This window comes from Dermacentor variabilis, chromosome 2 (genome assembly GCF_050947875.1).
Source record: "Dermacentor variabilis isolate Ectoservices chromosome 2, ASM5094787v1, whole genome shotgun sequence".
NCBI classification, from domain to species: Eukaryota; Metazoa; Arthropoda; class Arachnida; order Ixodida; family Ixodidae; genus Dermacentor; species Dermacentor variabilis.
The window spans coordinates 171,723,053-171,867,231 of NC_134569.1; the positions used below are offsets into that span (position 1 = coordinate 171,723,053).

The following is a 144,179-nucleotide window of genomic DNA, read 5'->3' on the forward strand; positions in this document are numbered from 1 at the left end:
TAGAACAACTGGAAGTGAGGCTTGAGGCGAAGATAGAGGCAAAGGTGGAGGCGCTAGGAAAGGCGATACTGCAGCAAGTGCAACAAATGATGGCTGACTTCGAAACCAAACTAGCAATATGGGGACCGCAAACGAGCAGGGGGAGGCCGGTTAAGACGGCCATTAAGCCGTACACTAGGCCCCCCGTACCCGCCGAGGGATTGGAGAACCTGTAACGCCGCCATGGACAGACGAATTAGATACACGATTTGGCAATGGAATTGTAGAGGATATGATCGAAAACGATACATTTTGCAACAACACCTTAAAGACAAAGAAAACCCGGATATTATAATGATGCAGGAAACAAATGGGCTGGCAAAATTGTCGGGTTACAAGTCCTTTGGTAGTGCCAAAGGGGAGACGAAGGCGCTAACGACGTTGGTAAAGCGAAATCACTCGGTCGTTCAACACGACACGGAAGTTAAGTCAATCGAGCACATTCTTTTAGAACTCATACCCATGCGGAAAACGAAGGACAGCCTCTTTGTATTAAATATTTATAGCAGTCCAAAGTGCAGACACCATAAATTTCGGTCGCTCTTTAAAAAAACCCTAGCCATAGCGGACAACCGAGCGGTAGTGATCGGATGCGATTTTAACGCCCAACACGCGGCATGGGGTTACAAAATCGAAACTCAAAAAGGCAGGAACCTATGGCTAGACGCGCAACAGGAAGGCCTGACCCTCGTGACCGACCCATCGGTTCCCACGAGAATAGGTACCAGCGTTTGCGCGGATACTACGCCAGATTTAACATTCACCAAGAACCTACGGGACGCGCAGTGGACAAATACGCAACACGACTTTGGGAGCGATCACAATATACTAGAAATAACGGTAAGGGCAGGACCGCGCAAGACAAAGGGTAGACCACTTAAGATTGTCGACTGGGACAAATTCAGGAATATAAGGGAGGAGGCCGACGACACGACACAAGGTATTGAGGAATGGACCGAAAAACTAAAGGGAGATGTGGCGGCAGCTACGAAAACGGTCCCACAGGAGGCGCATTTAGAGAACGTAGACAGTAAGCTTCTACACATGTGGGAAGCTAAGGCAGGGTTGCAACGTAGATGGAAAAAACAAAAGCACAACCGGACGCTTCGTAGAAAGATAGCCAAATTGAACAGGGACATAGAACAGTACGCCCAGCAGCTATGCAAACAACAGTGGGAGGAAAAATGCAACAACATGGACAGTCAGATATGAATGGCAAAAACGTGGAACATCCTTCGATATTTGTTAGACCCGGACGGGACAAAGTCGGCACATAGGCAAAATATAAATCGGCTAATACAAACGTACCGAGGGACAGAGCAGGACTTCCTCAAGGAAATCGAGAAAAGATACATCTCGCAAGCGCTGCCCGTCATACACCCTGACTACACAGGGCAGGTAAATGACGAATTAGACAGCAAAATCGGCGAGTCAGAGGTCAGGGCAGCCCTGCAGAAACTCAATACCAAGTCGGCACCCGGACTAGACGGTGTAACGAATAAAACGCTAAGGAACTTGGACGATGAGTCTATAGCTAAGTTAACCGAATATATTAACGAATGTTGGGAGGCAGGGCAGATTCCGCAGCAATGGAAGACGGCACAAATCGTGTTAATACCTAAACCGGGCAAGCGACTGCAAATTGAGAACTTGAGACCCATATCTCTCACTTCTTGCGTGGGGAAACTCATGGAGCACGTGGTCCTAGCGAGGATAACCACCTACCTCGAAGACTGCGACGCGCTCCCGCCCACGATGATAGGATTCAGGAGAAACCTCTCAGCGCAGGACGCTCTGTTACAACTAAAACATCAGACCATAGACGATTCGGGCAGATCGACAAAGGCAATTCTCGGTTTGGACCTAAAAAAGGCCTTCGATAACGTAACACATGCAACGATACTAGATAGAGTAGGCGAACTAGGACTGGGAAAACGCACGTACGATTATGTACGCAATTTTTTAACTGATAGAAAGGCAAAGATCACGATAGCGGACCTAGTTTCGGAGGATATCGAGATAAGCAGCGCAGGTACGCCACAGGGCTCGGTCTTATCACCGATGCTATTCAATCTGGCGCTAATCGGGCTGCCAGCCAAGCTACAAAAAATCGAGGGTATAAATCGAGGGTGAGAAACGGAAGTGACGGGCAGATAGAACAAACGATTCAAACAGCGGTCGAAACAATCGAAAAATATCTAGAGGGACAGGGCTAACATGCTCGGCAGAGAAATCGGAGCTGTTATTGTACAGACCGACTCGCAGAGGTCGCAAACCAGGCAACTACAGGGAAGAGCTCACCCATGGAGAGGAGATACAGTCAAAGACGGCCGATGGGAAACCCATACCCAAGGTCGATAGGATCAGGGTATTGGGGCTCCTCATTGAAGCGAAGGGTAACAACGGAGAAACCCTCAGAAGACTGGAGGGAACTGTAGCGCAAATCATGAGGCTAATCAGAAGGATAACAAATAAACATAGCGGGATGAAAGAGGAAAACACAATCAGGTTAATACAGGCCTTCGTAATAAGTAGAATAGTGTACGTAGCGCCGTACTTAAAATGGCAGGTCGCGGAAAAGATCAAACTAGAATGCCTCATTCGGAAAATATACAAACTAGCCATAGGACTACCGATCAGCACCAGCACGGACAGGTTGCTGCAATTAGGCCTACACAGCACTATAGACGAGCTCATTGAAGCGCAATGTACGGCACAATATGAACGCCTCTCTAAGACTAGAGCAGGCAGACACATCCTAGAGAGATTAGACATAGGTTACCACACACAGCATGGTGTCAAGGTGGACATCCCGAGAGATACGAAGGAAAGATTGGTAATACCTCCCTTACCAAAGAACATGCACCCAGAACACAATAAGGAGAGAAGAAAGAACAGAGCGAAGCAAATACAGAAGAAATTCGGCAGCGACAAGGACGCAGTGTTCGTAGACGCGGCTCGATACAGTCGCAGACGGGGTTTACGGCAGCCGTAATCGATAGGGAGAAACGGTGCAAGACGTGCGCGACGATACGCACCACAAGTAACGAGATAGCTGAAGAAGTAGCCATAGCGCTCGCAGCAGCTCAGACTAACGCAACCGTGATAGTCAGCGACTCTCAGACGGCAATAAGAAACTTTGCCAACGGCCGAATCTCCCCGGAGGCACTAGGAATTCTTCTTGCAGGAGGCCAAAATTACAAAAGAAAGATATACATCACCTGGACACCCGCTCACACCCTCGCGGAGGACGGCAACAACGAGGCGGCACACGACGCGGCTCGAGGGCTTACGGACCAAGCCGCAGTGGCAAGTGACGCCCCGACACCCTCCGGACGTGACGGTGCAGTAAATGAGTGGGAGTGGGAGGACAGAATGACCACATATGATGACATCACGAAACATTATAGGTTAGAGAGGCGCATGTTCCCGCGACCTCACGCAAAATTGACAAAAAAGCAGTCTGTCGCATGGCGGGTTACAAACTAGGACGTATCCGAATCCTGCGCTCTCGCACATCATATATCCGGATGTATATCCTACGGACAAATGGAGCATATATTATGGAAATGCCGAGTGATAAATAACAATAAAGAAAACGAGGCCTCTACAGCAGCCTTCGCACGCGCTGGGAAGCCGCGCTGCTCAGCCCCGCCCTCGAAGATCAACTACGGGCAGTCCAGCGGGCCGAGGATGCCGTCAGGACCCAAGAACTCCTGGCCGTCACCTAGGCGGGGCCTTTGGCCCTCCCCACCAACTCGCAGGGCACACCATAAAGTTCTTTCCTCCACCTCCTCCTCAGCCTAATTACGTAATTAGTCTTAATTAACCAATCAACTTATCAAATATTATAATTCGACGAAAAGTGTCAATGGGAAAATTGTAGAGCGACACGAAAAACTCCCCATACAGCTTTCTGTTGCTGAATACGTGCTACATAAAAGTGTTTTTCTGAGCGTGAAAGAATCCCGCAAATGCACGCAAAATTGCCGCGCGACTGCCCACTCGAGGCACTGCGTGTATTCGTGGACCTCTTTCACGCTATAAAAAAAACTTTTATGTAGCACGCATTGATAACAGAAAGCTGCGTAGGGAGTTTTTCATGTCGCTCTACAATTTTCTCATTGATACTTTAATCTAATTAAAATATTCGATAAGTTGATTGGTTAATCAGGAATAACTATCTATTAGGCGGAACTAAAAAAGAATTTGCGTATCTCCACGCAAAGGCAAACGACATTACCTTGGTTCTGTCCTGCTACGTGGCATTCGCATATTTTTAGACTCTGGTAAAAGTTAGCTGGAACACCCTGTAGACTTTGCTACAGCTTAGGGCGTATACCACATGTGACAGCATTCAGCGTATCCCCTTGCTTCATTAGTGGATCGTGGTGGCTGTTTATTCAAGTGCGTAGCACTTCAGGGGCCCGAGATGTCGTGAATCCAATGTCGTTGGGCGTCGCGTACCCAGGCTGATACCGAAGCTAGTCAAGAGAGCGCGCGACAGCCGCTCTGAATATAGTGTCCCGGTATATGCTCCCGCAGGGAGCAGGGTTGCACGTAGGCCCGCCAGTAGGCTCCAACTATACAGTGAAACCACTCCTCGGGCGCGCAGGAGACAAATGCCACGCGTGCATTGGCTTTTTTACCCGCTGGTCGCGAGTTAAATGCGCCAATTGTTCGAAAGCGCTGAGTGAGGTGGCGCTTTATAATGTAGGCTACGCTCGGACCATTGGCGTAGCCGGAATGAAGCAGGATACCACCCCCGCCCCCCCCAGAATTTTGCTAGTGTGTACATATATACACACACATACAAGCACACGCACGAACGTACGTTATTAGATTCGTCGGACGCTCTCGCCGCTGCCACCATTTGAAGGAGTTGAAGGTCGTAGAGAGAAACTCGGTGAACAGGATTTATTTCCAATATTTACATCTTAGACAAGACATACATCGACAGTCTAGCGTGACTCCCATATGGAGCCCGCAAGACTAACATACAGCAAACAGCTTGCGAGCATACAGCTCACGAGTACATTTCGAGCATGACAACGAGCACGCAGCTCACTACGACGAGCACACAACGAGCATTCACCAGCAGCCGACAGTCGCTGCTTATAGCCTCTCCGCTCGACGTCATAGTTCGACGTCATTGAAGATGACGCGCCCTTTTGGAGGAGGCGGGCTCACATACACGTGTTGCACAGGATTCAGTGCCGCGCACACACACACACAGGTGGTCCGGAGCCGACGTCAGAGGGGCTTCGTAGAACTCTGCTCCGTCCCGGGCGGCACATTCCTGAGCGGACCCCGCGCCACGTGGCTGCCGGTTATTCGCAGTTCTCTGAACTGCGCCCCGTCCGGTTGGATTGGAGCACGTGCAGCGGGCTGAAATAGCTGGCACGTTGTCACCCCGTACAGCCATTCCTAACAGCTCCTCCATGGCCCGCAAAATCTCGCCTGGCCAGTGCTGGCAACCGCTGGGCAGGAAGAGAATGGCTGGCGAGCAAGACGATGGCTTGGCTCTCTGCAACCCCTGCGTACTTGGAATGCCTTCAACTATCTCGCAAAAACTGGCACAGAAGAGTCGACCCGGCAACACTACCGCTCAGCGTCCAAACGCCCGGAATCAGCTGTTAATCTACCAGGCCTCCTATCTCAATTTCAATGCAAGTCACTCAACTGGGAATCCCAAATTTTGCCCCAAAACTTTGTGCCGCCAAAGCGAGCGTTCACGTTCCCCCTGAGTTTGACCAAACCTGACCGCCGCACTGCATAAGAGCAAAGGTTTACGTAGAACTAAACCGAAGGCTTCTCAATCACCAATACCCGAACATATCTTAAGCAGCCTAACTTCACGAACAGCCTGTTCTTACCTTATCGCAGTGGTGTACTTATCTCACGTACTGTTGCCACTGAACAGTCTGGCCAACTCCATAGGTACGTAAATACAATCGCGCTAGCTTTGTGGTCCCTATTCCGAACACGTGCTTGCATCATACAAAGTTTTCCTCACGCTGACTCACATTTCTTCATTTAGCCCCTACAGGACACGTTCCTTAAACGAACAACCCAACTTGCGTAACTTACGCAACACAGAGGAACCTTCGAACAAATGTGTCTGCTAATAACTCGTTCCACGCACGCTCACTAGAGAAGTCAGAATACGGCTGCCCTCAACACACACGAGCAACCCAGTCATAAATCTGCTTCCTTCCGTCCACACAGGACACGCGCTAATGGAACTAAGAGTGCTTCTCAGTGCAAATCATGCACTCACTGAAAATCTACGCGCTTAAACTTAGAAAATAAAAAAAACACATAAGAAAGAAGGTTAACTAAAACACACGCGCGCTACGATAGGCCTCTCAACAATAACCTTGACACTCAGGTTACTTAAACACACACAAAAAAAGACTATCTACTTTTTAATGAACACCTCGCGATACTACATGTTTACAAAAAAACGCGTCTTTCAACTCCCGGAGCTTCTCAAACAAAAACACAAACAAAGCTCATACCTTATATATTGAAAAAAATTCTTAGTCTCAAATCGCGAAAATTATTCAATGCTCAAAAATAAAACAAAACAGCACTTTTTACTTCTACGGAAACTCTCTTGGCCTCCCGTTTCAAGCGCTTACGACTGACTCATACTTTCGAGCCGTACTCGGGGTGGTCGCGGTTCAAAAGCTACTCTGGCTACCCAGGAACAACAAACGGGCTGACTCACTATCAGCTCCACCGAGACGTTACAGTCTCCTGCCAATTTGCGTCCTGGCGCCCCTCTTTCATCACGAACTTGACTGACCGCGTCGCGACTCCCTACAACCTGATCTCGTCTTGCCACCTTGCGCTCCTTCGTACTACACGCTGAACTTCGAAAAGAACGACGGAACGACGGGGAACGTAGCTGCCCTGTGCCCTGTGCCCGCGTCCGTGCAGAACATGCTTCTCGGTCACTTTTTGACCGGTGGCCCGAACGTTTTTGATGCGCCCACGTCGTCAACGACGACCGCACTTTTCTTTTTCTCGCGCCCGGCCCTTTCGGGTCTCTCGCCGTCTTTGGCGGCCCTACATTAGTCATCGTCTTTCGGTCTTTACCCCGCTTCGTTTTACGGCGCTTTCTCTTAGCATTTCCTTTCATGCCGTCTTCTCGCGCCTCGTGCTGGCCGTTACACATTTCGGCGGCCCGGATCGGTCTCTTAATCGCACAGTCTGAGTGATTAATAACTAAATCACCCCTGTCTTGGCTACCTAGACTGGCGGAGAGCCGCACCGATCCCTGAACAATGCAGTTGTCTTCATAAATACTCCGTTTACGCAAAACAACGGGCACAAGAAAAGGCGACAGGACAAGGCGCTTTTTCTTGTGTCCGTTGTTTTGCGCTAAACGAAGTATTTATGGATCCGCACCAACTAGCCCGCCAACACATTGTGCAGTTGTCTTCTCTTGAGCTACGGAGCTCGCCATCCTGAGAACTACTCTCAACTGCATCGTCCAGTCCGCACTTCACTTCTGCACGCAGATCTGACTCGACATGGGTGCTCGCGTCTGTCAAGTCCGTAGTATTCTGTACCTGGCTAACGACCTCGCTACCATGAGATGCGACGCACACGCGCGGTAACTGTGCCAATTTGTTCGCAGCTGGCCTAGCTGTCTCTACAGTCCTCTATTGGCACAGCACCTCGTCGCTCTCACTCTGGCCTTTAACGGCCTTTGTTGCCACTAAGGCTTCGTTAGCTGCTAGCACTTCGAGTTCACCTATGAACGGGCTGCTACTCTCACAGGTACTACACTACTTTCCTCGGCTTTCGAGCAAAATCTGCTATCTACTTCCCACTTTCGCTGCGTCCAGCCTACAGATTCCTCAAGCCGTTGTAGACTTCCTGCGTTTAATTGCTGCAAATCCTGTATCTGTTTCCTCACTGCGGCCATTTATTTTTCAATCTCTTGCCGTTTTTGCTCACGCTCTTGGCGTTTTCGCTCGCGCTCTTGGCGTTTTTGCCTAATTGATTCCCGTTACTGTCTTTTGCTTAGAATTCGTTTACCTAGATGTTCGATTAATTTCAAATCATTGCCACTTTGCAGAATGACCTTACAAATTTCTGATTCCGTCAAGTCCTAATCTACGTCTACCTCGAGCTCTCCACACAACCACAACAGGTCAGACCCGGTGAAACACATTAGGACCACGGTCGCTACTTTAAGCTTTGGCTCTGCTGTCACAAAATACTTGCTGCGATACCCACGCAATTCAAGATAAAAGTAAAAGATCCCCAGCGCATCAAATCCAAAAACACAGAGAAATTGAAGCCTGGTAAATCTTACAGCCGAAACCAAACGCTTACCCACCGAAGCAGCACCATATCACCAGTCCTTCTCCGCCGTACCCAGTCAGTTGCAAGAGGTGGTCAATCCGAAGTCACCTCCAACTTGATCAGGATAGTGGTCGGTCACCATGTGCCAACGTCCGTCAGCTGCCGTTGCTGTCTCCCGAGTTGTAGGCCGATTTACGAGCCGTCGGCCGATCTAGGAGCCGTAGGCCGATCTAGGAGGCATAGGCCGATTTAGGAGCCGTAGGTCGATCTAGGAGCCGTAGGTCGATCTGGGAGCCGTAGGTCGATCTAGGAGCCGTAGGTCGATCTAGGAGCCGTAGGTTGATCTAGGAGCCGTAGGCTGATCTCACCGCTGCCAACCAGATATTAGATTCTTCAGACGCTCTCGCCGCTGCCACCATTTGAAGGAGTTGAAGGTCGTAGAGAGGAACTCGGTGAACAGGATTTATTTACATTATTTACATCTTAGACAAGACATACATCGACAGTCTAGCGTGACTCCCATATGGAGCCCGCAAGACTAACATACAGCAAACAGCTTGCGAGCATACAGCTCACGAGTACATTTCGAGCATGACAACGAGCACGCAGCTCACTACGACGAGCACACAACGAGCATTCACTAGCAGCCGACAGTCGCTGCTTATATCCTCTGCGCTCGACGTCATAGTTCGACGTCATTGAAGATGACGCGCCCTTTTGGAGGAGGCGGGCTCACATACACGTGTTGCACAGGTTTCAGTGCCGCACACACACACAGGTGTAAAGGTCCGAAGCCGACGTCAGAGGGGCTTCGTAGAACTCTGCTCCGTCCCGGGTGGCACATTCCTGAGCGGACCCCGCGCCACGTGGCTGCCGGTTATTCGCAGTTCTCTGAACTGCGCCCCGTCCGGTTGGATTGGAGCACGTGCAGCGGGCTGAAATAGCTGGCAGGTTGTCACCCCGTACGGCCATTCCTAACAACGTACAAAGGAGGACCCCGCTCGATCCCCCGAAACAAGATCATGACTATGCCCGTGGCTCTAATAGCTCGATAGTTCGCGTGCAAATGCGCTGTACTTTGCAACAAAAAGCGGTGCAGTGTTTTCCAGCATGCGTAGGAAGTTTTCTCACCGAGGCCGGAAGGCAAGAAATACTTTAAAGGGTGTTTAAAGAAAGCTTCACATACGTAAGGTGGGCAATTATGAAAGCATTTTGGCTGCCGAAACCAGCCGATTAATGATCGTTGCCCAGAGAACTACCGTGCCTGCAGTGATGTCACGTACCGTTAACAGAGCGTCATTTATCACTAACCGTCGTTCACAGCAACTGCACGTTTTCGATATATGCAGTGCCGATACGTAGATTTAGACGCATTTCAAACGTTCACGTCGGCACATCTTATGCAAAACTTCTTTTTTACGATTCATTCATACCCGCGACTTACCAGCTACTTCGTAGAAGGAAATCTTCAAGTGGCAAAAGATTGAAGATGGCCGAGCGTCTAGATAAAATTTATTTGTACAAAGGAACGGAGGTCCAATGGCTGCATGCTGGCAGAAGGGCAGTAGTGCTGATTCTTGGAGCCTTGGGAGAGAGAATCCAAAGCAACTAGAAAGGCAAAATGCTAATTAAGAGTAACAACAGCGTATTTTTATTGCACTAATCACGTCAAGATGGCAAACTTGCAAAGTAATTATTCACATTTTTTAGCCTTTTAGCGCAGCTCAGAAAGAGCAAGAACAAGTGGAAGGGGTAAAGAAAGGGAACGGAGAACAGAGTGACCGCTAACTTCCAACTGACGGTTTATTTCGGGACACAGAAGGATACTTATACACTCTTGCGCAGCACTGCGAAACGTGTGGTTGTGAACCTGTCTTAGAGGAACGCGTCATCCTAGGTCGTAGTCGTAATCAGCTCACGAGAGAAATCATCGAATCAAAGGCTATCATAGGTCTGGGCCATACATGTGTAAGCTCACCTTCATTATCATTATCAAGCAATGAATCGGCGTATCTCAGACTGCCGCCACAGGCTGTCTAACATGTTTTCACATGGTTACTATCGGTTTTGTTGCTTGGTTTTGTGTAATCTCTTGATGCCACATGGTTCGCTGAGTGTTTAAGTAGCATTCTGTGTCACGGAATAAACCATCAGTTGAAAGTTAGCGCTCACTCTGTTCTCCGTTCCCTTTCTTTACCCCTTCCACCTTCCTTTTTGCTCTTTCTGAGCTGCGCTACAAGCCTAAGAGAAGTCATGACATACCAACTCGCCCAAACTGCCACGCTTTTGAATGATTCACGCATTGCAGACGATAGTATGACACATCTTTTTTGATCTTTTCATATTACTCGGGTGAATTTGGTATAACACAGGGCATATTAATCATACAGGCATAATTTCACATTGCTCACGTCGACTAAGGCCGATAGAAGAACAAGCAAGATTTTGCGGGCGGTCAATGCTGAAGCAAGCACAGCTGTTTCGTAAGCGGGAACGCACGAGGTTTTCGCTTACTACAAAACAATGAACACTGGCACATCAATCAACGTTACACGGAAAATCAGAAGTTCCACAAAAAGATAAAAAGAAACAGCAGAGAAACCCAGGGTGCAGCTAGCAAATTGTATTCACTAGCATTTACTCTGTTTTAAAAACACCATTCTAGAGCCGCATAGTCAGAACAATCGTACAAGCAAGACAGCGAATCGGGCTAGTTGGGTAGGTTAACATTCTTCGCGTATATGTGCAGCGCGACGCCGACGTGTCGTTCATTGTTTGAACCGCGTCTGTGTCGCGCTGCACATATTGGCCTCGAGCTCCACCACTGGAAAAGCTGTCGCCACCATCGGCGTGACGTGCTAGGAGGGATCACGTGGACATAGCGGCCGCGTCGGCTGCTTCGGGAGCGCCGAAGCGTGCTGAAAACGAGTTTAAATTCCCTCGTACGCTGCGGTCCTCATTTAGTGGCAAAATTTTCCCCCTTCGAGTGTCTCCTTTACAACGCTTGAAAGCACTACAATAGGTAGTGGCTGCCTTTGAAGGCGCGCAACATGGTAGGCTACTGCTCGGTGCCGCAGGGCCGGACGCACGTAACGGAGGCCGGTGTCAGACTTATTCAGACGTAGCCCCAGGACAAGAAGCTGCGTGAAGCTTGGCTCGCGAAACATAAAACCGGCAAACAGTCATCGGCTACAACTCGGGCATGCAGCAAGCACAGACGCGAGGAAGATTTCTGCTACGGCGCCCGGTCTGCGATGTTCTGAAAACGCGCACTGAGACGCTCGCCCGAGTCCGCTGCCCGACTAATGTCATGACGGTTTGGTTCATGAACTTGTCGATGCTATAGATACTGGCAAGTTCAGTGGAGTGGAAAGGCAGCGGTAAGAAGCACATTTAAAGAAAGCATGGCATATGGTCATGTTTATGTTATGAATTAATGCACTGGATTACAAAAAAAGGAGCAGCAGGAAATTGCACGCTTAGAACACCTATAAACATACAGTGCGACGCAACTCGGAAAATAATATTGAAAGTTCAAAGAATTTAGAAGAAAAAATATTGAATCGTCGCGACTGCACATCACAGTCCCTGTAGGCGTCGAAGTCTCTACAATGAAATTACTTTTGAACCGCTCTGATAGCGCCCACGCAACAATGGTTGCTTGTATAGTGTCAAATGCTCATATTCTGCGGCCTAAAGCTCATGGCACGGTGCGAAAACGCGCGCGCGGAGAAAGCGAAACAGTGCGCGCACAAGCATGCAGACGCGAATTCGGTCGTTGCGAATCTGCGCGATCGCTGCATTGAGGCTTCGTTTTATTACGCTACATTTAGTTATACAAACACTATAAGAACATATTTCACATAGTTTGCTCTCAGCGTTTACCTACCTTTCACGCAAGAAGCTGGTTCGGGAGACTTCATCGCGGCGACCGCGCGCAGTGGCGTTCACTGTACGTATTCGGTAAAGAGATAGAGTCTGTAAACGATTGTGTGCTTTCAGTTTGCCCAAGATTATTATTTAGACAGTAAAAAACTTTTCTCGTTTCTAAAGTACTTACAGAAATGACCGGGAGAGCTCGCGCGTGGTGTTCACAGTGAGCGCTGACAGCAAAACCTATGAGGAGCGCGCCACGTGATCCCTCATACTACGCCAGCGAGGCGCTTCCGATAGATCGCGACTCCGTAACTCCTCGCCGCCAATACGCCAAAAATTGTAAACGTTAACAACCTTTCATGCCACCCGCACGCATCTGAGCGTTAACAGGTGTGTTACTCGAGATAAATGTTGCTTTACTGTAAAGAAGGCAAAACTCACCTCTGTAAACAAGGCGAACGCATCTGGCATATCCTGGCCCCTGTCCAAGCCGGCCGGTCTCGGCTGATAACGCAGTAGCCATACCAGTCGCCGGCGCACATCTGTCCGCCCGCGCGTTACCGCGTAAAAAGGTTTGCCACCTTCCGCGTGGTTTGCGCAGTTTGGTGCGCTGCACCCCGTCATACTGGAATACAAGTGCCCATATGATGTGTTTCGCATCACTTCACCAAGGTCCTTGACTTAATCTCGTCGAATACCGTACCTACAGGCCGGAGCCGATGAATGCAATGCGCGCTCGACGGTCCGCTGATTGCGATGTCGATGGAACTGACGGAAACGACGAGTCGGCAGCGGCGCGGTTGAACATTTGACGTAATTTTCCGCCACGTGATATATCTCGGCGAATAGTGGTGCGAGCGGCGCCGGGAAAGTTATGCGCAACTCGGCTCCCTGCGGGAGCGTCTACAGAAACACTATCTGAATAGACCCTGCGAACAAAGAGCCAGTCTTACCCACCACGGACCCCGAACAGTTAGCACGGGTCGAGCGACAGGGGGCGCTTGCTTGCGAAAGACAGCGACAGCCTATACAAAGTGCATGTTACAAGCTGCGTAGCATCAAACAAGTAAACAAAAATGAAATACCAGGTCATATAGTTCCACATGCACACAAGCGGTCTATTTTTTGAAGAAAAGTATCAAGCTTTTCCTAGTCTCTAAAGCCGCTCGAGTTCGCTCTTCTCCACAGGCGGCCATTTTTCCAAGAAAGTATGCCTTCCAACCAATCGGAATCGACCATCGCGGACATCAGTCCCTTTCCACGTAAGTATGAGGCTCGGAGCAGGAGGTATGGCGCTTCAATGTAACCTGGGACCTGACGAACCAACCGACTGAGCTATCTTTCCGGGCAACATCCAAGGGTCACGAGTTCAAATAACCTGTTCTCTTCCTTTTTTCCCCCTTTTTCTCTTTTTTAATGTCCTTTCTTTTATTTCATCACTGTACGGGAACCCTCCTAGATAAAGTTATATATATATCCTCAATTATGTATGGACACACATGTGCAGGTCGTGAATACCAGGTTCTGTTAGGGTCGGCGTCGAGCACCACGGGCGACAGGTCGTTCACCCGACCTTCCACCAGGCCGGACACCACGGGCGACAGGTCGTTCCCCCTACCTTCTACTAGGCCGGACACCACGGGCGACAGGTCGTTCACCCGACCTTCTACCAGGATTCGTCGAAAAGAGGGCTGACTTCTTCTGCGAGGGTCAACGTCAGTCAGCTTGCGCACAAAGGGCCTTCTACCAGGATTCGTCGAAATGAGGGTCGACTTCTCCTCCCCGTGCTCGGTAATGCAGGAGGAGGGGCCCTCTCTCTGTGCCTGTCACGTGACATCGACGGAAGCAAGATCCCGCCCACACTTGTAGAGAGCCTATTTAAGGGGCTCCGAAATGTATTTTGATATACTTCATGCTTTTCTTACTTTCTTTCAACTACCTTTGAATAAACCGTGCGAGTTTCGCACTAGCAAATCGTCTCGTCCTTGCTCGGTCGCAATGGTCTACCGGATGCCTGCAGCCCGCCGACAAAGCCACGCTACCCAATAAGTAAAGTCGGTCGAGCTTCGATAGGCAGGCACCGCTACTTCTCGGCAGCAGTACGGTGCGCTACCCTGGAGTACGCAACAAACTGGTGGCAGCGGTGGGGTACGGATTCCTGCAGACCCCAACTTGGACGACAACTACGAGATCGTAGCCTCTTCGTCCTGGCCAGAACGTTCGGAAGGAAGGTGTCTGGATCATGACTGCATATGGTGAGTGCACGGCTTTTCTTCACTAAGATATCACTTGGCTTTTACGTATTTTTTGGAAAGTACATAGCAGTGATTTTTCTTTAAACCGTTGACGGAAGTTTGAGTACGTCAAGGTTGTATAGAGTGAAGGTTTAGCAACATTAAGGGCAGCCATGAACTTGAAGGCAATAAAGAAGCCGGAATCGTTGAGCTTGGCCAAAGAGTTGGGCCTCCAAATTGCCGAATCAAAGAGAAAGCCGGAGATCATTGAGGCGATCGAAGCGACCGGGGCCGACGACGAGGAACTGACGGAATGCCTCGAGAGCATTAAAGAAAAAGAAGAGCGTAAGCGCCTAGAGAAAGAGGAAAAAGAAGAGCGCAAGCGCCTAGAGGAAAAAGAAGAGCGCGAGCGCGCCGCACGTGAGGCCAAAGAAGAGCGCGACCGTGTTGCACGCGACGTACTCGAAATGAAGCGCCTATAGATTGAGCTTCTGAAAGCACAAAATAGCGAAAGACCTAGCACAGAGGCGCATGAAAGCGAGCGCAGAATGACAGACTTGACGGCACCCTACGCAGTAGGAGGGGACATAGGTCTTTTTCTGGTACAGTTTGAGCGCACGTGTGAGAAAGCAAAATTCGCGAGAAACACGTAGCCGCAACGCTTGCTTACGTTACTGCCACGTGAGGTAGCTGATATTATCGCCCGCATGGGGAAAGAAGAAGTAGAGGACTTCGATGAAGTCAAAGCAAGTCTGCTTAAAAAGTATAGATTATCAGCTGAAGCATTCAGGCGAAAGTTCAGGGAAGTCGAGAAGACCAAAAGTGAGTCATATTCAGATTTTGCATACACCTTGGAGGTAAACCTGAAGGAATGGCTCAGAGAAGAGGGTGCACTCGGCGATGCCGAAAAGACAATGCAGTGTGTTGCTTTAGAACAGTTCTACTGCCGGCTGCCAGTAAACATCAAGTATTGGGTTCAGGACAGGCCGGGCGTAGACACTGTTTCGAGAGCGGCCGATCTCGCTGAGGAGTACGTAACTCGCCGTGCGGACGAAGGCAACGAAGCTCCTAAGAAGGAGGTGAATAAATACAGACCCGACAAGCCAAAGCGATGGTCAAAGTCGAGTAGGTATAAAACAATGGAAAGGTCAGATTCAGTGAAAAGTAGTAACGAGAACCGCAAGGGAAGGGAGGAGTCACCCGAACAGAGGGCAGAAAGGCAAAAGAAAAGGGCTTTCGAGGCCAAGAAACCAATAGTTTGCTACAACTGCCAGCAAACGGGGCATATTACCGTGGGATGCAAAAATGCCAAGTTAGTGTTGATGTCACTAACTAGTAACGAGGAAAACCTGAAATTGCTAGAACCGTACATTCGAGACCTCGTGGCAAACGGCAAACCGTGTAGGGTGCTTCGCGACTCAGCAGCCACAATCGACGTAGTGCACCCGTCGTACGTTGAGGAAGGCCAGTTCACGGGAGAATGTGCTTCAATAAGGCAAGCCGTGGAAACCTCCAGTGTTTGTCTCCCTGTGGCCAAGATTCGTATCGAAGGACCTTTTGGTCCTTCGATACTAGTACTAGACACTGAAGCTGCCGTCTCGGCACATCTCCCGCCTCAGTATACATATTTGTTTTCTAACAAATCTGAGGATTTGCTACGACGCAGGGGAATCGGGTTTAGTGAAGGGATAGTGCAAGCCTTAACTCGTTCCAAGGCACGGGAGCTCGCGGCCAAGGCAGTGTATGAGTGTCCAGTAGTGGAGGAAACAGGTTTGAAGGAGGATTCGTCCACCAGTACCGAACCGGACGGCCCTATAGGGGATGATGCGGAAGGTACGCCAGCTAATGAAGAAGTCAGGAAAGCAGCAGAGCCTGAAATGTCTCGCGAGGCAGAATGCAGGCAAAGCTTATTGAATATAAGCCCTGCCACATTAATCGCTGAGCAGGAAAAAGATTCCACCCTGCGTAACCTAAGGCAGGACGCTAAGGAAGGTGTGGCCAAACAGAACGTGAAGTTCCTCAAGAGGGCAGGCGTCCTCTATAGAAAGTGCACCAGTCGAAAGGGTGTGCAATTCGACCAACTCGTGGTGCCGCATCCCTATCGTGAGCAGCTCCTGCACCTGTTTCACGGGGGCTTTTGGACTGGGCATCTGGGCATTCGTAAAACAAAGGACCGCTTATTGCAGGAATTTTACTGGCCCGGCTGCTTTCGAGAAATAGAAGCATTTGTAAGAAGCTGCGACACATGTCAACGCATAGGCAAGCCCGGAGATAAGGCTAAAGCGCCAATGAAACTTGTTCCCATTATCACGGAGCCATTTCGCAGGCTCATAATAGACACAGAAGGACCACTTCCTGCGACGCAGTCTGGCTATCGACATATTCTTACTGCACTATGCCCCGCAACGAAATTTCCCGAGGCAGTGGCTCTCAAGGAACTAAGCTCGGCGGAGATCGTCAACGCGCTTTTATCTATCTTCGCGCGAGTAGGGTTTCCCGCAGAAATCCAGTCAGATCAAGGATCCGTCTTTACAAGCGCACTGACCTCGACGTTTCTGGAAAGGTGCGGTATTAAAATTATCCATAGCTCAGTGTACCACCCGCAGTCAAACGCGGTAGAGAAAGTCCACTCAGTCATGAAACGGCTTTTGCGAGCGCTTTGTTATGAGCACAAAGCCGATTGGGAGAGCTGCTTGCCTACAGCAATGTTCGCGCTTCGAACTGCACCGCACGAATCAACAGGTTTTTCACCTTCAGAGCTCGTTTACGGACGCTGCCTTCGCTCCCCTCTCCGCATTGTTCGAGAAGCCTGGGAAGGCCAGGCAGACGATCCTTCGGTTGTGGCATACGTGCTAGAGCTGTTGGACCGTCTGCACGCTTCTCAGGAATTAGCAGGGCAGGAAATGCGTAAGGCACAAAGCAAGGCTAAGCGTTACTATGACAGGACGGCTCGCACGCGACGCTTTGAAGTGGGGGAAAAGGTAATGATACTGAAACCCTCGTTGAAAAACAAACTAGAGGTTGAATGGGAAGGACCGGTTGACATAATTCAGAAATTATCTGAAACAAACTACGTAATCACGGTACCGGGAAAACGAAGGACACCACAAGTGTACCATAGCAATCTACTTAAACCCTACAGGCAGAGGGAAGCCATTGTGAACATGTCCCTTAACCAACCTGAGGAAATGCCTGTCGACTTTCCAGAGTTAACAGCAGTGATGGAGACAAAAGACATTGACGAGACCATTGATAAGTTAGTAGAACAGGCGGAGTTGAATCCCAATCAAAGCGCCGAACTGAGGGAACTCGTGTTTGAATTTAAAGACGTATCTTCAGATACCCCGGGCAGGACAACTGTGATCGTTCACGATATCGAGTTCACCTCGTCGGACCCAGTTCGTTCGAAAGCTTATGGCGTTTCGCCTCGTCAACGTGAAGTCATGACCACTGAAATAAACAAGATGTTAGAGCTAGGTATAATCGAGCCAGGAGAGAGTGATTATACCTCGCCTCTTATCTTGGTTGAGGTCCCAGGAAAAGAGCCGCGGCCATGTATCGACTACTGCAGGCTCAATTTAATCACGAAGGACCACACTTATCCAATACCGCATATCGAGGAAAGGCTTGAAAAGGTGAGCAGTGCTAATTTCATCTCTACGCTCGATTTAGTCAGAGGGTATTGGCAGGCTCCGTTGACCGATAGGGCAAGCAGGCTTGCAGCGTTTATTTCCCCGATGGGAACCTTTCGTACGAAAGTCCTGAGTTTTGGATTGAAGAATGCGCCATATTGCTTCTCTAGCCTTATGGACCAGGTGCTACGAGGAATGGAGGACTTTGCACTTCCCTATCTCGATTTGAAGAGGTAGCTTAGCGCAAATAAAACCACGGACACAAGGAAGACAGACAAGGACAAGCGCTTGTCCTTGTCTGTCTTCCTTGTGTCCGTGGTTTTATTTGCGCTAAGCTACCTCTTCAAATATGGACGACCAACTAGCCCAACAGTCAACTCTCCTATCTCGATGACATAGCTATCTTTTCTTTATCATGGGCTGACCACATGCAACACCTGCGAACCGTGTTGTGTCGCCTACGAGAGGCCAACTTAACTGTTAAGGCTCCCAAATGCCAATTAGGGCGCGCCGAGGTAGCTTATCTAGGTCATGTAATAGGGCAAGGCCATCGTCGGCCTTCCGAGGTTAAACTGACCGCGATAGACAACTTCCCGCAACGACGCACCAAGCGGGATATCAGATCATTCCTTGGCTTGGCGGGTTATTACCAAAGATATATTCCGCGGTATTCCGAGATCGCGAGTCCTTTAACGGATGCTCTCAGAAAAATAGAACCACAAACGGTAAAGTGGGATGACGCAAAGGAAAAGGCTTTTAGTATGCTGAAGAACGCACTAACGAGTCAGCCAGTGTTGAACGCGCCCGACTGCTCTAAGCCATTCATTCTTCAGTGTGATGCCAGTGACAGGGGTATGGGGGTGGTGATCTGTCAAAAGAGAGATGACGAGAACGAACACCCTGTACTGTACGCCAGTAGAAACCTTTCAGTTCGGGAAGCAGCATACAGTGCATCAGAAAAGGAATGCGCCTGCGTAGTTTGGGCGGTATAGAAACTAGCTTGCTATATCGCTGGCTCAAGATTCACCATAGAGACTGATCACTGTCCCCTCACATGGCTGCAGTCCATGTCTACGAAAAACGGTCGTCTTTTGCGCTGGAGCTTGGCTCTTCAACAGTACACCTTCGATATTCGCTACAAGAAGGGTAAGCTTAACGGCAATGCCGACGGTTTAAGTCGTTGCCCCTAGAGTATCGAAAGCCTCATGCTCATCCTGGTTTCCGTGGCATTTTTTTTCGTTCATTCATGTGTTTTCCGAAGTGAAGCCGATTGTTAGCTGATTTTAATAACCACGTCCTAACGCTTTCAAGAAATGGCTGTTTTTTTTTGTTGAGGGGGGGGGGGGAGGACGCGCGTAGGAAATGGCAAACGTGTAGCGGGTTTTCTTTTTTTTTAAAAGCCGGGTGTGTCTTGGGGGAGGGTGGCCTTGTGCTCGCTGCTTTGTGGTTGTGGGTCCGGCACTGTTCTGGGTTGATTGCTTGCCCACGCAGGAGACGAAAAGTTGCGAGATCTGCTTGCAAGACCAATTTCACCGGACCGGACCAGGCAGAAAAGTCACAAGAGCGCCACGAGGACGGATGACCACTCCCAGGAATCTACCTGCTACGAACTAAGGGTTCGTGACCTCTACGGGGAATTCTGATACCGAAACGCCGATCCCTCGTACAGCGGCTGCTGGCCCCTACACGTCGGGATCTTCCTCCCCGCCAGAGATGCTGTTAGGGTTGGCGTCGGACACCACGGGCGACAGGTCGTTCACCCTACCTTCTACCAGGCCGGACACCAGGGGCGACAGGTCGTTGCCCCTACCTTCTACCAGGCCGGACACCACGGGTGACAGGTCGTTCCCCCTACCTTCTACTAGGCCGGACACCACGAGCGACAGGTCATTCACCCGACCTTCTACGAGGATTCGTCGAAAAGAGGGCTGACTTCTTCTGCGAGGGTCAACGTCAGTCAGCTTGCGCACAAAGGGCCTTCTACCAGGATTCTTCGAAATTAGGGTTGACTTCTCCTCCCCGTGCTCGGTAATGCAGGAGGAGGGTCCCTCTCTTTGTGCCTGTGACGTGACATCGACGGGAGCGAGATCCCGCCCAGACCTGTAGAGAGCCTATTTAAGGGGCTCCGAAATGTACTTTGATATAGTTCATGCTTTTCTTATTTTCTTTCAACTACCTTTGAATAAACCATGCAAGTTTCGCACTAGCCAATCGTCTCGCCCTTGCTCGGTCGCCATGGTCTACCGGATGCCTGCAGCCCGCCGACAACGCCACGCTACCCAATAAGTAATGTCGGTCGAGCTTCGATAGGCAGGCGCCGCTACTTCTCGGCAGCAGTACGGTACGCTACCCTGGAGTACGCAACAGTTCTCTAGCCGAGTGCCATCCGTGCGCTATAACCGAGCTCAGATTGGTCCACCTTGACTGATCAAATAAGGCTCCACTGTAGGTTAAATGAGGCGTACAACTCCTGCGGGACCCGCCGTGGTTGCTCAGTGGCTATGGTGTTAGACTGCTGAGCACGAGGTCGCGGGATCGGATCCCGGCCACGGCGGCCGCATTTCGATGGGGGCGAAAACACCCGTGCGCTTAGATTTAGGTGCACGTTAAAGAACCCCAGGTGGTCGAAATTTCCGGAGTCCTCCACTACGGCGTGGCTCATAATCAAAAAGTGGTTTTGTCACGTAAAACCCCATAATTCTATTTTTTTATTTAACTCCTGCGGGGACGGTAGAGTATCCGCCTCCCGTGCAAGAGGACCGTGGTTCAAATCCCGGTGCCGCGCAATTCTCCACCGGAAAATACCAAAAAAAACCGTGTGTTGAGACAATTGCACAAACAGGCCTGGAGTGCGGCCTCATCCCGGTGACCAGAACCGGTAACGCACTCTCTCACCAGAGCAGGATTGGCCACCCTGGTGCAGTATTTGGCCACAACCTCCTATATGAATACAACAATCAAACCCCGGCCCTCAGTCTCCAGCAGCCGCGAAGCAACTGACCACGGCGGCGGTCAGATCTGTGACGCAGCAGAGGGTGCTAAGAATACCTGGCTCCGGACAGGCCGCCATTGGAATATGGCGTTTGCAGGGACAACATGGCCACAATTAGTACACGACCGGGTACTTGGAGAAGTATGGGAGAGACCTTTGCCCTGCAGTGGGTGCAACTAGGCTGATGATGATGGTGAACCAGCAAACATAGAGTAAGGGCAAATTTTTTCAGCTGCCTGGCAATCTCTCCAGTGTGTGCAATCCGAAGCATAAAGAAAAGCAGCCTTCATGCTCCATCAGTCACGCAACAAGATACACTAACTTAATCAGATGTCGTACTAAGGTTGAACTAACGGTAGTATTGTAGAATTAATCAGCGGTGGTATATGCCATATGTTCGAGGAAAGTCTACGTAAGATAGACATGGCATTGTGTTAATCATCCAGGCAACGCCGAAACAATATAGAGAACAGATGTGCCATCCGTTCTTTGCAGGCTTTTGTTCGACAAGACAAACTTCTTTAAGAATGCAGAAACAGAGCAGGGACGCGAAGTTGCAGAGGCATTTAACATCAGAAACGTTGGTGATAAGCGATCACTCTGTCATCGCTCACCGTCCTGGGAAAATGAATATTAATCCTAGAGAATCGCAAATGATATGCGGTATCCTATCTATGTTTGCCCTTTTGCTTTTGTCTTTGTGTATAAAAAAGATCCGTATGTGATATTTCTTCTGTAATAAGTTTCAGTCGATCGTTGGAACCTGTCTTGTTGTGTGTCTATTGCCACGGCTCTTTTGCTCGTTCCATTTTTACCGCGAAGCTGTATATGAATAGGCGATTCCTACGTCCATCTGTCGCCTGTACGTCGAAAACACCTTCGCAGCCCCATGCGCATGTGCCAAAAAAAGAGAGAGAGGCGCGCGATTGGCTGCGCCAGTAGTGACGTCCTTGATCTCCGTCGCAGCCCGAGCGCGCGCGCAGTAGTTTCTCTCTGGATCCGAAATGCGCAGACCACGCGTCATACGTACTCCTGAGGAGCAGGCAGCTTTCGGTCAGCAACGCCGCGAGCGGAACCGACAACGAGCTCATTTAGACAGTCCCGATGCTGCAGCCCGGGCACAAGAACAGGCTCGTGCGGCCGAGCGCAAGCAGCAGCTGCGTACGGAGGATCCCGCAGCCTACCAAACCGTCGTTTTATGAATAATCGGGATTAACCCAGTCATAAACACCGGGGCCGTACTTTTCAGCTTCGCTCGTTAACCACCTGTACGGAGTGCTTGGGCGGTGTTTTTTTTCTGCAGTGAAGGCGTGTATCGCTAGCCGATTCATCCGTCCGTCCGTCTGTCGGTCGTCTGTACGGCGAAAACTCCTCCGGCGCCACCCCATGCGCATGTGCGAAAGAAAGAGAGAAACAGTGTCGCACGATCAGCCAATGCAACCTAGATAGCACAAGACCTATTTACTCTGATCCATGACGTCACGCTACATGGCCGGAAATTTCCATTGACAAGGCTGGCGCGATGAAAGCGGTGATGTCAGAATTACTGTTGCCTACTCGGGAGCAACCCCATTAGATTATCTGGCAGTGGGGCCACGTAACATGACGTTATGGATCGTAGTGAAAAGGCCTAGTGCTATCTAGGTGGTGTTGGATTATCTGCGCCATTAGTGACGTCGTTGCTGTCCGTCGTAGCCGAGCGCGCGCGCAGCAGCTTCTCTGCGGCTCCCAGATGGGTAGTCCACGCGTCATACGTACTCCTGAGGAGCAGGCAGCTTTCCATTAGCAACGGCGCGAGCAGAACCGGGAACGACCTCGTCTACGCCGTACCGATGCTACAGCCCTGGCACAAGAATAGGCTCGTGCAGCCGAGCGCAAGCAGCCAACTGCGTACCGGGGATCCCGCACCCTACCAAGCCGTCGTTTAATGAACCGTAGGGGTTGAAGGCCAATTGCTACGAGATTTTCTACCACGTAAAAAGCCCAATTTCAGATAATTTATACATGCAGTAGCCTCTGTGCAAAATCTTACGCTTGAAATACAGATGAATGCGTGACAAAGAGCTCGAAAAATCGATGTTTTTCATACCGAAACTGAAAAAAAAATGCCGCTACTATCGCCCGGCGGTAGTGACGTACAGGGAAGAATGTGGAGAACTCGCGCCTGTGCTGTCTGCTTTGCATGCTTGTTCCGTTCCCGTGTATCAGGAAAAGGTCCCGCACGTCTGCAATTCTTCCGTGCTCTGCATCCATACCGTCGTGCATCCGCGATGTCATTCTTTTCAAATACGTAAGCACTTCTATGCTTACCAAACGAGAAAACCGTACCTCCATCCCGTAGACGACTGTTTTCTAAATAGCGCCCGTAGCTGCGAACAGATTCAGCTTTGTGCACCCTCTCGCTTCAACGCCAACGAAACGGCGAGAACCCAGCGTTCACGGAGCTACTGTGCCACTTTCGCAGATCGCTTTCAATACGCGGGCCCGCGCATCTCGAACGCTAAGTGAGCGGCGAGAACACAGCACAGGAAGCTATGAGCAGTCGGCATTCTTTGTCGGCATCGTTTGCATGTGTCGTACTGCGTGTGTACTGCATGTGTCCGTTTTATCAAATCTTCAGTGGGCTTCTTGATGACCGACGCCAGAATTCTACGGTAGACATCCGTTGTCCTTGCCTCGAACTAATATGACGTCCGTCTTGATCATGAAAGCACGATCTTTCACACAAACCCAAAGAAAGCAATCGAGTGGAGAGAGGTCAGGTGACCTAGCCGGCCAATTTACAGGCCCGTGCCTTTCAATTTATTGCGTACGAAACGTCGCATCCAGCCAGTTTCGCGCTCGGCTGCTGCTGCGTGCGGGCGCTCCATCCTGCTGATACCACAGAAGTGTAAGACGTGACATCGCGACTTCGCTGGGGGGGGGGGGGAGAGAAACTTATCCACCCCTCCTTCTAGGATTTCGTACACGTAACGCTGTCCAGTTCAGTGTGTGATCGAAGAAGATCGGACTGATTATAGCGCCGGCGTAAATTCTGAACCAGACATTGAGCGACCACTGGTACATGTACTGCTGCCGATTGCGCTTTACCCAGTGTGGAATGGAGTCCCTCCAGCAGCTTGTATTATGCAAATTTACCTAGGCGTTTCTGCGAAAATTGGCTTTATCTGTGCGCAGAATCTTGCTTAAAAAGTCAGGTGACTCTTCGGCTTTTGTGAGGACCCTATTCGAGAAATCTAGACCATTTTACAGGTGCCTATCTTCTAAGCATTGGTGCTGGTTACGGTGGTGCAGGTGAAAGGCAGTCATTTAGAATCCACCATATTGATGACTTGGAAATTGCTACTTAGGCAATTTCCAAGTCAACAATATGAAAAACCCGCACGCTAGCATGAGGTTTCGAGGCCATAAATACTAGAAAATCCGTGCGTAGGCTAGGGCTCAAAGATGGAATCTTACGCCGCTGTTTCTTGAAGCTGCCGACTTGTCTCAGGTTTTCATAATTTCTGATGATAGTCGATGCGTCTGGTGTACCGCCACACTTCCATGACTGATTATACATATATACATATATATATATATATATATATATATATATATATATATATATATATATATATATATATATATATATGCGGTCATCCTCTTGCTGCCATTTGCAGATCCCAAGGCAAGGAATATGTTTACCTTCTGCTCATTAGAGAAAGACATGGCGACAAGGACGAAACGAAACGCACCTTTTCATCTTTGCAATGACGTTGTCAATTCGCTTTTGTGGTGATAGGTTTCGTGGCAAAAAACAAACATCCGTGCACTTTATCTACGCTTACAACAGCTATCACAGCTTGTTTCCAACTAACACCACACGTGACGTGTTACTTTGGCCGGGGCGCGGCAGATAACACACTAGCCCGATCACGATGTCTTTCTTTATTTCCTTTATTTCGTTCTGGATAACTCGTCGAGGACGCTGCTTTATGATCTGACTGGGAGCGCAGTCACGCGGTATTCTCCATATTTCGCGGCGTTTATTCATCAGTCCGAAAAATATTAGTGCGTAATTAGCACTTCACCGAAAATACCGCAGTTAGATGTCCCTTGGCTGCGCCTTCAAATTTGGCTCAAATCTTGGCTTCAGCATCGCACGGGCGGGGGGGGGGGGTTTCTCAGCCCCTCCCTCTCGCAAAACTTCTGAGGGGGCTCGGGCTCCGGAGCCCCCTGGCAGTCGGCGCCTGAGATCAGACAAACTGCTATCCGACATCATCAGAACAGGAAAGACCGTCGACGGCAGTCACGATGAGGCTTTTCGCGGGAGCAATGAGCGGGGTTCCGCGTACTTTCGCTTTCTTACGCACGTGGTGCCCGACGGCAGGTGACTGCCCCGAAACTAAAGAAAAGTATAATATGCGGCAGTACTGCCGTCTCGCTACTCAAATACATCATAAAATATTTTATTATCTTTTACACTTTCTTCACCTTCACATCGTAATTCCTCAGATTTCCCCTTTTATATTACGTTCATAAGGCCACCGAGTAGTAACTCATTGTGCACACTGGTAACGTCAGGGACGACACAAGACGTAAATCACAATATAACGCATATTTATTACGCGGCATCTTTGCAAGGCAGAGTGGAATAAAATTCGAAGGGAAATGAGGTGAACCCCTTTCACCATGCTCTCCAAGACAAGGATACATTATGCTGGACAACAAAATTTTGGAGTGCAACAATTGCCAACCGTAGTTGGCGCATGATCGTGGTACGTGCCAATACTCCGGATTTCTCGTATTGCAGCAAGCGTTGTGTAGCTTCAAGTGAATCATAGAAATAATGTAGTCTAATCTCCTTTCTTGCTCATTTTTATGTGCAAGTACTACGTTACACTTTAAAAAGGCCTGTATTTATGGGGTCTTAATTTCATGAAGTGAGATCCGGTTTGTCTCGTTAGGAACGATGACTAGCCGACGCAGGCTGACTGATGTCTGGCATCTGAAATGACTAAAAAACTTGCCTTCAGGCTGTTGTCATTGTGCTGTGGTCATCACAAGCATCAATGTCTTCTTGCCACTTCATCACATACACACGTGCTTGCATCACACAACCTGACATCTCAGTAGTTTCACATCACAAAACTATCACTACGCTTAGACAGTCGTCTAAGTGCTCTGGCACAAAGGCATCCCTACACTGGACTACTTGTAGGAACTTTCAGAAAAGCATGAAGCCTACATGAAGGGGAAGTAGGAGGAACAAACTGTGTATGCGTGCCACATAAGAAGCACGGGGCTAATTTCGGTTTCAAACCTATACATCCAGCTTGTACGCACCAGTTCAGCTGGTAGCAGTTGCACGATACGACAACAGTAAGCATAACTGAAAAGCACTGATGAAGTTCAGATGCATCGAGCAACACACAAAAGACTAGTCATAATACTGTACTTCTAATTTCTGATGATTTCCTGCACCTCTTCACAAGCATTGTTGAAATGCAGGCATTAAAACTGCTTTTATGAAGTACATCTACAAATTATGACTCTAGACTTGACAGATAAGGAAACAGTTCTACGCCAGAAATTGGACACACAAGAAAGCTTCATCAGACACAGCAGATGTTTGGCAATAGCAACAGCATGGAACAGAATACCATGTGACCGCAGCAACATCTTTTATGCATGTTAGGCCATAAATGACAGCTAGAAATATCTCACTAAATATTAAATGTTATGGAGCTGACTTGGCGATATACAATGAAACGAGTTCCAGTAATAACCAGACTAGATTAAATGAGGACTTCATGAAAACAGTTGCCTGGTGTGAACAACGCCAAAAAACTGTAATAGTACCATATCCATGGTTAATAAACTGTAGCGGCAGGTTTCATCACAACAGCTAATAGTACATCATGCCGCACCAATGGCCTTTGTCAACAGCATGCAGCATTGTGACCGCCTCGAAAACATGTGCCTACAATTATCAAAGATGGAATGTAGGGGCAAACTTGCTACATGGCGCCTTTGAACAGCCAGCAATGTATCCCTATTTGCGGCAACGGGAGCGATGTAGGGCTATGAGCTCTTTATTAGCAGAGCGACAATATCCACTAGCAGTGCTTGGTGGAGCAGATACAGCGCCTCCAGTAGCTTCCAATGCTTCCTTGGAGCTGTGATACTCACAACACCGCCTGAAGTGTTTCCTCAAGAAAACCGCGAACATATCCTGCAAAAAGTAGTGCATAGGAAATGTTAGATCTCGACAGGTGACATATTAAATAAAGACTCACCTAGCATATGTACTGCTAGCTTTCAGCAGGTGTTTATGCACGAGATTTACTTGTTCAGAAGTAATCACTTGTTTGTTTAACACATTTTCTTGCCCTCTTATTGGCAAACACTAACAATATTTCTGTCTTTTCAATGAGTCTTGAATACTTCAATGAAGCATTGACTGACTCCCAAAATTGAGCCTACAATATTAAATCACAATGAGACAAAGAGTCATTCAAAGAGGTCAAATTCAGCTGATTTTAGCATGTATACTTATTAAAGCGGTAACTTTCTAGGCACTTCCCCCACATTGCAGTTTTGTATGTTTTGGGCCATGTTTGGGAGGCAAGTGAACTTTGGTCACTAAGTGTGCGCTGCTTGCTGTCTTGTTGAACAGACAACATTGGTCCAAATATACAACTTGCTGCTGGACGTCTGGCCTAGTAGAAAATTTGTGCCACTGAGAATGTGCCCGAACAGACTTGACACTGCATGTGATATTGGTATGTGCGCTCCATTGGGTGAGTTAATGTGCCAAAGTGACACAAGACGTACGTAGCCCTAAGCATATTAAATTGATAGCGCCCTATCTGCAACAAATATCTTTGCGTCGAACACAGCCGCTTGATGCACAGCTTTTACGACGAAGTTGCAGCCGTTATACTATCTCCTTAGTCCTTGTTGTTTTGTACCGTTTGTCTATTCAGTATATATTGACGTCTACACAAAATAAAATTTGGTTATTGAGTGCTGTGTCTGCCTCCTCTCATCACCGTACTGTGTTCATCACTGTTTTGTTCAAGTTCAGTATGTATATGATCAAGTGTCTTTCACTATGGCTATAATGATGCGTCTTAGGGGCAAACTGATTTATGAGGCTGTGGAAAGCCTCGCAGATGTATGTCTGATTCGTTGTGGAGAGCTGGCCAACGTCTTTGAGCAGTGTTGGTGCATGGACGATCTCACAGAACTTGCGATGCGCATCATACCCTTTAAGAAGACCACACATATTCCATTAGACTTTTTCGCTAAAGAATTAGTATAACCCAATTACTCACTATCATCTAGCCACAGCCAATCATATTCACTTAAGTCACCATGGGCACATCTAGGAAAAGCGGTAGAGTTATTCTCATGAATGTTGACGACATGGCTGGTTAGTGATGTACACTTGGGTAAAATCTGTTCTGGATGCCCATTGCTTGATGCTGCACAGGAGTACTAGTGGTTTACAGTTGCTTGAGACAATTTGGCTAAGATCTCGTGGCCACGGCATTTTGAAGCCGCAAGTATTTTCTTCTTGATGTCTGAACTACTATACAAGGTTCAGAAAGATTCTTTGTGCATATTGCTACCAAGGGAGTAGTTTAACTTGTAGGCTTGCCTTTGGCAACATGCCAGCAGTCAAAGAGATCAACATCTGGGTAACCCTTTAAAAAAATGTCCAGATGGAGCTGTGCCAGCCAGTCAAAATGTTGCTGATACAGCAATTCATTCGCAGTAGAAACTCTAAACCTCTCAAGACATTCGTGTTACATGCGCACACTGTTGCCAACTTCAGTGACCTGTGTAGATATACATCAATTAACATTAGAATGAAATATACTGTTTTGAAGCTCAAAAAATGTGCCTGCACAAGCTCTGTATGCAAGGTCATGTCACGATTAGTGTCTGTCGATGTTTACGTCAGATATTTGGCGCTGAACCCCGGTTAGTCGCATCTGCCATCTCCTGCCAGACTGAGAGGCTGTACGGAGGCTTCACTTACTAGGCGCCTCTGTTATGTCCAAAGCTGCTTTCAGTTGAAAATATAAAACAACCAGTATGTAATCATTACAGTAAATGTGTGCCTTTTGATAGTTCGTAAATTTTCTTACCTTGTGCATAAATAGAAACAATAGAGCAGCCTGAATGACGAAGTAAAGGCGAAGCTTCAAAACAGTCACACCAATGCTTGATGGAAGGCGCAGTGCTTTCTTCGTCTTTGAACCCGTGAACACAGTCGCACCTACATATATGTTATAGGGTACGAAATAAGAAGGCACATATATATTGCATGAAAATCACAACTTCTGCGGATGAGTGGAACGTTCATGAGCAAAATAAAAAGAAAATTTTTGCACAGATACAAATGGAACACCTAAGTATATATGGTAATTTATCCTATTTATGGCAATTCTTATATCTTGATATTGTACTCTGTTATACATAAGTCGTAAAAGATTACATGTTTCTGCACAAGTGATGCTTTCATACCCTTCAACCTCCTCACACAGGGGGCACTATAATGAGTAGCTTCTCATCACATCTAATGCAATGCCAATAGCAGCTTGGGCTTGTTGGTTTTCCGTCCTGGTGTTAACAGCACAAAATGTAGACGAGATATATCGTCTCTCGTCTAGATTTTGCGCTGTTAACACTAGGTAAAGAAAGCTGTACCCACGGTGGGAGTTGCCTTAACAAAAAAATGGTTACCTAGCACAGAAAACTGCAAAAAAAGGTGGCAGTGAGGAAATTTGACCTGGCGGCATCTACTTTCTTCATATTCGGTGAAATGTTTCAGGTAGTTCAGAAATGCAACTAACTGGTCGTCTATTTTTTTCTCTTTTCTATATGTCATGAGAAATGAACAGACCAGAAACAAGGATGTTGCCACTAGCTTTTCTATTTAGTGATGGCTGGCTTTCCCGTGACCATACGTGCTGCAATGGACACGGTCTTGTGACACGCTGAAGGCGTCCATCTGTTGTTTTTCGCACACTGCATGTAGCCTGAGAAGTCCTGCAGCGTTCAAAGAAATGCATGAGGCAACTTTCAAAGACAATGTATTTCATCTCTGAAATCGCATCCATGCTTGCAGGCAAGAAAAGATCAAGATGATCGCTGCAAGAAAAGAATTGTGTTGGTTTAGCTGGACATGCTCAAGAGCACAGATGCATCTGAAAAAGTTATTTCCACGTCCATGCTTGCCTGTCACAGTGCAAAACTTTCATCTTGCATGTCAATTATGCTCACATTGAAATTTTAATCATGGCTATGAATTCTGTTTTCGCGCTCTGAGCATGTTGAGGCCAGGTCATAGCGTGATGCTCAGTTCATGGTAGTTGTGGAACTGCGGACAAGCCCTGGTTGAAAGCTGCACTCATTTGTCTGTATACCTGAGAAAAAAAAGTAATGAATTAGTATGCACTACTACACAGTTAAAAAAGTCTGATTTTTGAATCTTACCACTGGTTCTGCGTAGAACTGTTGTCATTGTAGCCTTTTGTGCACAGGCCTTCGCTAACACCGCTTGCACGTATTTTGACGACGCCTTAGGCTTTCTTTGTGTGACCACACGTCGGGCAGCAAGCAGAGTCACCAGTGTCGTCTGGAAGAACGGTTACAAACAAAAATACACGGAAAATGAACTCCAGCAAAAATGCATCTTCAATGTTATAAAGAACGTCTGCAACTCCGTCTTTGTTAAAATTAAAAGAATAGTGAACAACTAGCTTCCCATGAACTCGCGAATCTCACTTCGCGCATAGAAACACTGCGGCACGTCCGCATAGCCATGTTTGCTTACCGTCATCTACCGAGACTGCGATGTCTGTTTCGACATCGCGAAAGCTGGCCTCTTCTCAAAAGTCTTTTTCTTGCTCACACTCAACTGCAGTTCCACTAAGCGTGGTCGAAGGCGCGTCTGCCAGAGCGCTGTTCCCAATCTAGAAATTACAAAGAACAAAATGAGCGCAACAAATCAATTATATAGTTTTTCTTGAAGCTCCAGTTTACATAGGAGAAAAGGGATCTCATCGGCGCTTCGCTTCCTCTCACGAAGACTGCTCGCTGCTGCGATTGTAGCCATTGTAGCTGAAGGCAGAAGGCACCGAGTTAGGCTTGAGCACCCCACTTCCATTTGCACAGCACTCCCGAACCCAAACTTACGTCGTACACGAAATCGTCGTTCTTGAAGTGTGCCGAACACAGCCTGCTGGTTCTCGTCGGCTGCAAGTTCTCGCGCCGCGTTGCAAGGATCCACAGGTATTGCACTTCTTGGTTACTCGGAAATGGGGGCAAGCTAGTTCCAGGCGTCGCGTACGTGTTCGAGCACCCGACGGCCATGCAATGCGTCGGCATTTTTGGAGCAGCGCAAATCACGAGCTCAACAGGGAGAACGCGCGTCCAGAGAGACACCCGCCCACTCGCAAACGATGAGCGAGCAATGCGCTTGGTGGCCTAGCCGCAGTTGCGTACGGTTCTTCAGCATTCGCCACATCCGCATCGCTACCGATTACCCGCCAGGTGCACGCGTCGTCTGCGTAAGTGCTATTTAATAACTGCTAATAACAAAATTGGACGATTACTAGCCCTAAGGCTTCGCCAAGATTACTTTGAGAACATACGCTGGGCATTTGTAGTCATTTTAGCCAAAGTGTAATCTCGTTGCATATGGCCTTTAACCCAGTAATAAACATCGGCACCACACGTTTAAGCTTCGCTGGTTAACCACATGCACGGAGTACTTGGGCGGCGATTTCTTCCATATCGCCACGCGACGTGGTAGCCCAGTGGCTACGACATTGCGCTAAGCTCGATGTCGCTGATTCGAAGCCGACAGCAGCAGCCGCATTTAGATAGGGGCGAAGTGCGAGAACGCTCGCGTATTGTTAAATTTAAGCACACATTAAAGAACCATAGGTGGCCAAAATTGATCTGGAGCGCTCCACTACGGCGTGCCTCACAATCATCGCAAAATGCACGTGAAACGCCAGAATTTATTTTTATTTTCTTTAAGTATCTTCAACGCTTCATTTTGAGTGCTCAGTCACTTATCACTAAGGTACTACCAGAGACAAGAAAATGAGGAAGACAAAATATCATACTTCAAGAATTACAGGAGTTCACATTCTCAAAATGCTGATATGTGACCTTATTATGGTAGACAAGTCAGCTAATATATTGAAGGAATGACTGGAAAGAGCGTAATTTGTGACCGAGTATATTAAAAGAAAACATGTGCTTTTTAAGGAAAGCGCCAGCATGTGCTATCACAAATGTGGGACCCAGTCTGACCCGATAGCAACTGAAATGAAATTGCTGAAATACATGTGTATAAACACACAAGGCGTTTCTTAGACCATACGGAATTTTAAGGTCGCCTGTAGCTGGTAGGGCTAAGCAGTATCGCGATACAAGGTGTCGCGATAGTATATCGTAGAGATACATTTGAGTATGCGTATTTCAGTATCGACATACATTTGAACAATGTATTTGTACCTCAGTAGTGAAATACGTTTACGATGTATGGATTATATCGCGATACTGTGCAGGATACGGATATCTCGTTGCTTTTTTTTTATGCCGGAAATGAGCTTGCGTGTTCGCAGCACGTGTGATCGCTTTTCCACTTGCCTGTCACGTTCACAACCTCGGTTAAAACAGCTAAACGCACAGCAATACGGCATGGAGAGACCACGAGCGAGACGCAGATCGGCGCTTCGCTTGCACGTGGCGAGCGAAGAGCAACTTTCAACATGCCGTCGAGAGGCGAGAAACCGAAATATAAAGAAAAAGAAAGCGGCGCGCTATCACCAGACAGAAATCGGCCAATTGGAGGTGCTGGAGAGAAGGAAACGGCTTTGTTCGAGAGATAGCCTTCGCAATGCATCATGTCTTCGCGGAGCATCAACATCCCCAAAATAAAAAAAAAAGAAATGTTTCGGTATCTTTATTCTCGCATCTGTATTGTTGTGTCTGAATTCCGGGATTCTTTTTTTTTTCTCCTTCTTGCGAAATTACCTCCGAAATATCCCGTTACGTCAAAGACTAATGTATCTCAGTTTCGGTATTTTAGGCTTCCAGCACATATTTTTCGATATGTGTATTCCGGAACACTTTTCTGAGCATCTCTGCCCAGCCCTGGCATCAATAAACATCAATTAGAGTATATCGAGTGTTTTTTAGACTATACAGAAACGTTCAGTATCGCCTCCGGCAGATAGTAAAATTATAATGCAATACATAAAACGACGGTTGCTGAAAAAAAGTTAAGTGGAAAAATCGTGCAATTTTATTGCAAGTCTCACGGTGCATATTTCCAAGCCCGTGCGATCCCTATAATTCGTCCCAAGTGGCTAACTCTTCCAAACCCACCGGTCACAATTCTTAAACTGCACTATGTACTGTACTATGTATAACATGATTAATTAAAAAGTTAGGGAGGGAATTTCACAGGGAAACTGTTGGCCTCTAGTCGGTCGACATTATTCGTGTCCCTCAGGACAAATGTGCGTCGATCCCGGCGTCCGCGCATGGCCAGAAGCAGTGGCTCGTACATCCGCAAAGCAGAGAGCCTTCCAAGAGGCAGCAAAGTGAAGCGAATAGCGAATAAATTTTTTGTAATCACGGATACAACATAAAAAACAGCAGACTTTTAAATAAAGAACAAGAACAAAACAATCATCCCAACCACATAAGTGAGGATAAGGCGCTGCGAATAACAATGCAAAGCACGTAGCGTTCCCTGCATACGTTCTCCGGCATACGTTACTGATGCGCAAGCTGCCACGGCGATGGCAGGTTGCGATGTGGTAAGTGACGTCCCTAGCATTTAGTAATGGACGAACCAGCCTGGCAACTGAATTCAATGTTCTTGGGGCACCGCTACGGACTGCGGCGTGCTGTCAAAATTACCGTTACTCCCATTACTCCGGGGTGTTATTACTACCATTGCCCTAAAGCAACTAAGCATCGCATACCCCTTCAGCAGGTGCAGTTGTGGTTTTCAACAACTTCGCTCGACGTCCACTTTCGCACGGCTGGATGCGTAAATGTTTTTTGTTGATTAGTACATTATGCATTTTGATTTCTCCTGCGTGTGATGTCCGCCACTTCGAATAATCTAGCTCAAGGATAGGCTATCTGAAAAAGGCCATCTGCTGCAGGCGCCTTTCAAAATTCTGCGCAGTCAAGAAACACCTTGTGTGTTTACACGCATGTATTTCGGCAATTTCATTTCAGTTGCTGTTGGGTCAGACTTTGGTTCTCAAGTGTGTATTAGCGCCTGCTGGCACTTTCCTTAAAAAGTACACGTTTTCTTTTAATATACTCGGTCACGAATGACGCTCTTTTCTTTCCAGTCATTCCTCCAATACATTTGCTGACTTGTCGACCATAATAAGGTCACATATCTGCATTTTCAGAATGTGAACTATAATTCTTGAAATATGATATTTTGTCTCCTAATTTTCTTGTCTGTCCTATTGTTTTAATGCTAACTGATTGATCACTGAAAGTGAAGCATTGGAGATACTTCAAGAAAGAAAATCACCACCTATGCACTCCGTACAAATGATTAACCAGCGAAGCTTAAATGTCTGGCCCTGGTGTTTATCGCTAGATTAATCCTGACTGCTTTATCACTAGGTTAAGCCCAAAGTTATAGCATTCGCTAAAAACGACAGCTTGGCAGGCTGCGGTATCCTCGGTACGCAGTTGCTGCATGCGCTCGGCTGCACGAGCCTGTTCTTGCGCCTGGGCAGTAGCATCAGCACAGCGTAGACGAGCTCGTTCCCGGTTCTGCTCGCGGCGGTGCTGACCGAAAGCTGCCTGCTCCTCAGGAGTACGTATGACGCGTGGTCTGCCCATTTCGGAGCCGGACAGAAACTGCTGCGCGCGCGCTCGGTTGCGACGGGGAGCAACCACGTCATTACTAGCGCAGCCATTCGCGCGCCTCTCTTTCTTTTTTTTATATTTTGCGCATAGGCATGGGGTTGCGCCGGAGTTTTCGGCGTAGAGGCGATGGACGGACGAATCGGCTAGCCCTATGCAGCTTCGCTATAAAGATGAAACGAGGAAAACAGACGTGGAAAGAAGGACACAACAGACACATATTGATCATTTTATATATGAAGTCACAAGACAAAAAAACAAGCATGCATTGGATACTACACATCATTTGTGATTCTCTAGATTAATATTTATTCTTCCAGAAGGGTTAGCGATGACGGACTGATCACTTATCACCAACCTTTTTGATCTAAAATGGCTCTGAAATATCACGTTCCCGCTTTGTTTCTGCCATTTTTAAAGAAGTTTGTCTTATCAAACAAAAGCGTGCAATGAACGGGTGACACATCTGTTCTCTATATTGTTTTGGCATTGCCTGGATGATTAACACAGTGTCATGTCTATTTTATGTAGACTTTCCTAGAGCATAGTGCATATACAGCTGAATAATTCCACATTAGTACCATTAGTTCCACCTTAGTACAACATCTGATCAAGTTAGTGTACCTTGTTGCGTGACTGACGGAGCATGACGCTGTTTTTCTTTATGCTTCGGACTGCACACACTCGAGAGATTGCCGGGCAGCTGAAAAAATGTACGCTTACTCTATGTCTGCTGGCTACCTTTCTTCAAATTATAGACAGCTTCTGCGCATATGGAACTATATGCCCTGGCATTTCATTTTTTTATTACTTGTTTGATGATACGCAGCTTCTAATATTCTCTATGTACGGGCTTTGAAGCTACAATCTAGGTCGTCGGTGAGACGGTCAAACAGGTAAAAAAAAAATTTTAAAAGATTTCCACTGCATCTAGTTCCGTATGCACACAAGTTCGTAATTTGGAAAAAGAACTTAGTTATCACACATGAACTATATTTATTTTTTTCTGTTCCGTGCTAGCTCGGCAATGTGTGCAATCTGATATATAAAGAAAAAGCCACTATGATCCACTAATAAAACAAGAATATAAACTAAGTGCATGTTACATGTGGTTTATACGCTGAACTGTAGTAAAGTCTATTTTGGACACACATGAGAATATTTCACTCACAGATTCAGGCAACACCAAAGCCAGCCATTTAACAGTTCATTGCAAAGAGTGCGCATGTACGCCTCTATCCAATAAGGTGTTCTTAAAAAAGGCAGGAACTAAGCAGCAACGTGAGGATTTCTATTGGGCCTGATAATTTCTGTGAGAATTCCTGTGTGATGTTCAAGTGTTGATATTCCATTGCACAGGGAAGCTGTCAATCGCTTGCCAATAATAGTGTGACAAAATACAGTTTATTGTTGGTTTAGGCAGTGGAATGGTGTTGATACTATATGACGCCGCGCTGAAGCATGTAGTCCACGTGCTCACTGATCACCTGATGCTCCTTGGCGGATGCGCGGTACGGGCAATGCCGCAATGGCGCGTTGGAGCCAGTGTCGATGTGGTGGCTGACGTTTGACGTGCGACCCAGAGTAGGCTGAACGACATCAAGAGAAGAACGGAACTGGGCGAGCAGGTGAAGAAACTGGGAGCAGAGAGGGCCTCGTCAGCCACTGAGGGGCGCATGGTCAAATCGCGCTGCCTCCTCAACTCGTCGTGGCTTTGGCACAAGTTTATGAGCTCCCCTACGGTGCGCGGACTCTTGACGATCAACATTTGGCAAATGTCATCGGCAATGCCCTTCAAAATGTGCTTCAATTCGTCATTTTCGGGCATAGAAGCAAATACACGTTTGCATAGGTCGAGAACTTCTTCGATATAACAGGTGAATGTTTCACCAGGCTGTTGCGCTCGCTCTCGTAATCACTGCTCGGCGCGCAACGTGTGGACGGCGGGGCGACCGAAAACTTCAGCGAAACTGGCCTTGAACGCGGACCAGGACTGAAAGTCGGCTTCGTGATTTTTAAGCCACAGTTGAGCCACTCGCGCAAGGTAGAAGATGACGGCATTTAACTTGGCGGTACCGTCCCATCGATTGTGCAAGCTCACCCGTCCGTAGGTGGACAACCAGTCATTGGCGTCCTGCTCATCCGTACCGCTGAAAACCGCTGGATGGCGTTCCGGGACAGCGCCAGAGCAGGCAACGGAGGGTGGCGACGACGTCGGCTGGGGAGAGTCAGGCATGACGGGAGGCAGAGTCCGAGACCGGAGTTCCAGGGTGTAGATGTTCTTGAATACCCAGCGCCTCCACCAATTGTAATGGGGTTTGTTGAACAGTTCAGTTGGCAGCGTCTGTTCGCAATCGAGAAGGCAAGTCACGCACAGCAGGAACAGCTGGTTGCCCGAACGGCTCACGCTCGTGCTAAGCACTGGTGATCCGGCTGGCCCACTGGTTGCACTGCAGGCATGAAACAGATGATCTGGCTGGCCTTGTCCTTGTGCCCTTTTTCTTCATTACAAATCCATATCTTTTGTAGCAGGCAGAGATGAATGCCTGACCACTCTTGGAGTGCACCTTACTGTGATCATGAAGGCTTTTGTTTTCATAAAATGAAGGTCATTTTGGAAAAAAGCTGAGTCTTGCATTATGAAGCTTGGAATAGTGCCGATATCTAGTCAAACCTAGACTAGCCAAAAATTTTACTGTGTTAATGCTCTTTGTTGTAACAATTCTCATATTAAAGAACGTCTTAATGTAGCCGTACAGTATGACGCTGTAGATGGCTAGTCACATACAGGTCATATATTCAATTGTTTTTGGAGATTAAAAAAAAAACTGGTGTCTTGCATTCTGTTCTCACTGTATTCACTGTATTCACTGTATCCGACAGACTCAACTTCGACAATCCTCTGGTTATACCTAGGCATTCATTCCCTGGAACCACATATGTACTCCCACTGTGTTCTGAATTACGTGCGTATAGTTTTACTGAATAAAATTTGTAGATGTTTTTAACTGTTGTGCTGTGCTTTGAGTTGAGGGCAAACGTGGGGGCAGTGTTGACGAAAGTATTGAGAGGTAAGACAACAGTCCTTTTTGACAAATTGGATGAAAGGATGGTAAAGTTGTACATTTGGAGCATTCCATTACGTACTCATTATGCAAACTGGCACTATTCATTTTCAATTGGCACTATTCATTTTAAATTGGCGCTATTCATCATGCAGTATATTCTATTTATGTATTGTTTGGGTATACTGTACTTTTTCACTGGCATTTATACTGTACGATTCCCTTTTTCTAAGTTTTAAAATCGTCGTTTAATATGGGCAGGGAAATAATAGTCCATTACTGTGTTTGCCCAAGTTGGCCTTCTTGACATACTGAAGTAAGTCAGTCTTTTTTAATGACAAAGCAATCGAAATCTGATTAAAATGCCTGAAATTCTAGATTACATGATAAGTTTGGACATTTTGCAGCTGTTCATGACGATTTCCACACATAACAAAATGCATACCGGATGTTGCAGCAGAAGCATAGTAGTGTTTTTTTAAGCTCGGCCCTTGATTCCAATTTAACAAATAAGTGTTGTTTTCTCGTTATGTCAAGTCTGTTCATGACGCTTTAGAGGTTAATACATAATGGTGGCGAAACTCTTGCTTTTGGTATTTTACTCAATAATGTGTGCAGCAGTATTTTTTGAATTCCTTGTAGTATTACAATTTATTATAACATTGAAAGGTGGCAGAGAACCGCTGACGAACTATGTATTTCTTGCAAGCAGATTACCATAGGTTGTGAGCTCCGATTTTAGTGCATACGATGTCATTTGACGAAAGTCATATTTTCTGTACCAATGGGTAGTTTCACCAACTATTGCCCTGGTGGTCATGTAGGCCACCAATGTTTGTCGGTCGATAAATTACGACCTCAGCAAGGGTCATTTTTGTCATCGCAAAGAGGTTCCCTTGACTACCAAGAGGTGCTTGCGTGGATCGCTGATGTAGTCCCGTCGACTCCTTCTTTAAGAGTAACACATACTTTTCAATGCTTGTTGCGGGAAGCCGTCACTAGTACTGCGAGGAAGTCACCACGACTATCGATCCAAGAGAGTCTGTGTAGCCATCCTAAATGTTATCAGTGTGACGAGCAGATACACCGCAACATGAGTCGGTTGAGACTCTTTTTTAGGAATGTGTTATGAGGATTACTTGCTTTTGTCAATGCAACAATGCTTTTCTTTCTTTTTTGGCATAGCGACTCCCTCAGACATATTGAATTCCGCTACGGGTCCTGTACTGTGATTTCTTGTGAATAGAGGCTTTAGTGGAGTGCTTCCGCGAGTTAAAATATTGTCTGCCGCTTGGTGCTGACGACTGTAGGCATGAGTAAGGAGTAGGCTTAAAAAATTAACCCCAACAAATCGTCCTACAGTATGTGCGAATGCGGGTCAGCCTGGAGCTGCCAAGAGTGACCAGGCACACTCTAAAGCCAGAGTACCAGAGACAGTGTAGTCAGTTATTTAACGTTCAAGAAACTTTCCCTACTGACCGAGACTTGCAGCTTCACCCCAACATGACTCATTGGCGTTCATGTGGTGTTCTTTGTGGCTAACGGTCCGACTCTATGGGCGCTTTCGATCGGGGAGGGGAAGATTTTCTGTCGCAGACACTGCAAATGTGTTGCTCAACGCGGGCATCTCAACTATTCAGCGACAGTGAAGCCATCAGTGGTCGAGAGTGCTCAGTTGGTCTCCCTCCAACGTAGTGGCGAAGTAGAATGCTACTTAGCTTCCAAGATCTGAAAAGAGCCGGCGCTTTCAGCAATACTGGCCAACACAAATCTCGATAATTTCAACGACTGGTGCAGCAACTTACCTGGCGAATTTCAGCGCCTGAACATTTGATCACCACTGGGTGTCTATTTCTTACCGTCGCAAATACTGCTGCAATGTACTTTCTTCCGGATCTAACGATGCGACTTCGCGTCTTATTGCAGACAAACTATATACTTCTAACACCACCACACGTAGGGAGACCTTGGTTACGTTCAACGGCGGTGGCGTGAAGATGAGCGTCATAGGATCCCTAACTAAACAACCACTGCTTTGGAAGAACCTTGTATGCAATCCTCCGACACAAAACACTGCTCTGACCTGGCGCACTAATTCAATAAGCAAGGATTGCGACAGTGGGCTGTTTTAGAATAGAGTTTGTCACCTTACGTACGTTAAACGTAAGCACCATTTGCGGAAGGTTACGGTGCATGTCCTTTAGAGTCTTTTAGTTTACCTTACAGAAACACAAACGTAAAGAAAACGTTATAAAACAGGGCGCCGTCTGTTGCCTCGTGCCGAACGTATCCAAGCCAAGACAGTTCATTAGCCACCCTCCTGCTGTTTCTATGTGGACGCGTCTCATTAGGCGTATGGGCGCCAAAATCGCCGAACGATCTCAGAAAATGAACGTGCTATGCGCGCCTAACTAACCTTTCAGGTGAGTTTAGAGAAAGCGAAAGCTCATTCCGATAGTTTCCGGCGATCAGCGCGAGTGAGAGCGTAGCCATCACGAAAATTCATGCTGAAGCGGGAGCCATGGGAGCCGCCAAGTTCGACAACACTATTTCTTATTGTCTGTAAGCATTAGGGACGTTAAACTCGCCAAATAGCGTACGTTATCATAGCGCGCGTAAACCGCAGAAACTCAATAACGGTCCGAGCATGCGCAGTGGGGACGACGCTACTTCTTTACGTACGTACTGCTTTTATGTTCGGTCGCAAACGCTAAACCGAAACTGTCTAGTAACGTCCACGGTACCACGTCAAATCGCCGATTAGTACTCGAACTTCTGAGTGCGGCGGTTCCAAGCACGACAGTACGAAGTTGTGTTCCACCAGTGGTAGATGTCCGGCACCACCGAAGTCTTCTTGAAGTCTTCACTGTGCAGCTTTCGGCAGAGTGCGCAGAAGTTGTAGTAACTGAACGGTTTCACGTTGTACTTGCCCTTCCACTGGAAGTAACTCTTGTACAGATTGTAGTCCTTGGCCGCTTTCTTAAGGTGGCGAGCCAAGTGCTTCGGTGAATCGAAGCTAAGGGCGTCGATGAACGATCCCGGAGGCGCAGCGTGAGTGTAGTTTGCTCCGCCATACACGACAGGGACGATGTTGTGCCTTAGCAGCTTGAACAGCTTCTCGGTGACGTAGTCCTTGCAGATGCAATTCTCGAAGGACAGGTAGAAGAAGTAGTTTTTGGCGAACATCTTGTAGCAAGCGGTCTCGTTTTGCCGAGGACATTTCTTTTCTCCGCAGCGTCCGTACACGTCTACGTGGACGTATTTCCGTAGCTCTCGCACGTAGTCCTCGCGCTTTCCGGACGTGTTACAGCTGCTGACGGCCCAGGCAGCCATCTGGGTCTTTTGCCTCCAGATGCGCTTGAGGGGCTTCTTGGAGTACAGGTTTAGAGCTGGCTTTTGGTCTGTGATCGTGCCGTAGGTGTCCAGGATGTCCGAATCGAGCCTGCGTATGAGACACAAGAACAGTTTCTTCTCAGTGGCGTCAAGCATGTATGGTACTGCCTAAACGAAAGATGTAAAGCAGCGGATCACACATGTGCGTCAACGCTTATTGCGTACGTTGTAACGCGTCTTGATTCTAAGCGACGTTGTTCTGAAGTCAGCGAGCAACACATCATGAATTTGCTAGAACTAGTCGCGATTATATGCGATCAATAGTGTCAAACGCAATATGCCTCTGAGCAGCCGATGACATAAATTAGCACCTAATATGTTCACTGCACTGTGGATCACCGGTGGAACACCATCTGTATTCCTGACATGTGGCAGTCAAATTACACGTATTCGTCTGCTTGTGGCTATGATTACAGTGTAGCACTTGAATGGGGTTACAAATAGCTAGGGGAATATACTGGTGTTTTCCTAATTTGGTTGTACCTGGATTAGTATAGCCCTACTTGCTCTCGCCGTTTTTGCCGGTGTCAGGCGCCACTCCAAGCCTGGAGATGTAGTGCACTGGTGGAGGTGAATTCGAGTTTCCCACCTTCAGAAAAAAAAGAGGTTTTGAACTTCAGACTGTGGTAACCGAGCATTGAAACTTGCTCAGTCAGATAACCTTGCGGGCTGTCAGGCCACCTTATGTCGGATAATTCCGACGAAGAGTATCCAACGTGCCTGAAAACATGCTTGAATTATCGGCGATATACGGGTTTTGCTCATCGATGCAGGTGGCAGAACACAGTATGTCTCAACGGTTCTAACATACATCGTGGTTTCGGAATCTCCCGTTCTCCCGCGGCTCGATACCCGATGTATTTTCGGCGAAATTGAACCACACTTGAAGGTAGTGTGAAAAAAGAAAGAAAATGAGAAAAACAAAAACTTTCAGCGCTTACCGAGAATACACGAGTCGCCTATGGACGGACGTACGCCAAACAGGTTATGGTCGCGTCTGCCTGCTTAAGGCATTGGAGAAGTCTTTCCTAACGAGACCAAGTTTCAACAAGACGACACTCCCTCACCAGGACAGGCATTGGCCTCCCTGGTGCAGTATTCAGCCACTCCCTCCCAAATGACTCATTCGATTAACCAATGGCCCTCAGTCCCCAGCAGCTGCGGAGTACCTGGCCAAAGCGATGGTCTGGCCTGCAACTCATCAGAGGGTGCTAAGAACCTCTGGACCCAGATAGGCCGCCAATGGAAGCTGACCCTTGCAGCACTTAACACCCGAACCCTCTGGAGTGAGGCTAGCCTTGAAGGAATCTTTCAGGAACTATCAGGCATTCTTTGCGATATCATTGGCCTTAGTGAGGTTACAAGAACTGGTGAGGCTTATACAGTAATGACAAATGGCTACGTCCTCAGCTATAGAAAACTACCAGATAAGAATCAGTTCGGAGTAGAATTCCTAATACATAAGAACGTAGCGGGCGACATTGACGAATTCTACAGCATTAATGAGAGGGTAGCTATAGTCGTAATAAAGTTGAATAGGAGGTATAGAATAAAGGTAGTACAAACCTATGCTACAACCTCCAGTCACTATGATGAAGAAATAGAACAGTTTTATGAAGATATTGAATTACCAATGCGAAAAGTGAAAACTGAGTATACTGTAGTCATGAGCGACTTCAATGCAAAAATGGGGGAAAAGCAGGCTCTTCAAACAACTGGCAACTACGGCGTGGATTTTAGGAACACTAGAGGAGAGATGTTGGTAGAATTCGCGGAAAGGAATAAGCTCAGAATAAGGAACACCTTCTTCGGGAAGCGTTGGAACAAAAAGTGGACGTGGAAAAGCCCTACTGGTGAAACAAGAAATGAAATTGATTTCATACTTTCTGCCGGTCCCATATAGTACAGTATGTAGAAGTGTTAGGTAGGGTAAAGGTGCAGTGATCATAGGTGAGTGAGGGCTAGGATTCGCCTCAATTTGAAGAGAGGAGTGAAATTAGTCAAGAAGAAACAAGAAAACCTAGACGCCGTAAGGGTAAAAGCAGACGAATCCAGGTTGACACTTGCAAACAAATATGCAGCCTTAGAACAGAGAAATTAAGAAGGCACAGAAGCAATCAATGAAACCGTAACAAGGCTGGCTTCAGAAGCAGCAATTGAAGTGGGAGGTAAGGCATCAAGGCAACCAGTACGTAAGCTTTCCGAAGTAACAAAGGACCTCATAAAGAAACAAACAAAGAATGAACGTGTCCAACTCAAGAGATCACATAGAATTCACGAAACTGTCCAAACTGATCAAGAAGAAGATAAGTGATATTCGAGATTATAATGTGTGAAAGACTGAGGAAGCATTAAAAATGGACGCAGCCTGAAATCAGTGAGAAGGAAACTTGGCTTCGGACAAACCAAGACGTATGCACTGAAAGATAAACAGGGTAATATCAGCAATCTCGAAGATATAATAAAAGCCGCGGGAGAATTATATGCTGGCCTGTACAGTACCCAAAGCAGCCAGGATACCCCCATTGGAGGTAGTAATGAACAGGTCACACAGGCTCCTTCTATAAGTAGCGATGAAGTTAGAATGGCCTTGCAAGAAACCAAACGGGGGAAAAGCGGCAGTAGAAGATAGGCTACCAGTCGATTTAATAACAAATGGAGGATACTCAATGCTTGAAAAACTAGCTGCCCTTTATACGAACTGTCTGTCCACTTCAAGGGTCCCAGAGAACTAGAAGAATGCCAACATTATACAAATCCACAAAACGGGAGCCTTTAAAGAAATGACAAATTATAGGCCCATTAGCTTACTTCCAGTATTATGTGAAAAATTCACCAAAATAATCTCCTAGTAGAATAAGGGCAACACTGGACTTTCGTCAACCAAGGGGACAGGAGGTTTCAGGAAGGGATACTACACAATGGATCACTTCCATGTCATCAATCACGTATTCAAGAAATCCGCAGAGTACAATCTGCCTGTCTATATGGCTTTCATAGATTACGAAAAGGCGTTTGATTTAGTAGAGATACCAGCAGTCATAGGTGCATTACGTAATCAAGGAGTACAGGACGTTTACGTAAATATTGATACGCGAAGGAAGAAGCGTGCATCTATTCACAGAAAGCTTTTAATGGCGGAGCCAACAAGCGTAGAGCAGCGATAATACTACACTCTTCGTCATCACCAAGGCCATCATCAGCGTCCTCTTCCCACAATACCGAATCTGACATCACCCCGGTCGGAACAAGCACCTTATTGGTGTGGCTCATCGGTCTGAGAAAGGTAAGGTTTGAGACGGCTGACGTGGATGATGTCAGAGAGAGGTGAAGGCATGTTGGCATCCAGTGGAAACACTTCAGATGTGACAGAGGTCACCTGGCGAAGGATGGGGTAATGGCCATAGTATCGCGAGAGAAATTTCTCCGAAAGACTAACTCGCCGAGCTGGATACCGAACTAGCACAAGAGCACCTGGTTCGTATTCCACGTCGTGATGGCTCTGGTCGTAACGGCACGTCTGGCGTGTCTGTGAAGCAGAACGACGAATGCGGGTGATCTGGCGTGCTTGGGTCACTGTGGCTATGACATCGCGAGTGTATTCTGTCGGTGAGCCGAGTGTAGTGGAAAGGAGAGTCTCGAAAGGCCAAGTCGGCTCACGACCGAAGAGGAGATAGAAGGGTGAGTAGCCAGCTGTGTCGTGGCGCGAGGAATTGTAAGCGAACGTGACAAATGGTAGAGCAGTGTCCCAGTCGCGATGATCGCAGGAAACATACATTGCTAACATGTCAGTTAATGTGCGGTTCAGGCGTTCGGTAAGACTTAGCTTGAGATGGTAAGCGGTATAAGTTTGTGTTTAGTAGCACATATCGAAGTAAGTCGTCTATGACTTTGGCAAGAAAGTACCTACCGCGATCGGTGAGAAGTTGACGAGGTGCGCCGTGGTGTAAGATAACGTCGTGAAGCAAGAAGTCAGCGACGTCTGTAGCGGAGCTGGTCGGTAGGGCTCTAGTAATGGCATAGCGAGTTGTATAGTCCGTAACGAGGGCAACCCACCTATCTCCGTCCTTCTATATAGGGAATGGTCCGACAAGATCAACGCGAGCGCGAAAAAAAGGGTCGTCCTGTATATCCAAAGGCTGCAGCAGTCCGGCAGGAGGCACAACTGGTCTTTTTCGGCGTTGACACGACTCACACGCGGCAACATAGCGCCGAACGGAGCGGTTGATACGGGGCCAGAAAAATCTTCACCGAATTCGATGATAGGTCCGAGTGACGCCAAGGTGTCCAGGGGTGAGAATGTCGTGCAGTTGCTGGAGTACATTCTTTCGAAGATATGACGGAATGACGGTTAGTAGCTCGGGCGCATCGGGGTGTATGTTGCAGCGATACAGGATGCCATTTTGTAGCACAAACATGTGAAGGGATGGGTCAGACGGATCAGAGAGCGGGGGTTCGATAATGGACTCTAACGATTCATCACGTCGTTGTTTAGCGCCAATGTCTTGCAAGGCGGAGAGCGGAAGAACGCAGATCGGTGCAACATCCACTAAACCGTCCGGTGCATCGATGGGACGACAAAACAGGCAGTGGGCCTCCTGATGTAGAAGACCCGACTTGTAGACCGCGGTGTATATGTAATCCTGCAGCCTTAGGGCCCAGCGACCGAGGCGTCCGGTGTGATCCTTGAGGGAGGAAAGCCAACAAAGGGCGTGGTGGTCGGTTGTAACGGTAAATGGTCGACCATATATGTAGGTTTGGAACTTGCCCACCACTCAAATGAGGACGAGGCACTCACATCTGTAATCGAGTAATTGCGCTCGGCGGGAGAGAGGAGGCTGCTGACGTAGGCGATAACGCGGTTGTGCCCTCATTGGCGTTGAGCTAAGATTGCGCCGATGCCGTAGCCACAGGCGTCAGTTCGGATTTCTGCTGGAGTGGAGGCGTCAAAATGGGCGATAACAGGAGGTGTGTTAAGCAGGGTGATGAGCTGCGAGAAAGCAGACGCTTATTCAGAGCCCCAGCAGAAAGGAACGTCTTTCTTCAGGAGGTCAGTCACGGGACGGGCAACATGGGCGAAATTTTCCGCAAACCTGCGGAAGTAAGATGAAAGGCCAATAAAGCTGCGAACATCTTTGGCACAGGTTGGTACGGGGAAATTCTCCACAGCATGAACTCTAGCGGGGTCGGGGCCTGACGAATCGACGAGATGTCCGAGCATGGTTATTCAGCGGTGGCCGAATTGGTGCTTGGATGACTTGAGCTGCAAGCCAGCGGTGCGAAAAACCGAAAGAACAGATGAAAGATTTTCAAGATGAGTCGCAAAAGTTGAAGAGAATACGCCGACGTCATCCAAGTAGCACAAACAGATGGACCATTTCAAGCCACGCAAGAGCATGTCCATCATCCGTTCAAAGGTAGCCAGGGCATTACACAAGCAAAACGGCATTACCCTGAACTGATGTAGGCCATCTGATGTAACGAATGCGGTCTTCCCACAGTCCATTTCATCCACAAGAATTTGCCAATATCCAGAGCGAAGGTCTATCGATGAAAAATAAGGAGCACCGTGGAGACAATCCAGAGCATCGTCAATGCGGGGAAGAGGATATACATCTTTCTTGGTGATCGTGTTTAGATTACGATAGTAAATGCAGAATCGCCAGCTGTTATCCTTCTTTTTTACGAGAGCAACAGGGGAAGCCCATGGGCTGGAAGAGTGTTCAATAATCCCTTTGGCAAGCATTTTGTCAACCTCTCTCTGGATAACTTGTCGCTGAGAGGGAGACACCCGGTATGGGCGTCGGCGAACAAGGGCTGAATCGCCGGTATTTATACGATGCTTCACGACCGTAGTTTGATCCAGATGGCGATCGTTCTGGTCGAAAATGTCGGAGTACGACACAAGGAGGCCACGGAGCTCTGCGGCTTGTTGGGTTGAGAGGTCCGGTGCAATCACCTTTGTAAAGTCGTCGGTCGGTGCAGATGCAGAAGGCGCAGAATGAGCCCTGGTCGAAGAGATACGCCTCGAGGAAGTACTGTCCGAAATTTAGGATGGGAAGATATGTCTGATTGTCCGCTACAGAAAAGATGGTGTGTGGGAAGGAGAAATTGCGGGAAAGCAGGATTGAAGTCGCGGGAGTAAGGACACAGTATCCGTAAAGTACAGGTGGGCAGGCTAAAGCAGTGATGCAGGTTTCTGCTAGAGACAGGAGGAGAATAAAATCCGCAGAACAAAGTTGAGTTGGAGCTTGAGCAGGAAGGTCAACGGGAACAGGTAGGGGTAGGCCAGGTTCTACAGCACCGGCTGAACAGTCAATCAGAGCAGAATGGGCGGCCAAAAAGTCGAGTCCGAGGATCACATCATGACGGCAACCTTCGAGCACACTAAACAAAACGGACGTGTGGCGACCGGCGACACTGACACGAGCAGCACGCATTCCAAGCACAGCCGGAGTTCCACCGTCGGCGACCTCGAGCAGTCGAGTCGGAGCAGGAGTAAGTACTTTCTTCGAGCGCGTTCGAAACTCCGCACTCATGATGGAAATTTGGGCGCCAATGTCGATGATTACTGTAACGAGCAAACCATCCACGTCCACATCCAGAAGGTTCCGATCAGTAGGCAGGGTCAGCAGAGGAATCTCAGGCCGGGGTTCTAGAGCAGCGTCACCTCCAGGAGCTGCCCCAGTTAGTTTCCCGTCGGAGAGCGGCGACTATGTGGTGTTGGCGAGCGGCTAGTCGCGGTGGCTCGAGCTTTGTCAGGTGCGTCTTCAACCTCCGTGGTGAGTGCAGGCGGGCAAGGATTCACTGGGGAGCGGCGGTAGACGGGAAAGCTTGGTCGAGAGTAGGCGCGCCAGGAACTTCGACAGTGGCGAGAGATGTGACCTACACGTCCACAGTAAAAGCAAATGGGTCTAGCATCATGTGTGCGCCATTCGGCCTGGTTGCGATAGCTCGTATATGGACCGTATTGACTCCGGTGAACAGGGGCAGAGGCAGCAGACAAAGCGAAGTCATGATTATTGGCGGAGCAGATGGACGGACTATGGGACTATGGAAACACTATGGGAAGTTCTTGGCGAATGACCGACCGAATGAGAGAGACGAGCGAACGCGAATCTTCAAAGCGCGGCGTCTCTGGCGTGGCACGAGACGCTGCTTCGACTTCTCGCCGAACGATACGTACGACGTTCTCGGAGGAGCTGGGCTCACGCGGTGGACAAATGTCTTCGCACGTCGATAGAGCTGCGTTATTGTGTAGGCGCGTAAACTGTTGAACTATGCTGCGGCTCTTCGCGTCTTCAAAGCGGCGACATTCTTTAATGATCTCATTGAGAGTTATGTTCTTGTAAACAAACAGGTTAAACACGTCGTCCGCGATGCCTTTTAAAACGTGGCTGACCTTCTCTGCCTCTGCCATATTGTTATCCACATTGCAGCAAAGAGCGAGGACGTCCTAGATGCGCGCCACGTAAGATTCAGTGGACGTCTCTGCACGGGTCCCAAGGTCCATTTTCGCAGCACGTTGGTGGCCGACGAGCTTGCCGAACAAACCTCTAAGCTTCTGTTTGCGCTGGTCTCAACTTGTAGTCTCTTCTTCGTGTGTCTGGAACCACAGTCGTGCTGTTTTCTTTAGGTAGAATATTAAATTAGCCAGCATAAGCGTGTCATCCCACCTGTTGTCTGAAACCAGTGCTGACCCGTTCGTAATTCTGCAACCAGTCATCTACGTCAACGTTGTCAATCCCGGAAAGCATGCGAGGGTCGCGAGGCTGGGCCAGGATGACCGTCGGTGGCGACGATGGGGCCGTGGTTGAAGGCTCTCCTTTGGATGACATGGTAGCCAGATTACCTCCGCGGCGGAGCTCCGTCTTGCGCAAGTGATTACCCAGCACCTCCACCAATGATGTTACGGGAAGGAAGAAGCGCGTGTCTATTCACAGATGGCTTTTAATGGCGGAGCCAACAAGCGTAGAGCAGCGATAAAACTAAATTCTTGTTCACCGTTCCCAAGGCCACCATCAGCGGCCTCTTCTTCCCACATTACCGACTGTGACAACATCTTGGAAAGTATCTACAGAGATTCCGCAGCTACCTTATTTCTCGACAAGAAAAGTAGGAAGATACCTATAAAGAAAGATGCGAGACAAGCAGAGACAATCTGTGCAATACTATTCACTGCGTGCTTGGAAGAAGTATTCAAGCTATTAAACTGGGAAGGCTTAGGAGTAAGGATCAACCGCGAATACCTTTAGAGTTACAGAATGGGTACCAAGAGGAGGGAAGTGCAGTCGAGGACCGCCGAAGACTAGGTGAGGTGATGAAATTAAGAAATTCGCATGCGCTAGCTGGGAACGGTTGGCCCAGGACAGGGCTAATTGGAGATCACAGGGAAAGGCCATCGTCCTGCAGTGGACATAAAGTAGGCTGATTATGATGATATCCTCAGGTGAAATTGTGTGACCCACCGGTGACTCACGACGCACTCAATGAAAACGTTTGCATCCTGTGTATGGCCTGACCTAGCGTGACCCGCGGACGAAAAGATCTTGAGCTGGGTTGCCACCTCTGATGTCAAAGTGCGACTATATGTATGCATACCGGGTTCCGTCTTAACGAAAGAAGCAAAGCAGTGAGTAGCACACGTGTGCGTCGACGCTTATTGCGTACATTGCATACGCGTCTTGATTATAAGCGACGTTGTTCTGAAGTTAGCGAGCAACACATAATTTGCTCGAACTGTTCGCGATTATATGTGATCAAGAGTGTCAAGCGCAATAGGCCTCTGGGCAGCCGATGACATAAGTTAGCAATGAAATGAATACGTTCACTGCATCGTGGGTCACTGGTGGGTCGCCACCTGTATTACTGATATGCGGCAGTCAAATTGCACGCATTCGTCTGCTTGCGGCTACGATAACATTACTGCACTTGAATGAGGTTACAAATAGCCAGGAGAATAGCGAGCTGAGGTGAAATGGTGTGACCCGCCGGTGACTCGCGACGCACTCAATGAAAACGTTTGCATTCTGTGTACGGTGAGACCCAGCGTGACCCACGCACGAAAAGCTCCTAAGCTGATTTTCCACATATGATTTTAAAGTGCGACTGTTACAACTTCCTTTTCCCGTTACACGACAGGTGGCCCTGTTGAAACGAAGGAAAGGAGTGGCAGTATGTGAAGTTGTGTTGGGCTGAGAATGTGGCTGCAGTTCTCAGAATAGCTGGTGGTACAATATACGCTGATTTCATGCTGCAATAAGATATTGACGCGTCCAATGGATCCAGAAGGCTTTCGTGGTGCATAAGGAAGTTGGTTATATAACTTGAAGAGGAACGGACTCGTTCGCGACTCGGTATTCGTTCAGAATGCAGCGAGGAAAGACGCCGAAAGCCTACCCTTACGCTGGAACAAACTGACAGGACGGCACACAATACTGGCCGCTATATGTGCTGCACTGGTTACTGTGCGTCCATGGAAACCAGCGGTAGCCCTAATTATGCAAGGGTGAAAGCGAGATAAGTGACTAGTCTCTGTGGAGAATGCTGTGGCAGGTGGTTCACGTGCTTGTAATGCTTCATTTCTGCAAACAATTGAAACCTGTCAAACAAGCAAACCTATTCAAACGAGAATCTATGTAGAATTTTAAAACAAACCTCCGGACATCGTATAAACGTGTCGAGCTTGCATTTAATTCCATCTATGTGTTGAATAATTAAAACATTCTACAAAAGAAAGAAGCTGGCCTCGTCTGTCTTCTGATGGCTATAGCACTTTGTGGTTCGCCAGAGAATCGCGCGATAGAAGCCAGAAATACTTTACCAGCTTTCCAATGAAGGCGTCAAACAACGCAGCAACGATCGCAGCGCCATCTTTTGCGCTATCCGAGAAACAAGAAGACCAGTGTGACCTACCGGTGGTTCACGACACACCTGGGGCATATAACATGTATTTTACCGGTGAGTCACGCAACGTGTAAGTAGGGGCGTGAAAAAATTCTGGCATCATGAACATGTTTTAAAGAGAACCAACCTGATTAACATAGAAACATTCACAGTGTCCTAACAAAAGTTCTCATAATGGGTGCCACTTTCACCAAACGGAAGATCTCAATCAACCCTACCGGGAAAATGTCCGAACCCTTTGGCGCGTCCTAACAGAGCTGTTCCACAATTTCAACTGGCTCACCGTTTTTTTTTTTTTTTGAAATAATTCGCGAAGGTGAAAGCCAGCGTACTGTTCGTGCTTTCTACACGGAAATAGGTTAAACTATATGTGCATGACGACTTTTTCTTTTTTTACGACATATGGCGTGATAAATAATGTCTCTATCCTGCATCCTCTCCTACTCGCCATCGCTCCGTGCAGGCACACTTGCCGCCTCGACTGGTTTAGCCCAGCAGTCCCCGCAATTACTACCCATTGTTTGCACTGTGGCGATGCGCTCGGAAGGAGATGCGGCCGCCCGGCCTGTCTTTCTTTCAGCAACATTGCTGACTGCTGCCGGAGCCAGACAAGAAATAGTTGGAAGCTCTACCATTTTCCGAAATACAGCAAAAAAAAAACAATTGCAGTGGATTGCGAAAGTTTAATCGAGTAATACTGCGCCAGTCTTTTCATGCTAAAAAGGCTTCACTTGAAACAATCTGTTCGATAAACGTGCGACGCCAAGCCGGGTGTAGCTCGAAATTATAGCATTTCTGTGTCATGCTATTCTCATCGGCTCCACGTGCATGAATTGTAACTAACCATAATAGATTTCTGTTGTTCACTACAGCCCGCAGCATTCTATAAGACGGCGTGGTTCCCGGCTATCTTACTGGTCTCGTTATTTGATAACAGCACGTTAGACGCGCACCTTCACGGTTTCGAACCGCGAAGTTGCATGTATTGTTCTGACGTGCAGACTCAATTAGAAGCAAGCAGTTTGGAGTAACTCTGTGCTTATGGATGAAAAATGTTGAAACCGAATGTGGTGCGCGACGTCAACGCATGTGGAAGCGAGACGTGTGAAGGGTAGGAACCTAGTGAGCGACGAAACTGCAATGCTTGCTAACGTATTACATGTTCCTTGCTTTTTAGAAGAGATTTGCTAATTTCTGAATTTTGTATTCGAAGACCTTGCCCAATGCGATGCTGGAATGTAAATAAATCTTGTAAATAAAGCAACTTGGCAATGTGCTAAAGTGCGAAACTTTGTTTATGTACCGATTGAGTACATAGGGAGGACCAAGAAAAAAGCTGCATAAGCACTTTGACGAGCCCATTGGCCTCTACTCATAGGCCGCAGTCGTCCACATATTGGAATAACGATATAAAATCATAACAAAAACAAACAGACACACAAACCAACGAAAATTCCACTTCGTCATACTCTGCGTCACCAACAAACAAAGGCATCAAAGAAAAAAGAACGGAATCCGCATCGTCATATTTGGATAGGTAAGCAATTTTAACACGTTCGTGTACTGCTAAACGGTTCTGAAAGGGATCCTACAGAAGTAGAACTAATGACTACAGGAGTAGCACTAATGATTGCAAACATACAAATATTGCCAAAATGCGTGACGTTCCCGACATGAGGGAGAGAGGGGGTTTCTGTAATTAATCATGGAGAGGTATGCTCGGCGGCACGCCTAGCATGCTACTCCAGATGGGTACGATGAAAGGTGAAATGTTTAGCCCAGTTCATAACATCAATACAGATCATCCAATCCCTGCAAGTGTATAACTGATTTCCCATTACAACTGTCGTAAGAAGCTTCAACAACACACAGACGCTGCTCGGCGCCGTCAGCAACTACCGCATCTACAATTGCGCCACAAGACAACACACAGACGCTGCTCGGCGCAGCAGCAGCAGCGAGCTGATCACAGTTATCCCGGCACCAGGTAAGTATGCGAATTGACCTTCATGCTGCGAAATAGCGCCCCTTCCTCTTCACAATCACGCGCACTCTCTCTCTTTATGTTGCGTCTCGCTTCAACACCAACTAAGCGTCGAAATCACAACGCATACGGAGCTGCCAGCACTAGGCGCACTTTGTCCACATCGCAGTTCGCTTTCAAGATCTGGGCTCCCACGGCGCGCACGCAGCGGCCGCCGGTAGTGGCAGGTTAAGTCCCAGTTTGACCTTGGCTGAGCGTGAAGGTCAGGTTTACGGAACCAGGCGTTTTCTGGATTTGTACCTGGAGTAGTGCAGCTATCGCTCTGAAACCACGCCTTTCGTTACACAGAGGGTGGCATGTATTCTAGATGGTAATAGAAACTTGGGCATCTTTTTATCATGTCGGAAAGTTTCTACAGAGCGGTTGACTGATCGCACCGTTGCCCTGGGGTGCTATGCAGGATGCGCCGAGTTTCTCGTTCACCCGAGTTTTACCCGAGTTTGCTCGACGGCAGTCAGTGAACGGAGATAGCGCGGAACGCGCAAAAGCTACAGGCAAGAAATTATGTAGACAAAAAGCCGCGTATGACAACATGAGCGCACCCTGCGCGTCACGCTGCTTCCACGTTTCAAGCGCAGAAGGCTGCACAACGAAGCGCGCCAGCGCCGCGTATTGTTATCAACGGATTATCGCAACTTAGCAATACTGTGACTGTGCCGCTGTCTGTCTGCACACTTGCCGTGAGCCGCTTGCCACGCCTTTCCCGGGCGCGTCAAGGGCGTGGCTCCTCTTTCGGCGATATCTTTCTATCCTCGATCGAATGCGAACAGGGTACATGCGGCGCATTCTTGCACCTACGCTTTCGCTCAAACGAATACGTTAAAATACAACAAATAAAATAACGAACATTTTTATTTCTTTAAGTGTCTGTTTTTCGTTTTGAATGCTAGAAATTTGTGATGACAAACGGAGATCGAGCAAATTATTAAATTTTGTACTTCTTGCCGCGAGTGGCGACAGTGAGGCGAAAGCTTAGAAGCGGATACATTGAAGCGGGTCGCACGCACGAGGCAGTTCATACGGTGAGAAGTCGCCTAGGGGCGCTACAGTGCTATTCTCAATAATGTCAGTGATCACCGCTCTTTCTCTATTAGGGGAATAGAAACGCAGCGCCGCTGTACGGCTGTTCATCGCAGGCGCCTTAAGGCCTCCACTTTACCAACTAAAAACGACATACTAGTCATAAATGCGGGAGCAACGGCTGTCAATGCAAAATGGCGGTCCGTAGTGCCCGTAGTGACGCAGTTCAGTGAAAATGTACCAGTTTATCTTTGTGCGCGAAGCCTCGGCGATGCATTGCGAAGAAGTGCGTGCTTCCCATCGACACAATTCATCGCTTGTCATCGCTTGCCCAGTGAAAGTGCCTCTGAGCGCATGTACGTACGCAGTAGTTGAGTGTTTTGTGCGCACCAAGGTGCTTGCGGATTACTTATGCTGGAGCCAGCAGCGATCGCAGAAGGATATCGTAACGACACCGCAGCAATCGCATTTTGGCAGGTGAGGGCTCTTGTGTGCGGTTATGAAATGAGACTTCGAACTGAGGAAGGTGTTGGAACTGTAGAGTGCGCAGTGCTTGTGATGAAGAAATGCCATTGCACTGGGTCTAGAAGAGCGAGCGATTCTCGGACGCTGATCGTGTTTACGACGTTGTGGCTCCGATACATCACCGATGACAGAGCAGCCATCTCAAACGTCTGCTGCGATACGCACTCCTCAGCATCGTCGTCACCCTCGGCATATCGACGCCTTGCAAGCAGCTACAGTGACGTGCCGATAATTGGTTACTGTGCGCTACGTCGCCACAATGCAGGCAATGAAACCGTGCTGTGGGGCCCTCTCAGCCCGAGAAGATATATGCATGAGCCAGCGACAGTCAACGCTTTGTTTTTGATAGTAGTGCGCAGTACATCACCGATGACAGTGTGTCGTGCGTGTTTTATGTCGGTGGTGAATATTGTTGATGCCTCTCAGCTCGGCACCGCGTCGCTGTTGCCGAAAGATAAGTTGGGCGTGGCCCAACCGTGGTGGGTGCGCGCACAAGAGTTACATGCCTCGCGCGGGGCGTGACCTCTGGCTTTGATTGACAGGCGAACTCGTGCTAAACTCGTACATCGCGAAACCCCCTCCGAGTTCAACTCGGGAACATGGCGGCGGCGGCAGCAGCCTGTGTTATTGCAGCCAGCGGCAGCAAGCGTCAGTATGACCGTCTGGACCCGTTCGCGTGCATGACCGCCGTGGAGTTTCAGCGTCATTTTGGCCTGTCGAAGACATCAGTGTGCTGGCTGTGTGACGAGCTAGGCGAAGACCCTCGTCTGTGGAGACAGCGTGGCGGGCTTCATTCGCTCACCGTTGAAGAGCAAGTCCTCTGCGCCCTCCGTTTTTACGGGACTGGGAGTTTTCAGGGAAGCGTCGGCGCCGAGCGTTACATTGGACGTCATCAAACTACTGTGAGCCTCTGTGTCAGCGATGTCTGATGCGCTTATTGATGCGGCAGTGCTGAAGCGGTGGCTGGCTTTCCCGAAGACTGCGGCTGAGCGGGCATTTATAAAAGAATGCTTCTTACTTCGCGGAAACATTACGAACGTAGTCGGGTATGTCGACGGAACGTACGTAGGAATTAAGGTGCCTTCAACGTCAGCGTTACTGTGATTAGCATTGAAGTAATGTCTAGACGCACCATATTGCCAAATTTGTCACTTCTGTGTAGCCGATTTAAATTTTGTTACCGACGTCACACATGCGGCAGCCTATCATACTGACTTTTTCGCTGGTTGCTGACACTTTACCGATTGTTCTACTTGTCTATCAGGGTGCCTTCCATATGGCACACTTTTTGGGGAAGGAGGTTAATGAAGTATAAATAGATAAATGGATATCACAAATTGTGTGAAGTACCCTGTGAATGCTAATCTCACAAAGAACTTGGGGTTACTTGAGATTACTTAGTACGTAGCACAAATTACTTAGTATGCATAATTCTGAATTTTGGTCATGCGTCATGTATCGGCCGCACTATGAAACAGCAAGGCATTGCACAATTCATTGCAGTGCGAGATGTGGATGTCGCGCCAAGCCTGTTGTGCCTATGCATTTACGGCAAAATGAAAATGCATTGAGAATCTTAGTGTGCTGGCTTGCATGAAAAAAATACTTCACAGTGTTTGCTGTGTTCACTGTTGGTGCATGTGCCAGTGGTTCAGTGTATTTTCTTTTTTTGGGGGGGGGGGGGGTCAGCGTTATTCTGTATGGACAAATCCTATATATTTTCGTCTCATAATGGGGCTCTAATTCTTCAGCAGTAGAACAATGCAGATCCAATGCTCTGCAGAACTCAGTGTGCGTGAAGATGTCGTGAACCACAAAGGCAAAATTACATATCGGGCGAAATGTGGTGCAGATGCCAATGAAAAGTGGGTCTTTAACCCACCATGATAAAAATAAAGATTGCAGAGCGAATAGACCTTTTGTACAGCTTTATAGCAATGATTACACAAACTGTGACATGCTCAAAAGTGTAAAAGCTTGCCGCAATGCCAAAGTAGGATGAGCGATATGCAGCATATTTTGGCATTGAACATGTCTTGTAAATGCTATTTTTATTGTAAGCCTCAAGCCTCGCTATCACACCTTTCCCTCCGGCACTCCCTTTACTGAAACGCAGCACTGTCTTTCTATTGGTGTCATGATGATGATGGTAACGGCAGCAGTAAGGCTGGTTAATGCTTGCCCTTTTGATTCTTGCGAGTTTAGTGGTACAGAATATGGCACGTGCATACACCTGTGCAGAAAACTTTTATGCTTGTGGTGATTTGTTGGAGACTTAATTCGTGTTGGCACATATCAAAGATGTGCGCCATTGTGGCTTAATAACTAGATCATTGGTGAGGTTGAAGACTCATTGTATCGGTATAGAAGCTTGAAGCTGAATTGTACCACAATTCGACGGGACACAAAGTAGAGAAATACACACAGCAGAACGCTCTGCTGTGTGTGTTGCTCTTCTTTGTGTGCCGTCGAATTGTTGCACGATCCAACTTCAAATAGAGCATTGGGCCTCTTTGGTGCAGGACCGAGGAAGGGAAATACACACAGCAGAACGCTCTGCTGTGTGTGTTACTCTTCTTTGTGTGCCGTCAAATTGTTGCGCGATCCAACTTCAAATAGAGCATTGGGCCTCTTTGGTGCAGGACCGAAGAAGTGTGAGCTATTCGACACCATGCCAGTGCCTTGCCACACAATTATGGAAGTCTGAAGGTTTGCAAACAAAGCTTTGCTTTCAAATCCACCTGCTCATGTAATACAAGCGCTAATTGATAGAACCAACATACAAAAATAATGGTGAAATGAATGGCCTTTGAAAATTTGTATGTTGACACTATGACATAATAGGTGCTACAGCGAACTCGACAATTGTACTGGACAGAGCACTTTGTTTCCTATGTGAAGCACATGCTTTCATTACATGCTGTGCAGATAACCAAGCTCAGTTTGTTTTAATGAGGTACACAACATTCACTGTAATCTGTTTTTTGATTCTAAAGTGCCAAACACCACCTCTTTTTCAAGGATGTCATGGGAATATTTGGCGAGAACTGTTTACAGCCCCTCATAATGGAAGTGTGGCCAGCCAGCTTTACTTGGGTGCCTTTATAGATTTCTGTTCGTGATCATTGTGTGCTATCAAGTTTCTAAAGTCTGTGCAATCAGTGCAAGGCATTACGTGATTCTATAGTCGGATACAACTTTAGGAGGCCGCAGAATCTGCACTTCAACGGCAGGTGAACACAAGCCTGCACCAATGGGCACACACACTACACTGACGTTGTGCCGCTGGACGCACTAATACCCGCTCATTGGAGAGGGACTATTTCTTTATACGTGGAGGCAATCGGCTGCTGCGCTTTGGTCATCTGGGTGGGGCCTCTCCTCTCTTGTGAAGTTGTATCCGACTAGAGGATGCCGCTTTTCATACAACACAAAAGGACAAAGTGTACAATTGTTTGGCCTATGAAATGGATACATCACAAGTGAGCTATGCATGGGCTTAAGCTGTGTGAAAATTAGTACATGCAAATATATGACATTGTTAAAGAATATGTGGTATCGAACATGCATGTAATGGCATGTTTAAATCGGGGAGTGTTGCATTCATGTGCACAGTCTATAGGTGATAGCATTATTAAGGTCATGCCGTTTCCTGTCGTTTCATTGCGAAATACACACACCGTTCATCTTGTGGCTAATCAACACCCACTGTATTCTTGCACATAGAAAGAACAAACAGCACAATGACATATATGCTGCATTAGTGTCTTTTTCATTTACACGGTCCAGGTTTTTACGTGTTTGCCCATTTTGAAGAGACATCAAGTGCATGTTACAAGTGTCCCAATATGCACAGCACAATGTTTACTGCAATAATTTTATTCATGTTCTTGAATAATAAACAAAATAATAAACTGAAAGCTCCTTTATAAGGTGTGCTCTGGGGGCTCGACTGGAAAGCAGTGAGTGCACTGATCCTACTGTTGCAGAGCAGCCCTCTGGACAGCAGAGCACGTGCCTGGCGCTCGCCTACTGCCACCAGGCGGTTGAGTGCCTCCAGCAACAGAATGTTTTGCTGCAAAAAAAGTGGATTGTTGGAATGAATCAACCGCATATAAATTATTATTTACAAATAAAAATGCTCATTGCACTATGGGTACTAACTGTCCTTAACTGTGGAGGCCTTTAGTGTATGCATAATAAAACAATTTGTCGGGACAACATTGCTTTATTTTTCATAACGGGTTGTTTTTTTCAGCCAATTGTAATGTTTATTAGTGTGCCAACAGCTGAGGTGTCCTCGAACCTTCACGAGTCTCTACTGTCAGCACCACAAAACCTATTTTTGTTCGCTGCAAAATCAATGGCGCTCCCTACAATCCCGTCGTATGCGAGCTGATTGCATCCTATGCATACAAACATCATATTTTTGTCCCGTTACGTAATTTTCTACCATCCTCGGCTGCAGGTGTTTCTCCTTGACATCCATTCTGTCACGCTTATGTAATCACCTGTTATAAGTTGGCAACAAGTGATTGAAGACGTGCATGGCCTGCCCACCGATTCCATTTTTTTTTCTTAATCTCAACTAGCATATCAGTTGCCATGGTTTACTACGCCACTGTCTTCCTGCCTTAATGCTATCTCCAACAATTTTTGTTACTTCGCTTTCTGCACAGTCCTCGACTTCTCAAGTTTCTTTGTTAACCTCCAGGTTTATGTCCCATATTGCATAACCGGTAGAATGCAACGATTCTAAACATTTTTCAAGGATATCAGTAACGTGGCGATCACGATGCGGGAATGCCTCCCATGTGCTGTTCAACCCATGAAATTTTTCTATAAGTTTCCTGCTTTATATCAGTACCTGCTATTGATATTTTACCTGGATAAAATACTCTTCCATAGATTCTGCGGGCTGAATGTCACTGATGAATTTCTGTTATATCACTAAGTTAGTGAAGGTTACCTTTATCTTTTCCATATTTCCGCGGGCCCACGTACATGTAAAAGCACAAACACTCTTATGCTCTCAATGCCTTTTATAAACTGCTGGACATTTAGTTCGTTACTACGAAAGTGACTTAATCCGTGCACTATTATCATGCTAAATATGAAAGAGTAGAAATATACTTATCCGCAGTTTGTCGATGCCTCCGTCACTGTGTTGGTTGCGAGATCCATCGTCGGCACCACCTCCTTGTCGCATCGTAGCTATATCGGCTGCCTTCCTTTTGCACACACTATGCAATATTCGTGACGCTCGTAGTCACGCAGAGTGGAGGAACTCGGCGCACTCACAGAAGCAGCACCGGATAAGTTGTTTGTTCAGGATTGTGCCGTGAACAGTAGGTACGCGTTGCGATCTGTAAAATCGCCTAAGCTATTCGCAGTCTTTCGGAGTGCACGGAAAGATTGCTCACGGAAGAACAGAACTATCCAAGAAATAGTGGTCATTGTCGAGCCTGATCACTACGTCGCGCACTGCAAGCTCGTTGTACGAGTTTGTTTACACTGGGCCTCTTCGATGTTTAGCCGCCATGCTCGCCCGATGAATGTATGTGATGACGCCACCACAGCGTTCCCTCGTGGTATAATGCGAAGCGTACTAAATTACAAATTAGTCGAATACACATTCAGTGTACATCTTGTAAGCTTTAAAATGCTTTTAAACCACGTCAAACTAACTAATAATATTGTATTAAATGCATTTGTTTTATAACTCGCTTGTGCGTGTAATGCACTCGGTGGAACGACAAACAAGTGAAAGAAGGCGCGACCATGCACCGACGGTATGATCACGTGAGCCCCAGTTTGTCGACCGCCCAGAAGGCAACGCCCAAGGAATGATAGCCACCCAGAGTGAATCTAGATAAACCAATGAAACTGGAGGCTTGTCGAAAGATAAACTGTGTCTCGGTACCATTTGTGCTTTCATCTTGGGGTGTCGCCAGAGCTCGTGAAGATCCCGAGTTTCGCCAAACTCGGCGCATCCTGCATAGCACCCCTGGTTTGGGATAAATCGCGCCAACACTGTTCATTGCGCGTTCACCTGAAATCGTAAACTTCGAAGCTGTCAGTGTTCGCGGACACGTGCAATAACACCACTCGTTTGCACATGAGAATCCCCTTTGCTTACGAAAAAATTGCGGAAAGACTAATCTCATTATTACTGTCGGTGGTAATGCGTTGGCATTGAATCAATATAGCGACACAGCGTATTGTCATCGTCGAAATGAGTTACGTATGTGGGTACGAGGCGTGTATTGAAGCGGAACTCCTCTTCCGCACTTCCCTAAGAACATTCGGCGCCATCTAGCGCCGCCGCCTCGAAGCCTGCGCATGGCATCGGAAATGTATGGCGCGCGCGTGCGTGCGAACTCTGAAAGACGCGTCATGTGGCAACCGCGCTCCTCTGTTGCGCTTCTTTCTGGACACGACGCGACATCTGGCGGCACTGACGAGAAGTCCACGCGTGGCCTCCGAGACGAGAAGCATGGATAGCTTGGTGTCTGCGAGCGCTGAGAATTGTTCCGTCGCTTGCCACACACTCAATGCCACATAATCGGTAACCCAAGCTCGCATGAGGTTCATGGGCGATAGGCACATACCCAGTGCATTCATCGCGCAGCTCGCCAAAGCGTTGGTGTGAAGGATGCTCATTAATGTACTGCACAGACCCAGTGCAATTGTGACACGGCCTGCTAAAGTGCGAGGTCGCTGTACTTGAGGAACCCTTGTGACGGCGTGTTATTGCACTAAGCGTGGGACAAATTTAAGCGATCCTTTTCATCATTATAGAGCGGCACAGTCCTGGTGGCACTCACACAGTTACCCAAGTCGGCACCAAAGAGCTTTCAAACAGCGATACCCAGTCTCGCCTCCACAGTGACTCATGTCGGCGTGAAAGAGGACGGTTGAAGAGCGACACGCGTGCACACGTTGCCACTTCTTAGTGACCCCAGTTTGTCGGATGGTTGGTTTGGAACCGTGTTACCTCAGCACAACAGCCCAACACGCTACCCATTCGACTTCCCAGTGACCCAGGTAGGCGGGCACATGGTTAGATACATAGATAGATAGCCCCAGGGAAGTGCATGGAGTACAACAGCACGCACCTGTAAGTCATGGTCCAGTTGATAGTATTGGTGAGGCCTTTGAGCGAAGCCACCGGGCAGTGCCACGGAGGTTCGAGGGACCAGTAGACCCACTTCTGGAAAGGGGCCCGCACTTTGGGCAAGCGTGTGGGGTCTAGGTCGTGGCCGTAGAAGACAACGGCGTCACTGACATTCATCGTGCTCCGGTTGTTGGCGATAAAGCACCGATCGGGACACCCTTTGTACTCGAGTTCGGCCAATCCCTTCTCCGTGAGACCCGAAAACCAGGAACCGTAAATGGTCGTCCAGAAGAGGATTCTCGGCAGATCTGGCTGCCCATTGGGTCTGGTGCGGCGGTAGAAGGGCGTCCAGGAATTATTTCTTCGTGGACTCTCTGTGGAAAGGAACGATCCTTATTTTTTCTATGAACGTGTGGGAAAGTAACATCACATTGAATGATAGACGTTGGAGCTCAGCATACACCACGTGCACCTAAGTTCCCAAATTTTTAAAGCGTTACGTTTCCTTACTTAATTGCAGAAGCGCTCAACGACGGGACAATGAAAAACAACGCAATGGCGCAGACTAACCGCCAGTTTTTATAACCTACATACTAAAAAAGCAGCCTACATTCCACCCTGTGAAGTTGGATGTACAGTGAAGCTAGTGCGGACGTTAGACAAGCACCAAACACAGCCTCAACTTAGCGACGTCACACAATTACCACCACCACAAGTGACGTACGTCACGAGCGCACGCACGTGTGCGGAAGGGCAGCACAAATCCTCATTCTGCTAGGCCGTCAGCCAAGACAAAAACACGAAACTCAAACACAAACCAGTTTTCCTGCTGCTGCGGCGGTACTGTTATTGTACAGTTACACTAGGAGAATGCCAGCAAACTTGAAAGTATAAAAAAATCGTGAAGCAGACATAGACAAAACGACAGGAAGGTGGCTGGACTAACAACAAGTTGCTAGTCCACCAACCTTCCTGGTTTTCCTAGTATAACCATGTACCAACTAGCCCAACAAGCCACTCTCATGAACTCATTTTCATGTACAGTGTCTGCCATAATGTGGGCTATGGTCGCAGCACACGCAGTGTGACAGACTCAGCGAGCAGGGAGCCCCCACGTATCAAAGACAGATACATTTATGCATGTGGTCGTCATGGGCGGATGCATGTGCGTGGAAGTACAGCATACAACCTCATTCCTGTAGGCGCTCCGCCTGGCGCAAATGCCTTATGGACTAATTGGATTTCTTAAAGTAAACTGTGAAAACATTCGTAAAGAACGACTTAAGCTAGAACCACATATAGCTCGATCTTTAGCGCGATTATCGCGCGGCCGAGGGACGTGGGCATTTCGACGAACGCGCCCAAGGAATACGCGTAGCCGCGGGGCATTGTTGGGAGTAGAAAACAGGGTTGCCAGATAGTCCCAACGAAACATAGCCAAATGATCACAAAATGTAGCCCGAATATAGCCAGACCCAAATTTTTTGTGAGATAGAAGTAGCCAAGAACATAGCCCAAGTATTTGATGATGTTTTGCAGTTGTCTTATACGTAGATGGTAGCTGGTGTCCAAACCACGCCGCATATTTTTCTGGCTCTAAAATTATCTCCGCCGCAAGCGTAAAGAATTCCTCGTGAGAGATGCCACTCAGACGTGGATTTGGACACCACTTATTCTTACAGTAAAGCGAACAATTTTTTCTGGTTTACTCATGACGTTATTGGTGTTTATTGAGCCACATTCTGAGCTAAATTTAGCTCAGAATGTAGCTCGCATCACTTTACTCGAGGCATTTTTCTGTAACAGTCGGGCAAAATATTGCCAGCTCCAACTTCCAACTTCCAACGTCCAACTGTGCACTCGACTGTGACCAGCCAAATCTCATCCAAAAGGCGGCCCGAACTCAAGGATTTAAAATAGGGATGTCGTTCCTATAGGCTTAATTTCTGAGACAAACATGTTAGCTTTCTCCCGCTCTCTCTCTCTTTCTCAATGTACTCAAAAACAGCTCGACGCTGAGTTAGCAACTGCTGTTACTTGGAGGAACACTGGACTCTGAGGAAAACTTGAAACCTTCTCGCATTTTGGAATGTGCGAAGAGTCAGCAGTTGTGACTTCAATTTGCCTTTAAGTGGGAACAAAGAGAACGACCGGCTGGCCAATAACCGATGAGTTGAATTAAAGTTTATAGTTTTAATTGCCAGCTGGATTACGGCGCTGACAATAATTCAGGTGTCGTTAGTATCGAAAAGAGTTGAACTGCGCAATATTTAAACAGCGATTCGCTGTCAAGATTCGTGCAATATGAAAACGTGCACGTAAGTTTCTGTAAATGCGATTTGCGTGTGCGATTTAGAAAAGAAAGAAAGAAATATAATTGCAGTAGGGAACGCACAAAACATTTTATGGGTCGCTCACGGCTCTCACGAAGTACGGCGTAAGCCCCTCTGTCTAACAAATTCAAGCAGTATACATCAGAATAGGAAGTCAGTAGAACGCTAATAGACCTTTGCATACTGGCAAGAACTATTTGCCCAACCACGACTGCGATGTGGGCAGAAATGAGAGAATATACACGTAAGAGTAGCACAAACACCTATTATGTATATCGAACCCACTTCTTTCTTTTTTTTCATCACAGCTCGAAAATACACATGAGCAAAGTACAATGGGATAAATAGCAAGACGAACAAAGAGGAATTACAGTGGTCATAAAGTACGTGAATATAAAAAGTACGACATAATCGCAATTACCGTACGCACATAGTTTAAATTTTTTAAGATTTCGCAGGAGTACGGTATGAAAATCGACAAGTTATCCTGACGTGGGCAAGGAAATCACTCACCGACCTTTTATGGGCAATTGCCTTGTCATAACTGTGGACCAACATCCTTTTCAGATATTTAGGGAACTTATTATTGGACAAATATGCGACGTTCAAGAAGTACCATGAAACAATGGCAACTTTCACGTAATGCAATGCTGCTTGATTAAAACAAAGAACGAAAAAAAAACATTGCATAGAGTCCCAATTGATGCTTCTCACACTGGGGATTTACGCAATGGATTAAATACACAATCTAGCCCCATTTGAGTTATCTCCCACTGCCACTTGGACCATACAGAACTTCAGAGTTGAAACACGACAAAAACTGTTCATCTGGCTGAAAATCTTTGCAGCAGTCCCCATTCTCTGCCAGACCAAACTTAACGCAGTGTCTCATTCGACATGTGGTTTCTCAGATCATTCTTTGTCAATGAAACCTGGCTGAACAAGATGCTTTCGACGGCTGAGTTCGAAGTCGGCAGCACAAGTATAGGGGCAAAGCGAGCTCAGATAGCAGGGAGAACATTGGATTTCCGGCACTGTTTTTTGCATTCCTGATGCTAGCTCAGAACTTGGTGATGCTTGGTGATACTAGAGGAAGATATTTTATTTTGATCGACAGTAGAAACTACGGCGCTTCGCTGACCATGTACAGTGGGCGTCACCCTTGTGTAGAGCGCGCGAACGGCGGCCGGCGGGGCGCTCCGCAGCCAGCCAGCGGAGTCTAGAGGTAGTGCCTGGGCCCGAGATTAGACGAGTCAGCCGCTCCGTGCCCAGACACTTTTTACCTCGAGCCCAGCAGCTACCGTTTTACGTCGCTGGCTGCCTCCGGAGCGCCCCCAGCGGCCGCCGTTCGCGCTCTCTACGCAAGGGTGACGCGCACTGTCCATAAAGAAATGAACCGTCGCATTTCTTGTTGAAAGTGACTTGCGGATTTTTTGAGACGCTCCGATGGACGCCGACCTCCGCACGATCGCTATTTTCGAGTGGTTCATCCCCTGAAACCGTCCAGAAATTGTCACTTGCTTGAAGGGGAAGTGCTCCGCCATCGGTGGACACAACTTTCACCGAAATCGGACCTTTTTTCATGATTTCACGGCCATTTGAAGCTTCGCCCATGTGAAGCCTCCGCCACCTCGAGTAGGGGAGCGACGGCGACCCCGGGTGACGGACGCCCGCAGACGCAAACTATGAACTCGCCGCAGTTACTGTGACGACTATGACCTCGACTACGGAATCGCATCCAATGGATCCACAACCCGCACTGGTCTTGAGCGAAGAGGTTGTGCTCTTTGCAGCCCAAAACCGGGACGATGAACGACCGCCTGGGAATTGCACCATGGCGTCTGCACTTGCGAACGCGCATTTTCGGACCCAAACGGAGGCTGACCGCGCAGAAGAGGGTTGGCAGATATCCCAATCGCTCAGAGCACGGAAGAAGTAGGCAAAGGAGCGGCATTTACGGCGAGGAGGGGACTTCTACACGGACAACAAGGATACCGCGGACAACCAGCCAAAAACGCCAGGGTCGGCCCACTAGACGCAGGCCCCCACCCCTACCCGAGGACGATCTGAAAGTGGTCTTTCGACCTCACCAGAGGCTACCACTGAGGAATATGACCAGTCAAGCGCTTTCCAACGCGCAATAGTGGAAGCCTGCCAAAGAAAAATCAGGTGAGACCAGTTCATTCTCCGCATCCGGTCGGGTTCCAAGATAGCGCTTGCCTCCGCGCCGGATGCGACAGTCGCAATGGCGATGAGAGGCGTCACGTCTTTGAAGATCTACGGAAGACCGAATACAATCAATGTATACGTCACGCCAGGTGAAGGAACCAGAAGAGGTGTTACCCACGGTATAGAGCCGCACACTCCGTCTGAGACTCTCAAAGCAAGCATCCGTTTTCGCACCAAGGGCGTGGAGCTGGTCGAGGCCGGGATGGTGGGAGACTCTCAGAGTGCTGTCCTTACTTTCTTCGGGTATGTCCTACCCAGATACATTTATTACAGAGGAGGTGAGAATTGTATTCCTCTTCGTAACACGATCCAATTCTGCCGAGCGTGTGGCGAACTTGGCCACTGCACTGACGTATGCCCACAACCAGATTTGCCCACGTGCCTTACCTGCGTAGTGCGCAACGCAGAAGTAAGCCACAACTGTACCCGACATGCGCAATCTGCTCTGGAGACCATCTAACTGGAGACCGCAGTTGCTCAAAATACCTCAAGCCTGTACGGTACCAGGCAGCGAAACCACCCAAGAACCTACACAAGCCAGCCCCTCGCCGGTTCTCCTCTGAGGACGAAGAATTGGAATTGGCGTACAGACGAGGGTGACCCACAGGTGCCGCTCAAAAACCCGCACGCCATCGAGCAACCACACGGAGCACGGACAATCAGGGCAGCAGCGTCGAAGGCCCACGTCGAGGCCAAGACCAAACACACAGAAGAACACGAAGCCGAAGGCCCATCCGAGAGGGAGGTCACCCGGGGTATCCCTGGCACAGAGCAAGCCACAGGCGAATCAGGTAAGCTGGGCGCAAGTCGTATCTCCCACTGCCAAACATACACCTGTTACACCACCGATCACGCAACAGCCAGAATACAGAAAGGTAGTAGACGAGAACAGACAACTAAAAAAAACTAGAAGATGTTAAGTCTAGCATGGCACGCCTCGAGTAACCACTTTTAAAACAATCGAGCAACACGTCAGGCCTGGCGAATGCACCCCTTACGCAGCCCATGACAACGCAGCAACCACAAACCATGTCGCTAGCGTACCTAGTACAACAGATGCAGCTTGTCCTTGCCAAACTAGGACCGGTCGAACGCATCATCAGTGACCTAAGTCAGACGCAGAACTCTCGCAAGAGAACTAGTGAAAGCCCGGCTGCTCCCACCAGACAACCGATAGAAGTAGGACCAGATTACAAGAACGCCAATCATGGCTAGGCACAGCAATAGTGAGCAGACCGAACAAGTGGAAATTTGGCAGTGTAATTGCTGCTTACTGCAGAAAAAGTTCGCCGATTTCACAAAATTCATTGGATTGTCTCCAGTTCATCCCGATATTATACATGTTATATCTGAAGGGCTACGTGTGCTACAAGAACCCAGATAACCCACGAATAGCGACCTTCGCAAAGAAGGATGTGGCGCTGAGCATTAGCTATGCAGGCAACGAGCCCATCCAGCATCACGTAATCACGGTCTGGCCTCTAAAACGCTGTCGACCGAAAACGGTTATAATCAATGTGTATAGCCCTCGCAGAGAGAAACATGCCGACTTCGAGAAGATACTAGTGCACTCATTGGGCCTTCTAAAAGGAAAGGACAAACTTATATTTCTCGGAGACTTTAATGCACAGCACGCTAACTGGGGCTATAGCAAAGGGAACCCCAAATGAATAACGCTAGCGAACCTAGTGGAGAGGTACGACTTATACCAGCTTACACAGCCAGATCTCCTCACACGCATTGATAATAGTGTCTAAAAAGACACGTCACCAGATCTGACATTCACGAACGCCGCTAGGAACACGAAGTGGACGAATCTAGGAGAAAATTTTGGCAGTGACAATTTCATTTTGAGTATATCGCTCAGTGCGGCCACGATAAGGAGGATGATATCAAAAGCCAAAATCTCGGACTGGGTGAAATTCCGCGAAGGGGTAGACATTCACGGAGAACTGGCCGACGTCAACACATGGACAGCACAAATCAAAAGAGGACACGCGAGGGTAACGAAGGAGACTGAAACAAACATTGAAACTCCGGTAGTCGATAAACACCTACTTCATTTGTGGGATGCCAGAAGGAGCCTCACCAAACGTTGCAGGAGACAGAAACTTAACCGAAAGCTGAAAATACGTGTAGCCCAGCTAGCACAGCAAGCTAATGTGTACGCGCAACATTTGAGGGACGCCAACTGGAGACATTTTACTGACTCGCTCAGAGGGACACTGAATACTAAGCGGACATGGCACGTCTTGCGAAGCATGATTGACCCAGGAGGTACATAAACAGTGACGAACAGGACACTCAAGACCCTAGAGAACGAGTTTAAAGGGGACTATATCCCGTTAATAAATATGATCAAGAGATATATGTTGGGCACAACGTTACCACCCAGCTGCTACACACGCTTTACAAAGGAATACAGCAACCCAATTTAGACGCACCTATAACTTTGGAGGAGGTGCACGCGGCAGCCCAATCATTTCGGAAAAACACGCCTCCAGGAAATGATCAGACTACCAATGCCATGATCTGAAACCTGAGTGACGCAGCCCTAAAACAAATCATAGACTTCTTTAAGGAGGAAGTCTGGAATGAGGGCGGAGAACTCCCAATAGGTTGGAAAGAGTCCAATATCACTCTAATGCCCAAGCCGGGTAGATCCATGGATGTCTAGAATATAAGACCCATTTCGCTGACATCATGCGTGCGCAAGTTGTTTCAAAAAATGATCTTAACCAGACTATTCAACTATATAGAGACGGAAAACCTTCTACCCAGCAACATGTTCGGCTTCAGGCTGCACGTATCAGCTCAGGACGTGTCCTCCTTCTGAAGTACGATGTTCTGCACCCGATCAGAGGCTCGAGTGACAATTTTATACTGGCGCTCAATATAAAGAAAGCTTTTGATACAATCTCCCATGACTCAATCATGGAAGGCCTGGAGTTCATAAACTGTGGCCGCCGCACATGCACATACGTTAGGTCCTTCCTGAGGCACCGAACCAGGACGATAAGTTTGGGATCGACTAGGTCTGACACTTTCGACCTCTCGAACAGAGGCACCCCGCAAGGAGCTATACTCTCTCCTATCCTCTTCAATGTCAATCTCGCCATTGAACTACAGCAGTACTCAGATTTAGGCGTCGCTACTTAGGCGGACGACGTAACCCTTTGGATGCGACGACCGGAAAAGCAGGACACACTCCAAAGAGCAGTGAACAAGATGCTGGCTTTCACGGGCGGAGCTGGGATGAAATGTTCACCCGAGAAGACCGAACTCATCAGAATCAGGGCTAAATAGGCGACAAAGAACGATATTGTACCAATAATGGTACATACGGATGGACGTCCCGTCAGAAAGGTGAAAACATTGCTCATTCTAGGAATGTGGGTACAACAGAACGGAGGCACCGCACACGCCATCCAAAAGTTGAGAGCGACAACAGGGAACGTAGCCCGTATGATACGAAGGATAGCTAGCAGTAAAGATGGGCTAACTGAAGTAGAAACTATCAGGCTGTTCCACGCCTCCGTAGTTAGCAGAATGACATACGCACTCCCGTAGCAATCACTAACAAACCAGGAGATTAAACAAGCTAATAAAATCATAAGGAAAGCCTTCAAGGCAGCGCTTTGCATCCCCGAAAGTGCTAACAACGATAAAGTTGAGAAACTAGGCATCTACAGCACCTTTGAAAAATACGCGAGCATGGCCCTCATAGCTCAAAGAGAGCGGCTCTTTTCAACAAACCAAGGACGTGCAGTTCTAGAAAAGCTGGGTTTTACGCCACGACCACTATACTGCGATGAGGATACAGTGTTACTGGACAGGGACACAAGATCTCACGTCACGGTGGCACCAATACCGAAGAATATGCGCCCAATTTACTTGAATCGTACACTGTAATAACCCGACATTATGAAATTCTGTCGGTTTGTGCGCAAATCACTCTGCAGAAATTTCTAGGAATTCTCTAGCAATTAGCGAAAGTCGTTGTCTTTTTTAAAAAGGGAGATGGAAATTTTCTTGGTAATTACAGACCAATTTCAATTTTGCCAGTGTTCTCAAAAGCCTTTGAAAGAATGCTTCATCTAAGACTATCTAACTTCATTCATAAATTTAACCTGCTAACACCATTTCACTTTGGCTTCTGCAAATGCAAATCAACTGGATCTGCATTGCTCGAACAAAAAGAATATATAATAACACAACTAAAAAACAAAGCTATTGTCATTGGTGTGTTTGTGGATTTTTCAAGTGCTTTTGACCTCGTGGACCATACAATCTTGCTTAATAAATTGCAACACTATAGTATTCGGGGGAAAGCACTATCATTATTAAACTCTTATCTATCATTTAGGCAACAGGTGGTATTAATTAATGGTACACAGTCCCAACCGAAACCTCTCATGTGCGGTGTTCCTCAAGGAAGTACGCTAGGACCTTTACTTTTTAACATTTATATAAATGATTTAATAAATATTAACCATGACGCAAAGTTTGTCATTTATGCGAATGATACAAGTCTCTTTTTTTCCGGTAATAACATTTCCAAACTTATTGATCAATGCAACGCTGCAATAAAAGGCCTCGAGGATTCCTCCATGGATAATTCAATGAAGATCAACGAGGGTAAGCATAAGGCTTTCATTTTCAGACCGAAAAATAAACTTATTTCACCGCATGAAGATATCATTTTAAATTCACGTCCTGTAGACATAATAGCGCAGTTCACATGCCTAAGGGTTATATTTTCCTCCAATATGTCATGTGATTATCACGTTAATTACGTCTCAAACAAAATAGCTCAAGTCATTGGTGCTATGGGTCGCTTAAAAACCATCCTTCCTACACAAACTCAAATGCTAATTTACAACTCAATCTTCAACTCGCATTTGAATTATTGCCGCTTAGTCAGGGGTACCGCAACGTTCACTAACCTTGAACGCATTCACCTAATCCAAAAAAGGCATCTCCGTCGTGTGTATAATACGTCATACCGACATCCAAGCGCAACTTTATTTAGTCATTCTAGAGTGATTGAAGCACATCACCTCTATAAATATCGCCTCAGTGTCATCTTTAAATCCGAAATTAGGTAATATAACCAATCTCAGGAAAGTGGCAGAACTAAAGAAAAAGAATTTAAGCTATCCTACAAGACATGGCGAGGAATGGATAGTACCGACACCTAGACTTAAACTTGGACAAGGACGTCTTCGCTATATTTTCTACCTCTTCTTAATGGTTATAGTGTCACTAATTTCGATTTGTTTTCTTGTTCGCGCGAACAGCTTCACACTATGTATTTAAATAACGTGGCCTAAGTTTACTTATGTGTACGTATTGCTGTTTCGTGTACACTATAGTGATTCCTTGGTATACTTATCTGTTTTATTTTTTAGTTGTACAAGTTCCAGTACTGCCTCCCTGCTCAACATTAGGTTTGTAGACTCGTCAAGCTGGCCTGGTGTAGCTTTCTTCTGCAACCCCTCCACCTGTATTGTAAGATGGGAAATAGTATTGCAATTGAAACATACCATTCGGGTAGAAGTCGAGCACGAGCTGTGACGCGGCCTGCGGAATAGTTTTGGGAAATGTTCGGCCGCGTACTACACAGACGCTCGCCGAGCCAGTAGAGAGACTCACACGGTAGCGGTCACCAAAAACAACGTGTCATAACGGCCATAGTCGTAACTCGGTCAATGTGTGTGGCTGAAGAGTCTGCAATAGCCAAGGCTATTGCAGACGCGGAACACAGAAACGAGTCGGCAGTCATACTATCCGACTAGCAGACGGCATGTCGCCTGTTTCTCAATGGGACGGTACCCAAAATGGTACGCATAATCCTGGGACGGACCTTGATAGAACACCACGGCATTATTTGGTGTGTATAGCTAGCCGTATAGCTCGAGGATTCAACAACCGAGCTGCGGCTGAGCCGAGCGCGGGACTTCTTCCAAGAGCTCGTGACATTCTTCTACAACAGCGGGAGGAACGCAGAGTCTACGGTCATCCACGCAAGGCCCTTAACAGTGGCGACGCATTAAAGCAGAGCTTCCCCAACCTGCATCAAATCAGTAAAATAAACTCAACCAGATTTCTGGACGCCTGTTCATGGTGTTCTAACCAACCCACACTACAACATATTACATGGGAGTGCCTGAAAAGGCCTTCACATATTACTAGCTCATACATAAATGCACACCCGCTCATGGTAAATAGGCAGTGGGAACCATGGCTTGTGGATGAAGGAAAAGGGAGCCAAATGGCTCTCCTGGACCAAGCCCAGCGAGCCGCTTGTGCCAGTGGAGCCCTGGACTAAGCGCCCAACCACGCTCGCCTAATCTTCTTTTTCAAAAATAAAGTTCCTTTCCTTAATTCCTTCCTTGCGGATATTTTTTCGTAAGCTTGCTGCGTAAACAAATAGTGCGGTGGCATGCGGGAAAAGCAGCAATGGGCTTCGAGGAACCCTTGATAAATATTAAGGACCAGGGGTAAAATGAAGTGCCACGACATGCGTACGTATACTTGAGCTGTTAAGCAAGTCCACATAATAGTTTGCTGCGTAGCAGCTGACGCGGAACATGTAGTCGACGGCTGTCAGCCCCACTGTTTTTCTTACTGACTCACGCGTGAACCGGCAGCAGATGGCGCCGAACCCAAAACAATAAAAGAGAGGTTAGCGCTGAAATGATGTATAAACATGGCAGCCATGACTTAACGTCATCCTCCCAGCCCCGACATTGCCTAAAAACACAGCCTTCGAGATAGTCTGCATACCTTTGTAGCAGCAATGAGCTTTGGGCTTTCATAAACCGGTGTTCCCGAATTTTGTCAGTGTTGACGTGGTCCTCGGAAAGTCTTTAAGACAAAATAGCCCAAATATAGCCATGTAGCCAACTCGGAAATTTCGACGCCAACCCACATAAGAAGTAGCCCAATTTGTCTAGTAATAGCCCAATCTGGCAACCCTGGTAGAAAAGAAAGCGCTGCGTCGAGTTGTCGCGCCCGCGTCGACCAATGAGAGTACAGCTCAACGGCACGTGGGGCACGTCACGCTATACGTCATGCTTGAGTTCCCTCAAGCACAACAGATGGCGTTGCCCTTCGCGCATATTGCTTTCGGCGCACAGCAACAAAGAACGTCAAGCGGAAAGTCAGAGAGGCTGAAATAATCTCATGGGTGGCGGCAATGGAAAAGAAACCTGCCATGAGTAAATGATTAAGAGAAAAAAACGAAATCAGGAAAGAAAATTTATGATAACTCAAAGGGAAGTTCATTAATTTTCAAAGCGAGATCAGGATGCCGTAAAACACGCATCTATAAAGCGAGATATAAGAAGGAAGAAGCATAGGCTTGCTGCGGTAAAGCTAGGGAAACGATTCGTATTATTTATAATTTTTTTTTATATACACCTAATTGAACCACCCAATTCACGGCCAATCCCCCACTGTGGGTATGTGCCACGGCCACTCAGGACGACAACAACAACAACGATGGAGATTGTTTTATTAGAATGTGAAGACGTCTGCCCAGCGGTCGATTTAGGCAGCACTAACCTCCTTGAAGCCCTTGGGTTCAGCGAGAGCAGGGAAAAAGTAAACATGTCCGCAATAGAGATTAGTAAGAGGCGATTGGAAGATTGGTGGAAGTAAGGAAACGACAAAAAACGGAGACGTACAAAAGTAAAGTTCGCAATTGGGGGTCAGAAAATTGGGTTGTAGGAGTTCATAGTGTATTTTTTTCTTTTTTAACTTAGGTAGGACATTAGGCAGTATAATTGCAAGAGCTTGGTGGCGCAACCCACCACCCCGTTCCAAAGGGGACGCTCATAACATCCATCTATCCATGCATCGGTGGAACAACTGGGCGGAACACCTGGCAAACGCGGCGCGCCCAGCGCGCGCCCGTCGTGCTCATGCGGTTGCTGACACGTCAGCGGTGGTGCGGGCCTTCGCCACGCGTCGTGCTATCGCGAGCGAAAAGCGCTCCGTGCGGTTCCAGCTTTACGCACAACCTACATACGTAGCATTGGATTGTGGTTTGATTAAACATGAAAACGTAATTCTGTTACTCGGAAAGTCACAGATAAACCCCTTTTCTAGGTGCCGTTTTCTGGGTGCGCACGCCACGAAAAACTAAATAATTCTGTTCTAAATAATTATTATTAGCACATCGTGGACAGTTGTATAAATGACACATTTGGAAGCAGTGACATTGTTATGCACACCCATATCTTAAAGACCTTGAAAATCTGACATAATTCAAGGACTTCAATAAGTGTGGGGCGAAGTTTGAACGATGGCATGCCGCGGCCACTCCTGACCCGACACACAGCCACATGCGCTAGCAAGGCAAAACGTACGTGACACATGATGATGATGATGTCCTTGATGAGTTTGGCGCTTACCCACTCGCGGGGATTGGCCAAGAGTCGGGCAGACTTTGCTTATGTGTTCAGTAGTTGCCGCGACTAGAGACGTTCAGTTTTCTACTTCCTCGACCTTTTCCTAACGGGGTGTTTTAATCTAATATGGTGTGAACCTTTGGTGCGATCCCGCGGCACTCGGTTTCAATATTGCCTGAACTTACCGTTAGACGATAATTACATACAATAATTTGGCGAAAGAGACGTCGAATGAGGTGAGACTTTCAAGAATAAAAAAAAAATAAAGGGTGCGTTAAAATGGGATCGCCTGCATATTCGCCATTTAAACTGCCCTGAAGGCACCAATAAAAGGTTTAATTAATAAAGCTTTGTTAATTAGTCTTCTCAACATCACGTTATTAGTGGCAAAGTATGTCCGCCTCGCCTAGGAACTCGTCAGCAAAACACCATGTTCGCTGCGCTTATAGCGTTTTTTATAAAGAATCTGTATTGTCTAAAAAAACCAGCCTGCGTTACGAGCCTCTTTGTATATGCCCTTCGCATGTTCATCATCATAGATTCGACAATCCACTCACCATTGTATCACATGCCGTGATGGGACTTTCATTGTGCAATAAGGAAGCAACCACAGCTATTGACAGCGAGGTGCTCTTTCATGGGAAAATATGAACCTATGTTTCCCTTGCCAGAAAGTTCGTATTGTGGGCGAGCTCAACCACTGGAAAACCTGGCGCCACCGTCGGCGTGACGTGGCATGAGGGATCACGGGGACAAAACGGCCGCGTTGGCTGCTTCGGAAGCGCTGAAGCGAACTGAAAACTAAAGTTTAAAGTCCCACCTGCGCTGTGGTTCTGATTAAGTAGTGAGGCTTTCCCCCCTTGGGTGTCTGCTTGAAAACATTTGAAAGTACCATAATAGGTAGTGGTTGCCTTTGGAGGCGTGCAGCATGATAGGATACAGTTTGTTGCCGCACTGCCGGACGTGCGCAACGGAGCCCGGTGTCAATATTTTTCGCACGTAGCCGCAGGACAAGAAGCTGCGTGAAGCTTGGCTCGCGAAACTTAGAACCGGCAAACAGCCATTGGCTACAACTCGGTTATGCAGCAAGTACAGACGCGAGGAAGATTTCTGCTACGGCGTCAGGACTGCAATGTTCGGTGAGTAGTATAAAACGCGCACTGAGACGTTCGCCCGCGCCGCTGCCAGGCTAATGTCATGACAGTTTGGTCTGTGAATTTGTTGATGCTAGATACTGGCAAGTTCACTGGAATGGAAAGAGAGCGGTAAGAAGCACATTAAAAAAAGGCATGGCATATGGTCATGTTTGTGTTATGAATTAATGCACTGGATTACGAAAAGAAGCAGAGGGAAATCGCACACTGAGAAGACCAATAAGCATACAATGCGACGCAACTTGGGAAATAATATTGAAATGTCCAAGAATTTAGAAGATAAGAAATGATTGAATCGTCTCGACGGCACATCACAGTCGCCGTAGGCGTCGAAGTCTCTATAAAGAAATTATTTTTTAGCGGTTCTAATAGCATCCCCGAAACAATGGTTGCTAGTGTGCTGTAAAATGCTCATATGCTGCTGCCTAAACTTCACGGCACGGTGCGAAAACGCACTCTCAGCGAAAGCAAAACATTGTGCGCGAACAAGCCTGCAGACGCGCAGTCGATCGCTGCGAAACCATGCGATCGCTGCATTGAGGCTTCACTCTGTTAGGCCCCATTTGATATACAGAAAGCCCACTGTAAGAACTTATTTCCCATAGCTTACTCTCAGCGTTTGCCTACCTTCCACTGAAGAAGCCGATTCGGGAGACTCCATCGCGGCGACCGCGCGCAGTGGCGTTCACTGTACGTATTCGGTAAAGAGATATCGTCTGTAAATGCTTCTGTGCTTTCAGTCTGCCCAAGATTGTTATATCGACAGTCAAAAACTTCCTTCGTTTTGAGAGTGCCTAGCATAGATAAATGTCTAGGAGGGCTGCCGCATGGTGTTTTACTGAGCGCCATAAGCGAAGCCTATGAGGAGCGCGCCCCGTGATCCCTCATACTACGCAAGGGAGGCGCTTCCGACAGATGGCGACTCCGTAACTCCTCGCCCCCAATATAGAATTATTCTTCTCGATTGTTCGTTTTCCCTGTAGTTTCCTGCACTGTCGTTTTATTGCGATAGCAACTGTATGGACACTCCCAGCCGAATCCGTATAAAGTCTAAGTGCGATACTATCGCGACCGCGCATCGTAGGTGCGAGCGAAAGCTTGCGAGGGCGAGCCGAGAGGGATGGTGGCTTGATGCGGTGCTGTCTTTTCCGCTCGCAAGGAAGTATAGAGGGTGCGCGCCGTCTCCTCACGCGCGTAAGGTAAAAAAAAAGGGGGGGGTGGAATGTGCGTGCTATGAGTAGTGAAAGTAGTTTGTGCGCATCTCCTCGTCTACTTCAGCTGCGACGGCCGAGCGTGGCCACGCGCCATCTTGGAACCAATCTGTGATGGGTTCGAAAACTAGCCGACCTGAGATAGCTGACGCTTCGTGTGCGCTCTGATCTCGCGCGTTTCGTTCGCGGTAAGGCGGGAGACAGCACTGGCAGCACGAAGGGGAATTCTCCCGCCGCTGATGTTGGTCTTCGTCCTGCCAGTATTCTGACACTGAGTGTCCACGGTCGTTGAGTGAGATGCGTTCGTGTTTATCCGTGCACGCGTGACAACGTACCTGTTAATATACCTAGTAAGCGAATGTTCGCGGCAGTTTATGCGATAAAACTGCCAACATTACTTCGTATATCTGTCTAATATTGCGCTATCGCAATCAATGAATCTTCTTTCCGGCGAAAGTGACATTTTTTTTCTTTCTCCTGCATGCTTGCTTTTGTGCCAGAACAGTCTGGTACATGCAGACAACACGTGCAATACCCCCCGCCCAACTTCAAAGATATAACAAACATTTTTCAGCAAGAGCCATGTCTCGACAAGACCGGTTCTTTGAAGTATGCTTTAATTAAACTGCAGCCACAATAAACCAAGTGGAGCTGTTACTTAAGGAAACTTTCTTGATCAAGAATTATGCCTCATCACAAGTTGCGCGACCCGTTTTTTTTTTCTATTCCGTCTTCATCACAGCATTCCGAACACTACATTTTTTTAAGCAGAAGGTGGTAAGTGAATTATTCTAAGTTATTCACTTCACCTTCACAAGAGCCATAGCGTCATGCATGATTCCACTGACACAGATGACCCTTTCATCATGCTAGAGATCGAGATTGTAGTACAGTTGGCGACTTTCGCCGTTAGTTTGCGGCCGTTGTGCCCCACCATTTTGCAATCCATCAGAGCTCACCGCTTTGAAACTACAGGGTGGGGTGCACTCTTCAGATATGGAAGCTTTGCGGTGGACACCAGATCCTTCGATTCGGTGCTCTCAACAGGGGAGCACAACCAGGAGACCACCGACTGGGTGTGCCGGTGCCGCTTTGCTGGAAGTTATATCGCACAGATATAACAAATTTTGCACCTCTTTCTGCTTTTAGGTGCTTAGGTAATATATATATATATATACGTATCTCGTCAGGTTTCAGACGCCATTTATCGCGGCGAAGATCATAGACAACGCCATTCACGATGACAGTGAACATGCGTTCGATAAAACTGCATTTGAAATGCTTTCCGCATAGCACATCGATTGCAGTGCAATCGACGGGTTCTTGCAGTGCAATCGACACGTGTACTGCCGCGGTGCGGTCGCACCTCGCCGGTCCCTTCGTGAGTCGGTTGCAGCGCGGGCGTTTGCCGCTGTGTCTCGGTAAGCAAATGGCGTTTACCATCACGGCGTGTTTCCCGTTCGACATGAGCGTCGGCGAAGCAGCTCCCGTCAAATGGGAAGCGCGAATGAGCGCGAAGCAGCTCGCGCACCCGCCGGCACCAACGCATGCTTAGAAGGCCGTCTATCACTCGAACGTCGTGGAGGAGCGTACTAGTTTAAGCGATCACGCTATAAAGCATCCTTTTCCTTAAAGCGCCCAGCAGGAAGAAGGACCTTGACAGCCCGAGCGATTTGGCCAGGGCGAGATCGGGTACGAAAACTCCTAGCCCGCTCAGCGGCTTCCGTTTAGACATTTCAAGTAAGCAGACTTCTGCTGTAAGTGAGAAGGCATATTTTTCTGGTGTGTTTACTTCAGAGCCCCTGATCCCATTGGTTAGTTCTATGTGACTCTTTGTGGAATACTCAGCATAGAATAAAAGTGCGCTTAGATGCACCAAGTGCTATATACGTACTTGTCGCTGTGGTCGTGGTGGTCGTCGAAACTTCGGGATCGCTGTTAAGCTTTTCTGGCAATTCTTGCTTGCGGGAGAGCTGAGGTACCGTCGTTAACTTGTCGTGATTCCTGCCGTGGTACACCGACATCGAGTAGTATGTCACCAACACCGCCACGGCTACAACAGTAGTGGCAGGTAGCCGCAGGCGCTGTATTAGTTTTCGTTTCGAGTGGTGAGTCGAGGCTAGGAAGCGATGCTGCTGCAAAATAAAAAAACAAACACGCTGATCGAACTCTATGTCGGCATTGAAATGGCGCGAAGCTTGTTTGAGTTGAAGGGGTAGGAACGGTAGCGGATGACACGCGCCCGGTTTCGTCGCATGTAGCTGTATTGCTTTGTGTGTCATGAGCCCGAAGGTGATTTACGGGTCTAAAGAAGTTGCGTGTGTCCGTCGGAACGCTTTTGTATAGATTCTCGGTTGCTGTGGTGTCATGACCTAGTTTGGCTAGGATTTCTCTACCCGGTTTGGTTCCAGAGAGTCTTGTCCATTGACCCCGTTCTTGAGCTTCGGCGATTTCTTCAAGTGTATTGTGTACCCCCAGTTGCAGCAGGAGCTCTGTCTCGGTGTTCTGTGGGATTCCCAGCGCTAGTTTGACTAGCTTCCTCAGTTGTACATTGAGTTTGTCCTTCTCCGCTACCGTCCATCTGTGCATGGCCGCGTGGTACGTGAAGTGGCATAGCGCGAAGGTGTGTGTTAGATTGAGGAAAGTTTCTTCTATAATGCCGTGTTGTCTGTTTGCTACGCCTCGTATGAGATAGAAGGCATTACTCGACTTTTTCAAGAGCCTCTCCGCTGTCGCCGCGTTAGAGCCGTTGCTCTCAATGAGCATCCCGGGGACTCTGATTTTGCTGACGTGTGGAATGGTTCCTCCGTCTTTTGTTCTGAGAATAATGGCGTGTGTGTCTGTGATTTTGCTCTTTGGCGTGGGGCGGTTTGTAGACGAGGAGCTCCGACTTCGCAGGCGAACATCGCAGACCCGTGGGAGCGAGGTATTCCTCGATCGCGTCGATCGCTTGCTGTTGACTGTTCTCTATTGACCCCAGGCTACCTCCGGGGATCCACAGCGTCACGTCATCTGCGTATATGGTGTATTTGACGTTCTCGATTTGATCTAGTTTCTTGCCTAGGCCGGCTAGCGCAAGATTAAAAAGCGTCGGAGAGATGACATAATCTTGCGGGGTGCCCTTGCCGCCGAGTTTGTATTTCTGGGACTTGATTTCCCCTAGACGGAGGGTGGCCGTTCTGTCGCTCAGTAACGATATTGTATAAGGGTAGAGTCTCGTGCCGAGGTCGAGGTTGGAGATCGTGTCGAGTATGTAGTCATGCGATAATTTATCGAATGCCTTTTCGAGGTCTAGCCCTAGGATTGCTCTCGCGTCTCTAGTGTCTGCGTCAATGATGTCACGCCTGAGGAGCTTCATGGCGTCTTGGGTGGATAGCCCGGGTCTAAAGCCAATCATTGCTGCGGTGTAGACATCTTTTTCTTCGAGATGCCTCGAGAGCCTCTTTAGGACCGCGTGCTCGGCTACCTTGCCGACGCAAGACGTCAGCGAGATAGGTCTGAGGTTATTGATGTTGGGCGCCTTGCCAGGCTTTGGGATGAGCACAATGAGGGCCGTTTTCCAGTCTTCGGGTAGTGCTCCATTCCTCCAGATTTTGCTAATTTCCTCTGTGAGGGTTTCGATTGAGGTTTCGTCGAGGTTTCTAAGTGCCTTGTTAGTTACGCCGTCCGGCCCAGGCGCCGACTTGCTATTTAGGTTCTGAAACACCGTGCGTATCTCTTTGGTTGAGAAATCCCGATCTAGCTCTGGGTTGGCCTTGCCGCGATATGCTTCGGCGGTCGTGCCTCTGGCATTTTCGGCCAGCGGGGGGTACTAGTCGGCGAGACGGCCAATGAGCTCATTTTCCACGGTAATCCTGAGTTCCTCATGCATGATCCTTTTCAGCATGCGACTCTGGTCCGCTTTGGTTCTGGTTCTGTCTAAAATATGTTTGAGCAGGAGCCACGTCGTCCCGCTGTTGATGCGGCCGTCCGCGGCGTCGCACACTTCGTTCCATTGCTGGTTAGATAATTGCGTGCAATATTCTGGAATCAGCCGGTTGAGGGAAAAAATTATTTTCCTCAGCCGTCGATTGTGTCTTTGTTCTTTCCATCTCCTGGGGAGCGATTGTTTGGCTTCGAGCATGTGAGCCAGTCGGCTGTCCATGCTTTGAACGGCGAGATCTGTCTCTATTTCCTTCGTGACCGCCTTAATGTCGGCCTTTAGTTGCGACGTCCATTGTTCCGTTGATTTTTTGCCTGTTCGGCGTTCGTGTCTGAACTCGCGGAACTTGCCCCAGTCGACGTAGGTGATTTTTCTGGGTTCTCTGGATGAGGTGTCAATCATTGTCTCAACAATGTGATGATCGTTGCCCAGGTCCTCGAAGAGGTTGCTCCACTGATAGTTTGGAACGTTGCGGACGAAAGGGAGATATGGCGTTGTATCGCGGTTGACCGAGTTACCCGTTCTTGTGGGGTATGCGGCGTTCGTGATGAGCGTTAGGTTAGGATGAGCGTCGCCGATCTTTGGTCCTAAGTGTGCCGGGAACCAGTATATGACGTGTTTCTTAATCTCTTTCTGTGTAAAAATTCTGAGAGCCTGTGCGCAGACCGTGCCCTTTTGCAAAGCTCTGATAGCGGCTATGGAGTCGCTGTAGATATGGGAAAGATTATCGTCGGTGAGCGCAAACAGCGATCGCAGCCTGTTCGGCATGTTCAGGCTTCCTTGCAATTACCGTGGCTGCATGTCTTGCGGATCCGTGCCCGTCCACATCCGCTACTGCGAAAGCTTTGTTTCCCGCGTATGCAGCCGCGTCCACAAAAGCTGAGCGTTCGCGGTTCGCCAATGCTCGGTTAAGGAGGAATTGTCCTCTCGCTTGTCGTCTGCCCTTGTTGTTTTCGGGGTGTACGTTTCTGGGTATAGGTCAGACCGTGATCTTGGCAAGGATGTCCCGTGGGAGGTCCGCAAAGTCTTTTTCTGTTTCCTTGAGCAAAGCCCAGCTTCCCTAGGATCTTGCGCCCGGGAGGCATCGTCGAAAGCCTAGCAAGCTGTGCGCGCTGCTGGGCTTCGACAATTTCTTCCAAGGTGTTGTGCATGCCCAGATGCCCCAGCTTCTCGTTGCTGGTGCTGGTCGGAATGCCGAGAGCTTGCTTCGTGACCTCTTTAATTTGGGCATCAAGTCTGTCTCTTTCAGATCGTGACCAATTGAGCATTGCCGCAACGTATGCGAAGTGACAAGTGACGAACGCGTGTATGAGTTTGATGAGATTATGTTCCTTGAGGCCCCTGTGTCTACTTGCAATTCTTCTGATGAGCCCGATAGCGTTGTTAGTCTTGGTGATGAGCTTCTGAACCGTAGAGGCATTGACGTCTTTAGTCTCTACGCACATACACAGGACTCTGATTTTGTCGACGCACGGTGTGGCGTGTCCCGAATTGGTTCGTACGGTAATTTCTTGATGATAATCGAAGTCTGACGAGTATGGCCTGCGGCCCTTCTGCGTGGGTCTGCGTACGAGCAGCCCGAATTGGTAGGCGAGCATCTGAGTCCTGTGGGAATTAGAAATTGTTCTACGGTATTCACTGCTTCTTGCAAGATGTCCTACACCATACCCGGAGTTCCTTTGGAGACCCACATGGTGATGTCATCTGCGTATATGGTGCACTCAAGCCCGTGGATCTGTCTGAGCTTCTTAGCAAGTCCCGCCATGGCAGGAGGGGGAGGAGGAAAGGGAAAGTAGAAGGCAAGGAGGTTAACGAGAATAACGTCCGGTTGGCTACCCTACACCGGGGGAATGGGAAAGGGGAAAACAAAGATCACAGGGAGAGAGAGGAGGGAAGGAAAGAAGGAAATTGCGGCGAGTTCGCTGACGCGCGTGGTCTTACAAAAATTGCATTAATAGTCACAGATGGTCGCACAAACCCGTCGTCCTTAAGAAACACAAAAGCGCCTTCACCGCTTTATGGGCCGAAGGGCGATGGGGACGGTTCTCTAACAGCACCTGCACAGAAAGCGGCCGATTGTCCAGTTTTTGGAAAGCTTTGGCAAGTTCTTGTCTCTCTGGGCCATATCTTGGACAGTGGCACAGCAGGTGGTCGATGTTTTCTTCAGTGCCACAGACCTCGCATGCTGCACTGTCAGTCACTCCAATTAATGTAGAGTATGCCTTTGTGAAGGCAACTCCTAACCAAAACCGACAGAGAAGCGCAGCTTCACTTCGAGGAAGTCCGAGTGGAGGTCGGAGTTGCAGGGAGGGGTTTAGTCGATGCAGTCGTGTAAGTCGTAAGTTTGGCGAGTTCCACTCGGTCACTGTGAGACTGCGTGCCAGGTGTCGAAGCTGCCTTGCAGCGTCAGTCCTCGAAAGCGGAATTGGAACGCTGTGCTCTTCTTGATGTGCTGTGCGAGCAGCGTTATCGGCGGAATCATTGCCGCTGATTCCACAGTGGCCAGGTACCCATTGAAAAACGACCTCGTGACCTTTTTGTTGGACATCATGGTAAAGTTTCACGACTTCGTATGCCAATTGGTCATGACATCCGTGTCGGAGAACTGACTGCGTGCACTGTAATGCCGGTTTTGAATGACAGAACACAGCCCATTTTCTAGGTCTTTCAGAATCAATGAATTCCAGTGCTCGACGCAGAGCCGTTAGTTCTGCCGCCGTTGAGGTCGTGACATGCGATGTCTTGAACCGCAGTGTCATTCCACGCGTTGGTATAACCACGGCACCACCAGAACTGCACGACGTAGTCGATCCATTGGTATAGATGTGCACGTGGTTGCTGTACTTTTCATGCAGAAGTAAGCTCAGCTGTTTTAGAGCAGGGGCCGGTAGATCTGTCTTCTTCTGTAGTCCTGAAATCATTATATGTACTTGTAAACGGCTCAAACACCACGGAGGAAACGCTGACTTGGCCGCAGATGCGTACCCTGAAGTAAACGACGCACGAGGTGCACTGACAGTACTGCTACATGTCGAGCAGGGCCTTGCAGCAATCCCGCCATGGTAAGGTTGAAAAGCATAGAGGAGATGACCGAGCCTCGGATAGTACCCCTGCTCCCCAGCAAGAGTGTCTCCGTGGAGAGGTCGGCAAATCGGAGCGTAGCCATCCTGTTATTCAAGAATGGCTTGTACGCGTGGAATCTAGCTCCGAGGTTGAGGTTGGGAATGGTGTCCACAATGTATTGGTGAGAGACGTTATCGAACGCTTTCTCGAGATCCAATCCGAGAATGGCCTTGGCGTTTCTAATGGGGTCATCAATGATTTGGTGCTTGATTAAAATCACCGTGTCTTGAGTTGATAGACCGGGTCTAAATCCGATGAGGGTGTGTGGTGAAAGTCCCTTGTTTTCGAGGAATTTCGAGACTCTGTTCTGAATGGCGTGTTCCGCAGCCTTACCCACGCACGACGGGAGTGATATCGGTCTGAGGTTCTCGACGTCCGGGGCTTGTCAGGCTTTTGGATGAAAACCGTGGTGACGGTTTTCCCTTCCGGCGGGACCCTACCGGAAGCCCAGACCTGTTTGATTCGTTCCGCTAGGAACCGAACGGAGTCTTCGTCCAAGTTACGAAGGGCTTTGTTGCTAATACCGTCCGGACCTGGGGCCGATGTGTCATTCAGGCTTTGTAGGACGGTCCTGATTTCTTCCAGGGTGAACGATTCGTCGAGGTCGGGGTTGTCCGCACCCGTGTACGGGGAACCGGGTGCCTCGGCCTCGTTTTCGTGGCTGCTCGAGAGTGGCATGTATCTCTCGGCAAGTCTTGCCATAAATTCCTGCTCGTTGAAGTTTTTCAGTTCGCGTTTCGCTATCTTGTCAGCCACCTTGGTCTTGGAGCTCTTGGTTTGACCTTTGTTAAGAAGGTGTTTGAGCAGGTTCCAGGTTTTTCCCATGTCATGCTGCCATCGGCCTTTGCGCATACTTCGTCCCATTGTTGGTTGGAGAGTACCATACAGTGGTGCTCAATGTCCTTGTTCAGTAGTGCGACCTTTTTCCTAAGTCTTCTATTGAGTCTTTGGGTACGCCATCTCTGCAATATGGATCTTTTCGCTTCCAGCATGTGAGCGAGCTTAGCGTCCATCCCGATTGTCTGGGCATCTGTTTCTATTTCTTTGGTCGCGTTGCGGGCGTCCTCCTTGAGTTCTTGCGTTCATTAATCTAGTGTAGCAAGCTTGTCGGTACGTGCCTTTCTTACCTCTCTAAACGCATCCCAATCCGTGTATCTCCATTGTCGTAGTGGTTTCAAGGCGATTGCTATTGACGTTTCCACAATGTAATGGTCGCTGCCGAGGTCGTCGCCGGTATTATGCCAGGTGGCCCCCTCGGTGTTGAGGACGAACGTGAGGTCCGGGGTGGTGTCCCTTGAGACCGAGTTGTCCATCCTGGTGGGGTAGAGCGCGGACGTGGTCAGGTTGAGGCCCATCTCTTCCACATCGGCGGCAAGATTTCTGCCTTTGGTGCTGGTGACGCCGTAGCCCCATTCTACCTTTGGGACGTTGAAATCTCCGGCAATAATCAGTGGGTTGTCCCCGGCTTTGTCCCTGGCCTTCTTCAACAGTCTTCTGAAACTTTGTGTTCTGTGGTTCGGGCTGCTGTACATGTTGAGTGCTAGTATGCTCTTGGCCTTTTTGCCTTTGGGAAAGATTTCGATGAACAGGTGCTCGCATTTGCTGTCCGGATTACTTCTGTCAATTTCGGCCCACGCGAGCCTGTTATTGATAAACGTCGCTACGCTGCTGCAGGCTTTTGTGGGTGGAACGGCAATTGCTTCATATCCAGGAAGTGTGGGTGTGTCGGTGTTGGTCTCTTGAATGAGTATGATGTCCGGCTTGTCTGTAGTGTGTCTGATGTGTTGTTGCAGGACCGATTTCTCGTTGCGGAACCCGCGACAATTCCATTGTCAGATTTTAAGCTTGCCTTGATTGCTGGTTTGCGCTTGGTGTCTTTCGGCTGGTTCTCGCTTAGTTGCCTTCTCCATTTTGCTTTCTTTGGTGGCGGAGTTTACCGCCATTTTGGGTGTGATGATATCGCTTGTTGCAGTGTTCCTTCTGCCATGGGGGAGGGGGGGGGAGTTGACCGGTGCCGTGGAGTGAGTAAAGACGGTTCTCTCGAGACCCTCGATCCTGGCGCCGAAGCCCTTCTCCATCCCTTCTACCGCGTTCGTTAGGCCGTCGACCACCTCTACTTGTCTGTCGTGCCCCTTCTTTAGTGACTCGACATCGAATTGGAGTTGACCTAGAGTATTAAGGATCTTGTCCAATTCACCATCTATGTCCTTGGCAGGCGTGTCGCATTCCGTGGTCTTGGCCTTGCATTTCTTGGTGGCTGGTGTGCCCGCGGGTGGGGTTTGACTAGCCGTTTCTGATTCCGCTACGCTGGAGGTATTCGGACTGGGTGAAGTGTCCATGTGCGTGTCCTGTGTCTGTGCATTTGGTGTGCTGATTTGCGTTTTAAGGGAACAGGGTAGGCAAATTTTCCGAAAAAAATCGATTTTTTGTTTTTGTGTGATTTAAAATCTCTATTCTTTCCTTAACATGACCCAGTGTTTCGTTTGCGCGCACGCGAAATATTTACCTCAAAATCAACATTTTTCGAAACCTAGGCAGCATCCAGCCACGCCCCCTTTGACACATGCTCGAGATCTTTGCCTCTCCTAAACTGAAAAAAAGAAATTTTTTCACCACCTATTTTTCGCCACGTTTAGCGGAATGGCAGTCACTCATCTGGCAACAGTGAAAACCTAGCTAGCATATTTCACTTAGCCAAACGAATCCTAAGACGCAGCTGGATTACTCGCAACGCGCGGTGTTTTGCTCGTGCTTTGGCATGTTTTCGTGGACAATCGAATTTATTTATACTTTGGTGCTGGTTATTTAGCGGTAATGCAATGACGAAGCCAAAGAAGTGCTTTAAAAAACGTCTCTTCAACGGAAACCGGCATAAGTCGACCTCCAATGACCCCAATTCTCCGCAATACAATCCAGGAGTGGGCGCCGCGGCCACCACGTGAGCGCCTGCATCGAAGCTTTCGCGCTCGGCGGAACGGTCGAAGCAGAACGCCTGTGTTTCAGCAGCTCTCAAAGCCTGAGCTTCTCCGGAAATGTCTCCATGGAAAAACTCACAACGCGAATGAGGCGTTCAACAGCGTTGCATGGGAGCGCGCTCCGAAGAATGTCTTTCTTGGCCTCAAGACGCTGAAAATAGCGACAATGGATGCTGTGCTAACTTTTAATGACCGCAGCAGTGCTCGAGCCGACATTTTGAGGTCATTCGGAGTTTCTCCAGGACGGTTCACAGTCCAGTGGTTGCGCGAAGTTGACCGGCGGCGACTGTACTTTGCAGAAAGGGCTACACGACTGGTAACTAAGGAGGCCCGGAAAACAAGCCAGCTAGCACAGAAAAGAAGTGTTGACGATGGAGGGGACTAACAGGCTGGTGGCTATTGAAAAAACGCGCCAGAATTTGTTTCTATAGTCCTATATTGCAATAAAGCTTTCTTCCACTTCAAAGCCAATTATCTCAAAACACCAAATTTTGCTGCATTTGACCCTTTTTTTCAGAAACTACAAGCGCTAGGGCGATAACATTTTTCAGATATTGAGCAAACATTACAGAAAGTCTATTGAACCAGGATTATAAATATTCTTGTAGGGGATTTTTGTTTACAGGCTATTTACTGCAGGTTTTGGCTCTAAAATTTGGTGGGTCCAGTAAAAAAATGAAAACAAAAATCTAATCTTTAGAAAGAAATAATCCTGGTTCAGTAACACTACCTAACATTGCTGATTACAATGCCACCAAGATTAATTTTCTAACCCCAGCAGATCACGAGAAAAAGGGTCACGAACATAGCCTAAAATGCATGGCAAGAATAGGACCTACCCTGTCCCCTTAAGCAATCTATTTTCGATAGCCAGTTCTGTCATTGTGCGCCCGAGTTGAGCGTTCTCGTGCTCGAGTACTTTGAGTCTCTCTAAGATGTCTTTGCGTACATTATTCTCTGGCAGCGCTTGCGAGCTCACCTGAGATTGGTCCCCCAGTGGCCCGCAGTTAGTGGGCAGCGTTCCTGCGTGGCGGAGGCCTGGCATCCCGTTGTCACCTTGACTCGCTGGGAGAGAGAGAGAGAGAGAGAGAGTTCTTTATTAGAAAAACACAGAATTTTGCCGGCGCGTATATAACCGCCGGCATACTACTCTGTATAGGGATGGGGAATGGGAGTAAAAGATTCCAGAAGAGAGTGGGAGAAAAAGAGGAGAAAAATTAATATGAAATGTCCGAGTGGACCTGATACTAATATTTACAGGTGACATGGCGGGTAAACTTAGGCTTTTGTTATGAAGGGTGCAATCTTTAAATCTTTCCGATTAGACCAATTTCTGATAGGTATTTGAACAATAAATCCAAAACCCGTCGCTGTATTGAAAGGCCGGGCATTGGACCTCAGATGCTCGGTAACGTTAACAGTTCGTGGCAAATCATGTGCATTTGTTGCTCAAGAATTGTCTTTCGTCGCGGTACGCGGGGAATTCTAGTAATATGTGCTCAATTATATCTAGGTTGCAACAGTTATCACAGTATGGGTTAGTGGTAAGCCCTATGCGGTACAGATAATTGTTTGTGTATGCCACGTTCAGTCGAAAACGATGGTACAACGTCTCTAAGTGTCGAGGAAGTGGTCGTGGAATTTTCGGTCTCATTTCTGGGTCAATGTAACGCAGGAAGTTATCTTGGTGATGCGGCAGATTCCAGATGCGGTCTTTTTCTTGATAGGCATATTTTTTTGCCATGTTTGAAGCATCGGCTTTTGTAAAAAATGTTCTTTTGAACTTGCGGTATTGGAGTCCATTTCTGGCAGCTTCATCCGCTATTTCATTTCCCGAAATGCCGGCATGGCCAGGTATCCACTGGAACTTTATGCAATGCCCAGCAATCTTAGCGCTGTGGTGAAAATAAGCAATGTCAAATGCTGCAGGTTGATTATTGCAACGCTTGTTCCTGTTCCACATACTTTGTAGGGCTGCTTTTGAATCTGTGAAAATCACCCATGTCTCTGGCGGCTGCTGTCGAAGGACATACACAAGGGCCTCCTTAATGCCATATAGCTCCGCTGAAGTAGATGATGTCGCTCGCTCAAGACGAAACGAGAATCGTTGCCCTGTAGAGTGAACAAAAAGTCCGCATGATGAACGATGTGGAGTTGTAGAGCCATCTGTGAAAATGTGCGTTGCGGCTGCGTATTCTTTGTGCATATATTCCAAAGCTATCTGATAAGTCGCTGCTTGAGGCATTTTCTTTTTCGCACTGATTCCAGGTATATAAGGCACGATTTCCAGTGGGGACAGTGTCCAGGGTAATATGTTTCGTGGCATAATTTGTGACGCCTGAGCAGGAATCGAAATAGATATGCTTCCGACGGCCTGCCCAAAGCTAGATGTAGCACGGGTTCTAGAAATATCCTTTAAAAAGTGAGTCTTCGTATGAATGACGTGGCGGAGGTTAATCCGAAGTGACTCCTGCGATGATAGGGCATCCAGCTTCTGCTCCAGTTCCTGAGCGGGACGACCCCTTCGGAAGGCCAAGACATACGCGAAGGCAGTTGTTTCGTGCTACCTCAAGTTTTCTCTTGCTTGTGGGAGACATGTTCTGCAAAGTCGGGAGGTAATAACGTAGTGTTCCATCGACGTAGGCCTTATGGAGGAGCACCATTGATCGACAGTTGCTGCCCCACTGTGATCCGGCTAAAAATCGGAATACGTGCGACGCCGAAGAAATCTTCTCACTCAGTTTTTTTACTTGGGACGACCATGTGAGGTTCCTATCGATCGTCACTCCAAGAAACCTTTGCGTCTTGACGTATGGAAGGGCACGACCACCCAACACTAGTGGGTATTTTTCCATACATCTCCGCGTGAAAGCCATGACAACGCTTTTGTCGGGGGACAATTTCCGACCCCTTGGATTTAGGTCGGCCGATATATTTGCTAGCGCTCTCTGGAGACGCTGTTGGGTGGTACTGCGGGAACGCGCTGCACTCCAAATGCAGATGTCGTCCACATACAGTGTGATTTTGACGCCGCGGGGCAGGTTTCTTCTCAGATGGATGAGGACTAAATTAAATAATACCGGGCTTAACACAGCTCCTTGTGGCACTCCCTTCTCGACGGCATAAAGCGCCATGGGGCCATCCGGGGTACACATGAATAGTTGGCGTCCTTGAAGATAGTCTTCAACCCATGCGTAAAGCCGTCCTCCAAGACCAAGGGTTTCCAAAGCGTCAAGTATTGCTTTATGAAAGACCGAATCATATGCTGCCTTAATGTCTAAAAATAGTGCAGTAGGTATGTTTCCAGAGACCAATTCCTCTTTAATTGATGAGACCAAGGCAATGACGTTATCAATTGCGAACCTATTTTGCCGGAAGCCATTCATTTCCTCGGGTAAACTTTTGTAGTTTCTAGGAGCCAATTTAGTCGTTTGTAGATCATTTTTTCGAATAGCTTCCCTACGCAGCTAAGCAGAGATATGGGTCTGAAGGAGGCGTAATTTGTTGGCTGCTTTCCTGGCTTCAATATAGGAATAACTTTCGCAAGCTTCCATTCCGTAGGAACCTCCCCAGTTATCCATGAGGCGTTGTAGTACTCCAAAAGGCGTAGGCGAGATGTGTGGCATAGATTTGCGAGCGCTTCATTACTTACACCGTCATGGCCAGGTGATGATCGCTTGTTTACGTCGATGATTGCAGCCGTGAGCTCTTCGATGGGGAATGGTAGTTCTAAGTCAGGAAGGGTAGCTCGAGATGGACTAGGCTGATGACTTGCAATTTGCCGGAAAGGTTGTGCCCCGTTAGAAAGGAGCCTGCAGTACTGCTCTGCCACCTCTTTCAGGGATGCGCGCTCATGTAATGAGAGGGCGATAAAAGGATAAAGCTGTTGCGGCTCTGTGCGAATGCTTCTGACGACTCGCCAGATTTTGCTCAGCAGTTGTCGTATGTCCAGGGTCCCACAAAAGTCCCTCCACCTTTTTCGGTCCAGTTTGGTGAGGTAATGTCGTATATGTCTTTGTGCCCGTCGACAAGTTCTGAGGTCTTCGATATTCTTAGTACGTAGAGCCTTCCTTTCGGCACGCCTTCGAATGGCACATAACCTTTCAAATTCCTCGTCGTTAGTTGGTACATTACAATGCTTAGTGGCAGAGCGGGTACTTTGTTTGAGGCAATGAGCTATTGTCGGTATTAATTCTGCATTCGTAGTCGAGGCTGTGATCCCTTTGTCTACGGCTGCTGTGTAAGCTTCCCAGTCTATCGACTTCAGTTTCACTTTTCTGGGCGACGTCCGAAAATGAAGGGCAGAGATTAGGATCAGGCAGTGATCACTACCTCGTGTCTCGAAATCTGTACACCATCCGAACATAGGAGCCACTTGACTTGATACGAATGTGACGTCAATGCAGCTAACAGTCTTCGGATTTTTCAGGTATGTTATGCTGCCATCGTTCAAGGGCTGTATATTGTATTTTGCAAGAAGCTTCGGCAGCTTAGCACCCCGTGGCACATGTATGTGAACTGCCCCAATCTCGTGATGTGCGTTGAAATCGCCACAAATAATATGTGGAGACTAAGTGTTTGTCAACAAATTTTCCACTCTTGTCACGTCGAAAGGTGATCCTGGTTCCAAGTAGACGTCGATCATGGTAAACACTTTGGATGCAATCACTGTGGTTACGCAAACATATTCATTCTTGTCATGTGGTGCTACGTCAATCGCAGAGGCAGGTATGTCGTTGCGAAATCCAACGAGCAGTCGGCTAATTCCGTTTTGTCGCCTTGAATGATGAAAATAATAACCCTTTATCCTAAACTGCTCGCCGACGCGAGACTCGGAAATGGCCATAAAAGGGAATCGGTACACTCGCGCAAGATGCTTAAAGTCTGCTAACTTCGAGCGCAAGCCGCGAGTGTTCCACTGGAATATAGTACATGTGCGGAAGTTTTTGTTGGTGGACACCGCTTGCGAGACGATTGTTGGTGAAGCCATCGCTGCTACTGCGAAGAATCACGGCTTTGCGCCGTGAAAGAAGACGACACCAGCGGTTCTAAAGCCAGGACGGCCTCTAAATCAGGGATGCTCTTAAACGATGGGCTGGCACGGAGAATAGCCTTGATTGCGGCGAACATCATGGGAATCTGTATACTTGATATTTCATTTGCAGTGGTACCATCGAACAGCATTTTTTTGTTCTTCCTGTTCTTCTGCTGCGACCTTGAGGACACTTGTTGCTGTCGTGGGCTTGAGGTTATATCACTTGAGGGCTTTGATGGACTATTTGCAGTTGAAGGCCTTTGCTGGTTTTCTTTCACGACTGAGGCGAAGGACTTTTTCAAAGCTGTGTCGCTGCGCTGTACTGTGTCGTGTTGCTTTTGGTTTGTCGATGTATATATCACATCCGGATTCGGTGGTGGTTCTCGTCATTTCCGCACTTTTCCTTGGATTTGCTCCATCGTCCGTGCAAGAGTGGCTGATTTCTTTTAAGGACACCCTCCGTATGACGCAGCATGCTCAGCTCCACAGTTTGCACACCGAGGCTGGGAACGTGACGTGCACTCCTTATGCGTATGTGGACCAGCGCATATCTTGCAGCGGATGGGGCCTTTACAATATTTCTCTACATGTCCATGTCTTTGACATCTGAAACATTGAGTAGCCGACCCCATGTATTCCGTCACGGGATAACTGCAGAATCCAAGCGACACTCGGTTTGGTAAAGGGGCGTCCTTAGAGAATTCCAGGATGACCGAACGTATTCGGGTTTCCGTTACTACGCCATCTTCGTTAGGAACGTACAAAACTTGCCTTTTAGCAGATATGACTCCTTGTTAGCTCAAATACTCCTTGAGGTCGTTATCCGAGTACTCAACAGGAACGTCCTGTATCCTCCCGTACGTGGCAGAGTAGGAGTATGGAACTCGAGCTTCTACAGGAATACCCGATAGATCTGTAACTATGAGAAGACGATTGGCTGCACGAAGTGTAGACACTGTCACCATGACGCTGCCATCCTTGTTGAGACGGTGGCTGAGTATCTCTTCTTGGGCTGTTGTCACGACCGCAGAAGCCAGAAGATTTGGCTTTACTTTCCATAAGCTGCTGTCAGGCTGCGTTGGCTTGAATATAACAGGAACACCTGCGGCTCTTTTCTTTTTGTAAGAGACAACAGTGAAGGCTGTCTGGTCCATCTCTTCGTTGTCTCCTGTAGATTCCCCTTGTGTCGATCCCATCTTCACGTAGCCTTTTCCTTGCTTGCTCATCTTCTCTGTGGTCTACAGAAGCAACATGCTTACCTGATTGCTGATTGCTTGTGACGGATGCCATCAGAGCATCACGAAGGGCGGCCGACAGCGAAGGCTCGCCGCGCTGCTTCGGTCCGGTGCGCTTCGGGAGCCGCTTGCTGTGCTTCTCTCGCAGGACGGTGGCCCCCAGATCGGCGTTCAGTGAGAGAGAGGCACAAAAAGTAAAAATGAGCTCTACACTTGCTAAAAAAGACTTAAAATTACAAACGGGCGTTCGGAAGCGAGCCTATCACTCGTCGTCTTCTTCTTCTTCCGAGTCGCTGGGCCCAGCTGTTTGCTCCGGCCGCGGGTGCGAAACGCACCCCCGAGGTGGAGCGGCCCCGGCTCCCGGGTGTGCGGAAGCGGCTCCTGCGACCTCTGCTGGCCGATCGGGATCCCGAACTCCCTCTGGATCTGGAGCGTCCTCTGGGCTCGCGCTGTCCGACTGGCTGCTGTGCCGCAGCTGCGCCGTTCTGCCATAAGAGACTCGTCGCTTTTTGTCGAAGTTTCTTGGACGCAATGGCTGCCTGCTTGTTCTCGATTCTTCGATTGCGTACCACGTACGGGACCTGGTATCTGTTCTTGCATTCCTTGCTGGCCGTCGGGTGCTTCTCGCCGCACAGCGCGCAAGAGACCTTTTCACAAGCGTGGTCTGCTCCGGGGTCTGGAATGCCGCACTGCGTGCAAGTCTGCTTCTCCGGTGTGGGGCATACGTCTTCTCGGTGCCCTAGTTTGCCGCAAGCCTGACATATGGCGATCTGCTTCCTGTAGAGCGAGCACTCTACCCATGCACATCTGTAGATCACGTGTTTGGGAACTTTGTATCCTTCGAAGACCACGATCACCGTCCCGGTTTTCTTAATGCGCTTCGCCGCCAGTGCGAGGGGGTTTCTCTGGTTGACAACGGACCTGGTCATCGTTTCTTGCGTGTGGTGGAGCGGAATGTTGCGAATAACTCCCTTGCATGTGTCATCCGGTGCAGTCTGGTAGGAGAAGGCCTCGTACGCATGCTCAGCGATGGTGACGCTCTGAATTTTCATATATCCGTTGATGTTCTCGGATAGCGGGGAACTCACGACCATGATGTTCTGTTTGAGGTTGGGGCAAATCGTGTCCCCGTCGCACTGCGTCGGTTCGAGTCCGGCTGCTTCTTGAATGGCCTGCACATTAATGGCCTTGAATGGCCTGCCAGTACTTTGGTCTCGTTTTGCGCGAGTAAAGGCATTCTACTTGCCTTGAGGATTTTTTTACGGGCCGACACGGGCTTGGGTGCTTTCTCTCTGGCGCCGGAGGCTGCCACGTTGGCAGCCACGTTGAGGTTAGGCTTAGGCTTGGTCGTTCTTCGTGGGGCGATATCGCACCATCCGTTCCTGACGGACACCTCCGAGGGGTCAATTTCTCAGCCGATCACTTCGTAATTCTTTGTAGGCCGTTGGCAAGACTTATGTAGATGTCTCTGTGCTGGCGGGAGCCCCGGCGTACGTCCAAGCGGCGAACTCGTCGGCGGGTACGGCGTTATGGTTAGCCGACGTAGCGCCCGCCTCGGGCATAAAGGTCCTCGCGGTAGTGCATCAAATGAACTCACAGGGTTGAAAATGGTCTTGAAGTGAAGCATATATCTTCATAAACGTGATGCCGTCGTGCGATGGCACTGGTTTTGCAAAAATCACACTTAATTTGAGCAATCCTGGCTCGCAATCACTTCGTTGCTGACCAACGTGGCCATACCTCTGCATTTGTGTTGCAGTGTCGTAGCGGTCACGTCATAGCCGGATAGCGAGGGTGTAGCGGTATTTGTCTCTTGTAGGAGAATGACTTGGGGTTTCTCTTTTTTGGCTCGAATGTATTGTTGCAGGGCGGTCTTTTTGCGGACGTAGGCCCTACAATTCCATTGCCAAAGGCGAAATGGTTCAGCTTGCACAGCCATCTTTGTTGTTGGCGTTTGGTGGTCTTTGTGACGCCACGTTGTTGCTTTGTCTATCGAGTGACAACGCCTCAGGTAGCTTGGTGATAGTAGACTGTGATATCACAGACGGGTGGTCTGCCATTTCTAGCGCGTTGAGCCTTGCCCTGTGGCTGTTGATCGTCTCCATCATGTGGTTGATTTGCTGCGTTATCCTGTCGTTACCTTCCTTGAGGGTCCCTACAGTCGTCACAAGTTTTTCTTGCCCTTCCTTCAGTGACGCGACGGTATTTGCAAGCCCGCCGGGCAGTTCCTTGATTTCCTTAATGTCGCTGTCTGTGCTCGAGGGATCTGTGTTTGTCACGGCGTTTCCCTTATGCTGATTGCGCGTGGATTCCGCGACCGGTACTTCCACAACCATGGGTTCTGATGTGGTTTCGGTTTGATCAGAGTCGGAGGGTAGTAGCGTTTTGAGTTGTCTGATTTCATCGACAAGTTGTGTGATTGTTTGCCTTAACTCTTTGTTTTCGTGTTCTAGTCTTTTAATCGTATTTGCTATTTCTACTTGCTCTGGCCGTGCCGTCGGACTCACCAGGCTGGCGGCCTGCTGCTGGTGCTGCTGTTCTTGTCGCTCCTGTTGTTGGCGCTGCTGAACTCGTTGGGGCCACGTCAACCGGTCATCACCGCCAACTCGCGGACTGAGGGCGAATCGTATCCTTGACGTGGATCTCTGGCTCGGGTTCCTGGAGCGTCCTCCGGACTGTGACGACGGGCGACCGCGGTTCCTTAAAGTCACTGGAAAAAAAAACATTCAGAGTACCGCATTCGTTTTCCCCGCGCTGCCGACGCGTTCATTGGCCCAACCGTACCACGCGACTTTGGGGTGCCATATACCTTCCATGCGCCGGGCGGGCCGGCTGAGTTAGAGCGCAGGCAGCGCAGGTTCCCTACGTTTTCCTTTTTTTTTTTGTTCCGATTGTCGCGCTCTCTGCGTTTGACTGCAAGGAAATCATGCCTGGCTGCTGCGCCTTCGGATGCAGCAACCGAACCGAGCCTGGAACGAATTTTTACTCGATTCCGACCGCGAAAAATGACCGAGAGCGCCGTTCTGCGTGGTTACACAGAATCGGCCGGGAGAACTTCAAGCCTACAAAAAACACTTGCGTGTGCGAGGTATAAGTACACCTTGCTTGTGCTTTTCGGCACTGTTTTAGAAGATATTTAAGCGAAGTGCAAGCGGCGTTAGCGATGCTACGAAAATAGGAGTTCATTGCAGGGATCGTTCGCGTCTTGCACGCTTGATGCGAGTACACGTGTACGCGTTTGTTGCTCAACACACGCGGTTATTCCGTGGTCGTCGCACGTGAAGGCACACTTGTCACGCGAGAATTCCGCGTCCTCACGTGCACCAGGTACTCGCGTTATTTCTCCGCGCACTTGAGCACGCTCTCGCCTCGAGTCACTCGACCCACATGGCACTTGTTTTTCGCAGACCGTGACGATCGCAGTCAATAAAAACATGGTCAGTGCATGTTGTGCGTCCACATAACGGCCGCTTTCTGTGCAGTTGTGTTGGCACTGGTAGAAAAACAGAAATGGGTTAAATGTTAGCAATCCCTGAAGCTGCGTGTTTGCGGCCACATGCGCGTTTACACCTCAATTGAGCTATTTTAATTGTCTCACTGCGTAAACTCCTAAATCTTTTAACGTATTCTTCGTCTCTTTAGTTGGGTCTTTCAACTTATTATTACAGCTATCTTCCATGTTTTTCTTGTTTCACATGTCTGAAACGGCTTCATTCAAAAAAGCCCTGGGAGCCTCCTTGGGCAGCCCAGCGTTAGGGTGACCAGCATCACACTTCTAACCATACAACAAACATTTGCAGGACCACTTTTGTGCAGAAGACTTTGAGAAGCCTAGACTGGATGGGCATTCCACTTATCCTTTGCTCATTTATACATACGCATTTTGAGGTTGGAACTAACGGCCAGGTGATATTCACAACACATGCTTCAAATTTTGAGCTTGTAAGCCGAGCACATGCAGTGAACTGAAGTCAGCATACGCATTATGTTTTATGCTGAAATGCTACGGTGCATACCCAAATAATGTTGTGCTTGATGCATAACAAGAAATACGAAACAACAGAACACCCATTAGCTTTAGTTTTACTCTGTCATTATGCATCTTACATAAACCGCTCTTTGGTTTATGTAAGATGTAAGGCTTACGAAAGGGTTCTGTTTAAATTGAGGACGACGCAACGAGCTATGGAAAGAAGAATGATGGGTGTAACGTTAAGGGGGGATAAGAAGAGAGCAGATTGGGTGAGGGAACAAACGCGAGTTAATGGCATCTTAGTTGAAATCAAGAAAAAGAAATGGGGGGGGGGGGCATGGGCAGGGCATGTAATGAGGAGGGAAGGTAACCGGTGGTCATTAAGGGTTACGGGCTAGATTCCAAGAGAGTGGAAGCGTATCAGGGGGCGGCAGAAAGTTGAGTGGGCGGATGAGATTAAGAAGTTTGCAGGGACAACATGGCCACAATTAGCACATGACCGAGGTAGTTGGAGAAGTATGGGAGAGGCCTTTGCCCTGCAGTGGGCGTAGCCAGGCTGATGATGATGATGATGATGATGATGATGATGATCAAAGGTTCTCTCTCTCTCTCTCTCGACTCGTCATGCACTCACGCAAAGCTTCACTGTGTGTAGATACCAACACGTTTGATCTGCCGCTTTCTTTTATATCCTGGAGAGTTTTCACTTTTGGATATATGTTGTTGTTAAACGAACCAATTACTAGATAATTAATTACTGTACTAGCTAACTTCAATGCCATGTCACTTTTTTCCCTCTTTTTGTATGAATCTACACGCACGATATATGTATTTTAATTCTAACTTTATGCTACGTGGAAATCCATGCGAATTTAAAAGAGATGTACTCCCCATTACAAGAAATGAGGATGACTAAGTTGCTCAAATTTTCCTTCATTTGAAACTGAGTTTGGGCTTTATAGGGTTAAAAAGAGGGCTTGTATTTGTCTTGGTGCGGTCATCTGTTCACGGCGGCTTCGCAGTTCGCGTTTTCTGTTAGCGGTTTCGCAGCATTATGGGCTTTCAGACTGCATCCTTGCCGCTTTAGAAACAACATTCCTGTAATTTCAGATAGGCATGAAGGAATCAATAGACAAAGAGATGACAAGGGCATTTATTTTTCTACGATACAGCTTTATAGTATAATGTATTGGTCTCGCTCGATGTTGGAACATTTCTCGTGGTTATTTACTCTGTCAGTATTTATGTTCCAGATTGTGAGCGCGGTCTTGTCATAGTGCTACGAGCAGAAGGACCGGCGAAGACGACAATCATCAGTTGAACGAAGAAGACGACGCAATGTTGCTAGGCTAGACTATCCGGAATACTGGGCGTGTCCACGCGAGCATGTAAATAACAAAGATATTTTCACTTATCTCCGTGTCTATCCGCGTCATATTTCGCGGAGGTGCTGGGCTTCGGCGCACGACGGAACTCCGCAGCAGACATTTCTTTATTGTGTTAGTTTGCCTTACGGCGCCAAAAGGAAGTGTTACACATAATTGTGAAGCTGTCTCTGGCATAAAGTCTAAAAAGGTGTCGTGCTGAAGGCCAAAGATCCACTTGTGTCAATCTGGCGGCCGATTAGGGCGGAGACCCACACGGATCAGATAACGTCGACGTGCCGATAGCCGACCAAGGCATGTCCCTAGCAAGTGCTGTAGCTCTGCCTCTTGTAGTGGCGCAGGATAGTACGGGCATCTAGAAGACGCGCGAGTATGGACGGTGTGACAGCCGCACTCACGCCAACTCTTCGGAGCGATACCTCCTCTTGACGCGTAAAGGCCAAACCACTGGCACGCGTCGGCACGCTTCGATACCCGCCAATGCGTCAAAGCGTCAAAAGCGTCAGTCGCGAACAGGCTGACGCGTGGCGACGCGTCTCCAGTGTGCACCAATGGGAAGCTGCGACGCCGCGCCGGCGTCCACCGATAAGAGGCTGCGAGGCCTCTGGCTGCTATGCCTATGATGGCCGCCGATGCGAAGACGCCGACACCAACGATCGTCCGAGTTCTTTGGACGCACGACGCGCGCGACAGCGTTCGTGAAGGACAGTGGTGTGATACTAGGCCGACAACGACACGACCGACGACCGTGGATTGTGGCAGTGCGACCTGGATACGAACCGACTTCGAACGACACCGACAAATCCAACCTGCCCACTGGGTTCTGCCGGACTCAACGCGATCGTCTGCTAAAACATCCAACCGAATCAGGATTGCCCCAGCGCATGTGCTTGGTGTATGTGTATTTTGTCGTGCTCGAAACGAATGGAAACATGCTTCCGAAATACGAGGTCTGGATAATCAGCACTCGCCTACCGCCTATGTTGCTTACATTACGCGCACGCCTACCGCGTCCATCGAGTGCGTAACTGGCGAGTTAACGAGCCCAGCTGAGAAACTCTGTCGAAGGAAATGAACTTTCTGTTCCGTTTCACGCTGCAGCGATTTATAATATGCCACTCCTGACTTCGTGTTGTGTGTAATGTGGTGAATTAACTGTGTGTAACTTCGGGTGGTGAACAGCGGCGTGTTTCGTGTGGTCTCAGATGACTCAAGTTTAACGGGCGAGCTCTGCGCTGCTTCAAGCGGCAAACTTCCGAAAGGGAAAGACACTAGCAGCTCAACAATGGGAAGTACCAACATCATCAGTCACGCCGGCCGTTTCAGCTGACAGTGCGCTCTTCTATTCGGCATGTGAATGCAGTTGAGTAGAAGATCACAGTACTCCTTCACTCACTTCATTAAACTGCACGCGTCTCATGGGCTAGTTGGAAATAAATCGCTCGTGCAGCGCTCGAGAACGCTGTCGCACCGAAGGAAACATGACACAGTGCTGTCATGTTTGAGTCAGTGTGTCCTTATGCTCAGGCACCATGAAAAAAGAAACTATTTATTTGTAATATGTGCACCGTGTGCAAGGCACAGGAGGAGCTGCATCATGCAAGACCTATGCATGCAGCCACGCATACCAAGATTGCTTCGATGCCTGCTTGAGAAACAGCACGTAGTGGGTAAATGAAAGTGTAATTGTCTTTCGATCCCATTTTTTTTATGGGAAGAGCAGATGGTGTGGAGTGCATTGTCGGGAAGTTGAAAATGTGTGATCTGGTGCGTCTTGCAATCTTTATGCTTAAACGTTCCAAATCTCTTCAGCTTCCACTGAAATATTTCTCCTTGCGGTAGCATAACTTGTAGTCAAAAAAAGATAAACTCAACACCAAGTTTCTAATGAATCTTCACAGGATGTGTTTAATTAACAACTTAACACTTCCACTGACCCATTACGCCGATGTACAGCATATGCGCTTGAAATAAATACGTTCTGTAAAGGTGAGCGACTGGGCCTGCAATAACAAACATTGTAGTAGCGCTGCAAAAAGTGTGGCCATGCGTCTCAGTCACAAAAAACTGCTGCGTATCCAACCTACTTCCTCGGAGGCACCCGCATGAAGACGGTTCGGGCCCTTCCGATTCTGGGTGTAACACTCAGCCCTTCTCTCGACTTTCCGCATATCTCGCCAGCACTGTACGTAAGGCTCATCCCATACTTGGTATTGTGCCCCGTGTCTCCCTTCCCTATGGACCTGAGGTTTCCTGGTAAACATGCATTGCGGACTACCTCCAAGTTTGCTTGAATGCATTTCGTCTTGACGACCCGTTCTGTTGATCCGCAGCTCTAAAGAAGTTATTGCAACGCTGAATAGCAGTCCACTAATGTCTTGTTTTTCAATAGACGTGAAGGACCTCTTCTACAGTGTCCGCAGGCCAGCGGTGGCACAAGCGGTTGAAGAAGCCATCGACAAGTTCAGCTACACAAAATTTCAGAATGTGTGCAAGTGCAGTATTTCCAGTTTTGTGAACTTGCTAAATTTATACCTGCAGGCTCCGTTTATCGAGTACGGTGATAGTGTGCGTGAGCGAAGTGACAGTATCGCTATTGGTTTCTGTATAATGTATAGTGTAAAGTGTATTGGTTTCTGTATAGTGTCGCACAGGCTTAAAAAAGTTGCAAGTAGATATGATGTTAATGTTGCTTTCACTGCTCCCAATAAGCTAGGTAAGATATGCGCTGCCGTACAGAATAAAAAGGAGCGGGTAAAAGGCAAAAAACGAACAGATATTTGTCCAGTGGAGCACAATAAGAACAACAGTTTTACTGACTGTCGTATGGGTGTGGTTTATAAAATTCCCCTTAGCTGTGGCCAGTTCTACGTAGGGCAAACGTGACGGTGTATCAATCAGAGGCTAATGGAACATAAAAGGTCGTTAACCGGTGGAACGCCTTCTAATCTTTCGCTACATTGCCGAGATTGTAACTGCACACCAAAGTTAGATGAATGCGCGATATTGTACAGGCATAAGAATGAAGATACGCGTCTTATGGTAGAGGCATGGCATATTTATAATGGTGGAAGTGCGTGCGTGAGTCAGCCTTCGATTACTTTACATAAGGAAGAGATTAAGTGCCTTAACAGTTATCTCTCACGTAGACCGGCGCGTGTATCCGACTGACACGTGGTGTTACCATTCCTGAGCATGCGCAGATGAGTTTTGTGTCTTCTTTCTTTTTTTCGCCTCAGTGCTCCCTTCAGTTGATAGTCGGCGTTCGTGTTGTCCACTTCTCTACTCTTGTGTCTTGTCTGCACGCCTCACTTCTTTTTTGCATAATGAATCCTTACCAACTAGCTCAGCTTTCTGTCGTTCTTAGCTCCTGTTCTTTCGGACTGATTTTTGAATGTGGGTGACAGAAAACTCGCGGTCTCGTACGAAAAAAAAAAACTAGCATAACTGCCTCTTTAGATATGTTGACGATTATTTCGTGTGCAGGGAACAAAATCAGAGCGAACCAGTGAGCGTAGACACTGTTATCGGCATTTTCAAAAAAGTGCATGATGGTCTAGAATTCACGCACGAGACTCCTGCCAAAAGGCGATGCAGTAGCTTGACATAAACATAAGGCTCAGCTACTCCCACACCTGCTGGTGCTACAAAACAAGAAGAGAGAAAGAAATCCTGCGGCATGACCCTTCCCATTAAAAATCAGAAAAAGAGGCATCGCCACAGCTTGCGTCAGTCAAGCAGTTGAAAAATCATGCCGCGATGCTGTGGGGGAGAGGCTTGATTTCCAAGTAAGTCGCGTGAGAAACAGTGGGTACCGCAAGAGCATGGTGTCGCAAATCCGTGAAAACATGTTGCCGGAAACCAAGGCAAGCAGAAAAAGGCAAAAAAAAGCACAGGTAAAAGAATAATTTAAAAGCGAAACACACGTAGTTTTGCCTTACCCGCATGTAATGTCACATAGAATAAAAAAAAAACAGCGCAATGCTATGGCGTTCAACTAGTGTTCTCCGCTGCGTGAAAACTAAAAGGCATGTGCAAGAGGGTGAACGCAGAAACAAAAGAAGGAAAAGCAACTGTTGGATTCTGTCAGACTAAGCACGTGAAAAAGTGCGTAGCATGCTCTAGTTCCGTGGTTTACCACACCCCACTAGAATGCGGGAAAGGGTGTATGAGGTGAACCGGACGCTGTCTGAACGACAGCTTACGGGAGCACAAATACACGTGCCAGCCCCCTACAGCACCTAGGAACTTGGCTGCGCACAGCAAACAGTACGCAGCTCTTTAAAGCATGAATGATGCTCTGAAAAAGCATCAAATTCGTTTGCACAGCAAAAACAAGAACGGAGCGACAAATATGAGAAGCACTTGCGATAGCAAAAGAAAAAACAGAAGTGCGCAAGCACTCCTTACATCATGCTCATCGAAGCTGAGATCGAGTTTGCCAGGCCGAACGATTGCGATTTAACGCTGTTGTTTCGGCCAACCGCATCATCACAAGTCGCCACCTTGTCACGTCTTACATTTCACTCCATCTCCGCCCCCCCCCCATCTCCTTGTATATAAGCGTGTTATTTAACAGTATTAAACGAGTTGATAGTTTGCGCCACGTACGTTTACGATTCTGTTCCTTTATGTTTGTCCATTAGTTCCGCCAGTGTAACACTAATCGCAATACAATCATGAGCTGTTTGCAGAGATTGACGATAATTAGCGGTGATGCTAGCGGCGAAGGTGTAATTTCTTCAGCGTTTAGTCCAATACAAGAGTGATGAGTTGATACGAAACATTACATTTCGTGCACCCCTCCTGTTCGTGTGCGTAGTCCATAGAACACCCAGAGACGCGTTTGCTTGAGGTGTTGTTCTGCGTCATTATTTAAAATGTCTCGGAGTGTAGAGTATTGTCATTGCCTCACATGGGATACATCGCATCGAGGCAGAGGTGTTGCACTTCAATTAAATTTTGGGAGCGCACGTAATTCCGCTAATCATTGTAATTGTATATATATGCATTGTGTACATACATTATCGGTGTCCGCCACGTTTAACAGCGTAGCGAAGACACTCCTGTTCCGCGCGACGCTTCTTTCGGGCCTGGGTGACCTCGACGCTGAGTGAACGCTCTGGGGCCATTTTGCAAGCAAAGCACATGTTTTTGTGCTATTTCTGCGTACGTGACCAGCACGCCGTTGAGACGCCGCCAGCTCCAAGCGCCCTCTTCAGGCTGTCGACGATTGCAATGTTTACAGTATCACAGCCCAGCACCAGCATTTTTGTCGCATATGAATGAATGCATAGCACGTGCAACACACAAGCTGTGTCCCGGTGGCGCCGGCCGGCCGGATCACTCCGTCGCCATGTATGTATGTATGTATGTATGTATGTATGTATGTATGTATGTATGTATGTATGCATGTATCTATGTATGTATGTATGTATGTATGTATGTATGTATGTATGTATGTATGTATGTATGTATGTATGTATGTATGTATGTATGTATGTATGTATGTATGTATGTATATATGTATGTATGTTATGAGCGTCCTCTTTGGAACTGGGCGGGGCGTTGCGCCACCAAGCTCTTGCTATTATACTGCCTACTGTCCTCCCTAGGTTAAAAAATAAATAAAGAAGAAACCAATATGAACTCCCACAACCAAATTTTCTGACCACCTATACCGAACTTTGCTTTTGTAAGTCTCCGTTTCTGTCGTTTCCCTACTTTTCTTCCAACAATCTTCCCATCGCCTCTCACTAATATCTATTTCGGACATGTTTACTTTTCCACTGCTCTCGCTGAACCCAAGGGCTTCAAGGAGGCCAGTGGTGCCTAAATCGACCGCTGGGCAAATGTCTTCACATTCTAATAAAACATGCTCCATCGTTTCCCTAGCTTTACCACAGCAAGCACATGCTTCTTCTTACTTCTTATATCTCGCTTTATAGGTGCTTGTTCTAAGGCATCCCGATCTAGCTTCGAAAAGTAATGAGCTTTCCATTGAGTTATCATAAATTGTTTCTTTCCTGATTTCGTTTTTTCCCCTTAATTAGTTACTCATGGCCAGCTTATTTTCCATTGCCACCGCCTATGAGATTATTTGAGCCTCTATGACTTTCCGCTTGACATTCTTTGTTGCTGCATTACTCACGGTACAGGCCGCATACTTGCTGGTAAGCTTCCTAGTTCTTTTCCTCCACTGTGAATCAATGTTTTTCCTGTACAAACACCTCAACACTTTCCCATCCCATTTACTTTCTTGCATATTTCTCAGTCGTAATTATAAAACAATTTTACTGTGCGTTTTTCTCACTTCAAACCTAGTCCAGCCCATATCACCCTGCACAGCTTCATTTGCAGTCTTCCAGTAAGCGCCCAATGCGAGTCGTCCCACTGACCTTTGGTTCCCATCGAGTTCTGCTTGTACCCTTGATTTCAAGCCAACAACCGCATTTCCAAAAGTAAGTCCTGGAACCATTACACCTTTCCACATACCGCGGAGCACCTCGTACCTATTTATCCCCATAGCGCTCTGTGCTTCCATTATGGCCACATTTCTCTTCCCCTTTACTGTTATTGTTTTTTCCTGTGTTTTCATATATCTATTGTCTTCGTTTCTCCATATACCAAGGAATGCGCGGACGCGAACGCCATCTGGCGGTGTCTCAAGAAACCCAGCTGCGCGCGCGAGCATGGATGGATGTTATGAGCGTCCCCTTTCGGTTGCGCCACCAAGCTCTTGCTATTATACTGCCTAATCTCCTCCCTAGGTTAAAAAAGAAATAAAGAAGAAACCAATATGAATTCCCACAACCAAATTTTCTGATCCCCTATTGCGAACTTTCCTTTTGTACGTCTCCGTTTTCTGTCGTTTCCCTACTTTTATTCCACCAATCTTCCAATCGCCTCTTACTAATCCGTATTGCGGAGATGTTTACTTCTCCACTGCTCTCGCTGAACCCAAGGGCTTCAAGGAGGCCAGTGGTGCCTAAATCGACTGCTGGGCAGACGGCTTCACATTCTAATGAAACATGCTCCATCGTTTCCCTAGCTTTACCGCAGCAAGCACATCCGTCTTCTTCCAAGACGAGGAGCAAGACCAGGAGGCGAGCGCCGTCTAGTAGTGCTGCAAGAAACCCAGCGGCGCGCGCGAGCATCACCACATCAGCCGCAGTGCCCGGAAAGTCGGGAGAAGAGACAAAGAAAGATTCGCTTTAAAGGTCACAGGCCTGCGCGGTATACCTAGCACAGTCACAGCGTAAGCTCGAGGAACGGCTCCATAGGAGCTGCATTTTCGGCACCACGCGCTACAGGGTTTTAGCAGATAGCATTCGATGAGATTCGTATGTTTCTATTTCGTTTCACATGCTGGAACGTTGAAGAAGATTGCCAGACCAGCCATAGAAAATACATTGGTCTTTAAATGCACCTCCCAGTCACCCCGATTCAGTCTTACTGTGCGGAGGTACTGCCCTATCTCTTAACACTGTTGTTTATATACTATCGTTGAAACACTGCCATGATTCCTACTCTGGGAAAGCCCATTTGCACACTTGGGGTCGGTTACTCCTAAGTGTTGTGCGCTCTATAGTTCCATCCGTGATAAGGCTCCAGTGTTTGTTACTGTGAACACTTATTCCAGTCGACAGTTATCACTTTGTCATTTAGTGTATTTAGAGTATCTCATAATTTTTCTATTATATACTTACATGTCGCGAACATGTCTATCTACGACTTTATTTACCGAGAAGTTCAGTGATCCGCTTATCTCCTTCGCACCACGCACTTAATAGACCGGGTTTATTTCGCCATAATATTTTTGTATTCTATTATTGTGTGTGCTCTTTTACACTCCAGTAACAAGAAATCCTATATATGAATACAACAATCAAACCCCGGCCCTCAGTCCCCAGCAGCCGCGAAGCAACTGACCACGGCGGCGGTCAGATCTGTGACGCTGCAGAGGGTGCTAAGAATACCTGGCTCCGGACAGGCCGCCATTGGAATCTGAACCTGGCAACGTTTAACATTAGAACGTTATCTAGTGAGGCGAGTCTAGCAGTGTTATTGGAGGAATTAGAGGGTAGTAAATGGGATATAATAGGGCTCAGTGAGGTTAGGAGGACAAAAGAAGCATATACAGTGCTAAAAAGCGGGCACGTACTGTGCTACCGGGGCTTAGCGGAGAGACGAGAACTAGGAGTCGGATTCCTGATTAATAAGAAAATAGCTGGTAACATACAGAAATTCTATAGCATTAACGAGAGGGTGCCAGGTCTTGTTGTGAAACTTAAAAAGAGGTACAAATTGAAGGTGGTACAAGTCTATGCCCCTACATGCAGTCATGATGACCAGGAAGTCGAAAGCTTTTATGAAGACGTGGAATCGGCGATGGGTAAAGTCAAAACAAAATACACTATACTGATGGGCGACTTCAATGCCAGAGTAGGCAAGAAGCAGGCTGGAGACAAGTCAGTGGGGGAATATGGCATAGGCTCTAGGAATAGCAGAGGAGAGTTATTAGTAGAGTTTGCAGAACAGAATAATATGCGGATAATGAATACCTTTTTCCGCAAGCGGGTTAGCCGAAAGTGGACGTGGAGGAGCCCGAATGGTGAGACTACAAATGAAATCGACTTCATACTCTGCGCGAACCCTGCCATCATACAAGATGTAGACGTGCTCGGCAAGGTACGCTGCAGTGACCATAGGATGGTAAGAACTCGAATTAGCCTAGACTTGAGGAGCGAGCGGAAGAAACTGGTACACAAGAAGCCAATCAATGAGTTAGCGGTAAGAGGGAAACTAGAGGAATTCCGGATTAAGCTACAGAACAGGTATTCGGCTTTAACTCAGGATGAGGACCTTAGTGTTGAAGCAATGAACGACAATCTCATGGGCATCATTAAGGAGTGCGCAATAGGAGTCGGTGGTAACGCCGTTAGACAGGAAACCAGTAAGCTATCGCAGAAGACGAAAGATCTGATCAAGAAACGCCAATGTATGAAAGCCTCTAACCCTACAGCTAGAATAGAACTGGCAGAACTTTCTAAGCTAATCAACAAGCGTAAGACTGCGGACATCAGGAACTATAATATGGATAGAATTGAACAGGCTCTCAGGAACGGAAGAAGCCTAAAAACAGTGAAGAAGAAACTAGGAATAGGCAAGAATCAGATGTGTGTGTTAACAGACAAAGCCGGCAATATCGTTACTAATATGGATGAGACAGTTCAAGTGGCTGAGGAGTTCTATAGAGATTTATACAGTACCAGTGGCACCCACGACGATAGTGGAAGAGAGAATAGTCTAGAGGAATTCAAAATCCCACAGATAACGCTGGAAGAAGTAAAGAAAGCCTTGGGAGCTATGCAAAGGGGGAAGGCAGCTGGGGAGGATCAGGTAACAGCAGATTTGTTGAAGGATGGTGGTCAGATTGTTCTAGAGAAACTGGCCACCCTGTATACGCAATGCCTCCTAACCTCGAGCGTACCGGAATCTTGGAAGAACGCTAACATAATCCTAATCCATAAGAAAGGGGACGCCAAAGACTTGAAAAATTATAGACCGATCAGCTTACTGTCCGTTGCCTACAAAGTATTTACTAAGGTAATCGCAAATAGAATCAGGAACACCTTAGACTTCTGTCAACCAAAGGACCAGGCAGGATTCCGTAAAGGCTACTCAACAGTAGACCATATTCACACTATCAGTCAAGTGATAGAGAAATGTGCACAATATAACCAACCCTTATATATAGCTTTCATTGATTACGAGAAAGCGTTTGATTCAGTCGAAACCTCAGCAGTCATGGAGGCATTACGGAATCAGGGTGTAGATGAGCCATATGTAAAAATACTGGAAGATATCTATAGCGGCTCCACAGCCACCGTAGTCCTCCACAAAGAAAGCAACAAAATCCCAATAAAGAAAGGCGTCAAACAGGGAGATACGATCTCTCCAATGCTATTCACAGCATGTTTACAGGAGGGATTCAGAGACCTGGAGTGGGAAGAATTGGGGACAAAAGTTGGAGAATACCTTAGCAACTTGCGATTCGCTGATGATATTGCCTTGCTTAGTAACTCAGGAGACCAATTGCAATGCATGCTCACTGACCTGGAGAGGCAAAGCAGAAGGGTGGGTCTGAAAATTAATCTGCAGAAAACTAAAGTAATGTTTACCAGTCTCGGAAGAGAACAGCAGTTTACGATAGGTAGCGAGGCACTGGAAGTGGTAAGGGAATACATCTACTTAGGGCAGGTAGTGACCACGGATCCGGATCTTGAGACTGAAATAACCAGAAGAATAAGAATGGGCTGGGGTGCGTTTGGCAGGCATTCTCAAATCATGAACAGCAGGTTGCCACTATCCCTCAAAAGGAAAGTGTATAACAGCTGTGTGTTACCAGTACTCACATATGGGGCAGAGACCTGGAGGCTTACGAAAAGGGTTCTGCTGAAATTGAGGACGACGCAACGAGCTATGGAAAGAAGAATGATGGGTGTAACGTTAAGGGATAAGAAAAGAGCAGATTGGGTGAGGCAGCAAACGCGGGTAAATGACATCTTAGTTGAAATGAAGAAAAAAAAATGGGCCTGGGCCGGACATGTAATGAGGAGGGAAGTTAACCGATGGTCATTAAGGGTTACGGACTGGATTCCAAGGGAAGGTAAGCGTAGCAGGGGCGGCAGAAAGTTAGGTGGGCGGATGACATTAAGACGTTTGCAGGGACAACATGGCCACAATTAGTACATGACCGGGGTAGTTGGAGAAGTATGGGAGAGGCCTTTGCCCTGCAGTGGGCGTAACTACGCTGCTGATGATGATGATGATGATGATGAACAAGAAAAAGTTGTGAAACAAGACGATAAAATTTTCTTACGTTGCTTCATGTTGCGTATCGATGGCTGCTGTGACAAAATTACGTGTTACATTTAGAAGAATATGTTGAAGACAGCAGGTCACCGGGCTAAAATTGCAATCGGTAACAGCCGACAAGAGCCATGGTTGCACCAAAGCAAATAAAGACATTTAAAAAAATTGGAGGTCGCTTAAGCTTCGCCTTCAAGAGTGGAACGTGATAGCGTTATCGTAGCCCGTTCGCGCCGCCCACTCATTCGCTCGGCGTGCTCTTGAGTCGCACAAAGACAGCGTCCCGCATCGGATGCTGTACCTACTAATCGCGCTGTGAGTGGAAAGAGGAGCCGCGTTACCTAAACACGAGGGCTCGAGTGACGCACGCTGGAAGTTGGAAGGGAAGAGAGCGAGAAAACTTATTAGCATACTCGCACCGGTCCCCGCACGGCCCCAATGCGCTTAAACGAGACGAAGGGGTGAAGCGGGCAAGTGGTGCGCCACCTGTCCGGGCAGCTCCATACATTGCGGGGAGGTGGTCTTCTGTGTTTGCCGCAAGACGGCTCTGCGTGTGCGCCAAGCGCAGAAGAAATGTAGCGGAAACTTACTTCGCTACTCGTTTAACAGCGACTTCTGTGACATGCTCATAATTACCCGATATACACCGCAGTAAAACTTTCTACGACACGTTTCTAAGGCAACACCGCATTCACTAGAGGCGCTTTTGTCGCGCTTTGAACCATCGAACTCTTACTCTCCGGAGACCCTGGTTCGATTCCCACCCAGCCCATCTTACAAGTTGTTTTTATTTATGAATTGCCTTCCGGGATTTTTCGCTTACGGCCAACGCCGTCAACGCCGGCGACACCGGCTTTTCTGCGACACGAGCTCCTTAACGCTGTCGCGTTAAAACATAGCGCACTATAGTCAGCTTGAGATGAGGTGAAGTGTAGACTAATTTTATCGTTTATGTATTACTGTATCAGCATACAGCACCCAGCAAGGACGAATTCAAATCGAAGCGGGCTGTGTGGACGCTGCCATGCTGTTACAGTTACGGCAACCGAAGGAAGCCACCGCGACAGCCCACGGCATAGGACGCACATGCGCCCTCTGGGCGTTTGGCGGTGACATTGTCATGGTAGCATATCAAAAATACGACAGCACACAAAGTACGATCGCACGCACAATTTCAGGACGTACTCACCCTAACTATGCTGTACAAGCTCTCTACTACAAGAACAGGACGGGCGCGCCATGAGCGCGACCTCGCTAGTAGACGACGCACATCATAATGACAACAAAATTGAACACGTATAATCCATGCGTCAAATATATATATATGTTTGGCCAAACGGTGTAAACATAAATTTGCAGTTGAAATGAAGCACTATTGTAAGAGGGTAAAGTGCGCAATTGGCCTTGGCGCTCGCAGAGCAAGTACGTTGAATATTTCGCGGAGCGCGTCTCCGCCTCAATCCAGCTAAGGTCCCTTGTTACGATCGGCCTGCAGGGGTACTGAACTGCAAACCCTTCTTAGCCCGCTGCAGTTGTTTCGAGGGACCTGCAGGGTTGGCGATCTTCTGAGAAGCGACCTTCGAACCCTCCCGGCCCGCTGCGACGAGTCCCTTCGTAAAGCCAACAATGCGCCTCCTCGGACAGCCCAACGGCGCCGGCACGTCTAGCTACGTTCGGCGAACTGAGTATTGTTAGTTGGTTCGCTGTCGCCTCCATGGTCTACTTGGAGCAAGGGAACTCCTGGAAAAGGGTGTTTTGCGGTGCTTTCTGACGGGCCCCAGAAATTGTCACAGTCAATGGACAGACGCGGCGCCTGCCTGCGGGGTCAGCTCTGAAATCAAGAGGCGCCTGCTTGGGTCAAGCGCATCAACCCCTGTCTACGAGAACCATCTCACCTCGGTGTGTTCAGTGAAACCAAAGTGCGGAAGTGAGTGTGGGAACCCTCTCCCTCAAAAGCGGGTCGACTAGGATGAGTTTGGACGCTCCCATTGGACGAAGGTTGAACGGCAGTTTTCCTTCACCTAGGGATCTAGGGAGCACAGAGGTTTGGAAGCAGCCGTTGTCGGCTGTTTGGTGTGCTTTTCTTTTCAGTTCTGCTAGGCTGGTGAGATGTAACGTTCTCCGCCCTTCATGTAGATATTGTAAATAAATCCCATATTCCTCGTTCTCGATGAGAACAGGTCCCTCCCTTCAACAACGTCTTTAGTGTGGATGATTCGGACGACGGCGTGGCCCAGCTACCAATTATTTCATGCCTGACCCCAACTCCTACACCCTGAATAAAACTAAAAGGTAGCGACTTTCCTTCTCGCCTGGTCTCTCCTTCTCGCAACTCGCTCTTTCTCTCGTACCTCGCCCTCGCAGTTTGGCCGTTCGCTCGGAAGCCGCGCATAGTGTTACACGAGGCGAGACATTAAACATTTTTGGGTGTTTGCGCGTGATTTTTTACCCGTATTTATGGCTTGATTATTGTGTGCTGTGATAGGAGCGACGATGGAACGCTATGAAACTGGCAGAAGCAGGTGTTTTTTTCTTTTTTTCGGCGCGTAACTGCTCGCTAGTTTTTTGGCTTCAGGTTGGCTGCCTGCTTCCAGTTAGAAGAAGGCTTTTGGGGCTAGTTTGGTGGACAAAATCCTTTTAGTGTTGAGTACTAGCACAAAAATCAGAATTATTTGTCTCGCCAATAATGTATACGTAATGTACACGATGTTTATATACATGCCAGAGCTTTGAGTGTTGTCATCCACGGCCATGCATTACAGTCGTATGCAAAAGGCACTGTTGTGACTTGCACAGATCAACCCGCTTCGTGAGTTATTTCTGTTGCATTGATCAGATTCTTAATTTGGCTTTATAAAGACACTTGCCCGGCGTAAAATAGCTCTGATGGTTTCGCTGGTACACGCCAAAGGCGATGCGCTTGCGTGTGTGCAGCACTATGTAGCTGCCGATTCAACAACTCGGATGCGTTTGCGCTGCACGAAGTGCGTACGTGTGTGCTTGAGTGTGCCCAATCGACTGCCGTGTGTCCCCAGCTTGTGCAGCTTCATAATTCAATCATCTTAGTACCATGATGACCGAACGCAAGGCGCGTGACATACTCACCTGAATAACGCGAGCGCCATGTAGAAACGCGCGCGAGCAACGGGGAGCATCTCAGCTATTCTGGTAGTTTCGTCGTGATGCTGGCATCTCTTTGTGTAGAGAAACTGGTCCTACGATTTTATGACAAACTGGTGCCGTTGGCTCTCAAGCGCAAACATCACAGTGAAACCTGTACTTCATTTGTGAACAAAGCGTACGCAAGGGCGAAAGAAATGTTTCCATCAATGAGCACTTTCCCCATTTGCGCAATTTCAAGTCAATATGAGCCAACAAACTCGTGCGCTACTTTATCCTGCCGAGACGGCGAAGCGGAAAAAACCTACTCACAACAGGTAGTCAAAATCATTTGCACTGGTAGTGAACAGCTTGCCCTCGCAAAATACGTTTGCAGCGCCTAACAAAAAGCATAGACTGAAAAAGCTACGCGCTCTCAGTACTACAACAATAACACGTGTTACGTTTCTAGCACGATATATGACAGAACGCATCCTTCACACTCCATTGCTTCATACACCTGTTGACGATAGCGCGACCATGGGAAAATAAGTCTGAACGAGCACCGAGAATAGCACCCGTGCATAAGCTTACCCATGCCTGAGCTCCGTACCCCGTCAACAAAGAAATATGCTCCGTTCGTACACGTTTGCACCTCCAGTACTCTTAAACATCAATCCCTAAGATAAAACAAAACAAAAACTGATTTCATCAATGACGCGGTTAGCCACGAAACTTAGCCTAAACATCCGAAATCCCTTGCGAAAACCTCACCGCCGAAACTCGACGGCCAACTGTCATGGTGGTGAGTGCGCCGAGACGCTCAAAAGAAGAAAAAATAGAGAAAAGGGCGCGAAAAGATACCACGCGACGACGCTCAACCAATTGGGAGACGTAAACCTTCTCTCGTGGCTCCTCGCATGCTCTTCGCAGCAGCGGCGGCGGCAAGATAAAAGTATGTCGCTACCTTTTAGTTTCTATTCAGGGACCTTAAATCCAGTTCGCTCGCAGCTCCCTCGCACCGTTTTTTCCATACGCGGCGCCTCAGCAGGAGAGCGCCATTCGGCACACTCGACCTCATTCTGGCACACTCTACATGAACAGCATGCTGCTGGCCAGACAAGCTCACGAGCGATGAACCTTGTTCCAGCTGCTCCGGCGTGCCATAGGACATGTTCTATTCCCGCGCCAGCCACACTATAGACTGTAGAGCGTCCAATTTTCGCCGATGTAGCGTAACTGAGCCACGCGTGGACCGCGTGAAGCAGGACTCTACCGCACCTTTAGCTTGGCCACACCAGCGCGCTCTTATTCTTTTAGCGGAGGCAGGGCGCATCGCGAGGCCCTGCTGCTGAACGTAGACAACCAGATAGAGTAAACAGGCTGGGCTCGGAGAATACAGTTCGCATTAGAAGAACACCACGGACGCGCTACGGCGTTGTCACAAAGTGTAGTAACTCCGTGGCCAGCAGACATGCGGGACCTGTTCGTTGATACACCGGAACGGAATACAAGTAAGGAAAGCAGAAGGTGCGTGCGCTGGTTCTCCATATTCTTCACTGTACATCACTTCCGCCGGGCGATAATGGCGGAGTTTTTTTTTAGTTACCGTATGGAAAACAGATTTTTGCGAGCGCTTTGTGATGCATCATCATCATCAGCAGCAGCAGCAGCAGCAGCAGCCTGATTACGCCCACTGCAGGGCAAATGCCTCTCCCAGACTTCTCCAACTACCCCGGTCATGTACTAATTGTGGCCATGTTGTCCCTGCAAACTTCTTAATCTCATCCGCCCACTCAACTTTCTGCCGCCCCCTGATACGCTTCCCTTCCCTTGGAATCCAGTCCGTAACCCTTAATGCTCATCGGTTATCTTCCCTCCTCATTACATGTCATGCCCCCCCCCCCCATTTCTTTTTCTTGATTTCAACTAAGATGTCATTAACTTGAAATCAAGAAAAAGAAATTGGCATGACATATAGTGAGGAGGGAAGACAACCGATGGTCATTAATGTGCTGGAATGTATTTCCCTGCGGCGCCAAGTCATTGCGCCTGACGCATGTATGGAACCACGTGTCACTGACGTCACGCTGGTTCTACTTAAACGGCTGTGGAAATAAAGACGGGGCTCTTTCCCTTTGCTGACATTTTGGACTACAGTCGTCTCCTGTCTTTCGTCGATCACGCACTGATAGCGGCGGCGCCGATACGACATGGTGTCAGAAGTTATGCGATCCACCCTCTTTTAAAGCGATTGAAAAGAGAGTCGAGACGTCGTCAGAAAGGGAGGCTGCAATGGCCACTGCATCGCCGCCGGGTCTTCAGCAGCCGCCACCGCTGGACTTCGACACTAGCTCAGAGTGGCCGGCGTGGATACTGCACTTCGACGACTATCGCTATGCGTCGGGCCTGAATGAGCGCCCGGAAGAGGCACAAGTACGCACTCTGCTTTATACCATGGGTCGACAAGCAAGGGACATCTTCGCCACCTTCAATCTTTCTGCAGAAGATTCGAAGAAATTTGAGCTGGTCAAAAAGAAGTGCGACGATTACTTCATCAGGGAGAGCAACGTTGTCTACGAGAGCGCTTGCTTTCACAAGCGGCACCAGATGCCTGGCGAGTCGATTGACCAGTTTATGACTGCTTTACACGTCTTGGCGGACAAATGCGACTTCGGAGAATTCAAGCAGCGCCTCATCAGGGACCGGTTCGTCGTGGGCCTGCGGGATGAGCAACTTTCCGAGTCGCGCCAAATGGATCCCAAGCTGTCTCTCTCAACAGCTCTGGCGAGGGCCCGCCTAAAAGAGACCGTTCAGCAGCAGCAAGAAGAACTTCGAAACTGCAACGAAGTCCACGAAGACACACCGTGCAAGCCATGTGAGGACGTCAATGTCGACGCAATAGGCTACCGCAGGAAACCGCAACCCAGCAAGGAAACCCGGCTGACATCGGCTCGTTCCGAGGGACCGTGCATCTTCTGCGGAGGTAACTCGCACCTAAGGACAGCCTGCCCAGCGAAAAGCCAGAGGTGCTTCGACTGCGGCTTAATGGGACACTTCGGCAAGGTGTGCCTCAAAGGGACTTCTCCAGGCTACCAGCGAAAGTTACAAGTGTCTGTACAAAAGGACAGTGGGGAGGTTTTTCTGGGCGCGGTCGAGGCGCCTCGCGCCAAAGCGCGTTACGTTCAGGTATTAGTTAGCTCCGTGCCTGTTTCTGCAAAGGTCGACTCAGTCGCAGAAGTGTCCGTAATTCAGCAGCATCATTTCGGGGACTTCCCACGAGCTTGGAAAAGGCCGACGAGGTCTTGACTGGCGCTAGCGGTGACCGCTTAAATGTTCTGGGCAAGTTTCAGGCGGATATATTTTGGAGGGGACAAACTTCGCGCCAAACGTTATGTGGTCAGTCCTTTGCGCCATGTACTGCTGGGTTTGCCGGCTCTCGAAGCGTTGGGAGTCGTCAAGTTCGGTGACTCTGTGGCTCACAAGGAACCAAACTACGAAGCTTTGTGCCCTCAGGTTTTCAACAACTTGGGCACTATGCCGGGGGAGTATACAATAAGGCTTAAACCAAATGCTGTGTCATTTGCAATAAGCGCACCGCGCAGAATTCCTATACCGCTTCAGGAGCCTGTAAAACGAGAACTCGAGAAGATGGAACAAATGGGCGTCATTCGTAAAGTCGAAGAGCCAACAGAGTGGTGTGCCGGCATTGTACCTGTACAAAAGCACTCGGGAGATGTAAGGATCTGCGTAGACCTTACGCAATTGAACAAGTTTGTCTTAAGAGAAAGATACACATTGCCTACTGTCGACAAGCACTGGGCTCTCTTGCCGGTGCAAAATGGTTTTCCAAATTAGACGCGAATTCCGGCTTCCATCAGGTGCGACTCTGCAAGGCCCCAGAAGTGCTGACCACGTTCATTACACCGTTTGGACGGTACTGTTTCACTAGGTTGCCATTCGGGATTACATCAGCTCCAGAGTATTTTCAAAGAAGAATGTCTGAAATCCTGGCAGGCCTTCCTGGCGTCGTTAACCTGATGGACGATATTATCATTTTTGGCGACAGCAAAGCGCAACATGACTCTAGACTATCGAACGTCTTAGCTTAGCTGGCCCAGTCTAACGTTACCTTAAACAAAGCAAAGTGTGTTCGGTGTTCGAAGCATAAGCTTTCTGGGCCACTTACTCAGCGAGGAAGGCGACAGCCGGATCCGGCCAAACTCAGAGCCATTAAAGAGCTGAAAGCACCCTCTGATATATCGCAATTACGCAGTGTTCTGGGCATGGCCAACCACTTAGGCCGTTTTTGCCGAACTTGGTGCAAACAATTAAGCGCCTGATCCTTAAATCTAAGGACCCGTACCTGGCTCTGCTTGCCTACAGGGCAACCCCAGGCATTCTGGGCCCTAGTCCGGCTGAAATCCTCATGGGCCGGCGTCTTAGGACAAGAGTTCCAGTGTCGCCGCAGCTGCGTGGTCCAGTGCAGCCACCGCTGCTTAATCTTGCGGCCAAAGACAGTGCCAACAAGAAGGTACAAGCACGGTACTACAACAGGCGCCACAGAACCCGAGAATTGAACAAACTAAAAGCTGGTGATTCCGTTTAGGTAACGGACATGAAGACTAGAGCAGCGGTGCTAGGCACAGCCGCTACACCGCGGTTCTACGTAATACGTACCCAGGATGGGAGTACGCTGCGGCGTAACCGACGAATGCTCAACCACTTGCCAGAACAGAGGAAGGCAGAAGGCAGCTACGAGTTTCCGAACGAAAGTGATTCATCTGAATTGGTTTTTACGAACAGGGAGTCACCCGCTACCTTATCAGATTCGTTACCTTTAGCATCGGGGGCTATGACTTCAACTTTAGTACCTTCTGCTTCAGTGACTGTGACCAAGTCTGGTAGAGTGGTTAAGCGACCAGTTCGATACGGGATTGCTGAATAAGGTTTTGTTCGTGGTAAATTACCACTGAGGGTTCTTGCTTTTTGTTCATGTGCGGGTGTGCTAAATGTCATGCACGAAAACCACTTTCATTTTGCAAAAGGGGGGATGTGCTGGAATGTGTTTCTCTGCGGCTGAAAGCACGCTCCCGCAGGGCGCGCCGAGTCATTGCGCCTGACGCGTGTATGGAACCACGTGTCACTGACGTCACGCTGGTTCTACTTAAACGGCCGTGGAAATAAAGACGGGGCTCTTTCCCCTTGCTGGTGTTTTGGGCTACAGTCGTCTCCTGTCTTTCGTCGATCACGCACTGATAGCGCCGGCGCCGATACGACAATTAAGGGTTAGGGATTGGATTCTTTGTGATACATTGACCTGTATTTCAAGCGTAAGATACATACCCCCGCGAGACGAGGCGCTGCCAGTCGGTGCGGTGATTTCGGCGAGTTCTGTCGTGGTGTTCCGATGGATGAACCTTCGACTTCTCAGTCAGTAGCCGCGGCCGGCTCCTTCGGACGTCCACGCAACTACGCGAACGAGGCCGAGGCACTTGATGCGAGAAATGATACGAGGCAACCTGAAAACGATACCATTACGTTTCGCAAGACGAGCCGGGAAGGCGACGCAATGCTTTCGCATTCATCCGCGTAGGGACGCCCACGTGCCCTCGACATTTTCCTCAGAATGTCGAAAAATGGCAGCCCGAAAACGAAATTGATCCTAAATCTTCGCAGACCTAAATATTAAAAGTTAAAAAAAAGCATCTCTGCTCGAAGCTGAAAGCGATTCAATTTTATAGGCACGGCCCTTTCCGGGGCAGCGTAGTGGCACCTCTGCCATGTCATTCCAGATCCTACACGGCGTGATAAGGATTTTACAGGTGCCAGCAATTTCGGCGCACCCGTGTATGTCGCGTCGGTCGAACACGCGTATAGTTAGGACAGCGTCCGAAAAGTGCAAGCGCAACGCTAAATCTTGGTGTGGCCGTTAGTGCTTCGCCCTTAAAGAATGTAGATTTTTCTTCACGCTGTGGATATGAGGAGCTGGGAATGACGAGGTCGCTTAGCGTCCTCGAGGGAAGGGTCGTCGTCAGCCTATAAAGGTGTCGTCTATCGGACAGACAGTCGAACATGGCAAACCCAATTTAGAGCACTTACCTGCCGCAGCACCTGAAATGAATTTGGTTCATGGGGACGCTTTCTGGTAGCACTACTCAAGTCATGTTGGTACGATTCTGCAAACAAGCCGACTTATTCAAACACTTCACGCGTTAAACGGAGGTACTGACTTTCTGTCAATTCAGTGAATAATGATCATACATGTGCTGCCCACACGCCATAGAGATACTCAGGCTCTATCACCTGCTGCAGTGCAATATAAGTGCTGTCCGCTGCTAGGCACACAAACAATGCGAATAAAGCTGTGAACGCAAGCTGTGCACATTTTTTTTTTTTTTTGCACATCAGAGCTTTCTATAAATGCATTGTTTGCGCACTTCAGAGCGCGCGTAGAACGGCGACCTAAAGACGGTCATTTCTTGACGAGTCCGAAGAGCAGGAAGAAGTCGACGCCGTTGTTCAAGATGAGGAACATGAACGGGTGGTCGACGACGAACTTGCGCCGCTCAGAGTGTCTGGCGCCGGGACCTGCGACGTCGTCAGCGTCCAGCGCCACCCGTGCGGGCGCCGGGCCAGCGCCAGACGCCGCCGAAGTGGCCGACGCCTCGGCTTCCGCTGGTGTCGCGTCCGGTTGCTGTGGCTTGCCGCCGCGCTCGCTGGCGCTGAAGCAGGCCGCATGACGCGCCAGCGTCACCCGCACTCCTTTGGCCGAGCTGAGGCCGGACAGGTCAGCGCGCTCCGTAAACACGTCGTCCACGCCCAAGGCTGGAAGAACGCGCTTCAGGTCGGTCACCTGCGGCACAGACAACGCGGCGAGAATCAGGAAGGCGTGGTTAAAGAGAAACGTGAGAGAGAGAAAAAAATATTTCAAGCTTTGTTACTAAACTATCCCTCTACAATATGTGAAAAAATAGGCACCTCTTACGGCGAAATGAGGCATGGTAGGCCTAGGGAAATTCGCAATACTGAAGGACAATTAAGTGGCAGCGCCGCCTTGAAGTTCCCGCACCAACTGGTCGTGACGTCACAAACTTTGATGGCAACCATGCGGACAAAGTTCATTTTTTACCGATTATGATGGTGTGCATTGTATTCTTAATGAGCTAGAGATTGAATAAGGCAAGTTTCAAGGACTTTTGTTTAGCTGCAATCTCCCGAATGCGAAAAGATACATTGAAATACGTGACGCCACACTGACGTACTGGCGCTGAGGTTCCCATGCGAAATTCAAAAAATGACACTTTGACCTTAATTTTATATTCTAATAGGTAACTTATATTACCGCGAAATACAAGAAATTAGTGTTTTCAAAGCCTGCTTCTTTATCACTGCAAACTGATTTAGTGTCTTTCTTTAGTGCCCTTTAACATGAGGAGCAAGAAAAATCGCTACAACCAATCTCTCGATGATTGTCGACAGCAATGCATTAGCATTGAATCAATATAGCGACACAACGTATTGCCACCATGCAAACGAGTTATGTGAGGTGCGTACTGCAGCTGGACTCCTCTTATGCGCTTCCCTAAAAACACTCGGTACCATCTGGCGTTGCAGCCGCGAAGCCTGCGCGTGGCCCCCGAAATGCATGACACGCCGGTGCGTGTGAACGCTGAGAATAAATTAACAAACTAATTAATGCATGAAGGTGATGAATGGATGGATGGATGGATGCTATGAGTGTCTAATTTGAAACGGTGCGGTGGGTTGCGCCACTTAAACCCTTGTTCTTATTTTGCCTAATGTCCAACCTATCTTTAAAAAAACATACAAAGTGTTCCCAGCACAAACTTTCTGAACCACTATAGGGAACTTTGTTTCTCTGAGCCTCCGTTGTTTGTGGTCTGCCTACTTTATTTACACGAAGTCTCCAATCGCCTTTTACTAATCTCTATTGCGGACATCTTTCCCTTCCCCCTGCTATCCCTGAACTGGAGGGCTGCAAGGAGGCCATCGGAGCCTAAAGCGACAACTGGGTAGATATCTTCACAGTCTAATAAAGCGAGTTCCATCGCTTCCCTAGCTTTACCACAGCAAGCACATGGTTCTTCGTTGTGGTGTACCTCCCTTTATAAATACGCGCTCTAAGACATCCTGATCTCGATTAGAAAAGTGATGAGCTTCCGTTTGAGTTATCATAAATTGCTTCTTTTGTGATTTCGTTTTTACCTCTCAGGTAGTTACAGCAGTTTTCTATTCCATTGCCGCCATCCAGGAGATTGTCTCAGTGTCTCTGACTTTGCGTTTGACGTTTCTTGTTGCTGTGTTGCTCACCATACAGGCCGCATACTTGCTGGTAAGCTTCCTAGTTGTTTTCCTCCGCTGTAAGTCAATATTTTTTTTGTGCAAATATATGGTGAGTCAATAGTTTTCCTGTACAGGTACATGAACACTCTTGTAAGCCATTTACTTTATTTCATATCCTTCAGTCGTTCTTCGAAATCAATGTTACTCTTGAGTTTCCTTCACTTCAAACTTTCCCAACCCATATCACCGCGTACAGCTTCATTTGTAGTTATGCCGTGAGCTCCCAATACGAGGTGTCTCACTAACCTTTTATTACTATCCCGTCCTGATTGTACCCCTGACCTAAAGCAAACAACCGGATTCCTAATGTTAGTAGAACCATTAGACCTCTCTATACACCCTGGAGCACCGGCACCTATTATACCCCCATAGCACTCTGTGTTGCATTAGGGCCGCGTTCCTCTTGCCCTTTGGTATTATAGTTTTTTCCTGTGTTTCCATATATCTATTGCCTTCTTTTATCTATATACCAAGGTATTTGTATTCTTTTACCCGACGTTCTTCCTGGCCCTGTATTGACACTGTCTGTTGTTTTCATTGAATACCACAAAACCTGATATTTCAACGCTAAATTTCAACCCTAAATTCTGATATTCCTTTCCACAGATATTAGCCAGAAGTTGCATATCGCTTTGCCTATTAGCAAGCAACACAATGTCGTCCGCATAAAAGAAACCTGGAAGCTGCTGCTCTGCTGCTGTACCGCCTGCCTGTATGAGAGATTAAACCCGATATTAGTTCCTTCTAGCGCCCTCTCCATCCTCACCATGTACATCATAAACAGCAGTGGGGATAAAGGGCACCTTTCCCTCAGTCCCTTGTTGATACCAAATTGCACCTCGCTCCTCATCCCTTCCCATTAAACGCAAACGGTATTTTCTAGGTAAATCTCCCTCAAAAGCTGTATACAATTATCGGCTAAGCCTTCCCCTTCCAGAATATCCCACAAGATGTTGCGGCCTGCGCTGTCATACGCTCGTGTAATGTCTAAAACGGCCTCATGTAACGGTCTGCTTTCTACTCTTAATATTTCAATACACTGAGTAAGAACAAATAAGTTATCGTCTATACACCTACCTATTCTGAAGCCATCCTGAAGTTCTCCCAAAATACCATTATGTTCTGTCCATGCTTGCAGTATAAATTTAATCGCTTTCACTGCTAACCTGTATATTACCGATATAATGGTCAACGGTCTATATCAATGAATTCTATCTTTCCCCCCTCACCTTTATAAACTGAATTCATTCCTCTTTGTCGCCAACTGTCTCGTGTTCGTCTGTATTTCAAGGTTTTTTCTACTGCTTTAAGCAGAGCCTCCTTACGTATTGGACCTAGTTCATTAATCAGCCTAATTAATCATTAATCAGTATAAATTTAATCGCTTTCACTGCTAACCTGTATATTACCGATATAATGGTCAACGGTCTATATCAATGAATTCTATCTTTTCCCCCTCACCTTTATAAACTGAATTCATTCCTCTTTGTCGCCAACTGTCTCGTGTTCGTCTGTATTTCAAGGTTTTTTCTACTGCTTTAAGCAGAGCCTCCTTACGTATTGGACCTAGTTCATTAATCAGCCTAGCGGGACCCTCGTCTAACCCTGTGACTGTGCACTTAGGAATTTTCTCTTCAGCTTTTACCAGTTGAAAATTTTTCTGCACCATCTCTTTTTTCATCTGGTGCTTTTTCATGCTCTCTTTTTCTCAAATATAACTTCGTCATTGGCTTGGAAAGATTCGGCTGTTACCTTTCGGACATATATAGTACCACGTCCCCATCCAGCTCGTTTCCATCTTCGTCTAGGATACGTTGTTGTATTATGCCAGACTTCCTGCCTAACAAGTTTATGTGGTTCCAATATATTCTAGGTGCAGCCACGTATTTTAGACAACCAACGTTCACTTTCACCTTCTATCTTTGCTTGAACCAGGATGCTTTCTGTCGTTCGGCGATCGCTTCTCGTATCCCCCTGTTCCACCAGCTTTTCGTGTTTTTTTTTCCTTTCCAGCGAGCATGTTGCTTTTCTTTTTGTATTTCTGTCGTTATTAAACTTACAAGCTCACTACATTCCCACTCCTTGCTTGGCCGTTTCTCCATCGACTCTTGTGGATATATTTGTTGTTTTTCGTTGTTGTTATTGTTGTCCAGAGTTCAAGTTTGCACTGGCCATTTTGTGCTCCTTGCTTTCTTTCCCAACTCCGTCTCCCATTTTCAAAAAGATACGTTTATGGTTCTAACTTAGGCTGCTCGTCAATGACCATTTTTCTCAGCTTATCATGAATTCCTTCTGTCATGAGACAGTAATCAATGGTCAACTGCCGGTTTCCCACTTCCCACGTGGGCTGCCCGTCACACTTAGGCCATGTATTCACGATAACGAGGTTATGTGGCTCACAAAAATCTATAGAACTGACTTCCCGTTGTTGTCGATACAGTCATCTAGATCATGCATGTGGGAATCCATGTCACCTAAAAGGATAATTTCGGCATCATTCCCGAAACCTTTAATATCAGCGCTTAGGGCTTGACATGTTGAATTTAATATTTCCCATTTAGTTCTCTTATGTATGAGCATTCCGACTCCCACTCCCTTTCTTTTCCGTTTAGTTCTGTTGCACCCTTTCCAAACATAATTCTCAATCACTGGAGGCTCTTTCAAATCTCTAAGGTTTATTGCTCTAACCGCACACAGATCTGTTGGTTCTCTATTTAACTGCTCCTCACTGTCTAACCACATTTTCTCTTTTATGCCATTCTGCCTTTTTATAAAGCCTAGAGCCCGGCGAGCTTCGTTCTTTGTTCGCTTCTTCCTCTTTCTGTTATCGACGGTGATGCTAGTCCCAGGTTACCCTAGGGGGCCTCCTTCTTCATTACTACCTACCCTGGTCTTCTGAGTACCTGTGCCCTTCCTCCCCCTAAAAGATCAGTTGCGCGACCAGCAAGTCTCCAGTCCACTTCTCGTCTAAACCTGTGATTGAAGTGGATTCGGCCTTGTTGAAAACCACCATACCTGCTCACTTCTCTCTTCCACAAACTCAAAGCCTTTCTCTCGTCTCACTCTTCAAGTAGCCTCGTTAGCGGCCACAACCGACCTTTGCATGTTAGTGTCACGTAAAGGTACCTCCGGCACCGTGCCCACCACAATCTGCACCAGAGCGATCGTCTCGCGCAAGTCATCTACCCCCTTCGCCAAACGCTGGGCTGGTCCTGACCCTTTCCTGTCTAGCAGGTCATTTAGCCGACTCGCAACTAGAAGGTTGTGTCCCTCTGCATTATCCGCGAACTTTTTCCTAGCTCGCTCCATCAGAGTCCAATGTCTGCGCTGTAAAGGTCCCTATCGCCACTCTTCTGCCGCCTTCCACACTCGCCCCAATCGCCCCTGAGCGCCTAGTCAGATTTGAGTCCTCGGCAAATATCAACTTTTCACTCTCTCCTACTCACGAGGCTTCTTCCTGCCTCCCCTTGTCATCCTTTTCCGTGACTCTGATTTGCCACGGTACATTTACCTTATCGTTCCTCCTTTCCTCTTGTGGTAGCTGCAAGGTAGGTGAACCTCTTTCCAGCTGCACGAACCGCACGTTGCACGTGTTCCACTCCAAATCCTCTCACGCCGGGAGGCGGCGTTCCGTCGTCACCACCGGTGTGTCTACCATTTCCGTTCATGATGGTGGCCCTCTTCAGTTTTTTTCCCGGCTGCTCGAAGTCTTTCTTGTATCGCCTTCCGTACATCTCTCTCCATATTGAGCTCGTTTTTGAGCTCTTCGGCCCGCTTCATAAGCTCACTCTGAACACCCTTTACTTCCATCAGTCTGGCATCGTCATCAAAGTGCCTGCAGATCGACTACATTTCCTCTCCATTCTCATCCTTCCCTTCGTCTACCTTGAGGGACCCCCCCCCCCGCATGCTTCACACTTTTATTTATTTATGTATTTATTTATTTATTTATTTATTTATTTATTTATTTATTTATTTATTTATTCATTTATTTGTGATACCCTCAAGGTACATAATTGTACATTGCAGAGCGGAGGGGAGAGAATACATTCGAAGAGTAAAAAATGCAGGATTAGTTCAAGGAATTTCCAGGGAACAAAAGCAGTATGAAGAAAGTAGTAATGCATTCATAACAAATAACAGACTTACATAACATGAAAAATACAGAAAGAATACACTTTAGCAAGCAGACAATGTTCAGGAATAAGTACATAATTATACCATTTGCTACCATACATTATTTTATGTTGATTAGTGCATTCTTAAAAAGAGTGGGGTCACTTATGCTTACTAATGATATAGGTAGATTATTCCAGTCGACTGCAGTCCTAGGAAGGAATGATTGTGAGCACGCGACGGTGTTATGACGGGGTACGTTAACTTTGTGTAGGTGATCACGACGAGCCGAATAATAAGGCGCAGGTTGGATCCAAAGAGGGCGAAGAGATGCGTTGTGGTAGTAGATTTTATGAAAAAGGGAAATGGCGTGATTCTTTTCTGCGACGAGATAATAATGAAATTTGAAGGGTACTCTTCATTAATGTAACACTAGCAGTGCGATGGTGGTTAGCTAAGATGAAACGAACCGAGCGATTTTGCACTGATTAAATTTCGTTAATTAATGTGATCTGATGAGGATCCCAAACGGATGAGGCATATTCTAATTGGGGGCGTACGTATGTCGTGTACAACAGCCGTTTTAATAAAACTGGCGCAAGCGAAAAATTTCTCAAATATCCTAAGGAGCGGTTAGCTTTAGATATTACATACTGTACATGCTGCTTCCAAGAAAGATCGCTAGTTATATGAATGCCAAGATAACGGTAGCATGTAACGGATTGAAGGGGGCAGTCATTAAGGACGTAGGTAGGGCAAGTTGTGTTAGAACGAGAAATCCGCATAGATTTGCATTTATTAATGTTGAGTTCCATGTACCAAGTGAGGCACCGGTTAGATATGTTATTTAAATCTGATTGAAGGGTAGCTATATCAGATGCATTAGTCACTTTTCGATATATAACACAGTCGTCAGCGAATAAACAAATTTGTGAGGAAATGTTATCAGGTAAATCGTTAATATATATTAAAAATAAAAGAGGACCAAGAACAGACCCTTGTGGAACACCGGATTCAACTGGAGCCGCGTGAGATGTGGAGTCATTAGTTACAACAAATTGGGAACGAGAAGAAAGGACCGATTGGATCCAGCTGAGTACTCCCGGGTCAATGTTGAGTGCGCTTAGTTTGTGTAGTAGCAGTACATGTATAACCTTGTCGAAAGCTTTAGAAAAATCCAAAAATATGCAATCAGTCAAAAAACCGCTATCAAGATATACATGTAAGTCATTAGTGAAAGTTACCAGCTGAGTCTCACAAGAAAAAAATTTGCGAAAGCCATGTTGACTGTTAGAGAAAATTATTTTCTTCAAGAAAGTTGACGAGGTTAAAAAATATGATGTGCTCCATAATTTTGCACGGTACTGAGGTAATCGATATGGGCCTGTAGTTAAAAGGATCCTGAGTTTCGCCAGATTTGTGGATAGGAATAATCCTTGCTGTTTTCCAGTCATGAGGCAAAGATGAAGACAGGTACGATTGTGAAAAAATGCTCTCTAAGATGATAGAGGAATACTCACTAGTATTTTTTTAGAAATTTCGTCTTGATTTCGTCTATTCCACAAGAAGACGTAAGATTTACGTCTTCTTAGACGTAAGACTTTACCGCCTAGCTTGCTCTAATTTTAACACCGAGCCTATTAAAGCATGTACCTAAGCAAAGCCGACAAGCACAGAACCTTACTCCTTAAAATGCCACAAGTTATTTATGTACAAAATTCTATAAGCAATAAATGTCGAACACACTTAAGGTATGACACACGGTCGCACGCCTTCAAACACGTGGGCATCTCTGACTGTCCTGCAAAAGCAATATTCCCGATACAAATGCACACACCTTAAATATACCAATAGCTAACAGCATTGGCACTTCGAACCTACTACCTCGATGAATATGCGGCGTGTGGGATGGGGAACTATGCCTGTAACGCTAGTGTCCAGCACCTGAACGCTGTAGCCGCTCAGCCAGTCACAACAGCTCAGCGAAGATAAGTCGTTAAACTTTTTACTACCCTTGGCATGGCCTTCACATACAATACAAACCATGTTTTGAAGATTATAATACCTCTATATTTAATATCTTGCAGAATTATGCCAGAAGTGTGTTTGTTACCGACGCATCAAAATCATTGACAGGCCACGTCCCAGACATTCGATTGGGCCGATACAATCCCAAATGCATTAAACTTTTTTATGTATTAAATTTTTTTTAAGTATTAACGTTTCATTCTTTTATATTTTTTTCTTGCAGACGTACCGAGAAGAGAAAGTAATTCCGCGATCTGCCTGTAAGTAAAGGCATGTTTCATTCTTGAACTATGAGGTGAAAAGCAGAGGAGGGTATAGCGAAAGCTTGAGTAGAAAAGCGTTGTGCCACTCAAGACAGCCTCTGCGGCGACGATGGCTACGAGATGGCACCAGAGTATAATGCGCGTCGTCTGTTCACCGATGAGACGGCCGATACCATACATTGAAACAAAGCACTGCATGAGCGGATGTCTGCCTGCGGCAGCTGCTGTCAATCCCGCCCACGCGTCACCGACGCCCTGCCTGTCGCGATCTCCCGATTAGCTTGGCTGGCGCGTCACACTTAATTCGCTCCGTTTACAACGTGCCGCACGAGATAGATTGTCCGCACAAGCCTATATATCGCGAAATGAAAAAAAGAACGTATAGAGCTTCGCTCAATTTTTGCATAGGGTGTATTGTAACCGTCGGTGATTTTCTATCGTGTCGCTTGATAAATACTTGGCGATAACACAGAGACAACACTACAATACTCATACCACGCTCCCTCTGCTGCGTCAGAAGCGCCTTGAGGTACTCACCTGTCGCAGCCGGAACCGGGGCAGGCTGACGTCGACGTCGCACTCGCGGAACTGCAGCTCGAATGTGCCGGCACTGAGCTGTTCCTGCAGCGCGCCAAGTCCATCCAGGTCTTGGGGCAGGAAGAGCACCATGACGGCGCCCGAGTGTCGGTACGGCAGCACCAACGCGCTGGCGCCCAGCGCAGGGCAGTCAGCCAACAAGAAACGGCCCGACTGGTGCATCATGCGGACCTGCATGGAAAGTACTGAACACTTATACTTGACTCGCTACCCTTCGCATGTCTAGTCGCGCGGAAGTGCCTGCCTAACCAATCTGCTTTCTTTTTCCACCCTATAGGGCAACCTTTTGTACGTTTGAGCCTCCGTAAGGTCTTGTTCAGTGCACGCTCTAAACGTTGTTCCACATGCTGCGACTGGAGCGAAAAAAGTCGACGGAGTCGCACGCGTCGCCATGCTATTTTCAGAGGGCTTTTTGCACGACTGCGATTTCAGCGATGTGGCTGGTGCGACGCCCAAGGTTGCTTGCTGCCATGTTTCGTGGCATACGCTGCATAATTTTTCAAATGTAACAAGAAAAGCAGCGCCTTATGACTTCGTTGGCTTGTCTTTAATAGCAGCAAATAATACGCGCGTTTTCTAAATTACAAACGCTTCCAAGTTTAAGTTTGTTTTCGAGTGCGTAACAGCGATTCTTGAAGCGCAGTGCGAGGAGGCATGGCAGACGTTCACGGCTGTTTCCAGCCGGTCGTCCAGCGCTGTGTGTTGTCTCAAGTGCCTTCTATGTCGCTGTCATTCTGCCTGCGCAGCAACAAATTAGAATATGACCTATCAACAAGCCCATATAGCTACCCGCATCGCATATGCAGTGTTCGTAACTCGGCTGCATGTGAGGTCATCGTGTCCGCACAGTGAGATCCTCGCGCTACCTTCGCTCAACGTCAGCTTCTGAAGGAAAGATGTGTGTATAGTGCTCGTAATGGCGCCTCAGCGGTGCCTGCTCCTATAGTCGTATTCCTGCGCCAAACGCAGCAGCAAGCACGAAGCCGAAAGCGCACGTCTGCCCCTCATGGAAGCCGCAAATTATGTGTGTGTAATTACTGAACGGAACAATGCAATTTGTGCAATTTGTACCAATCTTAGCGCTAGTGTGGCTTGTCCACCGCGGCGCGCGTACTGTATTATGCATAGGAGTCATCTCTGAATATTTCGATATACGCGCAAAAGGCGACACCACAATCGTTTTAGGAGCTGCAGACACTTGTGTACATACGATATTTTAACAGGCATGGGCGTCGTCTACTTTCTAGTCCTGTGTGTCGGGTTGTTATACTGCGAGTCTGTACGAAGATGCCTAAATCAATATGCCGCAGTACGTAATGGCGGTGGCGTAGCGCTACGGCAAACATGACATACGCTGTTGCGTGTATTAGTTTGTCTAATTAAACAATTTAGAGTGCTACAATTTTTCTATTCGTAGTGACAAAGGAGGCGTGCAGTAGAAAGCTATCGGAAATGACGACCAGTCTCGTTCACATGCATATGTTTCTATATGCTTCATCACATTGTCTTAAAGTGGACCTGAAAACACCAGAATTCCAAAAACCCGCGCAACTGGAGCAGATGTTCTGGTTCCTTCACTGGAAATTAAAGCAAGCAACCTTATCTGGTAGGCTAGTCATGTACACAACATGTATTAGATAATTTTAAGGCATCCTAGTAGGAGTCGTTTCAAAGCAGTGATCGGCCAAAATAGAAAAGTGCAATGAAAGTCTCAAGGTACAATCTATGCTGGTATTCCTGAACTGATTGTAATAGCCAAATTTTCCGCGTGCTTGAATTGCCTGAATTGATCGAATGTTCAAAACAGGCCAGACTGATTCCTTTTCTTGCTTTTAAAAAAACTGCTTGATTGTGAACAGCATACCACATAGTGTGCTGAGAAAAAGTGTTGAGCATTGTCAATATGTCTAGGCAGGCACGTATACAGGATTCTTCCGGGGGGGGGGGGGGGGCTACTCAATGTAACTTTTCTATGCGAATGAAGGAGGGTGTATATTTACTAGTACAAATGGGGAATAATGCCCACCGTTCGCCATAAAAGGCGTAAACCCGCAAAAGATAAATGAAATAAAACGTATCTCACAGGTACGCCTGTGAGGTACACCTCGCCTTTACTTGGCAAACAAGCAACCACTTCAAATGAACTCGAGCAGGAAAGAAGCGCAGGAAGAACACTGCCAAGCGAAAGTGTGAAATAAAAATTTCTAGTTGCGTTTTTCTGAATGAGCTCTGAAAGAATTGTAGAGAAATATATATTTGCGGAACAATCACAGTTCTTTTGGGTCCATCGTTTACTGCTCGCTCTACAAAGTGCCAAAAGGCACTCGTATTCTTATTTGGGAAATTGCGTAACGATGCGTGGCCGCCAGTCCCGTACAACTGCGTAGAGCCCAGGACCGTGCGTTTCAAGGCATATTACACCCGCCGCGGAAGATTAGAAAAATGCCCACATAAGCACAGCAGATAAGTGTCTACGTCAGGCGGCTCGACTGAAAACTGTAGGAGCGTCATTCAAAAGACACGGAATCATTTTCCCCTTCCGGTGGCGTTTCGTCACGTGTACATGATTCCGACGATCTCACAGCGTCGCGGCGGGCCATCACGCCAGAAAATAATGAAGCAAAAGGAAAAGTTACACGTAACTGGCGTTTTCTCCGGCCGCAACTCGTTCCAACACTCTAAGAACAGTTTACACCCTTTGGCTTGCCCCTTCTGCCACACAAAAATAATCGTCATCTGCCTTGATGCGTTTCCTTTCTTTATCGCTGCGAGCCCAGAACTTTCCAGTAACGAATGACACACGCGTTATCAGCATAGAACAGTTTACACCCTTTGGTGTGCCCCTTCTGATAACGCGCGTGCCGTTCGTCACTGGAAAGTTCCGGGCTTGCAGCGATAAAGAAAGGAAACGCATCAAGGCAGATGACGATTATTCTTGTGTGGCAGAAGGGGCAAGCCAAAGGGTGTAAACTGTTCTTAGAGTGAAGAGCAGACAGACCAGCTGACTACGAACTGAATCCCTTTCCTGGTATTGCGTACTCCGGGGTAGCGTATCGTGCTGCTCCCGAGTTGTAGCGGCGCCTGTTTATCGAAGCTCGACCGACGTTACTATTGGGCAGCGTGGCGTTGTCGGTGGGCTGCAGGAATCCGGTAGACCATGGCGACCAGGCAACAAGACGATTTCTAGTGCGAAACTTGCACGGTTTATTCAAAGGCTGGTGAATGATAAGAGAATGAAGTGATTCATAATATTTCGGAGCCCCTTAAATAGGCTCTCCAAAATCGTGGGAGGGATCTTGCTCCCGTCGACGTCACGTGACAGGCACAGAGTCTGGTTTGCCAATGGGCATCCCGCCTCCATAGACACCAAGCCACTGCAAGGAAAAGGGCGTCCCACCTCCGATTATACCAAGCCTCAGGTCCGGGAATTGTAGACGCTTGTCCTCTTTTGCGCGTTGCTGGTTCACGGAAGTTCCCCGTAGAGCTTCACAGTTCGAGGAAAGGGTTCCTATAAAGTCGCACACACACAAAGGGGCGTATAAACACTGCGGGGCTTTCGCCAGACCGGCATACACTCGAGACAACCACGGCAAATTAGTAAGTCACACTACGTTTCGATGAGGCATGGTGGGCGAGAGTCCTTTCTGCACGGGGTGCTAGACACCAACCGTAACACTGGGGCGCTATAACGCAAACCTATTTAAAACTTTTCTTTCCAATTCTGCAATCAGCCCTCCGCCATTGGTCAAAATCTTTTTGAACCTCCCCCACTTTGCCTGTCTGTCACGCGACGTCACGAAAATCGCGATAGCTCCCCATCTGATATGACGTGAACACACTGATTATGCATAAATGGAAAGAACAAAAGTAAAATGGTTTATGATTCGACGCCTTTTCGCCATTAGCGTTCGGCTATTGGTCAAAAGTTTTCGGGCGACACCCACTTCACCTGCCTGTCACGCGACGTCACAAAACCGCGAAAACTCACCACGTCAAAGTAAGGTGTACGCGTTAAAGCTGCATTAATAGGCGGAACAAAACTGAGTTTTCTTCTGAATAGGCGCAGGCTGCCCCGTTCCGAAAGGAATAAAAGATGGCTGCCGCCGATGGTTCATGCACTGGCTACTCGCATTAGCCGGGGAGCATGGGTTTATTTGCCTACAATAAAGCTTTTTGTGCGGCCGTGTAACATTTTCGAGCACTTTCGGCATGTTTACAACTTCGTTCTGCGAACTATTCCTGCTGAGGATCCGTTCTAGCGGCATTCATAACCTTCCGCTGCATGCCGTCGCGATTTTCGACCAGCCACCGCAAGATAAGTAAGGGAAAGCGGATCAATCACAGACGCTGGCATCACCCTCTTCATCCGATTATCGATTTTCAGTGCACTGGCACGGCCTCAACGAATCCCTCTCCACTTGAACGTGCTCCTCGCCTCTTGTCAGCCAACTAGATAAGACAAGCCACTCAGTGTAGCAATGTTATTCGTTTTTAAAGCAAACAAACGTGACCTCCTATAAACGAGGAGAGAGTTTTATTGGTCACTCAGACAACCCTGCCGGTCACCGCCCGATGCTTGCGTGTGCGGTTACGCAAATTTGACGTCAGGAGACTGGAATAAAAACATATTGGAATAGTTTTACGTTATATGGGGCCCCTGGTCCCTGTATCATTCTGAACAATGAAGGTTGAACAAACGAAGCAAGAGCGATGCGCGTGGCCATTGCAATACATGGTGACAACTGAATGCATCTGGAGTAAAACGAGCGGGAACTGAATCGATGAGAAAACTGGCCTTCACAGCCCAAGAGATGCCGATAACTACCGCCATCCAAAAGGAGTGAAAATGGCAGCAAAATGCTGACCGCCGAATAGTTGTCAAGTCTCAAGATTGATTTGACGGCGTTGTAGGAATGTGTGTAAGGAGTGGTGGCATGGGCGCGGGAAGGGAGGGGGCGTATGTTAACTAATTTCGGGGGGAGACATCCCCCGGTGCCCCCCCCCCTGAGTAATTGCCTGTCTCTAAGGCTTTGTGTGTGCTCTCTTCATGAAATGGAATAAAAATGCTTACCTTTTCAAGTTTGAGAATCAAAACATTGTGAAGGTTTTGAGGACACCACATGAAAACCTCAAGATATAGACAATAAAAGTGTACCTAACTTGAAGTACAGATAACACACTTTTCCAGAGTGGGTGAGTATATATCCAGTTGGGAACTGCGCCAGCATCCGTAGCTGCTACCTCACGGTAAGTGCTAGGTTCCACCTATGTTTTTCCTATAGCTCATGGGGCCGGCAAGCGGCATGACTATGCGTGGTGTCGATGCAGTGCCTGCCTGTGCATTTTCTTGCGAAAGATGGCGGCCAACTCGGCCGAAGTGCGATTCCGTTTGCACATCCATTTAGCATTCGTCTGCATCTTATTTTGCGCATGTGTTTTTATCATGTTCTGATTGTTTTGTACTTGCAGTGCTATAAGCACTTCTTAATATATTGCACCAGAATCATTTATTAAATTCTTTGTTCAAATTTACAAAATGTGGCCACCCAGTAATGGCCAAGATGACCAGCAGTATCAGCACAAAATATGATGCAGATACAATACACTTGTTGGAATCGACATAAGGTGAAGCTTTTACGCATTTAAATTCTATAATGCTAACTACAACGGGTGCAGTTGTCCTTATTTTCATCCGATGCTACACAGATTCTTACGCAATGTTTGCTTATGCACCGCACAGGTCACAACTTTAAGGTCATGTACTGCATACATAGATCGGCGAGCTAACTCAAGAGTCAGCTGACTATGACTTGGACCGACCCGTGAGGCTGAGTTCGCGTGAGCTTTCGTTAGGATAATTTCGGTTAATTTCAGTCGGAGCAAGCTCGGCTGAGTTCGCGTGAGCTAGGCTGAGTAAAATTTCGGGGAGTCTGCACACGCATACCATTAAATCACACCATGGAATGAATCAGTAAGCGACTGCACCTCCCAGTCTAACAAAAAGAAGATTCAGGTACACAAGGGTCATGCTGTCTTTGTATATCTTGCAAGTTGCATGATACGTTAATTGTAGAGGAATGCGGCTATGACGGGATATGGTTACATGAGTTCATGCAGTAATTCCAAGGGCATGAGCAACTTTGCGTTTCGCTTGTTAGGCATGGCTTATGCCCCGTGATAGCTCCGCGCACTCGATTAGCTCTGGAAGTGCAAGAACCGTGCGCACTTGAAAGGATGCTACCATTCGTAGGTATGGATGCGCACGGCTGATTTGCTTTTGTTTAATGCACTATCTACTGTTGATACAAAACAAGGTGTGTGCCTGCTTTCCACATTGTTGCACCTGCTTTGAGGCAGGTAGAGAGAGAGAAGCAAGGAAAAGCAGAGATGTTTACGGCGAAGTAGTTCATCTTAGAGTACTGTGATGTGTTACGACCAGCATAAACAAAAGCTCAATGCACTGAAGTAATTGCAATGTCCGATTACCTTTCAAAGTGATGGTGCAGTACAGGTGCAGTAAGAGTACGAATACAAGGTCCGCTACATATTGAAGGTTGATTAGTTTTAGAGCAGGAAAAGAATGTATATCCGAAAAAAAGTGATAAAGCGGATCAAATAATGTTTATCCTGCATTAACGTTTCGGAAACAAATTCGCGATGCTGTTTTCCTATTCAAAGCGGTAAATATTGTGCTGTAGAAAATTCATCACGATATCTCGTTTGCACGTTTGCTTTGCAAACTTGATAAGGAATCGCGTCTCGAGGGGGAAGTAACAGAAACTCGAAATGAGACTCTTAATTCACGGGGGAAAAATACGCGCGAATGCCGACACCAACACATGGAGACTAAATGGTCGCGCGTAAAGCGCGACGTTGATACGTCGGTTGTTATGCTGTCGTGCCATATCCCCTCGACACCGCATTTGACCATAGTTGCTTATTCCTTAAATTGATGCATCCATAAAACCATAACTAGCTACAAGTGTGGCCTTTTCGCATATCGCGAGTAGCTTGTACGCAAGAAACCAGAAAATTGCAGTAACATCCGAAAGCCACGTCTTCTCATCAGGGACAACTCGTAATATTTACGACATTTACAACTAGTAGTGCGCTTAAAGAATCGAAAGGCACGCAAATGAAAACGTGAAAAAAAAAAAACGAACGTGAGCCAACGTTAAAAAAAACCCCGCCGCTTTATTAGCAAGGTAGCGCGTCAACAAACACGTCGAGATCGCAGAACTGAATCTGGCCCACGAGTTTTCAACTGCCTTTTTCGCGTGTCTACGTAGATGGTACGTACCGCTTCGGCAATCCACAGCTACACTCAATTAGTCACACTGTTCAGGGCTTGTCGAGAGACAGACCAACAGAGCGATTTCCGTCGCATGCAAAAAAATCGCACTTCCGGTGCGATGAGAATCGCATCATGTGAAAAGGACTTAAGTCGTTCTCATGGGCAAGCTTTAAGAAATATGGAGATGATATCAGACAAATAGAGAGTCGTAGATAACGAAGATGAGATGTGCAGATTCCCAGTCATGGAGTAATTATCGTAGGGCTGATTTTTGCGTTATAGCTCTTAACCGTTGAGACAAAAGCAAGCTAGGAGGAAGTGTCATATGACAATTTAGAAGTCATAATGAGTGTAAAGCAAGCACTCATGGGAAATAGGCCCTCACCACGTGATAGGCAAGTGGTAATTTCTAGCCGGCTAGCGCACATATGGCAGATAGTAGAGCTGAGGGCGGGCGGCGGGGACGGATTGCGAAGAGGGCGCCATTAATGGCTACCGTAAATTAATCACTACCATGAAAGGTCCAGCAACCACGGAGGGCCTATTTCTGAAAACCGAAGATGTGGATAGGCCTCGAAAGCAGATAGAGGCCGCGTCAGAGGAGGTTGTCTCAGAATTAAAAACTGCCCGACTTGTTACGTATTCATTTTGTGATCTGTGCACACTCATTAAAACTCAGTACGAGCGCTGACTTGCAACTACGTCCTATTATAAGAACGGTAACGTGTGCGGGTTGTTTTATTTTCTCACAGAATGTTAAAAATCGCTTGTGGCAGGTAGCACAATTGTAATTCTTCAACTGGGTCGAAACCGGTGCCACACTCCGAATTTCTTCCAAGGCGACATGCCCTGCAAACTCACCGGCCACAACATGATTGCTAGCCGGACTTATTCGAATAAGGGCACCATACGGAAAACACCTCAAAAACGGACAAATGGGGAAAGGAACGAATGACACGGGCGCTGACTTGCAATCAAATTTTATTGCTCGGGGACGAGAGAGGACACACACCAAAAATTATTTCATCAGGGACTAAGGGATTCCGAATACGCGCGGAGAGGACGCAGGGAGGAGGGAAAGGGAGACCTATCCATGTAGATACGCAATGTTTACATGTAACTGACAAAGGGCCTATTACCTGAATTTCACTATGGCAGAAGGTTCCGCAAGAGTGAGGTCGATGTTCAAAACTAGCTGTCGTCCCTTATGGGCATGGGATTCCCCACTGGCTGAAGAAGGCAACGAGCAGCGCGGGCGTGTCTGTATATAGTTTAGTCCGCCCAGAGCACGATTAACGAGTCAAGTATAGGAACGTCAACCAGAACGACCTTCACCTTCTGCCAACGAACAAAGAATGCGAAAAGAAGCACCAGGCACCCATCACGAGCTGCGTCGCGGGGATTGTTTATGGCAATACACAGAGCTGCGGCCGATCATGCGTGAACTAGACCGGTCGTCGCAGACCAACCGCCCACAAAAAGACAGGGGGCAAAAGAGAAAGGAAGCGCATGCGCTTATTGGCAACTATATGTTTTATTATAACAATGTCAGTATATATGTTATATAAGTGGAGGAAGAAGGTCAGAAGAAACGAGTATGTCGCAACATCTTGTAACTCCGTTAGGGATGTGCGCATTAAATTTCAATTTCTCCGGGAGCTGGCAAATTACTCCCACTCATTGCCGCTCAGGAGTTTCGAGGTTGGTGCACAAATCACAAGATGAGGTTTCGTTGCCGAGTCTAGCGACTTTGCGTCATGCTTCCCCCTACATTTCTTTTTCCATCCATTCTTTCAACGCTGCAGTGACTCTCGGTGTCCCTACTACACGGAAAAATTATCATTCGTTGCGTTAGACGCCAGCTGAATGAGTGTCGCCGTCTCACTCTGCAGTATTTGTCGTACCATCGCCATGATCGTTCCGCTATCTTTGTCGTTGTCGCCGTCGCACGGTCTCTTCGTCGTCGTGGTGCTCCCGTTAACAACTTCGCGAGGCCAATAGTTTAAGCGTGTCAAATGCGTCAACGTCTCAGGATGCGCGCCCGCGTGGCCTCAACTCGAGGCGCTCATCAAACCATGCAGAAAAAGGCGGAATGGACAAGGGGAAGTTCTAGGGCCCCCTTTAGGTGACTCCAAGCGACGTCGATCTTTTCGGGGCTTCAGTAACAAGCAAGTTTAACGACTTCATCGATACCTCGAAGAGGCCGGTCCGCCATACGTGGCGGCTCGTCACCGTTCTCGCTCACCTTCTTGGTCCTGCCGGGTGCCAAGTGGAACTCGGCGTCGGTGGTGCGCGCTCGGCTGAAGCGCACCCGCCAGCCGCCGGCGAAGCCCACGAAGCTGAGCAGCAGCAGCGAGGTGCTCGACACCAGACCGGCCTGGGCCACCGCCGACGACGACAGCTCCGGCAGGATCTCGTGGGCGCCGAAGCGCGGCACTGCCTGGCGCGCCTCGTCGGCGATGCGCGCCAGGCTTCCGTCCGGGTCGGCCACGAGGTCGTGCGCCCCGAGGCGCACGGCGCCCGCCGCGTCGCGCCGTCGGAACTCGCGCCGGATCCGCAGGCTCCGGTCGTGGTAGATCAGGTTTCCCAGCTTCAGGCGCAGCGAGGACACGCTGCGGCGCGCGTCCGAAAAACGCGGGAAATGAGCTCCGTGGAAGGCGGGAACCACGTAAGTGATTCGTCATATTCCTTTGTTCACGTGCCCTCTTCTTCAAGCTGTCGGTTAATTCGCGGCCTCGCGCTGCGATCTTATATATAGCCTCCTGGTTAACTCAGATGGTTAACGACCGGTCCTGATGGTTAACGACCGGCCCTAAAAGGCGTTGGTACCGGATTCGATCTCCAGTTTAAACAAGTGTGAAGTTTTCTTTCTAAAAAAAAAAAAGAAGATTCCGTATAGGTTTCATTTCTAGTTTGGTGCTACAGTCCCGTGGATGACAGCTTGTCCTTTCCCGTCTCCGCACACTTTCAGATAAAGCAGCAAAGTTTAATCACGTCTTTCGTGGCGCGAACATTCGTATTGCGACCCATACGGTATTATCTAGTTATCCTAGTTATCCGCGATGCTGTGTTTCCTGCGAAGAAATAAATAATATAGTGTTCACTTTCGCGCCATCAACGAACGATGATCGTCAACAAATTTGATCATACATATGCATTTGGTTACACAATATTCCTCAGTTCTTGTTCGATTTATCGTCACACATTATCGATGGATGACGAAAAATCTTAATCGATAATTTCTGATGGCATCCCCTCTCAAATGCGGCGGCGGCATATAGTCATCTAGCCTGCTTGAGCTATATAAGAAAGTTTGCCGACACTCACTTCAACTTAGCAGTTCACCTGTCTCTACTTCATATGCCCACCCTTCGTTAAAAGCTATATCTCTCTATTTGTAATATTTGCTCTGCCTGTTACCTCACGCAGGCCCGGCATTGAGCGTGCAGCCGAGAGAAGTAGTCGTCCGTGATCGGCCAGTGAGAACGGCGCGCGGGCTGCAGGTGGAGTGCGCACGCGATCTGGTGAGCGGTGGCGCCCCTGGCGGCGTGCAGCAGCACTTCTAGCGTGCTCGCCACAGCATAAGGCGAGAAGAGGATGTTGCCCGTGCGGCCAGCGAGGCGCAGCTGGCGGCACAGCTCCAGCGCGAACTGCAGCAGGCCCTGAGAGATCTGGTCGTATCGCTCGCTGCGCAGTAGGCAACGCGCGCGAACACTGGGCATCAACGTTTTCGCATAGCGTCAGCAATTCAACGCAGTAGTGTTGCTACTGCTATCAGGTGTCATTCCCTGCGGATGTAGCACAGATTAGTATACTTCTCCTAGCCAAAAAGAATGGCCTGTGCCTAGGATAACCTGAATAAGCTCGTTGTTGCTGAGCTTGGCTAGCTTGGCTGTATATCTGCGACCGCTACCCGTTCGCCCGCGTGTAATCCCAATAAACCTCACTCGAAACGTGTGCTGCTCCTCATTTGGAAGGTGGACGAGGACCGTCATCTTCACCACTTGAAAGTGCGTTTATTGCGATGCGACGCGGGGGCGAACGGGTTACGGTCGCGGATATACAGCCAAGCTAGCCAAGCTCAGAAAACACGACCTTATGCCGATGCCGCTTAGGTGGAGGCCACTCTTCTCAAAATTAATTAATTCATGGGTTTTACGTGCCAAAACCACGATATGATTACGAAGCACGCCGTAGTGAGGGACTGCGACATAATCTGGACCACCCGGGGTCCTTTAACGTGCACCTAAATCTAAGTGCACGGATTTTTTCGCATTTCGCTACCATCGAAATGCGGCCGCCGTGGCCGGGATTTGATCCTACCTCCTCCGTGCTTAGCATTCCAACAACATAATCACCACGCAATCACTGCGAGTAGGCACTTTTCTTGGCTACAATCGTCTACACAAAGCGCGTAATAAAGCTACAAAAGCTAGCAAGTATAATGCGGTCATAGAGATTTCCCTCTGCCAGTTTCGCATGCAGTGCAGTTGCTCTTGCTCTGCAACGCTTTCTAAAGAATAAACTACTTCATATACTGTTACAGCTCGCAGACGTAAGTTTACATCAAATCACATGTTTCTTGTGCACCTCAGAGCTTCCAGTATGCGGGGTGCTGTTTTCCCTGAGAGCGCTGCGGCTGCAGGTAATTCAACAGGATAAATACCTGTGACCTGAGATCTGCGGCACCGTTCACGTAATACTTACATCCTATTTTGCGACATAAAAGTGTGTTACGTCGAATTACATGACGCACACGCATAACTATTTTTCATATGCGACTTCACATTCAGCGGAACCATGAGGCGGAAAGCGGAGGAGGAGGGTATGGCGAAAGCGTGAGAAGAAAAGCGTAGTGACTCGCAAGACGGCCTTTGCGGCGACGATGGCTACGAGAGGGCGTCAGAGTAGCGCGCGTCGTCTGTATGGAAACAAAGCGCTGCATGAGTGGAGGTCTCTCTGCGACGGCTGCTGCGAATCGCACCCAGGCGTCACCCACCCGCAACCTCTCGTGATCTGCCCATAAGCGAGGCAGTAGCGCCACACTTCGCTCCCTTTGCAACGTGCCGCACGAGGCCGATTGTCCACGCCAGTCAATATACCGCCAAATGAAGACACGTATTGTGCTGCCCTCAAATTTCGCATCAGGGAGTATCGTATTCGTTGGTGAATTTTATTGTTGTTGTCAGTGGTCCGGTGCCTAGTGGTAGCGGTAGGACTTTCATCGCCGAATAAAGATGTATGCTCTCGCGCAACCAACTTTTTTGTATGTTTCCGTAAAGAAAGAATAAAATAGAAAAAAAGAAAGAAAGAGACAATTAGCACTACCACCTGCGGTATGCTAACCAAACCTCCGTACAGAGTCATTCACGAGGTAAACCATACGATTTGTGCCAAAAAGATGCTAGCCTTTTCAAATATTTTTAGAAGGTGCAATAAAAGCCTGCTGTTTAAAAAAATATAAACGCCGCCAGATGGGCAACCTGTCGAAACAATCAAAATGTTATCTTTGTTTGGTAATTGCCATATCGCTTCAGTTGAGGTAGAAAAGAATATACCAATTGCTTTTTTTTAAACATGGCAAACGTTATATGGGAAACCCTGTACACTCACGATTGTTCGTCAGGAAAATCGGGTCCCGGGAGTCCCACTGTTCGGCTTCGGCTCCGGCTTTGGCTTCGGCTCCGGTTCATATCCGTGGTCTGGACGACTTTACTGCCGATTTGGATATCACGATGGCAGCCAAACGTCTATGGCACCCTAGAGTGAGGCACCTGCGCGTCGTAGCATTATGATACACTATGAAAACAATCCAGTCTCGGGAACTTATTATGCGGTGGTAAGTGCTTCTCATATAGTTAACCTTTTTCAAAAGTTCTCGTACGCCTCTGTGCATTATCCTACTTGTTTGAGAACTGTCAAAGATAGAGTTAAATATTGGACATGCAAACACTGGACCAAAAGTTGCTGCCTGCACTTGCTTTGTTCTTAAAGTTTTAAAAGATCTCGGGCATAAGGCATTGTTGAGCTTTAGCATAAGTCGCAGACGTGGTAACACAGGTGTACAGGAATGGTGTAAGGCATATCCAGGAACAGCAGTCCAGTGCCGACAGTTTGTGAAGCCGTGATTAAGAGAGTTATTAGACAGCATTAAAAGAGTTACTCCGGTTGAGGCTGAAATTTAGGAAACACTACCAGCCGTGCATACAAAAAGAACGCACAAGGCACCAACGAACTCAAGCAAGTTTGGGTTTTGGGTACGCTAAATCACTGGGTACACCATTTCTGAAGATCCCTATTTTCAAGCAGGGCTACTATACCCCTCGCTCAAAAGGAAAAAAAACGCGAAAATTTGTTCGTTATGCTTCGTCCTTATGGACAGACCCAATTTCGGCGGCATATTACTTGTATACAATATATGTAACTGCGACAGGCGTTATATTCGCTGTGGGCAAACACATTGCTACTGCCTTGAGCTGCCGTAATTTATGCGAGTTTCGCGAGTTTATGCTCAATCTGGATGCTTTCCGAACATTTTACTGTTCCAAGGGATAAGAAAAACTGCCATAATCGCGAGTAGAACGGCCGGGTACTCACAGGTTGGCTGGGCTGTCTTCTTCTTCTGCTGCTACGGCTCACTGGCACGTGACGGGATGGCTCGTGCAACAACGCGCATTAAAGAAATTCAAAAGCAGAAATTTGAGACACGAGCAACCGCCGAGGCCGCGAGGTGAAAGCCGGAACTGAAACGCGATTTTGAATACCACGTATCATTTGTCTTTTCTTGAAGACAATGTGTTCTTTGGCGAGTTACCACCACTTTTCCGCATCAATTATGTTCCCTTCCAGCCTGTTTACAGCGTCTTTCGTGGGCCGATCCCGAATAATAATAATAATATTTGGGGTTTTACGTGCCAAAACCACTTTCTGATTATGAGGCACGCCGTAGTGGAGGACTCCGGAAATTTCGACCACCTGGGGTTCTTTAACGTGCACCTAAATCTAAGCACACGGGTGTTTTCGCATTTCGCCCCCCACCAAAATGCGGCCGCCGTGGCCGGGATTCGATCCCGCGACCTCGTGCTCAGCAGCCCAACACCATAGCCACTGAGCAACCACGGCGGGTAAAGGCCGATCCCGAAGACAGCGCGGTCTAAGGAAAGTGCTACTGGGGTCGCTGGATGCGTGCCACTGGGTATGTGTGCCCCTGGAGTTGCTAGGTGTGTATAACTGAGCATGCGCAACTGCGCCCTGTGGGTATATGATGACTATAGTGATGATGATGATCGTGACGATGATTATCATGGTGATAATAACGATGATAATGACAAACATGATGATTGTCATGATGATGATAACCGATGACACCAATTTGGAAGGCGATTCAATATTTGACGTCCATCAAACATTGTTGCTCCAGCGAGGTTCTGACAAGTAACAATATTCATTAATGCAATCCAGCATGTGCCACTCTGTCTGTGCCAGTCTTCAATAAATCTATTTGGGGCCCGAGCACTGCTGAAATCAACCGCCAGCTGTCCGGGACTGGCGGCATTTGTAGACGCGGCCCAGTACGGGCGCAGCGACCGGTACGCGGCCGTCTCGATACGCTGGGATGGCACGATCATCAACGCAGCATCGGTCAAGGGGGTAACGTCCGAGGTGGCCGAGCAGGTGGCAATAGCCATGGCAGTGAGGGACCCCGAACGCCCTTACGTATACACAGATTCGCGATCGGCGGCCAGAGCATTCGCCTCGGGCTCGATATCGCGGAAAGCGGCGGCCATCCTCGGCAGTGCGGGAGCCGCGGGTCATCACATCCTCAAATGGTTCCCAGCCCACATGGGGGCCGACGTGCACCCCGAATTTCCCAACGCCAATGAGCTGGCACACGGACGCGCGCGAGGACTCACGCACCGCGGCGATCGTGGCGAGCGAAGTGGCGGGGAGGGAGGGGAGCACCGAGACCCGCTGCTCACCTTCAACGAAATAACCACGCATTATCAGCTGTCGAGGAGGACCTTCCCGCTCCCCCACGCTAAACTTACTAGACCACAGTCATCTATATTCAGAATGTTGCAAACAAGGTCGTTCCCCTCGAGAGGCAGAATGAGCCTTTATTCATCGGACGTAGAGCCGCAATGTCCGGATTGCGGCGAATCGTACTGCTCGCTATCGCACATGCTTTGGCAATGCTCCGCGTTAAGCGGCACCGTGTTCAGCAAAGAAGAAGACTGGATGGACGCCCTGCGAAGCGACGACCACCAGACCCAGCTCCGGGCCGTCCAGAGAGCTCACGAAAGGGCGGAGGCTCACGGGCTTCCCGTCCCAACGTGGGTGCGGCCCGCGACCCCTGCCGACCACTAAACCAAGAGTGGGTGGGAAGGGGTTCCTCAGGACCCAATAAAGTTCTTTCCTCCTCCTGGTGCCCGCTTGTGTCACTGGGTGTGTGCCAATAGGTGC

At 47.9% G+C, this 144,179-nt stretch overlaps 2 protein-coding genes across 2 annotated transcripts; both read right to left on the minus strand.

The window, feature by feature from the left end:
- Window positions 1–38,844: 38,844 nt before the first annotated feature.
- Window positions 38,845–93,975, minus strand: LOC142572946 (alpha-(1,3)-fucosyltransferase C-like). Its single transcript, XM_075682414.1, has 5 exons — window positions 93,744–93,975; window positions 88,429–88,514; window positions 79,324–79,564; window positions 62,087–62,459; window positions 38,845–41,522 (listed from the first exon to the last, which is right to left on the minus strand). Exons 1-5 carry the CDS (start codon window positions 93,772–93,774, stop codon window positions 40,841–40,843), a joined length of 1,413 nt encoding a protein of 470 aa, XP_075538529.1. The 5' UTR covers window positions 93,775–93,975; the 3' UTR covers window positions 38,845–40,840.
- Window positions 93,976–118,934: 24,959 nt separating this feature from the next.
- Window positions 118,935–142,397, minus strand: LOC142571068 (iris-like). The gene is made up of 6 exons (XM_075679363.1): window positions 142,314–142,397; window positions 141,330–141,490; window positions 139,137–139,403; window positions 137,962–138,328; window positions 128,363–128,593; window positions 118,935–119,907 (listed from the first exon to the last, which is right to left on the minus strand). Exons 2-6 carry the CDS (start codon window positions 141,407–141,409, stop codon window positions 119,527–119,529), a joined length of 1,326 nt encoding a protein of 441 aa, XP_075535478.1. The 5' UTR covers window positions 141,410–141,490; window positions 142,314–142,397; the 3' UTR covers window positions 118,935–119,526.
- Window positions 142,398–144,179: the final 1,782 nt, after the last annotated feature.

Bases quoted from the DNA above. Each gene is read 5' to 3' on its own strand.
- LOC142572946 (XM_075682414.1), bottom strand. From the start codon at position 93,774: ATGGCATCCGTCACAAGCAATCAGCAATCAG. The intron at 88,515-93,743 runs GTAAGCATGTTG...TCTCTCTCCCAG, and splicing joins CACAAGCAATCAGCAATCAG to CGAGTCAAGGTGACAACGGG. The intron at 62,460-79,323 runs GTACGTATATAG...TCCTTTCCACAG, and splicing joins CACCACGACCACAGCGACAA to AGAGTCCACGAAGAAATAAT.
- LOC142571068 (XM_075679363.1), bottom strand. From the start codon at position 141,409: ATGAACCGGAGCCGAAGCCAAAGCCGGAGCCGAAGCCGAACAGTGGGA. The intron at 139,404-141,329 runs GTGAGTGTACAG...CCTACTGCGCAG, and splicing joins GATTTTCCTGACGAACAATC to CGAGCGATACGACCAGATCT. The intron at 119,908-128,362 runs GTGAGTACCTCA...TCTGTGCCGCAG, and splicing joins CCCGGTTCCGGCTGCGACAG to GTGACCGACCTGAAGCGCGT.